General features: G+C 45.0%; 1 protein-coding gene and 1 long non-coding RNA gene across 2 annotated transcripts in view; both read right to left on the bottom strand.

Annotated features, from left to right (window-relative positions):
• Positions 1-26,151: 26,151 nt before the first annotated feature.
• Positions 26,152-109,497, bottom strand: IGFBP4 (insulin like growth factor binding protein 4). Its single transcript, XM_044297993.1, has 4 exons — positions 108,988-109,497; positions 34,581-34,741; positions 34,178-34,306; positions 26,152-30,940 (listed from the first exon to the last, which is right to left on the bottom strand). Exons 1-4 carry the CDS (start codon positions 109,331-109,333, stop codon positions 30,806-30,808), a joined length of 771 nt encoding a protein of 256 aa, XP_044153928.1. The 5' UTR covers positions 109,334-109,497; the 3' UTR covers positions 26,152-30,805.
• A 27,926-nt stretch (positions 109,498-137,423) lies between these two features.
• LOC122941022 overlaps positions 137,424-144,179 on the bottom strand; it is an 18,433-nt gene continuing 11,677 nt past the window's right edge. Inside the window, exons 3-4 of the long non-coding RNA XR_006390406.1 lie at positions 141,898-141,975; positions 137,424-139,138 (exon numbers count right to left, since the gene is read on the bottom strand). This is a non-coding gene — a long non-coding RNA (uncharacterized LOC122941022). The remainder of the gene's footprint in view (positions 139,139-141,897; positions 141,976-144,179) is intronic.

Below are 144,179 nucleotides of genomic sequence, written 5' to 3'. Positions count from 1 at the left end.
TGTACTGTGAAGCGCTGTCCAATGAGTTCTGAAGTATTGAATATGAGTAGATAATATTGCCCCAAACACTTCAGAATTCATCCTGCTGCTTTTGTCAGCAGTCACATCATCAATAAATACAAGAGAATCAGTTCCATTGGCAGCCATACATGCCCTCGCCCAGGGGTGGGATTCAAATTTTTAACAACAGGTTCCCTACTCAGCGGTGGATACGCAGCGCGTCACGAGTCATGACACATATTTACATACACCATATATATGCAACACAGTCACGACATATTTACATACACCATATATACCCCCTCTTTTTTATTAATATAATGGCCCCCTCTTTATTATTACTGTAACGGCCCCCTCTTTGTTATTACTGTAACGGCCCCCTCTTTGTTATTACTGTAACGGCCCCCTCTTTGTTATTACTGTAACGGCCCCCTCTTTGTTATTACTGTAATGGCCCCCTCTTTGTTATTACTGTAATGGCCCCCTCTTTGTTATTACTGTAACGGCCCCCTCTTTATTATTATTATAATGGCCCACTCTTTATTTTTAATATAATGGCCCCCACTTTATTATTAATATAATGGCCCCCACTTTATTATTAATATAATGGCCCCCTCTTTATTATTAATATAATGGCCCCCTCTTTATTATTAATATAATGGCCCCCACTTTATTATTAATATAATGGCCCCCTCTTTATTATTAATATAATGGCCCCCTCTATTATTAATATAATGGCCCCCTCTTTATTATTACTATAATGGCCCCCTCTATTATTAATATAATGGCCCCCTCTATTATTAATATAATGGCCCCCTCTTTATTATTAATATAATGGCCCCCTCTTTATTATTAATATAATGGCCCCCTCTTTATTATTAATATAATGGCCCCCTCTTTATTATTAATATAATGGCCCCCACTTTATTATTAATATAATGGCCCCCACTTTATTATTAATATAATGGCCCCCACTTTAATAACAAAGAGGGGGCCATTACATTAATAACAAAGAGGGGGCCATTATATTAATAATAAAGAGGGGGCCATTATATTAATAATAAAGAGGGGGCCATTATATTAATAATAAAGTGGGGGCCATTATATTAATAATAAAGTGGGGGCCATTACATTAAAAATAAAGAGTGGACCATTACATTAAAAATAAAGAGGGGCCATTACATAGTGGAGTACCGCTTAAAAAAGCTGCTCTTACTCTGTGGGCAAAATAGATGTGTTTCCCTGTGTGTGGCCACCTTAAATATTGTCATCAACCCCATCCATAACTCTTGTTTGGCTAAAAGAATCTAAACATTGGGTCAGGATGAGGGGAAGGTGGAGTAGGCACCTGCTTAGGAGAAATAATTAATACTTAACTTACCTCTCTATCTCCTTCACAGCTTGTGGCATCCTGGTACAGGCGGTCACCAATGCCTCGCTCACTGTGCCTTCCCGCGCCGCGTCATCGCGTCATCTCGCGAGATCCGCCGCAGGAGGTCACAGTGAGGTACGTGACTAAGTCCTGCGTCGCACCTCAACTGAAGCCGCTCCCCCGGCCCGGCCCCTCCTCACTTCGCCTGCCCAGCTGCCCTGCACAGTGCGCTTCACACAGGGCCGGCCGGCCCTCTCCTCTCGGCTTCCGCTCCGCCCCCACCCCTATAGCTACGCCACTGGTGCAGGCGCAGCTGCAGGACCGGGTCGGGATCCCTGCTTCTCACCGGTCCTGCGAACCGCCTGTAATTTTAACAAACGGTTCGGCAGAACCGGAGAGAACCGGCTGGATCCCATGCCTGCCCTCGCCATGACACTACTACCACCATGCTTTACTGATGAGGTGGTATGCTTAGGATCATGAGCCGTTCCTTTCCTTCTCCATACTCTTCTCTTCCCATCACTCTGGTACAAGTTGATCTTGGTCTCATCTGTCCATAGGATGTTGTTCCAAAACTGTGAAGGCTTTTTTAGATGTCGTTTGGAAAACCCTAATCTGGCCTTCCTGTTTTTGAGGCTCACCAATGGTTTACATCTTGTGGTGAACCCGCTGTATTCACTCTGGTAAAGTCTTCTCTTGATTGTTGACTTTGACACACATACACCTACCCCCTGGAGAGTGTTCTTGATCTTGCCAACTGTTGTGAAGGGTGTTTTCTTCACCAGGGAAAGAATTCTTCGGTCATCAAACACAGTTGTTTTCTGTGGTCTTTTGGTGTTGCTGAGGCTCACCAGTGCGTTCCTTCTTTTTAAGAATGTTCCAAACAGTTGTTTTGGCCATGCCTAATGTTTTTGCTATCTCTCTGAAGGGTTTGTTTTGTTTTTTCAGCCTAATGATGGCTTGCTTCACTGATAGTGACAGCTCTTTGGATCTCATCTTGAGAGTTGACAGCAACAGATTCCAAATGCAAATAGCACACTTGAAATTAACTCTGGACCTTGTATCTGCTCATTGTAATTTGGATAATGAGGGAATAACACACACCTGGCCATGGAACAGCTGAGAAGCCAATTGTCCCATTACTTTCGGTCCCTTAACAAGTGGGAGGCACATATGCAAACTGTTGTAATTCCTACACCGTTCACCTGATTTGGCTGTAAATACCCTCAAATTAAAGCTGACACTCTGCAGTTAAAGCACATATTGTTTGTTTCATTTCAAATCCATTGTGGTGGTGTATAGAGCTAAAAAAAAAATGAATTGTGTCGATGTCCCTATATTAATGGACCTGAAATTTCGGCCTGACACTACAGATTTTGGGGTGTTCACATTCTTTTTTACATAAGTAAATCCATTCATCCTTGATTCTGGGGTGAAATTAAGGCCTGATACTACAGATTTTAGGGTGTTCATGTTCTTTTTTACATAATTCAATCCATTAACCCTTAATTCTGTAATTGGGGTGAAATAGCGGCATGATGTTACAGATTCTAGAGTGCTCACATTCTTTTATCTATAAGTACATCCATTCATCCTTGATTCTGGGGTGAAATTGCAGCCTGATACTACAGATTCTAGAGTGCTCACGTTCTTTTATATATAAGTATATCCATTCATCCTTGATTCTGGGGTGAAATTGTGGCCTGATACTACAGATTTTAGGTGTTCCCGTTCTTTTATACTTCATTGAATCTGTTAATGTTTAATTTGGGTGAAATTGTGGCCTGATGCTACAGATTTTAGGGGGCTGACGTTCTTTTATACATAATTTAATCCATTAATCCTTAATTGTGTAATTGGGGTAAAATTGTGGCCTGATACTAAACATTTTGGGGTGTTCACATTCTTTTATATATAAGTACATACATTCATCCTTGATTCTGGGTTGAAATTGCACCCTGACACTACTGATGTTTTAAGTCTGACAGACAGATGCCAGGTCCTTCTAAGGGAATGGCAGTGGCAAAAATGTTTCTGGAGCTGGCAGAAGTAGCAATAGAAGAAGGGGGGTGGGGGGGGGGGGGGTTAGCAGCAGTTGAAGGGATAGGCCAGAGCTGACAGTGTCATCTAGCAGTCGTGTTTTGACCAGCAACCAGGCTGTCCTTGAATAGTTGACTCGGTCTTCAAAATCATCTCAACTGACACCCCCAGGAGTCGGCGGGTACCTCTGACACCATGTTTAATTGGCATGGCCCAGAAACAAGCTCTGTCACCCCATCTGTCCTGAACCTGCCTTGTAGATTTTCTGTTCCTTCTGCTCAGGAAGTATTGTATGCCATTGGCTCTGAGCCGCTGTTCAGTGAGGATGAGCTTATTGAGGACAGTCAGCAGCTACTATCCAACCAAGATGTGGAGGAGGAATCCGCTGCTTTCTCCAGTACACAGGCAAGAAGCGGCGATGAGAGTCACGTGGGAGCAGCTGTTGCAAGTGGTCAGGCACTCAGCCTGAGACTGGTGAGGGTGGTATCAATGACGTGCAGACAGTAGTGGATGATGATGTGGCCAATCGCACGTGGGAGCTGGGTGACGACGGGGCTTTATTATCATCATCAGGGGATGAGGATGGCAGCTTGCACGTGAGGCAGTGGCTGGGCCAGCAGAGGGTGCTAGCGTGGCCGTCAGCAGGGTGGAAGCAGTATGAGGTCTGGAGCCAAATGTGCCCAAGGTAGAACATCTGCTACTCAGGAGCCTACCAGTTCAGAAAGACAGCGGCAGCAGGCAGTCAACACGGAATGGCAGGGGGAAAATTCCATACTCGGCGGTGTGGGGATTTTTCATCAAGTTGCCGGAGGATGTCAGTGTGGCCATATGTAGAATCTGTGGGCAGAAGGTGAAGCGTGGCCAGGTTTCCAATGTTGGCACTACGGCCCTGCGGCAACACATGTAGCGTCACCATAAAGTGGCCTGGGAAAACCATGGCGCTAATGTAATGCTACAGTCTGCCCTCTTCCAGTGGCCCTCACCTCTTCTCCTGCAGTCAAGGCTTCACCACCTCAGCAGAAGGTAACTGTGTTTCTTTCCTATCATCTACTGGTCCTGATGCTCCTGCTCCTCCTCCTTCTACTCCTTGTCACTCATTTCGTCAGCAATCGATCACCTAGGTGATTGCAAAAATACAACAGTATGCGTGTACTTATCCAAAGGTGCAGAAGCTGAACGTGCTCCTGGCCAAATTGCTGGTACTACAGTCCCTCCCTTTTCATGTGGTTGACTCTGCACCTTTCAGAGAACTGATAGCTTGCGCCACGCCAAGGCGGACAGTCCCAAACTGTCATTACTTCTCCAAAAAGGCTGTACCAGCCCTGCACACGTATGTTGAGCAAAAGGTAGGCAAGTCCATGAGGCTGTTGGTGTCTGCTAAAGTTAACGGCTACTGGCGATACACGTGGGGCACTACTTGATGTAGGTCCAGGTTTACTTGCTGTACATCATACAGGTATTAGGTGTCTTGATGCCACATCATATTTATTGTGTTGTAGATTGTTATCTGACCTGTTTTTTGGCACTATTTGCTAATATTTAACCTGGACTTGTTACATTGTGTCCTTTATCTGTGGACTTTGGTGGGAGCTGTGTGTGTGTGTCTGGTTTTATTTTATACCAGCACTTTGTCTATTGTATACAATTTTTAAAGCTGTTTGTGTGTCTTTTTGGTCCAATAAAATTATGTTTTTAAATTTGTTGATGTGCACTTTGTTGGGGTTTTCTTGGGTCAGTTGGCCTGCTTTTTTGTCATTATGACGTGTGGAGCAAGGACAATTTCCATCCTTTTGTCACGACTGGCGGTGGGGGAAACCCCCAGCCGTGCGGTACCCGGAGATGTTTGGTCGCTGCAAGACCACAGGATCAGGGAGCAGGTCACCTCCTAAAGTCTCCCTGATCTGACCCTAACTCCTAACCTGCATGGGCCGACCTTTAGGGTAGGAGGACCCATGCGCAGGAACCTCGGGTCCCTACTATCCCTCCACAGGTCCCTAGGCTAGGAGCTGGATAGACTACCTGTTCCTCCAGAACACGGAGGAACAGGAGCCTAGAAAGGCCAAGCTGGAAATAAAGGGAAATCCAATACCACTTATGGCAGTGGCAGGTATGTGGAACTTCAACCTCACCTACCTGCCACAAACACACCGCCCGGAACCCATGCAAAAGTGCTGTCTGTCTACAACAACAGAAAAGACAACAGCACACACCATACATCACACAGGGAACCAGGGAACCATAAGGTGCAACAAGCCAGCAACCACATACACATAAACATAACATCAGACAAGGTAACAAAGGTTTTACTAACAAGGTTTTATGACCAGAAGGATGGTCCTCACCAGGCAGATGGAGGAGACAGGAGGCTGCTCCAGCCAGCATGGCTGAGAGCAACCTACTGAAGCCTGCAAGAGACTCAGGCTATATAGGCCAAGTGGCCACACCCAAACAGCCAGACACACCCAGTGACTCACACACACTGGGAAGGGAGTTAACCCTTCCTACACCACAGAAGAGAAGGGAAAACACCAACTTAAAGGGAAATAGCACACACACTCACTCACCAGTTACCGCTGGCAACGGCATGCGTGGCAGCCGTGACCTGAAGAACAACCAGCAGGCCGAGACCCTGCCACCACATGCACACAACACCAGACGTTGCCGCGGACCACCGCAGGTGAAGGGAGGTGTCCAAGTGCATACAACCCACACAATCTCGTGCACAACAAACACACAAAGGGAGTGCACATAAACACAGACGAAGGACGTGCACACCAAAACACGTTGCCAAGGGCAACCGCACGCATGCCTGTTATTCGCGGCAACCGCACCTGAGGCAAACCACTAAGTGCCCCCAGCTGCGGTTGCGACAACACCAGACCGCGGATAACTGCATGATGCTCCCAAGGAGTCACGACCATGACCAGGGGTCGTGACACCTTTATGGCCCACTGTGTAAATGTGGTTCCTGCCCAGCCACACCAGCAACTTGGCCAAGTGACCGCACAGCCGCCTCTGTGTTCTGAAGGTGTGAGTCCTGTGCCAATGTCCTTCGCTGCCTCCTCATCCTCAACCTTGTCCTCAACCTCTACTGCAGGCACAATTCAGAGTGCTCCTCCAGCATACCACCTATGCAGAGCGCGGCGGTGTCACGCTGTTCTTCACCTGGTTTGCCTGGATGAACGGAGTCCCACTGGGGAGGAACTGCTCTGCATCCTTTAAGAGGAAATCGAACCCTGACTCTCTCCTCACTAACTGAAGATCGGAACCATGGTCACCGATAACGGGAAGAACATCATGTTGGCGCTACTTCAAGGAGGGCTGACCCATGAACTCTGCATGGCACATGTCTTTAATCTGGTTGTAAAGTGGTTCTTCCACCCAACTGCAAGACATCCTGAAAATGACCAGGAAATGGTGCATGCACTTCAGCCACTCTTATCCTGCAAAACACGCCCTCCTTGAGCTGCAAAGGCAGAATAGCGTTCCCCAACGTCGCCTGATATCTGGCGCTTCCACCCATTGGAACTCCACATGTTAGACCGACTATATGAACAGAGGAAGGCCGTGAACAATTTCTTAATGATGCAGGAAGACAGGAGCACTCCCCTGTGTAACATCAACATTAGCCAGTGGCAGCTCATAGGTGACACCTGCCATTTGCTCAGGCTCTTTGAGGAGGCCACTTTATTTGTCAGTCCCCAGGACTATGGGATGAACTACGTCATTCCACTCATTCACTTCCTGAGCGTCTACATCTCAAGGCCACCCGGGCCCTATGGTGGCTGAACTGAGGAGGAGGAGGAGGACAGGCAATGTATAGAGAAATGGGTGGTTTATTTGCACACATGACAGGAGACGAGCAGGAGGAGCTGGAGGGTGATGAGGAAGGCAGATGACTAGGGATGAGCGAACTCGAACTGTATAGTTCGGGTTCGTACCGAATTTTGGGGTGTCCGTGACACGGACCCGAACCCGGACATTTTCGTAAAAGTCCGGGTTCGGGTTCGGTGTTCGTCGCTTTCTTGGCGCTTTTGTGACGCTTTCTTGGCGCTTTTTGAAAGGCTGCAAAGCAGCCAATCAACAAGCGTCATACTACTTGCCCCAAGAGGCCATCACAGCCATGCCTACTATTGGCATGGCTGTGATTGGCCAGAGCACCATGTGACCCAGCCTCTATTTAAGCTGGAGTCACATAGCGCCGCCCGTCACTCTGCTCTGATTAGCGTAGGGAGAGGTTGCGGCTGCGACAGTAGGGCGAGATTAGGCAGATTAACTCCTCCAAAGGACTTGATTAACTGATCGATCTGCAGCTGTGGATCATTGAGCTGCTGATCCTCAATTGCTCACTGTTTTTAGGCTGCACAGACCGTTTGTCAGTCTCATTTTTCTGGGGTGATCGGCGGCCATTTTGTGTCTTGTGGTGCGCCAGCACAAGCTGCGACCAAGTGCATTTAACCCTCAATGGTGTGGTTGTTTTTGGCTAAAGCCTACATCAGGGTGAAGCTGTCACACCAAGTGCATTTAACCAGCAATAGTCTGTTCATTTTTTGGCCATATACAAAATCAGGGGCAAGCTGCGCCTGTCACCAAGTGCATTTAACCCTCAATGGTGTGGTTGTTTTTTGGCTAAAGCCTACATCAGGGTGAAGCTGTCACACCAAGTGCATTTAACCAGCAATAGTCTGTTCATTTTTTGGCCATATACAAAATCAGGGGCAAGCTGCGCCTGTCACCAAGTGCATTTAACCCTCAATGGTGTGGTTGTTTTTTGGCTAAAGCCTACATCAGGGTGAAGCTGTCACACCAAGTGCATTTAACCAGCAATAGTCTGTTCATTTTTTGGCCATATACAAAATCAGGGGCAAGCTGCGCCTGTCACCAAGTGCATTTAACCCTCAATGGTGTGGTTGTTTTTTGGCTAAAGCCTACATCAGGGTGAAGCTGTCACACCAAGTGCATTTAACCAGCAATAGTCTGTTCATTTTTTGGCCATATCCCAGTCTAATTCTGTCACTAAATCCATACCGGTCACCCAGCGCCTAAATACTAGGCCTCAAATTTATATCCAGCTAAATCTGTCCCTAGTGCTGTAGCTGGGCGAGTTATTTAGTGTCCGTTCAAGCACATTTCTTGTTCTGGGTTGAAATACAATTCTCAATTTAGCAATTTCATAATTTAGTGGTTCCTGCTATATCAGAGCTCTTTGAAATCTATCCCAAAAAGGGTATATAATATTGAAGGTGCACATAGGGTCATTCAGAGTAACTTCACACACACCCGCTACTGTGTATTTCCAAGTCTAATTCTGTCACTAAATCCATACCGGTGACCCAGCGCCTAAATACTAGGCCTCAAATTTAATTCCCTCTAAATCTCTCGTTACCCACCGCTGTACTGTTGTTGCTGGGCAAGATATTTAGTGTCCGTCAAAGCACATTTTTTGTTCTGGGTTGAAGTACAATTCCCAATTTAGCAATTTCATAATTTAGTGGTTTCTGCTATATCAGAGCTATTTGAAATCTATCCCAAAAAGGGTATATAATATTGAAGGTGCACATAGGGTCATTCAGAATAACTTCACACACACCCGCTACTGTGTATTTCCAAGTCTAATTCTGTCACTAAACCCATACCTGTCACCCAGCGCCTAAATACTAGGCCTCAAATTTAAATCCCTCTAAATCTCTCGTTACCGTTGTCCTGTTGTAGCTGGGAAAGTTATTTAGTGCCCGTCAAAGCACATTTTTTGTTCTGGGTTGAAGTACAATTCCCAATTTAGCAATTTCATAATTTAGTGGTTCCTGCTATATCAGAGCTATTTGAAATCTATCCCAAAAAGGGTATATAATATTGAAGGTGCACATAGGGTCATTCAGAATAACTTCACACACACCCGCTACTGTGTATTTCCAAGTCTAATTCTGTCACTAAATCCATACCGGTGACCCAGCGCCTAAATACTAGGCCTCAAATTTAATTCCCTCTAAATCTCTCGTTACCCACCGCTGTACTGTTGTTGCTGGGCAAGATATTTAGTGTCCGTCAAAGCACATTTTTTGTTCTGGGTTGAAGTACAATTCCCAATTTAGCAATTTCATAATTTAGTGGTTTCTGCTATATCAGAGCTATTTGAAATCTATCCCTAAAAGGGTATATAATATTGAAGGTGCACATAGGGTCATTCAGAATAACTTCACACACACCCGCTACTGTGTATTTCCAAGTCTAATTCTGTCACTAAACCCATACCTGTCACCCAGCGCCTAAATACTAGGCCTCAAATTTAAATCCCTCTAAATCTCTCGTTACCGTTGTCCTGTTGTAGCTGGGAAAGTTATTTAGTGCCCGTCAAAGCACATTTTTTGTTCTGGGTTGAAGTACAATTCCCAATTTAGCAATTTCATAATTTAGTGGTTCCTGCTATATCAGAGCTATTTGAAATCTATCCCAAAAAGGGTATATAATATTGAAGGTGCACATAGGGTCATTCAGAATAACTTCACACACACGCTTCTGTGCATTTCCAAGTCTAATTCTGTCACTAAATCCATACCGGTGACCCAGCGCCTAAATACTAGGCCTCAAATTTAATTCCCTCTAAATCTCTCGTTACCCACCGCTGTACTGTTGTTGCTGGGCAAGATATTTAGTGTCCGTCAAAGCACATTTTTTGTTCTGGGTTGAAGTACAATTCCCAATTTAGCAATTTCATAATTTAGTGGTTTCTGCTATATCAGAGCTATTTGAAATCTATCCCTAAAAGGGTATATAATATTGAAGGTGCACATAGGGTCATTCAGAATAACTTCACACACACGCTTCTGTGCATTTCCAAGTCTAATTCTGTCACTAAATCCATACCGGTGACCCAGCGCCTAAATACTAGGCCTCAAATTTAATTCCCTCTAAATCTCTCGTTACCCACCGCTGTACTGTTGTTGCTGGGCAAGATATTTAGTGTCCGTCAAAGCACATTTTTTGTTCTGGGTTGAAGTACAATTCCCAATTTAGCAATTTCATAATTTAGTGGTTTCTGCTATATCAGAGCTATTTGAAATCTATCCCTAAAAGGGTATATAATATTGAAGGTGCACATAGGGTCATTCAGAATAACTTCACACACACCCGCTACTGTGTATTTCCAAGTCTAATTCTGTCACTAAATCCATACCGGTGACCCAGCGCCTAAATACTAGGCCTCAAATTTAATTCCCTCTAAATCTCTCGTTACCCACCGGTGTACTGTTGTTGCTGGGCAAGATATTTAGTGTCCGTCAAAGCACATTTTTTGTTCTGGGTTGAAGTACAATTCCCAATTTAGCAATTTCATAATTTAGTGGTTTCTGCTATATCAGAGCTATTTGAAATCTATCCCTAAAAGGGTATATAATATTGAAGGTGCACATAGGGTCATTCAGAATAACTTCACACACACGCTTCTGTGCATTTCCAAGTCTAATTCTGTCACTAAATCCATACCGGTGACCCAGCGCCTAAATACTAGGCCTCAAATTTAAATCCCTCTAAATCTCTCGTTACCCACCGCTGTACTGTTGTTGCTGGGCAAGATATTTAGTGTCCGTCAAAGCACATTTTTTGTTCTGGGTTGAAGTACAATTCCCAATTTAGCAATTTCATAATTTAGTGGTTCCTGCTATATCAGAGCTATTTGAAATCTATCCCAAAAAGGGTATATAATATTGAAGGTGCACATTGGGTCATTCAGAATAACTTCACACACACCCGCTACTGTGTATTTTCAAGTCTAATTCTGTCACTAAACCCATACCTGTCACCCAGCGCCTAAATACTAGGCCTCAAATTTAAATCCCTCTAAATCTCTCGTTACCCACCGCTGTACTGTTGTTGCTGGGCAAGATATTTAGTGTCCGTCAAAGCACATTTTTTGTTCTGGGTTGAAGTACAATTCCCAATTTAGCAATTTCATAATTTAGTGGTTTCTGCTATATCAGAGCTATTTGAAATCTATCCCTAAAAGGGTATATAATATTGAAGGTGCACATAGGGTCATTCAGAATAACTTCACACACACGCTTCTGTGCATTTCCAAGTCTAATTCTGTCACTAAATCCATACCGGTGACCCAGCGCCTAAATACTAGGCCTCAAATTTAAATCCCTCTAAATCTCTCGTTACCCACCGCTGTACTGTTGTTGCTGGGCAAGATATTTAGTGTCCGTCAAAGCACATTTTTTGTTCTGGGTTGAAGTACAATTCCCAATTTAGCAATTTCATAATTTAGTGGTTTCTGCTATATCAGAGCTATTTGAAATCTATCCCTAAAAGGGTATATAATATTGAAGGTGCACATAGGGTCATTCAGAATAACTTCACACACACGCTTCTGTGCATTTCCAAGTCTAATTCTGTCACTAAATCCATACCGGTGACCCAGCGCCTAAATACTAGGCCTCAAATTTAAATCCCTCTAAATCTCTAGTTACCCACCGCTGTACTGTTGTTGCTGGGCAAGATATTTAGTGTCCGTCAAAGCACATTTTTTGTTCTGGGTTGAAGTACAATTCCCAATTTAGCAATTTCATAATTTAGTGGTTTCTGCTATATCAGAGCTATTTGAAATCTATCCCTAAAAGGGTATATAATATTGAAGGTGCACATAGGGTCATTCAGAATAACTTCACACACACGCTTCTGTGCATTTCCAAGTCTAATTCTGTCACTAAATCCATACCGGTGACCCAGCGCCTAAATACTAGGCCTCAAATTTAATTCCCTCTAAATCTCTCGTTACCCACCGCTGTACTGTTGTTGCTGGGCAAGATATTTAGTGTCCGTCAAAGCACATTTTTTGTTCTGGGTTGAAGTACAATTCCCAATTTAGCAATTTCATAATTTAGTGGTTTCTGCTATATCAGAGCTATTTGAAATCTATCCCTAAAAGGGTATATAATATTGAAGGTGCACATAGGGTCATTCAGAATAACTTCACACACACCCGCTACTGTGTATTTCCAAGTCTAATTCTGTCACTAAATCCATACCGGTGACCCAGCGCCTAAATACTAGGCCTCAAATTTAATTCCCTCTAAATCTCTCGTTACCCACCGGTGTACTGTTGTTGCTGGGCAAGATATTTAGTGTCCGTCAAAGCACATTTTTTGTTCTGGGTTGAAGTACAATTCCCAATTTAGCAATTTCATAATTTAGTGGTTTCTGCTATATCAGAGCTATTTGAAATCTATCCCTAAAAGGGTATATAATATTGAAGGTGCACATAGGGTCATTCAGAATAACTTCACACACACGCTTCTGTGCATTTCCAAGTCTAATTCTGTCACTAAATCCATACCGGTGACCCAGCGCCTAAATACTAGGCCTCAAATTTAAATCCCTCTAAATCTCTCGTTACCCACCGCTGTACTGTTGTTGCTGGGCAAGATATTTAGTGTCCGTCAAAGCACATTTTTTGTTCTGGGTTGAAGTACAATTCCCAATTTAGCAATTTCATAATTTAGTGGTTTCTGCTATATCAGAGCTATTTGAAATCTATCCCTAAAAGGGTATATAATATTGAAGGTGCACATAGGGTCATTCAGAATAACTTCACACACACGCTTCTGTGCATTTCCAAGTCTAATTCTGTCACTAAATCCATACCGGTCACCCAGCGCCTAAATACTAGGCCTCAAATTTATATCCCGCTGAATTTGAATACAATACATTGGGCCAAATAATATATTTGTTGTTGTGGTGAACCATAACAATGAGAAAAACATCTAGTAAGGGACGCGGACGTGGACATGGTCGTGGTGGTGTTAGTGGACCCTCTGGTGCTGGGAGAGGACGTGGCCGTTCTGCCACATCCACACGTCCTAGTGTACCAACTACCTCAGGTCCCAGTAGCCGCCAGAATTTACAGCGATATATGGTGGGGCCCAATGCCGTTCTAAGGATGGTAAGGCCTGAGCAGGTACAGGCATTAGTCAATTGGGTGGCCGACAGTGGATCCAGCACGTTCACATTATCTCCCACCCAGTCTTCTGCAGAAAGCGCACAGATGGCGCCTGAAAACCAACCCCATCAGTCTGTCACATCACCCCCATGCATACCAGGGAAACTGTCTCAGCCTCAAGTTATGCAGCAGTCTCTTATGCTGTTTGAAGACTCCGCTGGCAGGGTTTCCCAAGGGCATCCACCTAGCCCTTCCCCAGCGGTGAAAGACATAGAATGCACTGACGCACAACCACTTATGTTTCCTGATGATGAGGACATGGGAATACCACCTCAGCATGTCTCTGATGATGACGAAACACAGGTGCCAACTGCTGCGTCTTTCTGCAGTGTGCAGACTGAACAGGAGGTCAGGGATCAAGACTGGGTGGAAGACGATGCAGGGGACGATGAGGTCCTAGACCCCACATGGAATGAAGGTCGTGCCACTGACTTTCACAGTTCGGAGGAAGAGGCAGTGGTGAGACCGAGCCAACAGCGTAGCAAAAGAGGGAGCAGTGGGCAAAAGCAGAACACCCGCCGCCAAGAGACTCCGCCTGCTACTGACCGCCGCCATCTGGGACCGAGCACCCCAAAGGCAGCTTCAAGGAGTTCCCTGGCATGGCACTTCTTCAAACAATGTGCTGACGACAAGACCCGAGTGGTTTGCACGCTGTGCCATCAGAGCCTGAAGCGAGGCATTAACGTTCTGAACCTGAGCACAACCTGCATGACCAGGCACCTGCATGCAAAGCATGAACTGCAGTGGAGTAAACACCTTAAAACCAAGGAAGTCACTCAGGCTCCCCCTGCTACCTCTTCTGCTGCTGCCGCCTCGGCCTATTCTGCTGCTGCCGCCTCGGCCTCTTCCTCCGCCTCTGGAGGAACGTTGGCACCTGCCGCCCAGCAAACAGGGGATGTACCACCAACACCACCACCACCACCTCCGTCACCAAGCGTCTCAACCATGTCACACGCCAGCGTTCAGCTCTCCATCTCACAAACATTTGATAGAAAGCGTAAATTCCCACCTAGCCACCCTCGATCCCTGGCCCTGAATGCCAGCATTTCTAAACTACTGGCCTATGAAATGCTGTCATTTAGGCTGGTGGACACAGACAGCTTCAAACAGCTCATGTCGCTTGCTGTCCCACAGTATGTTGTTCCCAGCCGGCACTACTTCTCCAAGAGAGCCGTGCCTTCCCTGCACAACCAAGTATCCGATAAAATCAAGTGTGCACTGCGCAACGCCATCTGTAGCAAGGTCCACCTAACCACAGATACGTGGACCAGTAAGCACGGCCAGGGACGCTATATCTCCCTAACTGCACACTGGGTAAATGTAGTGGCAGCTGGGCCCCAGGCGGAGAGCTGTTTGGCGCACGTCCTGCCGCCGCCAAGGATCGCAGGGCAACATTCTTTGCCTCCTGTTGCCACCTCCTCCTTCTCGGCTTCCTCCTCCTCTTCTTCCACCTGCTCATCCAGTCAGCCACACACCTTCACCACCAACTTCAGCACAGCCCGGGGTAAATGTCAGCAGGCCATTCTGAAACTCATATGTTTGGGGGACAGGCCCCACACCGCACAGGAGTTGTGGCGGGGTATTGAACAACAGACCGACGAGTGGTTGCTGCCGGTGAGCCTCAAGCCCGGCCTGGTGGTGTGTGATAATGGGCGAAATCTCGTTGCAGCTCTGGGACTAGCCAATTTGACGCACATCCCTTGCTTGGCGCATGTGCTGAATTTGGTGGTGCAGAAGTTCATTCACAACTACCCCGACATGTCAGAGCTGCTGCATAAAGTGCGGGCCGTCTGTTCGCGCTTCCGGCGTTCACATCCTGCCGCTGCTCGCCTGTCTGCGCTACAGCGTAACTTCGGCCTTCCCGCTCACCGCCTCATATGCGACGTGCCCACCAGGTGGAACTCCACCTTGCACATGCTGGACAGACTGTGCGAGCAGCAGCAGGCCATAGTGGAGTTTCAGCTGCAGCACGCACGGGTCAGTCGCACTACAGAACAGCACCACTTCACCACCAATGACTGGGCCTCCATGCGAGACCTGTGTGCCCTGTTGCGCTGTTTCGAGTACTCCACCAACATGGCCAGTGGCGATGACACCGTTATCAGCGTTACAATACCACTTCTATGTCTCCTTGAGAAAACACTTAGGGCGATGATGGAACAGGAGGTGGCCCAGGAGGAGGAGGAGGAGGATGAGGAAGAGGGGTCATTTTTAGCACTTTCAGGCCAGTCTCTTCGAAGTGACTCAGAGGGAGGTTTTTTGCAACAGCAGAGGCCAGGTACAAATGTGGCCAGCCAGGGCCCACTACTGGAGGACGAGGAGGACGAGGATGAGGAGGAGGTGGAGGAGGATGAGGATGAAGCATGGTCACAGCGGGGTGGCACCCAACGCAGCTCGGGTCCATCACTGGTGCGTGGCTGGGGGGAAAGGCAGGACGATGACGATACGCCTCCCACAGAGGACAGCTTGTCCTTACCCCTGGGCAGCCTGGCACACATGAGCGACTACATGCTGCAGTGCCTGCGCAACGACAGCAGAGTTGCCCACATTTTAACCTGTGCGGACTACTGGGTTGCCACCCTGCTGGATCCACGCTACAAAGACAATGTGCCCACCTTACTTCCTGCACTGGAGCGTGATAGGAAGATGCGCGAGTACAAGCGCACGTTGGTAGACGCGCTACTGAGAGCATTCCCAAATGTCACAGGGGAACAAGTGGAAGCCCAAGGCCAAGGCAGAGGAGGAGCAAGAGGTCGCCAAGGCAGCTGTGTCACGGCCAGCTCCTCTGAGGGCAGGGTTAGCATGGCAGAGATGTGGAAAACTTTTGTCAACACGCCACAGCTAACTGCACCACCACCTGATACGCAACGTGTTAGCAGGAGGCAACATTTCACTAACATGGTGGAACAGTACGTGTGCACACCCCTCCACGTACTGACTGATGGTTCGGCCCCATTCAACTTCTGGGTCTCTAAATTGTCCACGTGGCCAGAGCTAGCCTTTTATGCCTTGGAGGTGCTGGCCTGCCCGGCAGCCAGCGTTTTGTCTGAACGTGTATTCAGCACGGCAGGGGGCGTCATTACAGACAAACGCAGCCGCCTGTCTACAGCCAATGTGGACAAGCTGACGTTCATAAAAATGAACCAGGCATGGATCCCACAGGACCTGTCCGTCCCTTGTCCAGATTAGACATTAACTACCTCCCCATAACCATATATTATTGGACTCCAGGGCACTTCCTCATTCAATCCTATTTTTATTTTCATTTTACCATTATATTGCGATGCTACCCAAAGTTGAATGAACCTCTCCTCTGCCTGTGTGCTAGGCCTAAATATATGCCAATGGACTGTTGCAGTGGTGGCTGACATGAAGCCTGATTCTCTGCTATGACATGCAGACTAATTCTCTGCTGACATGAAGCCAGATTGTCTGTTACGGGACCTCTCTCCTCTGCCTGGGTGCTGGGCCTAAATTTATGACCATGGACTGTTGCAGTGGTGGCTGACGTGAAGCCTGATTCTCTGCTATGACATGCAGACTGATTCTCTGCTGACATGAAGCCAGATCGTCTGTTACGGGACCTCTCTGCTCTGCCTGTGTGCTAGGCCTAAATATATGCCAATGGACTGTTGCAGTGGTGGGTGACGTGAAGCCTCATTCTCTGCTATGACATGCAGACTGATTCTCTGCTGACATGAAGCCAGATTGTCTGTTACGGGACCTCTCTGCTCTGCCTGTGTGCTAGGCCTAAATATATGCCAATGGACTGTTGCAGTGGTGGGTGACGTGAAGCCTCATTCTCTGCTATGACATGCAGACTGATTCTCTGCTGTCATGAAGCCAGATTGTCTGTTACGGGACCTCTCTGCTCTGCCTGTGTGCTAGGCCTAAATATATGCCAATGGACTGTTGCAGTGGTGGGTGACGTGAAGCCTCATTCTCTGCTATGACATGCAGACTGATTCTCTGCTGACATGAAGCCAGATTGTCTGTTACGGGACCTCTCTGCTCTGCCTGTGTGCTAGGCCTAAATATATGCCAATGGACTGTTGCAGTGGTGGGTGACGTGAAGCCTCATTCTCTGCTATGACATGCAGACTGATTCTCTGCTGTCATGAAGCCAGATTGTCTGTTACGGGACCTCTCTGCTCTGCCTGTGTGCTAGGCCTAAATATATGCCAATGGACTGTTGCAGTGGTGGGTGACGTGAAGCCTCATTCTCTGCTATGACATGCAGACTGATTCTCTGCTGACATGAAGCCAGATTGTCTGTTACGGGACCTCTCTGCTCTGCCTGTGTGCTAGGCCTAAATATATGCCAATGGACTGTTGCAGTGGTGGGTGACGTGAAGCCTCATTCTCTGCTATGACATGCAGACTGATTCTCTGCTGTCATGAAGCCAGATTGTCTGTTACGGGACCTCTCTGCTCTGCCTGTGTGCTAGGCCTAAATATATGCCAATGGACTGTTGCAGTGGTGGGTGACGTGAAGCCTCATTCTCTGCTATGACATGCAGACTGATTCTCTGCTGACATGAAGCCAGATTGTCTGTTACGGGACCTCTCTGCTCTGCCTGTGTGCTAGGCCTAAATATATGCCAATGGACTGTTGCAGTGGTGGGTGACGTGAAGCCTCATTCTCTGCTATGACATGCAGACTGATTCTCTGCTGACATGAAGCCAGATCCTCTGTTACGGGAGCTCTCTCCTCTGCCTGGGTGCTGGGCCTAAATTTATGACAATTGACTGTTGCAGTGGTGGGTGACGTGAAGCCTGATTCTCTGCTATGATATGAAGACTGATTCTCTGCTGACATGAAGCCAGATTGTCTGTTACGGGACCTTTCTCCTCTGCCTGGGTTCTGGGCCTAAATTTATGAAAATTGACTCTTACAGTGGTGGGTGACGTGAAGCCTGATTCTAGGCTATGATATGAAGACTGATTCTCTGCTGACATGAAGCCAGATTGTCTGTTACGGGACCTTTCTCCTCTGCCTGGGTTCTGGGCCTAAATTTATGAAAATTGACTCTTACAGTGGTGGGTGACGTGAAGCCTGATTCTCTGCTATGATATGAAGACTGATTCTCTGCTGACATGAAGCCAGATTCTCTGTTACGGGACCTCTCTCCTCTGCCTGGGTGCTGGGCCTAAATTTATGACAATGGACTGTTGCAGTGGTGGCTGACGTGAAGCCTGATTCTCTGCTATGACATGCAGACTGATTCTCTGCTGTCATGAAGCCAGATTGTCTGTTACGGGACCTCTCTGCTCTGCCTGTGTGCTAGGCCTAAATATATGCCAATGGACTGTTGCAGTGGTGGCTGACGTGAAGTCTCATTCTCTGCTATGACATGCAGACTAATTCTCTGCTGACATGAAGCCAGATTGTCTGTTACGGGACCTCTCTCCTCTGCCTGGGTGCTGGGCCTAAATTTATGACAATGGACTGTTGCAGTGGTGGCTGACGTGAAGCCTGATTCTCTGCTATGACATGCAGACTAATTCTCTGCTGACATGAAGCCAGATTGTCTGTTACGGGACCTCTCTCCTCTGCCTGGGTGCTGGGCCTAAATATATGCCAATGGACTGTTGCAGTGGTGGCTGACGTGAAGCCTCATTCTCTGCTATGACATGCAGACTAATTCTCTGCTGTCATGAAGCCAGATTGTCTGTTACGGGACCTCTCTGCTCTGCCTGTGTGCTAGGCCTAAATATATGCCAATGGACTGTTGCAGTGGTGGGTGACGTGAAGCCTGATTCTCTGCTATGACATGCAGACTGATTCTCTGCTGACATGAAGCCAGATTGTCTGTTACGGGACCTCTCTGCTCTGCCTGTGTGCTAGGCCTAAATATATGCCAATGGACTGTTGCAGTGGTGGGTGACGTGAAGCCTCATTCTCTGCTATGACATGCAGACTGATTCTCTGCTGACATGAAGCCAGATTCTCTGTTACGGGACCTCTCTCCTCTGCCTGTGTGTGTGCTGGGCCTAAATATATGCCAATGGACTGTTGCAGTGGTGGCTGACGTGAAGCCTCATTCTCTGCTATGACATGCAGACTAATTCTCTGCTGACATGAAGACAGATTCTCTGTTACGGGACCTCCCTCCTCTGCCTGGGTGCTGGGCCTAAATATATGCCAATGGACTGTTGCAGTGGTGGCTGACGTGAAGCCTCATTCTCTGCTATGACATGCAGACTGATTCTCTGCTGACATGAAGCCAGATTCTCTGTTACGGGACCTCTCTCCTCTGCCTGTGTGTGTGCTGGGCCTAAATATATGCCAATGGACTGTTGCAGTGGTGGCTGACGTGAAGCCTCATTCTCTGCTATGACATGCAGACTGATTCTCTGCTGACATGAAGCCAGATTCTCTGTTACGGGACCTCTCTCCTCTGCCTGTGTGTGTGCTGGGCCTAAATATATGCCAATGGACTGTTGCAGTGGTGGCTGACGTGAAGCCTCATTCTCTGCTATGACATGCAGACTAATTCTCTGCTGACATGAAGACAGATTCTCTGTTACGGGACCTCCCTCCTCTGCCTGGGTGCTGGGCCTAAATATATGCCAATGGACTGTTGCAGTGGTGGCTGACGTGAAGCCTCATTCTCTGCTATGACATGCAGACTAATTCTCTGCTGACATGAAGACAGATTCTCTGTTACGGGACCTCTCTCCTCTGCCTGGGTGCCGGGGCCTAAATATCTGAGAATGGACTGTTCCAGTGGTGGGTGACGGGAAGCCAGATTCTCTGCTATGGAACCTCTCTCCAATTGATTTTGGTTAATTTTTATTTATTTAATTTTTATTTTAATTCATTTCCCTATCCACATTTGTTTGCAGGGGATTTACCTACATGTTGCTGCCTTTTGCAGCCCTCTAGCTCTTTCCTGGGCTGTTTTACAGCCTTTTTAGTGCCGAAAAGTTCGGGTCCCCATTGACTTCAATGGGGTTCGGGTTCGGGACGAAGTTCGGATCGGGTTCGGATCCCGAACCCGAACATTTCCGGGATGTTCGGCCGAACTTCTCGAACCCGAACATCCAGGTGTTCGCTCAACTCTACAGATGACCCCCTAAAACACCATGTCAGTATGCACTGTTGATCGAGGCAGGGAGTCCCTCCGAGTCTTGAACAAATGGCTATATGCATGCTGAGTTGCTTGCGTAGTGACAGCCGTATTATCACCATTCGGCAGAGGTATGACTACTGGCTCTCCACCATGTTAGACCCTCGCTAACGGTCCAAAATGGGGGCCTTTTTTCCACCTGCTGAGAGGGAGGATAAACTCAACTATCAAGACATCCTATGTAGACAGTTGGTCGCTGCCTATGTGTGGCATTGCCCATCCTCAAAAAAGTCTGACCGGGGGGCAATCTGCGCTCACGCTTCACTGTCATGACTGCTGGAGGGGGATGGTAAGAGCAGCACCAACTTCATCAGCAGCAACTTAGGTCTGGAGTCTCTAATGAGCAGATGAATCAGGTGTGGATCAGCCAGGTTTTCCAAACGCCAGTGCCTGATGAATCAGACTAGATCATTCTGGGTGCCAGATCAAAACTTTGTAAACAAAAGACCTGTTTCTTGCAGCCACCTGCTTCAGCCACTATTTTGATGCTGCCAGAGTGATGCCTGTCAACTGTCTGACGCACAGTAACTGTTTCACTACCACAGTAGACTAGCTATGCATGTTTCTGCAATGTACAGTGTTGTACACTGATATACAGACTCTCTGCCGCCAGGAAATAGCAGATTTTAACGCGCATTGACAATAATTAATTTGAATCGAATAAAAAAATTGGGCGAAGCGTTCAAAACTAATTTCTGAAAACTATTTGCAATAAACAGTAGCTGCACACCTTCTGGCATTGTGCCGAGGGCACAACACCTCTCCAGTCTGTCAGTTTCCAGCTGTAGTGGTCTGCTGCTGCACTCCCTTCTCAAGGCAAGATCTACAGTACAACCAATAAAGCCTCCTCCTAATACCTATTACTATTGGGTGATTTGCAGCGCTGTGTCCCCTTTTTTATCTATACTTACCTTACTTTTATATAGTTTGTTACAGTATTGCTACTTTTGCCCAAAATATTTGTACATTTTACTGAGGATGGTTTTGTGGGGGTGCATTTTTTTGCAGGATGAGGTGATGCTTTTATTGGTACTATTTTGGGGTACATATGACTTTTTTACTGCTTAATATTATGTTATTTGTAAGTCAAGTGATGAAAAAATGGCTGCTTTGGTACCGTTTTTATTTTAAAAAATTTGGGTGTTCATCTAACAGGATAGATCATGTGATGTGAGGGTATTGATAAGGAGAACAAGGCGCTTTTTTTTCTTGAAACTTCTATTTTTTTATCCTTCTTTACGTTTTATTTTTTGTCCCACTAGGGGACTTCGGCTTTTCAGGGTCTGATCTCCTTTACAATGCTGTACAAAACATGCTGTATTGTACTCCATTGGAACTGTCAGTTCATCTATGAGACCTTTGTAAGGGCTCTGGCTTCTATAGCAGCCGTTAGCACCCCATAATCACATAGTGGGAACCCCCTCCCTCTGTAAACCCTTTAGATGTGGTGGTCAGCCTTTGAATACTATTTGACAAAAACACATCACAATCTACACTCACCTAAAGAATTATTAGGAACACCATACTAGTACCATGTTGGACCCCTTTTTGCCTTCAGAACTGCCTTAATTCTACCTGGCATTGATTCAACAAGGTGCTGATAGCATTCTTTAGAAATGTTGGCCCATATTGATAGGATAGCATCTTGCAGTTGATGGAGATTTGAGGGATGCACATCCAGGGCACAAAGCTCCTGTTCCACCACATCCCAAAGATGCTCTATTAAGTTGAGATCTGGTGACTGTGGGGGCCATTTTAGTACAGCGAACTCATTGTTATGTTCAAGAAGCCATTTTTACAGTCTTCAACAGTCCAATTTTGGTGAGCTTGTGCAAATTGTAGCCTCTTTTTCCTATTTGTAGTGGAGATGAGTGGTACCCGGTGGGGTCTTCTGCTGTTGTAGACCATCCGCCTCAGGGTTGTGCGTGTTGTGGCTTCACAAATGCTTTGCTGCATACCTCGGTTGTAACGAGTGGTTATTTTAGTCAACACTGCTCTTCTATCAGCTTGAATCAGTCGGTCCATTCTCCTCTGACCTCTAGCATCAACAAGGCATTTTCGCCCACAGGACTGCCGCATACTGGATGTTTTTCCCTTTTCACACCATTCTTTGTAAACACTAGAAATGTTTGTGCGTGAAAATCCCAGTAACTGAGCAGATTGTGACATACTCAGACCGGCCCGTCTGGCACCAACAACCATGCCACGTTCAAAATTGCTTAAATCACCTTTCTTTCCCATTCTGACATTCAGTTTGGAGTTCAGGAGATTGTCTTGACCAGGACCACAACCCTACATGCATTGAAGCAACTGCCATGTGATTGGTTGACTAGATAATCGCATTAATGAGAAATAGAACAGGTGTTCCTAATAATTCTTTAGGTGAGTGTAGATATTTAAATGACTTGTGAAATCCAACACAGTGGCCATATGAGATCTGCAAGCTGAATGGCTGAATCCACACTCATGCCAATCAATGCAAAGTTTCCAGTTGTCAAAGACTGTAATAAGCAGTGGGTGTGGACCCACTGTACTAACTAACTAGTTTGACTTTGGGCTATCTCTAAGGGCATTATCCTGGCAGTCCCCTGGTTTTTACCCTTTAAGCCCTATACAGGAATCTGGTCTTAGCTGCAGGGGAGCCACCTCTTGAGATAGTCCTACTGTAGTTGGTGGCTGACTCACGGGTCAGAAATGCTAGGGCAAAGAACTGAGGGATCAGACAATATACATATTCAGAAACAGGCTGAGGTTAGGGCAACAGGGTTTCTGCATATCCTTGAGACTGGTCTGAGGTCAGAGCAGGCAGCAATGGTACAATATGATAGTCAGGCTATAGTCAGAGTCGATGAACAGGCAGAGGCATGGTACACAGGCAGAAAACAAAATAAGGAGGCTGGTTTTAAAGTCAGTATAAAACTGAGTCTGCTTTTATAGTGCCTACCAGTAGCCATTTGGCTCCAGGAGAAGTATATAGTGGGCTCAGCATGCATGTTGGTACTTGCATCCCTGGATCCGATGGAAGCTGTTATGGCACCGGACGGGGTTAAAAGCAGAGTGTGCCTAGCGTGCATGCTGTACCTGCGCTCCCTGGACTTTGTGTGGCTGTCATGGCCCATAACAGGTAGGAACTAGTGTTAGGGACCACTCATAGAGGCAACCTTGACGTGGTGAGTGGCTTATTATGCTTTAGCCAAAATGTACACTAATGCCTCATTCAACATCCAGCATAGAGGCAGGGCAGAGTGCTGGTTGCAGAGTGCCATTGCATTTGTGTTTTTGTGTTTGTATGTGTATTTCGCCATAGCAATGTGCACCTGCATACAGGGTTGTGCTGACTGAACCCCCCCCACATTTTTTCCTTTGTAGAAAACAAAATAAGCACATCTTTGCAGGAACACTGGCATACCTTAAAGAGGACCTTTCACCGTATTTTATTAATTTAGATAAGTACCTGTACTTGCAGGGTACCCCCCGCTGTTGCTGCCACCTTGCCTGTTTTGTTAAAAAAGCGCTCCTACGCTGCGCTGTGCCTCCCGGTATTTTTCCCGCTCAGTATGCAAATGCTGAGCATCAGAGCAATGGGGAGGAGATGCAGTCTTTCTCTGTGGGCGTCTCCTTCTCCCCTGGCTGTAGTGCTGTCCAAATGCATCGGAGAGCGTCATAGCGTCACAGCCAGGGAGGGGGGGAGAAGGAGATGCCCACAGAGAAAGACTGCGTCTCCTTCCCATTGCTCCAATCCTCAGTATTAGCATACTGAGGGGGGGAAATACCGGGGGGGGGGGCACAGCGCGTCGAAGGAGCGCTATTTTAATAAAACAGGCAGGGTGGCAGCATCAGCGGGGGGTACCCCACAAGTACAGGTACTTATCTAAATTAATAAAATCCACGAAAGGTCCTCTTTAAAGCTCAGGTACCTTCCACCAAGTAACCAGCCATTGACTGTAAGCAACTAGGGTACATGCATGTTGGCCCTTCAAGAGCTGGAGAGAGAGCACATGCCTGGAGGCAATGCAGCACAGGCCACGACCTGCAGGAAACACAAAAGATGATGGTGGCAGGGACCGCCGCTGCTGAGTAGCAGAAGGTGAGCAGATCCCAGCTGGCGACTAATGTGAAGAGGGGTGAGTAGTGTGGCACCTGTGTGGGACAGTGGCTGGCATATGTAGGCATTGTAGAAAGGATACATTTGACTTGGCCTACAGAGCATGAAAGTTGTTTTTAAAAGGTCATTTAAACATCAATTACCCTAAAGTCAGTATACTAGTAAACTTCTTCTAGGCTCTGAAATTTAAAATCTACTGCGAATATTGACATGGACTGTTCAAGGTCCATGTAAGTTTCATTCTGTATCGGTTAGCACTGGCTGCATGTGTATGTTGGTACGTGAGAGACAGAGTGGGCCCCTTGTCTATTCCACCGGGAGTTTCACAAGTGGAAAGCATGAGAAATCAGATGCCTGGCAGGTTATCATATCAGCCACGATTTGTCTGACCCTGACCATATCAGTACTGTATATGTAAGGTATGTCAAAATCAGGTACCCCATAAAAAAATAAACGAATACATATATTCCCAGCTTCAGCAATCTAGGAGTATAGCTGTGGCAATAGAAAAGTGAAACTCATAGCATTTCTATGAAATCACCAGTAGATGGCAGCAGAGTGTTTAAAGCCTGAATGACCAGCACAGATCATATACCACTGCTAAATGCAGGGGGAACTAAAAGACAGACCTTTTGTACACAGTTTCTTTTCTGCCTACCTGACTGAAGGTCATGCTGTCATTGCAGGTAAGAGAACACATATTTAGGGCAATAAACAGGGCAAAAGTTATTTAATTCATATCCCTGTAATTAGCAAAGGCTGCTGGTGATGTTGTGTGAGTAAATAACACACTGCACAAATGTTAGTGGAGTACACTGACGTGTCACATGGCGCCAGTGTATGAGAATGAGAATGTTATTAAATAGATATATGTATAGTAATATGTATGGACAGAATACACAGTTGTTCTTCTGCCTACCTGACTGAAGGTCATGCTGTCATTGCAGAACATGTGTCAATAAAAGCACTTCCAGTTTCACCCAGCCCGCACCCTTCGCACATTGGAATTATTGACCATACTTTCAGCATATGTGCAACATATATCGTTGAATACTTTAAGACATTTTGTTGAGAGGTGGAAGTTTTGGTCAGTATTCCTCTTCTTAAAAAATGCTAGAAAATGGACAGATTTTATGGACATCTTTGCCCTATTTTCAAAGTTAATTTGCTTGCTAAATATAGTACGCAACTTTCTAAATAGTCTTCCTTAAAAATGTCCTACTATTCTGCTTCTACCGAGTGTATAAATCTTCATAGCCTCTGGAGCTTCTGAATGTGACATAAATATAGGGCCTGGAAATCAACGAGACCCAATTGCCAGAGGTGCTCACCTTCAGTCCACCATCAAAAAGAAGCAAGATGGTTTCCATTCCTCAGTGCCACAAAAAGAAAAACTGAAGTGTGTAGTTACTTTTTCTTTGAGGGAGGTTAGAGAGGTACCCAAAACAGACATTTTACTGTAGTAGCTATTATGATTTTGGAAGTCACCTGGACAGAGACGTGATGGAAACATCAGTGTGTTTATTGGTTTCACATTTAACACCAAATAGATATGTAAAAAATGCTACATCATTTTAAAGGCCAACATTAACCCTTGTCGTGATGCTTCCCTTCTTCTTGCAAATGTCTCCAACTTTGGTTGGTTGAGAAGGCAGTTGTATATTATCCTGTATACCATGAAGACTTTAACCTTGGTAGATCATGTGATAGGAAGATTTTTCACAGAAATAACATTGCAATTTCAGAGAAACCCACCAGAACATTAAAACAAAACACAGAAATTACTTAAAGTTAATGTCCACCTTTGACTATATTAGCCATAAAGGGTAGCCTTATTGCTATACATAGTGTTATAGAAGTCGGGGCTCTTTTTTAATGAAACAAAGCTAAATATCCTTTGTATACACATGAAATTAAATGCTGAACACCTGACTATATGTAATCACCACTAGAGGGAGCAAGGAGGTTTAGTGAAGACTAATTGTATACATTAAGCTACTAGGCTCCCTCTAGTGGTGATTACCGGAAGCCAGAATTTTATATTATAACTCTATGTCTATGATGAGGATCAGAAAAACTTCTCATCACTATCAAGATATATTAAGAAATGAATCAGCACAGAATTTTAAACCTAAATAACCAACATAGCATTAGAAAGTGGATATTTTCTTTAAGTTACATTTGCACTTTATTTTCCTAAGCAATAGGGAGGAGTGAGTTGGTAGACTGATTACAGTGTTGATTAAAAGTTCACCAGTCACCATTATACAACAGACAATAGATTTGATTGGTCCAAGAAAAGAGAATCCCAAACTCATATAGTCCATTCACCACTCCCAGTGCATATTGTTGGCTGGTGAACGGAATTATTGTGAAATCACTAGTCAGTCATATAGAGTCACTCCTCCCTGAAAAAAAATTAAACACCATTCAATTCCTACTGCCTACTCTGCAGACCCACATCTCCCACTGGTAAGATTATAAAAAATATCTTATTACACTAAGTCTACTCCAGACACTATTTGCATTGCTTCCTCTATTTGCTGCATATAAAAATAACCCCTCCCTCCCACTAAGCTTATAATGTGTGCCTTATACAATACATGAGGAAAGAAGATGAGTGCAAGCATGAACTTGAACATCCTGTTGGATGTATCTTGTTGGAGGCTATACAATTTGATGTCTGAAAACATGAATTAATAAGTATAAGGTTGCAGTGGTGATCTTCAGTAATGTAATTTCATGCTCAATATTCATCTTGACACAGCATTTTATCAAAATACACTCCTCAACATTGAAATTGCAACATCAAGAAGGACAAGCCATAAGTTTATACAAATCGAGGAAGTAGCATGTGTCGCTAAGATCTGCAGATTATTAAATTTTAAGCACCTAGCTCCAATCTGTGGCATGTGGGAGAGGCATAAAATCAGATTAAGAGCAAAGTATTTTAAATGAAGTCTAAAAAATTTGATCAAATTGTGTGGGATGATTGTGTGATGCCTCCTGTTCATCGGCATGCCAGTTATCACCACTTGTTGCAAACTGAGAGATAAAGAATCCTTGAACTGAGAGACCTTGGTTTAGCACTCTGACAGTTAGCTATGTGCCTAGATCGAGATGTCAGCACTGTTCAACCTTTTTTATGTCCCAGTGGTTGGGAGAAAAGCAATCAACTGGCATGACAGCAAGATGTCCACAGGGGTGAACCTCTGATTGAGCCAGATATCCAGCTACAGGTGTTCAATTGACCTCAAGCTGTCAAAGACTAGAAGGCAATGGAGTCTGGAATAGAGGCCCTGCTTTAGTCTTGGATGCAGTAATAGCCAGAGATTGGTCTGGAGACCACATGGGCAATGCCATAAAGAGGCCTTCACAAACGAACGTCACACCAGTCCTGCTCCTGGTGATATGGCATGTGATGGCATAATGTACGGTAGCCAGAAGCCCCTAGAATTAATTTCAGGTACACTAATATCTCAGGTTTATTCTGATTTGGTCGTGGAACAAAAGGTATTGACATTTCTTCAAAGTGTCCAAGGAGCCATTTTTCAACAGTGAAATGCTAGGCCATATGTTACTCATGCTACTTTGAGTAGTGATGTGGCTAAACATGTTACCATGGTCTTCAGCGTCTCCAAACTTTTCCCATCAAACACACTTGGGACGTCATTGGACGGCAATTATAAAGGGAGCTGCCAGCAGTAAATCTTGATGATTTGCGTGACATGGCAGAACATTCCTCGGACAACCATTATAACGTCACTGATACCATGTCAAAGTGTGTGTATTTCTGCATGTGGTGCTCATGAATAAATCATGCTGTTTTAAATATTTTTCCATTTTTTTTAGCATTTGCATATTACAGTATTATTATGTCTGTCGATCTTGTGCTTGCCATAGTTCGACGACTTTTCTTTTTTGTTGTTGCAAATTCTATGTTGAGGAGTGTAGATCCAAAATTCTGTGCAGATTTATTTGCTTACATATCTTTATTGTAATCGGAGATCCATTGTGTGTTATGCTTATTACCTCCTTACACAGACATGTAATTTAAATGGGTTGTTAGAGGTTTTTTTTTATTATTTTAATATCTTAACTGCTTTTACCACAGATGCCAACAAATCCCAGGACATTTAAGGCACTCCCCAGTTCCAACCCCTCAACCACTTAAATTTGCACAAATCACACCTCTCCATTCTTAGATTTGCCCCATTACCGGGACTGTTGGTGACTATGCTTTCACAAAGACAACCTTCCTTCGGACAACCCTTTTCATGAAAAAAATGTGGCTACCTGTAGCCACCACAAGAGGGAGTTTATGAAAAACTGTCCTTCTACCCCTAGTGGCTGCTCTAGACAGGGAGAATTTTCACTTGATAGCTGTGTGAATGAAGCAGCAAAAATAGAGTTCTGCTTAAAGGGGTTATCCAATATCTAAAATATCTCCCCCAATGCCCGGGTCCCTTGCATGAATTATACTTACCTGCTCCGGATCCCTGCATGGCCACTGCTGCATCTCCCCGTCACTTGGATCAAAACATCCGGCGACGGGGGGATCAGCCAATGGCAGGCCGCGATGGTGACCTGCCTCAACGGGGCTCGTCTCATCACTATTAACTGTATTTAGATTTCTCTATTGTCCATTCACTTTGCATTTTGTTAATTAATAAAAATAAACTATTATCACTTCTATTTTTGAAAGCGTTCTTACTTTGCAGCATGTTTTGCACACCTGTCTAAAACTTTACAGTACTGTAAAAACAAATCTTGGTCATGGTGGTCATGATCAGTGGTACACTCCTGAAAGGGAAACACCACTCTTATCCAACATACAACATTTTTACAGTTCAAATCTGAATAATATTTTGAGTATCTTGGCAAATATTTTAATTATCTGGTAATGATTTTTATTGATATAGTTTTCACTCTCCTTTCAGACAGAAAGCTATACATGGATTCTTATTATTAAGGATCAGTGCATTGTGGGAGCTCAGGTGAGAGTTACAAAGTTAGATAAGTTAGTGCAGATAAATTATTCAAGTTTTGTGTAGATTTTAATTGAGAAAATTTGTTCAAAAAGGGAATTTTCTCTATAAAGCATAAGCAGAAGATCGTACTAGCATGAAGGTAGTACTGGCAAGGGCCCATGTTACCTATATCACAATACAAACCTCAGTACATATGTTACACAACTACTGAACATTACAATATTTATGGAATCTACTTCGGGATTACCATTAACCAAATGGGCATAATCCATAGGATAAGGCATGTAAAGACATCGTAGAGTGATGAGAGATCCATGCCTTGTTTACACTACCGTATATGCACTCTAAATTATGAGTATTAAAAAATATACAAATAATAGAATTTATCAATTTCAGCCAGCCTACTTGCTGATGGACCATCATTTATTAATGTAATGATACTGACACTTTATGCAGACTAATCTGCTTCTGTGGGGGTTTCTGATTCTGTCCTGTTTCCTTTCTAGATGAAGAGTGCCACCATCAATGACAATGTATACAAGGCTGTCATTTTAGCTGAATTATAAAGGGGGTGTGGTCTGTGATGAGTTACAAAAAGAGGCATTAGTAGGCTGTTTTGGGGACACCCTTGGTTGCTAAGAAAGTCTTAAAATGTCCAATGATTTGGGATGCAAATGTTTTACGCAATCAAATACCAACTGCGTAAATTTCACTTTCAAAATTCTACTAATCATATAGGAACAAGCAGTCAAAACCTCATCATGCTACACATTCTGTATTTCCACACGTCTTCTACACAACTTCAATTGGCTCATCGAAAGTTCCTAAAAAATAAACCCAACTACTTTGTTTCAGCTGATTTTCTTGAATGCACTAAATGCTATCCCAAATTCTTGACTCCTAAGGTTTAAAAAAACGATATAATGCCTTTTCTCCAGAACCCCTGAATACCCTAAAGCCCACCCAAATAATATGTCAATTTCTCTGCCTAAGTTAACTTCAGCTTATCTAGATTGTGTTCCTCAAAAGGTTCCTCAGGCAAAGAATGAGTGATGTGGTCTCTTTAGATTCAACATTAAGAAGATTGCATGTGCCCACTTGCTAAATCTCCTTTATTAGAATAGTGTGTGGGGAGATGGATTTCAAGTGGAGAAGCCTCCATGGACCCTATTTTCTGATGAGCTCTAAGGTCAATTGACAGTCTGGATCATGATTAGGATCATAAGGCACAGGCAGTGCAACCCCAGTTCTCCGATCAACACACCAACATTTTCCACGTTGTCCATCAAGAGCTGGATGGCACTATGAGAAACAGGCAAGAGTCAAGTCAGTAAAAAAAAAAGAAATCATGCATTTACCTCTTTATTCTATGTAAGTTACAGATATATTTGTTTTTATTCCCTTTTTAATTATATGACTTCCAAAACGGTCCTTTAACATGATCCATATTTAGGTCCTATTTGTGACCGTTGGAATCAAAATAGGAATTTATGCAAACCAAGAGATGATTTGCATGAAATTTGGCTTATCAAACTAGAAATTAAATATTATGAACATGTTGGTCATCATGATTGTTCCTTCTATGCCTCTGGGCATTCATAACACCTAGAATGGGAGTAGTAGACAGCAGCTGAGATCTACTCTAGGAGGTTCTATAACTATTGTTAACAAACCTAGCTTGACCAAAGGTGCTAATAAAATACAACAAATTAGAGACAATTATTAAAGATCCCAGTGGCTCTAACAATTGTTGGCCTTGCTGTAAATTAATGCCGTGCCTTCCCCATACCTTAGAGCTTGCTACTCCAGTACCCCACCATCCAAACTTTCCAAAGCAACCTGAAAACCAACCTCTTCAGTAAAGCCTATAACAACTATGCTGGCCCTAAACAACCATATGAACAGCTTCTAAAACTACTGTCTCCTCTTTTAGATTGTAAGCCCTAGTGGGTAGAGTCCTCTTCCCCTTTGTACCATTTTCTCTGTACCAGTTACTTCATGTTTGTCTCACTTATTTTTGTATTGTTTTATGTATGTAAACCCTTTACATATGTACAATACTATGATGCCATGGAATTAATGGAGTGTTAAAAAAAATCTGAATAAAAATGGTAATTTACTTTACTATCTATGGTTAATAATCCCCTCACTGCATCATTAAAGTCTTAAACAGTTCATCATTTCCAGAATGCAGGGACCCCTACGGATTCTAAGTATGAAGAGGCTGTAGGGATGCTTTAGCGTTGCATTTACAGGGTTGTCTCACTTCAGCAAATGGCATTTATCAGGTAGGCAAAGTTAATACAAGAAACTTATGTGTTATGATTGTCCATATTGCCTCCTTTGATTAACTTTTGTCATCGCACTATATACTGCACGTTTCCAGGAGTTATGGCCATCACTGCAGCGCAGATACGTAGTGGCTTGGATGGGAGCTGCGGATCATGCATATGCACGCTGCCATGGTCCTGGACACCAGAAAGAACACCGCTTTTTCCTATAGTGTGTAAGCACAGCCACAGCTGCTGGATTTCACTGGTGGGCATAACCACTGGCACTGGTGTAACTATAGGGGTCGAAGTGGTCGCAGTTGCGACTGGGCCCCTAAGCCAGTGGGACTGTACTTTTCTCTTTATAAGATGCAGTGCATCTTGCAATGGGCATACTAGTGAGTGCTTCCGTAATAGAAGCGCTGACTAGTATGCAGGAGGCGGGGGAGTGAAGCGATGTGAGCGCTGTACTTACCTCTCCTCCTGCTTGCTCTTCTCAGGTCCCGCGCTGCTGCGTCCTGGCTGCCTGCAGTGTCAGGACGTACAGAGTGCACTGTGGCCTAATGCTGCAGGAGGTCAGGTGACTGTGCAGCGCTGGTCCTGGGAAGTAAAGAGAGCCAGGACAGGGAGAGTGGCGGCAGGAGAGGTAAGTTACTTTATTATTTTATAGTCTGATCTGAGGTCTGATATAGAGGTCTAATTGGGGATCTAGGGGGGTCTGGAGTGGTCTGACTGGGGGTCTGGAGAGGTCTGATTAGGGGTCTAGAGGTCTAATGGGGGTCTGGAGTAGTCTAATGGGGGGTATGGAGTGGTCTGACTGAGGGTCTGGAGGTCTGACTGGGGGTCTGGAGATCTGACTTGGGGTCTGGGGAGGTCTAATGGGGGTCTAGAGAGGTCTTATTGGGGGGTCTATAGGTCTAATGGGGGTCTTATTGGGGGTCTGTAGGTCTAATGGGGGTCTGGAGTGGTCTAATGGGGGGTATGGAGTGGTCTGACTGGGGGTCTGGAGGTCTGACTGGGGGATCTGGAGGTCTGACTGGGGGTCTGGAGATCTGACTGGGGGTCTGGGGAGGTCTAATGGGGGGTCTGGAGAGGTCTGATTGGGGGGTCTATAGATCTAATGGGGGTCTTATTGGGGGTCTGGAGGTCTGACTGGAAGTCTGAAGAGGTCTGAGTGTGGGTCTGGAGTGGTCTGTTTGGGGGTCTGGAGGTCTAATGAGGGTCTAGAGGTCTGGCTGTGGGTCTGGAGAGGTCTGATTGGGGGTCTGGAGGTCTAATGGCGGTTTGATTGGGGGTCTTGAGGTCTAATAGGGGTCTGATTGAGGGTCTGGAAGTCTAATGGGGGTCAGATATAGGGGTCTGGAGGTCTAATAGGGGTCAGATATGGGGGTCTGGAGGTCTAGTGGGAGACTGGAGGTCCAATGGGGTCTGGTCTGAGGTGTAATGGGGCTCTGGAGGTCTGGTCTGAGGTCTGATATAGGAGTCTGGAGGTCTGGTCTGAGGTCTGATATGGGGCTCTGGAGTTCTAATGGGGGTCTTATCTGAGGTCTGCTATAGGGTCAGGGTCTGACATAGCGGTCTAAAGGGGTCTGGTCTGAGATGGGGGGGGTCTCATTTAGGGTTTTATATGGAGGTCTGATCTAAAAGGTAGTTTTTTTTTAATTTTTATACTGGTGTGGTGTGTTGTACCTGTATTTTCAGGGGGACTGTTTCTGCAGTATAGTATTGGGGGGCACAGTGGACACAGTAATGGGTGTGGCATGATGGGGTGTTGAGAAGCTGGGAGGATGATGGAGAAGTAGGAAAGTAAGATGCCTGTTTGTTAAACTCTGCAGAGACAAGGCACGGCTGAAAGAAGTGACCATGACGTTCTGGTCTAACAGGAGAAGAAGAGGAAAGAGAATATCTACATCAGAGAGGAGATGCCACTGGATGTAAGAGGTACATATCTGGGTCTGTATTACCCTGTATGTTCTGTAGCAATGTATGTAATATTTTCCAAGTATGTTTTTAAAGGGGTTGTCCGCTTTTTTTTTTTCATACGAGCGCTGCCTTCTCTGCTCTATTTTCCTGCTCATCACTGCAAATGCTACAGCGAGCAGGTAAACAGAGCATAGAAAGCACTGTACGAGATGGAGGAACTGAAAACATTTATCGTTGAACCTGTTTAGTTTTTTTTTTTTATGATGTACTATAATTCAGATACAACTTTGATAAAACATTTAATTATTAATGATCATTATTGAGAATTGGTAAGTGATCAATATACCTGCTTGGGGTTGAAGTTTCCATCCCGGTCACAATTTGGGATTGGGTAACTTAGAAAATCCTCCTGTGTCTTGGTCCTTAGAGATGTCAACCTATCTAATGCTATAGTCAACGCCATGTGGCATGTACCCTAGGAAGAACAACAATTAAAGGTAAATACCACCAAGATAATGAGAAGCCCACACTACATGCTTTGGTTATAGGGGTTGTCTAGTATTAAAGAAGCAAGTCAGATTTTTTCTAAAACAGCACCACATCTGTCCATGTGTTGTTTTTGGTACTGTATTTAAGCTCCATTGAAGTGAGTGAACCTGACAATACCACCATTCTCATGTAGTTATACAAGCCAAAGCTTAGTTATGGTCATGTATGTTGAAACCAGTACCATCATATACCTCTCTTACCATTTGGACAGGTAGATTGTTTACTATCTTTTGGCCGCCCGTAGAATGCTTTTTCATTCTGTGCATTGTGTTCCGGTTTGCTTTTGCCTGTTCTTTTTGGATGCAGATCTTGTCGTTTGTAGGACACGGATTTAAGCTGACATTTGGGTAGTCATCCTCGGCTGAAAAAAAAAAGATACATCATTCATAGTTAAACATATTTTATCCATATAGGAAATGATTTACCACAGTTTGCACAACAGTAATTTGGCCTAAATCCTATGTTTTTTGCTTATACTATTATGGTAATACCCAATATGACAAATTAACGGTTAAGTGACTGTAAACCTTGGTTATCATCACAGTTAAGACAAGAATCATTTTAACTTTTTTGTGCATTCAAAGGGGTTCTTTGGGCTACAGGTACTGATGACCTATTCTCAAGTGAATGGGAGCTGAATTTCAGTACGCAGGCACCCAAAACTACAGAGTTTATGGAACCTTCTGCTTCTGATATTGATGACCTATCCTGAGGATAGGCCATCAATATCTATAGCCCAGAGAACCTTTTAAACTGGAGAATGCTCTATACATATGGCATCCAAAAGAGCATTTACAGCAGCACACAGGAGGCCCTACAGTTCCATAATAGGGAACCATATGGCCTTCGTGCACAACCATTCAGCTCCGCCTTTAGCACTTTTAACACCTGAAATCATTCACAACCATTATACCATTGAAGTTTAAGGGATTTAAAGGTTAATTTTTTTTACTGAAATCTTGAAACTAAAAGATAGACATGTGAATTGAATAAAACCAAACATCCTTGCCAATTCATCCCAAAGTAGTGTAAAGTAGGCTGATTGCTATGCATACACTGCCGGACAAATCCTATGTATCCTTAGCAACCGGTCTACCTCTACGGACCTGCAGAGAGAATTCTTCAAATAAATTCAGATAAAGAATCTCATTTTCAGAAACTTCTTAGGTTAAAGTTATTGTTCAGGATTAGAAAAACATTAATGCTTTATTTATGCAATTCAGTTACATTGACGTGAATAGAGTTGAATTGCAAAACCACACAAAACCTGTGGACAGGTGTGGCGCTGTTTTGGAAAAAGGTAGCCTTTTTTTTTCTAATCCTGCACAACCCCTTTAAGTTTTTGTTTTTTTTGCCTATGGTTATGGTTCTGGTTAAAGTTACATTAACGTTGTCTTCTTTCTAAGCTGTAACTGCAGTGTTACAAAAATGATGATTCCATCACATTCCATCTCTATAATATTTAGCTTTCCAAGAATATTTTTTCCAATGGCCTGTCGCTGGCAGGAGAAGTCTATGTCTGTGTAATTAACTTCAGCACTGTCTTCCTTTTAGGAATAACACTTGACCTTTACCCTAGAACATAAATCATGACTATGACCAATTAGTGGCGTCGCTAGAGGGGGGCGAGGGGGGGCAATTGCCCCCCCTATGTTGTCCCTTGCCCCCCCGGGTGCCCCCCCGCTGATTCCCGAGAGTGAATACTAATGAGCGCTTCCATTATGGAAGCGCTCATTAGTACCGAAGGACCAGGAAGTGGTGAACGCTCTGTACTCACCACTTCCTGGTCCTCGGCTGTCGGCTGTGCAGGGCTGCGCACAGCGTAAGGTCGCTCTGTGACCTCACGCTGTGCGCGCCAGTTTAGAGCACAGTCGACTGAGGAGAAAATGGCAGGCGGCGTCCGTCCAGGAGCAGGAGAGGTAAGTGTTTTTATTTTTTATTTTATAGAAAATGTGGCTGCTGGGGGCATTATGGGGGCTAATTGGAGGCATATGGGGCATTTGGAGGCATATTTGGGGGCTAATTGGAGGCATATGGGGGCTAATAGGAAGCATATGGGGGCATTTGGAGGCATATGGGGGCTAATTGGAGGCATATTTGGGGGCTAATTGGAGGCATATGGGGGCATTTGGAGGCATATGGGGGCTAATTGGAGGCATATGGGGGCTAATTGGAGGCATATTTGGGGGCTAATTGGAGGCATAATTGGGGGCTAATTGGAGGCATATTTGGGGCTAATAGGAGGCATATGGGGCTAATAGGAGGCACATGGGGCTAATAGGAGGCACATGGGGCTAATATGAGGCATATGGGGGCTAATATGAGGCATAATGGGGCTAATTGGAGGCATATGGGGGCTAATTGGAGGCATATGGGGGCTAATTGGAGGCATATGGGGGCTAATTGGAGGCATATGGGGGCTAATTGGAGGCATATGGGGGCTAATAGGAGGCATATGGGGCTAATATGAGGCATATGGGGCTAATAGGAGGCATATGGGGGCTAATAGGAGGCATATGGGGGCTAATAGGAGGCATATGGGGGCTAATAGGAGGCATATGGGGGCTAATATGAGGCATATGGGGCTAATATGAGGCATATGGGGGTTAATTGGAGGCATATGGGGGTTAATTGGAGGCATATGGGGCTAATTGGAGGCATATGGGGGCTAATAGGAGGCATATGGGGCTAATAGGAGGCATATGGGGGCTAATAGGAGGCATATGGGGCTAATAAGAGGCATAATGGGGCTAATAAGAGGCATAATGGGGGCTAATGAGGCATAAGGGCTGATATGGAGGCTAATGAGGCATAAGGGCTGATATGGGGGCTAATGAGGCATAAGGGCTGATATGGGGGCTAATGAGGCATAAGGGCTGATATGAGAGGCATAATGAGGGCTAATGAGAGGCATAATGTGTCATCCACAGATGCCCCCATAACAGTGTGTCTTCCACAGATCCCCCATAACAGTGCGCCTGTGCACTGACGAGAGACAGAAAGAAGGGGAAAGAATACGTGGATGCAAGCAGAGGACGGCACTGCAGACGACTGAATAGCTTCTTTTGTAAGTAAATTGCTTTATTATAACTGTATCCCTGCATATCGCAATTCTCTCGTATTTTGTAATCTTATTGATATATACTTATTTTGTTTGTGCCCCCCCATTTTTGACTGTGGTATCTTTGTGCCCCCCCTATATATTGTTCCTAGAGTCGCCACTGTGACCAATATTGGAGCTTAGTAACATGAAGGATCAAGGCATCCTGTTATTTTCAGAACAAGTTAAAAAGCAATGATGACCATTACGCTTCCATTTCACTTGCTGCTTATGGTGAACATAAGGTACCCAAAAAGGCCACATGGTCCAAGAAAACCGCAATAATGTGCATATCCACAAAATATCAAATCAATAAGACAATTTTATTAGACTACATAGACATACAGACATCATTTAAAATTTGTTTACAATGAATCAAGTGCTGGTACAAATAAGACCAAGCACAAACACAGCATCCACCAGAGTCCACATATAAGGACAAGATGTATATGGTCCAAGCCAAAAATACAAAATCCAAACAAGGAATCCGCAATGAATGAGTAATAATGTGGCATCAAAATAACATGAAATGATACCAGAAAAAAATAAATATATGAGACTCAGACTATAAAGGTGGATCTGAGTCACACAAATAACACCCCACGCGTATCGCTAGTAGAGTCCGGCTTCCTCAGGGGTGAATGTCTGTGTGTCCTTTATATATACAAATAGAATTAATTATAATCAATAGTTAATAGAATCACCTGAATATTAACAAAGTACATCATAGTGTAGTCATGGCGTCCTAGGTCCCACACCGTGCATACGCAAAATGGCCACCAACAGGAAACATCAAAACACATGTGATCACAAGTTATAAGCCACGCCTCTTAACAATGGAACGTAAATGCGTTCTACACGGAGTGCAATAGTATGAAGGTCATAATAAAAGCCGTACATTGCATCTAACCAAGATGGCCACTGACTGGAAGTCTCACAGAACATGTGATGACAAACCGGAAGTGCGCAACTTCCAAATGGAACGCAAATGCTCTCCATGTAAGACGTGGATATATCTTAATAAAAAAAATATATATAGTGTGATGTATGTGAACATAATTAATCATATTAAGGGAAACCTTAAAAAAAAACATGATTATAATGGTTAAGTCAATAACAAATAATTACATGCTAATCTATGAATTAATAAAAAAGCGTGATATGTGAATAATAGAATTTGCAATATGAGCTGTGTGTACTTTAAAAAAAAAACATACCCCAAGTAGCCAAAAAAATATATAAAAAAACTTAAATATCATAAGAAATAATGTATGTATATATCAAAACTAAAATTATAAAACCATTATAATAAATTAATTAGCAAATTCCACACATGATTATATAAAAATGGCAAAAAAATATACATACAGAAATCCAAAATTTTATTTATTGATTTCACACATGATTATTTAGTAAAAAAAAAAATACACATAAAAATGTGTATAAATTACCTATTCTATGATTTATTGGCCAATAAATACTATAGTACCTTGTAAATTCATAATATCAATATATATATAAAGCATCACATATTAAATTCATGATGTCATGATTCTTGATAAATACCATAAAAAATCCCCAAATAATTGATACAAAAGATAATGCACAACAAGAGGCCTAGGACGCCAGGAGTAAAAAAATAAATGTTTTTTTACTTTATTAAACAGTGAAATGATGTCCATCATTGTGCAAACCTTATAGCAGATATAAGGGTTGCACAGTGATGGACATCATTTCACTTCCTTTGGTCGCTTTTCTTACCTTATAATGGATCTTTTGGAACCCCCTGTATACCCATCGTCCTGGTCTATGGCTACTAACCATACATTGTATATGTACTCTAGTAGTTTAAAAAAGTATATATTTTTTTAACTCCTGGTGTCCCAGGCCTCTTGTTGTGCATTATCTTTTGTATGAATTATTTGCGTTTTCTTGGGCCATGTGGCCTTTTTGGGTATCTTTGCATTGAATTTGAACCATTAGTGCACTCGTTTTCCATTGTCGTGTGCCCCCCATATCCATTGTTATTATGCTTATGTTTTGCTATTGATCCTCATGGTTATGGCCATGGGAGCCAGTAAATACTGAAAATTACTGTTAATCAGGGCTCATATGTGAGTAGTTGCCATACTGTTTGGCCTCCTGTTGCAAAATAAAATGTTAAAGGGGTTTTTAATCTCAGTATATCAACACTAACCGATCAGAATAATAATCCCCGGACCAGATTCATAACTTTAAGCTCATGTGCTACAATGCAAAATCCATGATTGGGCCCCCAGTCTCCAGGACCCAGGTGTGATAAAAGATTACAACTTAAATTACCACGTATAAAAAAAAATCTATAGATAAAGAAGTACAAAAAAATGCACAGTAATAAAAAGTCATAGCTCGTATGCACCAAGATGGCAACCCTGCCCATGTTGTAATCTCTTAGCCTTTTAGACAATTTACTACTGCAATATATGTTCTGTAGACTTGGCGGCTTTTTATGTATGTGATGATGTGTTATTTTATTGAAGAATATTCCACTAAGGGTTCCTCTGGGAGTAGAATATTGATGACCTATCTTGAGGACTCCAGGCACAGCCACTGATCAGCTGTTTGAAGAGGCCAAGGAGCTGCAGGCTATCCAAAGCATGCTAAGCACAGCACTGTATATTGTATGGATGGCCATGTGACCAATGAGCACCGTAGCCTCTACAAACAGCTGATTGGTGGCTGTGGCAGGAGTCAGCTACCCACCAATCATATATGGATGACCTATCCTATTAACAATGAGTTGACTACTTATTCTACTACAAACTACGAGTAATTTCTGTAGGATTTGTAATTTGTGTTCTCAGTTGCAATAATATATTTGGTGGCCAATCCTTCATAGACTAGTGTCACACACACAATACAGTGCTGCATAAGCGGTCGAGTAGCCACACTGCATAATATTAGGCAGGTTGTTATGATATTATGGCTAATCAGTGTGTACAGGGAGCTTTAACTATAGGACAAATGATACATTTGCCCCAGGCACCAGCAGTGGTGCCATCTCCAACAATTTTTGCGTCCTCTGGATGCAAATATAATAGAAAACTAAAGTTTAGCAGGGAACCATCAACTCGCTGCCCCACAATGCACTCACATATAGCATAATTTACACAGCCCCTTTCCTGTCTCCTTCAAGACTAGCTAGCAAAATCATGGGTCTGATTGTAGGGGGGACATGAGCATTCTGCAGAAGAAAGAGGAGGGGAGAGACCAGCAATGCTCATCCCTTTTCTCTGCATTTCTTGTTACTTTTGAAGGACCTCCTAGTCCCTTGATCAGATCTGTGCAGGTCCTTCAAGGGGTTTTCTAGGATTTTTATATTGATAGCCTATTCTCAGGATAGGTCATCAATATCAAATCATCGGGGGTCTAATTAGCAATTCTGGATTGGCCCCTTCTCCAGAAATAAGCACCAGAAGTATATAGTATACTATGTAGTGGATGGACATAACTGTGTAGTTCCAGTGGCGATTTCCAGCACCAGAGCTAGTCCCGAACAGCTGATTGGTGGGGTGGGGGTGTCTGACCCCTACTGACCTGATAATGATTGCCTATCCTAAAGACTGGCCATCAATATAAAAATCCTGGAAAATCACTTTTAACTAGAGAACAATGCTGCAAAGTTTCAGACAGAAGGATATTAGAAGGTGCTATGTAAGCATCTGGGGTCTGATCTGGGGTGTATATATTTTTTTGGGGTGGCTGGTTTAGGGATCTGTATACAGGGAGTCTGCATGTAAGCAGGTCTTGTTTGGGTGGAGTCTGTATCTGTTTAGAGTCTAGAGGAGTATTTAGGGAGTTGGTTATGAAACTTTTGCATCTATTTATTTTATGCACTTATATAGCACTACTATATTCCACAGCGCTTTCCAGACATTAGCGTCACACTGTCCCCAATGGGGCTCACAATCTAAGGTCCCTATCAGTAAGTCTTTGGAGTACCTGGAGGAAACCCACGCAAACACGGGGAGAACATACAAACTCCATGCAGATGTTGTCCATGGTCAGATTTGATCTATCTATCTATCTATCTATCTATCTATCCATCATTCTCATCTGGATCTTTTGTGCATTTTTATGGTGAAAATAAGACATTATTGTCTGCTGCTCTAATGCTGGATGGCAGAAATCATAGTGAGTTAAGGGATATGCAGCCTGATACACACTGACACAGACAGAAAGGAGCCAGGAAAAGTATTAACACTTTGGAGAGTTGCTGCTTTTGGCAAATTTAATAGTAAAACACATCAAAGCTGCAGTGCAAACCCCAGTGTTGGGTCCAAGGTGTTAATGGGGTCAACCCTGGCTCTTATAACCTCCCCCACCACACTGTCTGCTTTCTGCCTTTCTGCAGCCCCAGTTCTCTTATGAGTTCATGGAAAGTCTGACAGGCCCTCCAGAAGGTGCTGGCTGGTCCTCTCAAGCATAGCTGCTGTGACATCCATCCAAGATGGTAATCTCAGAAAGCAGGCTGGAGCCGAGCCAGATTGGCAAGTGATTTTCTTTTTTTTATGGGCAACAAGAGAGGATGTAAGGAATTTCAGCGTCTTGGCTGCTGGACGACTGTGCAGTTTTTTTTCCAAAGAGATTTCTGTCTTAAAATTCCTGTATAATGGTTTTTAATTACCATGTAAGAAAATGTTAATGTACCAGACCCTTGGAAATTTAATTTTCTTTACTTTATCTATTACCAGCTTAATAATAATCCCACACCAAGCTTTTCTATACTCTTACAATGTATGTGTTCACCGTATATCCATCACTTTCCAGCCATTTCACCTTGTGAACACCACTGCCTTTCTCCATAGATGGTACCTCTGGTTTGAGGGCAACTCAATTAAAATTGCAAAAGCATTCTTGCTACAGGTAGGATATATACTACACTATGTAGGTAATTTCATTTAGATAGACAGACTGATTTTCACACAAGTCCTAAATATAAAGTAAAATAACAAAATCTAACAAATGAGTCAAATATGTTAGACCTGGTCATTTATTTATTGAGGAAAATGATCTCATACCAAATGTCTGGGAGTGGAAAACTATGTAAAGTTTTGCTTTCAGTATATGGTGTGCTTCCTATGTGCAGCAATAACTGCAGCTAAACATTTCTGGTAATTATTAATTAGTCCTGCACATCGGCTTGGAGGAATTTTAGCCCATTCCCCAATACAAAACAGCTTCAACTCAGTTATGTTGGTGGGTTTCCTCCCATGAACTGTACACTTCAGGTCCTTATACAACATTTTTATTGGATTAAAGGGGTTGTCCGAGTAATTTTTTTGCTCTTTCTATGTTCCTAACTAGGCAAATGTAACAGCTTTCCAATTAACTCACTTTATCTCCAGTGGCTGGTTTCTCAGATTTCACTGAGGGTCACATGACCTGTGATGTCAGCTTCTCTCCCTGCTCTGATAAAGATTGTTTACAAGCCTGTAAACCAGACATCTCTGTGCTGGCCACGCCCCCCCCCCCCCCTTCACTGCCGTCTACTCTCTGCTAGGATTCTTAACCCCTTCAGCTGCACAGCTCTGCAGGCAGTGAGGAGACAATGCTGGGAACTGAAGCTGACATACTAGAGAGAGCATTTCACAAGAAGGTAGGGGGAAGATCCTGTGTGTATTAGCAGTGTCATTATACAAGTGGGACTTGTAGTCCTACACATACAACATGCTGCAGAGTCTCCCAGCAGGCAGACATGTCACTATGGGCAGCTCTTGTAGTCTTACACATACAACATGCTGCAGAGTCTCCCAGCAGGCAGACATGTCACTCAGGGCAGCTCTTGTATTCACTCCCTTAGCAGTGCAGGGGGAGGGGCAGAGATTGTTTTTATTGCATGTAAACAAAGGGCCAGAAAAGAACCAGGGAAATGAGGAACATGTGGAATAAAAGTGTTTTTAGCGAAAATAAGCGACGGACAGCTATATGGTAAGTAGCATTCCAATATGGGGACTATAATGCAGATCATGGTGTTAGTGTTCTATAATGGTCAGTTTAGGGGAAAGACTCCCTTTAATAAAAGATTGACCAATTGCTGTCCTTCACTCTAGCTCCATTTGGCAATATTCTTATTCACAGCTTGCTTATTCCACCCAGTGTACAGATGGTGGTCATGTGCACCACCGCGAAAAATGACTGGTCCCAGCGGTGACTTGTCCCAAGTAGCACGTGACCCAGCAGTGCTGTGCAACTTAGGGACACATGACTGCTGAGGCCCATCTGAAAGATCATCAAATAGAGTCAGGAGGGCTGGATTGGCAAGGAGAAGGTGGGTTTAAATCTTTTATTCTTTACCACTTACTACAGGGGCTATCAAAAAGGGCCAAACGCCTGGAAAACCCCTTTAAGGAATTCTGTCATCTAAACTTACATTAAAGCCACAGAAACTGCAAGCGAAGTTTTGCAAGTGCTGCAAGGTTTGCTGATTACTGCAAAATTACAGAAAAGTGCTACAATTACAGATAAGTGCATAGTTTATCACTAGGCCACAGTTCAACACAAGGACATAGGAATTAAGGATTGATCAATTTTCCTTGTACATTCTTTGCTTGATTCTAGCAAGTTCCCCAATTATAGCTGTCAGGGGTTTGAATTTAAATTCACATTTACTGTTTCTTTTATACGTTACTGTTCATCCCCATTTAAACATGTGCTCCATGGACAATGCTACTAAGTGTGCATTCTGTACAGTGTATGCATGCCTTGAAGAGCTGTTTGAGGGTGAATACATTTGCATTAGATGCAAGCATGTTGCATATCTGGAAGCCCAGATTCTGGATCTACAGTATCTCACAAAAGTGAATACACCCCTCACATTTTTGTAAATATTTTATGGTATCTTTTCATTGGAGCTAGGGGGAGCTATATGCTAAAATGATGACTTAATCACCAATATGTTTAGAAATTTGAGTAGATTGAGTAGTAATGGTGATTTTGGTTAAAACTTAACTTTTAATTCTTAAGGATAGAATATGTCCCTCGGTGTGATATTAGATACAAAGAATGTGTACAATAGCACAAGGGATGCAAAATATACTTGGTGCACGGCGGCACCTTTTAGATTCACAATAACTTGGTGCACGGCGGCACCTTAAATAACCGGTGGTCTTACCGTTACCGCCACGGTCTTCTGGTTTTTGGTGATGTCCAACGCTAGCAGGTGTGCTGTGGAAAAAAGTGCGATTGGGGCCCGGCAGGGGTGTTATATATTGGAGGGTTCCTAGACAGCCCTAACTAGTGGGTGCTATCTTGGCCCTAGCGTCCTATTACGGAGCACCCGTTCTAATAAGATGGACCCAGACATCAAAGACCCAGACATCAAAGAAAAGATCTTTGACTACCCTCAGATCACCTTCAGGAGGGGTAACAGCCTTAGGGACCTACTGGTACATAGCCACCATAAATCAACTGGAAAAGGAACCTGGCTAGACAGAAAACCACAAGGGTGTTTCAGATGCAGTGGATGTATAGCCTGTAGTACAATACAAACAGGCAAAGAATTCTTCAGTGTCAATCTTCAAAAATCCTTCAAGATTAAGGACTTTGTAAATTGCCGTACCAGGGGGGTCATTTACAAAATCACCTGTGAATGCCCCTTGGAATACATAGGCAAGACGAAGCGAGAATTGCGTAGACGGATTGGTGAACATCTAGGGGATATCACCAACAGAAAAGATACAGCCGTATCACGCCATATACACGAATACCATCATGGTAACCCACGGAGCATTAAAGCTATGGGTATCGAGGTGGTAAACCCCCCCCTACGAGGAGGAGACTGGGACCGCATGCTTCTACAACATGAACAACACTTTTTTCCACAGCACACCTGCTAGCGTTGGACATCACCAAAAACCAGAAGACCGTGGCGGTAACGGTAAGACCACCGGTTATTTAAGGTGCCGCCGTGCACCAAGTTATTGTGAATCTAAAAGGTGCCGCCGTGCACCAAGTATATTTTGCATCCCTTGTGCTATTGTACACATTCTTTGTATCTAATATCACACCGAGGGACATATTCTATCCTTAAGAATTAAAAGTTAAGTTTTAACCAAAATCACCATTACTACTCAATCTACTCAAATATCTTTTCATTGGACAACACTGAAGATATGACACTTTGATAACAGCTTGTATAACAGTGTAAACTTGGTGTGCCCTCAAAATAACTCAACACACAGCCATTAATGTCTTAACCGCTTGCAACAAAAGTGAGCACAACCCTGAGTGAAAAAATGGCCAAATTATGCCCAAAGTGTCAATATTTTATGTGGCCATCATTTTCCAGCACTGCCAGAAATCCTCTTGGGCATGGAGTTCACTAGAGCTTCACAGGTTGAGACTGGAATCCTCTTCCACTCCTCCATGACGACATCATAGAGCTGGTGGATGAGACCTTGCGCTCCTCCATGTTCTGTTTGAGGGTTTCCCATAGAAGCTCAATAGGGTTTATGTGTGGAGAAATGCTTTGCCAGTCCAGCACTTTCTTCCTCAGTTTCTTTAGCAAGGCAGTGGCCGTTTTTGAGGTGTGTTTGGGGTCGTTATCGTGTTGGAATACTGCCCTGCAGCCCAGTTTCCGAAGGGAGGGGATCATGTACTGTGACATACTGAAGCAGAGCATGTTGGCATTCATGGTTGCCTCAATGAACCGTAGCTCCCCACAGCTGGCAGCATTTATGCATCCCCCAAACCATGATATTCCCACCCCCATGCTTGACTGTAGGCAAGACACACTTGTTTTTTTATACTCCTCAGCAGGTTGCCACCACACACGCTTGGCACCATCTGAACCAAATAAGTTTATCTTGGTCTCATCAGACCACATGACATGGTTCCAGTAATCCATGTCCTAGTCTGCTTGTCTTCAGCAAACTGTTTGCAGGCTTTCTTGTGCATCATCATGCAGGCCTGTCTGGTCAGCCTATGTATTTTATAATGAAGAAATAAAGAAACTGGATTTTATCCTGAGCCTGCTGCTGGATTTTTCTACTGTTCTGATTGATTCCTGGTCAGGAATACGTGCACGGAGAAGGAGGACGGTGGGCGAGCTGAAATCCCTTTTTTTCATATATCTTATGCAAGCTGTACACTGACTACTTTACATTGTATAAAAAGGTCAAATCTTCAGTGTTGTCCCATGAAAAGATATCATAAAATATTTACAGAAATGTGAGGGGCGTACTCCCTTTTGTGAGATACTGTAAATACGCAGCTTGCAACATGCAGAAGCATTGCAAACCTGGAGAGCGGCTTAGACCTCACTGTGCTGGCACTGGCTGGGGTCAGTGAAATGGAGGTGGGAGGAGGAGGACATGATCAGGACTATGGGGTCAGTATTTGGGTTAATTTCATGAGAAAGGGTACAGGAAAAAGTGCCAGGGAGCCTAGTCCTGAGCTGAAACACCCTAGTAAATGTTTGAATGATATTAGGGACGCAAACTGATGAACTCACACTAGGACTCAATGAAACTGTGTTACCTGTCCGAATCTCCTAGGTCTAAAAACCTAAATTCACAGTATAACAGCAATTTCAACAGTATATTCTAACAGAGATCAATTAAAACATTTGGGCCTAGCTCGCCATTGATGAGGGGATTTTTGATTCTTGGAAAATGGATATTTATGTATATCTCCGTTTTCCATCCCTTCTATTCTATTCCTAGCATGTTGCCCTTGTTTCCCATACAACCTGATTATTCTGTGTATAATTACACCTCTTCCAGTCCTTCATATTCCCCAGGAGCAACACATAACCCTCGCAGATACTTATATATAAAAATAGTTTGCTGATAATATAGAGATGACAAAGCAATGGACATTATACATAGAGATACAGATAACACAATACATAGAGGACACCACCACACACAGCCACCTCAGTTCCTGCCCTCCCTGGATGCTAAGCAAATGTGGCTAATAATGTGTATGTATATACAGTATATCCAGAGTCCACTAATATACAGTCTACTGGATCTGCTCTTCTAACCAACTCACATCCAGTACCTGACCATTAGTACATGTACATATAGAGACTCATGCATAAACAGCATATATAATCTACTGGTAATACAATTGCAGACTGCAAATATCTATATGTACACATATAAAGTCTACTGGGATATTATACTTATATACATACCCACATAAGCACACATATAACTTAGCTTGCTCCTGAAATGCTGTTCATCCATAGGTTTCCAGGAAGAGAAGCCCCAGCCCCTCTCCCAACTTTCACCTATATGTTGCTGTGTCCCAGCCCCAAACCATAGACTCCACCCTGTGACCACCCAAATATCCTCCCCCATATATTGGTCAAAAGGATGTTGTTCAACTGCTTTTACAATGTGCCCTTCCTGCCTTAGATATGCTAACAAGGGACACACTGCTACTGGCCATACTGAATGGGTGAATACCACTGGATCCAATTATTAGGCATATTTGTGTGGTCATCAGGATGAGGTTCTGGCCCAAGGCATTTCTCCTAGCAACCAGGAGAATGACTGCTATAAGCATGGGAAGAGGAGTGCATCAAAAGTCAGGCAGGTGGCAGTGGTTGCGGATTCCATTATTAGGTGGACATACAGGGTCATCTGTCGTCGAGACCATAAATGCTGAACACTGTGTTGTCATCTAGTTGCTCGGGTTTGGCATATTGCAGAACAGATAGAGAGATTGCTGGTTGGGGCTGGGGAAGACTTGGTGGTCATGGTACACATTAGTACCAATGGTAAAGTCAGGGAGAGATGGAACTTCCTTAAAAATGATTTTAGGGAACTAGGAAAGAAGTTCAAGTCCAGGACCTCCAAGGTAGTGTTTTCAGAAAGTATCACTAGAGAGACAGCAGGAGCTTAGGGAGTTAAATATGACACTAAGACAAGGGCGGACATTCCGTCTGTGAAGCCGGTTCAGCTGCAAAGGGGCCCAGCCTATAAGGAAGCCCTCCAGCTCAGCGGTCTGTGCGTTTACAGGAGGCACAGACAGCTGATTGTAATGCTGAAGCAGAGAGCAGCAGGCTCCCCGCTTCATCATTCATCATCACTCCATCCAGCATGTAAAAGAGGCCCACCTCACTATCTGACTTTAATCTCAGGTCCTACTGCACCATTCACAGCTCTAAGGAGCAGAGCCTTAACAGTATGTCCTGAGCTGCATCTGCGATGGCACCCGCCTCCTTACAGCTCAGTCCTGCCGTGTGGTGGGCAGTGTCATGAATAGTTTGACACCAGCTCAGCCAGGCCTGTGCTGAGCCACTTCACTATGTACTAGCTCGGACTCCCATCTAGCGATGTCAGTAGCCACTCCCCTGTTAAGTGTTGCTGTAGCTCCACCCACATCTGGTCCTCACCTAGCGCTCCTGGTGCTGAATGTGTGAAGCCTGCAGCAATTTAGGAGGAGGTGAGTGAGAACTGTGTTCACTGTCCCAGCCAGGCACTGAACCTGACTTGGTATGTTATTTTTTTACCCCACCCATCCCCCCTGTCCCCCTCTGGCCCTCCTGTGACTGTCCCTTACCCACATGTAACTGGCCAGCTAAGACCTGTCCTAGGTTGCTAATATAGCTTATATGTTTAAACAGCTATACCTGCCTATAACCTTAATACAGTTCCTATGTTTGTGTGTTAAAGACAAAAGCAGAGTTATTTACAGTGACTTCATGTTTGGATGTCATAAAACTGTTATATATATTGTGTTCACAGAAGCAGAAAAAGATATTGTGCCTTTAAGATTCATTATATAATGTAAGGTAAGCTCAATGAAACAGCAGAAACAACAGAAAGCATAGAGTTAAACTGTTGTTGTTGGGCAGGAGTCTAGACCAATCACAGCCAGCCTCACACACAGCCTGTGTGGTAAATCTGCCTAGCAACAGTTGCTAGAATCATTACACCAGAGGAGAGAGAGAAGCTGAACAGACATTCACTCCACTAAGAGCTGTGTTTTATGGAAGCAAGAGGCCAAAATAGGTATTTAAAACAGTTATATAATGTTCCTACTGTTAATATAGTGATTAGAACTGTATACTGAACAAGTTATATATGTGCTTACTTACAGTTCCACCAATTGCAAACTACAAAGTTCACAATCCAAATTAAAATTCCATATTGCATACAACCATACCAGATCATACTCAACCAATCTGCAAATAGTTACTAACTGCATATTGCAAAATACGATCAAATTCAGCAAGTGAACTATTAGTTAGACCTCAGATATACCTCTCAGAGAGATTATAAAGTGCTAAAATAACTTAAAGTGACAGTACAGATACTCAAGAGAGAAATATATCCACCATTATGCATACCGCCATTTTATGATACTTTATTCAACAAGTGTTTTGTATGTGGACTATCTGCTGCGGAGGCAGCATTGTTATATATGAAGAAATGTTGAAGTTAATAAAGAAGTTATCTCAAGCATTTGGTGTGCTCTTTAAACCTACTGCTTCCTTAGAACGGCGCTAAAGGAATTACAAAGTCATAGACAGTCTGGTTAGACTAAAAAGTCAGAGATATAAAAATTCTTCTAATGCCACAGCGCAAAAGGCACTTCATTGTGCTGCGCCTGCCACACCACATACTGTGAGGCTACATTCTAATGTATTTTGCGGTCCACAATCGGCAAGATATGGATGCCGTCCATGTGCGATCTGTATGTTTTTGCAGACCCATTAACTTAAAGGGGTCTGCAGTCCCCATTTTGTTGATAAGTATAGGATGTATCACATTTTCCATCTTGTGCAGAATGGACATACAGATGCAGAAAGCACATACAAGTCATTTGCTTTCCGCATCCCTATGTCTGTTCCGCAGAGGATAGAAAATGTAATGTCCTATACTGGTCCGCAATGTGCAGGCTAGGTAATGGGTCTGCAAAAAAATGCAGATGGCACATGGACGGCATCCATATCTTGCCGATTGTGGACCGCAAAATACATTACATGGGTGTCATCTGTAATTTGCAGTCACAAAATGCATATGGTCCGTGTTGTGTAAATGGGTTAAAACTGTTGCCCAGACACTCAGGAGTCATTTATTAGGAACGGGGTTTTAGACACTGGTCTTAATAAACCCTAAATTGGCAGTGGTACTGCCAAAGTTATGAAGCGGCACCGGCCTTTCCATTACTTTGGCGCACCCAGCGCCGGTGAAAATGCATGTCATCTAGACTGAATCCTGACCCATTCATTTCAACGGGTCTGTGTGAGGGGAATATATCTGTCCATAACTACTGTAAGGGAGGCACATATCTAGCGTAATTACTGTGAGGGGGCACATAATCTGTCCATAGCTACTGTGAAGGGGGCACAATGTGGAGATTACTACTGTGTGCTGGCACAAAGGGGCAAAAATAACAATGTGGGGGCATTAAGGGGGTTATCCAAGAGTATAAAATTCCTCCATATGCCAGGCTCGTCACATGGAATATACTCGCACCGCTCCTGGTCCCCGCACCACTGCTGCTGCTTATCCCAGCGCACGGGGAGAAGCAGCAGCGGTGCGGGAACCAGGAGCAGAGCGTGGTAAGTATATTCAGTGTGGGGGCCAGGCATATGGGGGGACATTTTATACTCTTGGATAACCCCTTTAATACGCACCACAGTATCATTTTTTTTTTTTTTTAAGCAGATAATTTTTATTAACATTTTTCCAAATTACAAACACATAGGAAAGAAGAATCCTTCAGCAAGCATTGAATTGGGTAGTGTATATACATTACACTTGGTCATTCAGACAGTTATCAAGACATTTTCATACATGACAACCAGTTTACAAAATTAAAGGCACTTTATCTACAGATATACCTCTTCATTTGTGATAGCCAAAGAATAAAAAGAAACAAAAGAAAAACAATATTCAATATGTGTAGAAATATGAGTCTCACTTCCTTATGGGATTCGTATTCCCACCTATCCCTTTATTGAACTTGATGGACATGTCTTTTTTCAACTGTATTATATATGTAACTATGTAAATAAGTGGCTCAGAAGCTGTTGCAGGAAGGATGGGTTTGGGTTCATGGAGAACTGGGCTTACTTCTCAGCTACATGCTCTACAGTAGGGATGGGCTGCACCTTAGTGGGAAGGGTGCAGCTGTGCTGGGGGAAAGAATGCTATGACGGCTGTAGGAGCTTTTAAACTAGGATCTGGGGAGGTGGAATCATACCAATAATGGGGTGGACAGTGTAGAGAGGGAGTAGGATATAGGAGGGGATAGTAGGGATTTAGTGGGGGCTGAGGTTAGTGAGAGTAGGGGGAAGACTGGGCACTAATGTACACACATGAAAAACAGAGCTGCTGGTAACATGAAACTGTTACAAACCAACAATATAAACCAAAGTTCCTATAAAAATCTCAGATATTTACTTTTCAGGAACTGAATGTCAGAAGTCAAACAAGCAAAATGGGGAGCTGGAGTCTATGGTACTAGTCAAACACATAGATGTAGTTGGTGTGGCTAAGACATGGTTGGACTCTTCTCATGACTGTGTCTATTTTTGCAGAAGACACCAAGCTATGTAATACTGTGCAATATATGGAAGATGTTCAAAAACTACAAGCTCACTAGGACACTGAGTATTTTGGCACCAACTTGACAAATGAGGTTCAATGTGGACAAATGTAAAAGTTATGCATCTGGGCAATAATAATCAATGGTTATCATATGTCCTAGGGGAAGTAGCACTGGGAGAGTCACCCATAGAGAAGGATTTGAATGTACTTGAGGGAAGATTAAAATAATTAAATTTATTTTTACCTATACAAAAATGTAAATGGACCATACAAAAAATATGTTAAAAAGCTGTTCCCTTTAAAACTCCCTCAAAAGGCAAGGGGGCACTGCCTCCATCTGAAGAAGTTAGGTCTCCAGAAGCCTCAAAGCTTCTTTACTGTAAGAACTGTGAATCTCTGGAATAGTCTACCTCAGGACGTGGTCACAGCAGGAATAGTGGGCAGTTTTAAAAAGACCTTAGATGAATTCTTAAAAGTAAATTACATTAATTTTTATAAAAATGTGTAAAAATCTGGGTCTCACTCCCCTTTTCCTAAAATCAGTGTCCCAACCTATCCCTTTGTTGAACTTAATGTATTTAACCGTATAAACTATGTAACTATGCCTAACCTGAACTATTTTTCAGTTTCACCGATTATCATTCATCATTCTACCATCACCAAGCTTATTTTTGGACAATGTTTCAACATCTACTGCAATTTTTCCTATATGTGTGAAATCATAGCTAGGTTTTCCTTTCCCAGGGACAAAGCGGCCAAGGCAAAGTTCTTGGCAACCACACTCAGCACTCAGGTCACGTGCCCAATGTACACCCAAGGGAATAGATCAGCCCGCTTCCATTTTTATTACATTTTATGTCCTAATGCTACCCTCTCTTTTTTAGCTTTTAGCCACAGAATAAATTGATGGAATGTTCCTTTGTCTTTCACTCAACCTAAATGTTTAGAGTGTTCTGGTTGAAATATGTTTGAAATGCCCATGAGAAAAAGCCATATATAGTTTTCTTGTGTTTTTGATGCAGGTGAAACACATCAAAGCTATGTTTCCCTGTGAAAACTGCAACCACATACAAAATTGATGTGGATTTGACAATGGCTTAACCGCAATGTCTGAATATGCCCTGATAAACACAGAATGAGGTCACACTTACTAACATACAGGTAGGTTAAAACATCAATTCCCAGCAGCATGCAAAAAGAAAGAAATTCTATACAGGGGAGGTTAGACAAGTGTATATTAGCGCAGGGTCTTGCAAGACAATCGAACCCTTAATCCATATCAACTAATACCACATGCATATTTTAGTTGGATACAGTTTTTATGGTACATGAAGGAGGTGGGGACCAGCCTGCCTAATCTAGTAGAATGAACGTGACAAAAGGTGTAAGCCTGCATGGTATACTACGAGCAACCCTATGACTAATACCACACAGCCACCTCCCTCATGAATGACAGCTGGGTGAAGGATGTTCATCAGTATTTTGCACCTCTGCAGCCTCATTCATATACCACTGTGACTTCTCTGCATCCTTTTGGGAACTGGTGTTTAGCCTGCCCTTGTATAAGTTTGTCATCTTTCTGTGATTTTGAGTAGACTTGATGGCTTTTTCTGTGATTTCTTAAGTCCATGATTTTCATGTGCTTTATCTTCCTACTTATGGCACTTTATTTGTAGGTGATGTGAGCCTAGCCCACATGCGTTTCATCCTGATATCCAGGAAATCCTTGCAGATTACTCCTGCCAAAGCTTTATTGCTTCAAACTCGAGGAATGTGTGGCCAGTCTCCAGGTCTCTCTACTGCTCAAACTCCAGCTGCTGAGGGGACTCTAGACCTCATCCTTCTTCCTCCTCCTACCAGGCTGGTTGTCTTTAGGACATTTACTTTAGCTCTCTACAGAATTTCTGATAACCTGTGCTATGGCCTTCCTATAGGAAAATAATAAAACCTGCAGCCACATGGATTTACTGAATATTATCTTTATGGTTAAAAATATCCTGTGCAATTGGTAAAAATACAATAAAAACAATAACTTAGATTATACTGTCTCACCCTTCTACTAAAACTCTGTTCTCCATCCATATCATTTCTCCCTATATGTTCTCCTATTACTCCATGTATCCTCACCTATATAACTTCCTATTACTTCATATAATCTCTCCCTATATCGCCTCTTATTATTCCATATAACATCTCCCTATATCTTTTCCTATTACTCCATATAACCTCTCCTCATATATCTTCCTATTACGCCATATAATCTCTCCCTATATCTCCATATAACCTCTCACTATATTTACTCCTATTACTTCATATAACCTATTCTTATATCTCCTCCTATTACTCCATATAACTTCTCCATATCTTCTATTACTCCATATAACTTATCCTTATATCTTCTATTACTCCATATAACCTCTCCCTATATAGAGTGGGGCAAAAAAGTATTTAGTCAGCCACCAATTGTGCAAGTTCTTCCACTTAAAAAGATGAGATAGGCCGGTAATTTTCATCATAGGTATACCTCAACTATGAGAGACATAATGAGAAAAAAATAAATCATGAAAATCACATTGTCTGATTATTGAAGAATTTATTTGCAAATTATGGTGGAAAATAAGTATTTGGTCAATAACAAAAGTTCATCTCAATACTTATATATCCTTTGTTGGCAGTGACAAAGTTTTCTGTAAGTCTTCACAAGGTTTTCACACACTGTTGCGGGTATTTTGGCCCATTCCTCCATGCAGATCTCCTCTAGAGCAGTGATGTTTTGGGGCTGTCGCTGGGCAACACAGACTTTCAACTCCCTCCAAAGGTTGAGATCTGGAGACTAGCTAGGCCACACCAGGACCTTGAAATGCTTCTTACGAAGCCACTCCTTCGTTGCCTGGGCGGTGTGTTTGGGATCATTGTCATGCTGAAAGACCCAACCACGTTTCATCTTCAATGACCTTGCTGATGGAAGGAGGTTTTCACTCAAAATGTAATGATACATGGCCACATTCTTTCCTTTACACGGATCAGTCGTCCTGGTCCCTTTGCAGAAAAATAGCCCCAAACCATGATGTTTCCACCCCCATGCTTCACAGTAGGTATGGTGTTCTTTGGATGCAACTCAGCATTCTTTCTCCTCCAAACACGACGAGTTGAGTTTCTACCAAAAAGTTCAACTTTGGTTTCATCTGACCGTATGACATTCTCCCAATCCTCTTCTGGATCATCCAAATGCTCTCTAGCAAACTTCAGATGGGCCCAGACATGTACTAGTTTAAGTAGGGGGAGACGTCTGGCACTGTAGGATTTGAGTCCCTGGCGGCGTAGTGTGTTACTGATAATAGCTTTTGTTACTTTGGTCCCAGCTCTCTGAAGGTCATTCACTAGGTCACCCGTGTGGTTCTGGGATTTTCCCTCACCGTTCTTGTGATCATTTTGACCCAACGGGGTGAGATCTTGAATGAAGCCCCAGATCGAGGGAGATTATTAGTGGTCTTGCATGTCTTCCATTTTCTAATAATTGCTCCCACTGTTAATTTCTTCACACTAAGCTGCTGGCCTATTGCAGATTCAGTCTTCCCAGCCTGGTGCAGGTTTAAAATTTTGTTTCTGGTGTCCTTTGACAGATCTTTGGTCTTGGCCATAGTGGAGTTTGGAGTGTGACTGTTTGAGGTTGTAGACAGGTGTCTTCTATAGTGATAACAAGTTCAAACAGGTGCCAATAATACAGGTAACGAGTGGAGGACAGAGGAGCCTCTTAAAGAAGAAGTTACAGGTCTGTGAGAGCCAGAAATCTTGCTTGTTTGTAGGTGATCAACTACTTATTTTACAGAGGAATTAACCAAATAATTTATTAGAAATCCTACAATGTGATTTCCTGTATTTTTTCCTTCAAATTCTGTCTCTCGTAGTTGAAGTGTACCTATAATGAGAATTACAGGACTCTCTCATCTTTTTAAGTGGGAGAATTTGCATAATTAGTGGCTGACTAAATACTTTTATGCACTAGTAAATATAAATCACAGCAGAATTCAGTTTCTTTCATTTTATCTTGTTATGCAGTTTACGTGGTACATATAGTTGAATAGCAATTCCACAAAATACTGATTGAGGGGTTTGATATACCTGCTTCCACTAAATACTGATTACAGGGTTCTATATACCTGCTTCCACAAAATACTGATTAAAGGGTGCAATATACCTGCTTCCACCAAATATTGATTGAGGCCTGCGATACACCTGCTTCCACAAAATACAGATTGAGTGGTGAGATATACCTGCTTCCACAAAATACAGATTTAGTGGTGAGATATACCTGCTTCCACCAAATATTGATTAAGGCCTGCGATATACCTGCTTCCGCAAAATACTGATTAAGGGGTTTGATATACCTGCTTCCACCAAAAAATGATTAAGGGGTGCGATATACCTGCTTCCACAATATACTGATTAGGGGATTGATATACCTGCTTCCACAAAATACTGATTAAGGGGATTAATATACCTGCTTCCACCAAATATTGATTACAGGGTTCTATATACCTGCTTCCACAAAATACTGATTAAAGGGTGCAATATACCTGCTTCCACCAAATATTGATTGAGGCCTGCGATACACCTGCTTCCACAAAATACAGATTGAGTGGTGAGATATACCTGCTTCCACAAAATACAGATTTAGTGGTGAGATATACCTGCTTCCACCAAATATTGATTAAGGCCTGCGATATACCTGCTTCCGCAAAATACTGATTAAGGGGTTTGATATACCTGCTTCCACCAAAAAATGATTAAGGGGTGCGATATACCTGCTTCCACAAAAAACTGACTAAGGGGATTAATATACCTGCTTCCACCAAATATTAATTGAGGCCTATGATACACCTGCTTCCACAAAATACTGATTAAGGGGATTGATATACCTGCTTCGACAAAATAATGATTGAGGCCTGCGATATACCTGCTTCAGCAAAATACTAATTAAGGGATTTGATATCCCTGCTTCCACAAAATACTGATTAAAAGGTGCGATATACCTGCTACCACCAAATATTGATTAGGGAGTTCTACATACCTGCTTCTACAAAATACTGATTAAAGGGTGCAATATACCTGCTTTCACCAAATATTGTTTGAGGCCTGCGATATACCTGCTTCCACAAAATAATGATTAAGGGGTTCTATATACCTGCTTCCACAAAATACTGATGAAAGGGTGCAATATACCTGCTTCCACCAAATATTGATTGAGGCCTGCGATACACCTGCTTCCACAAAATACTGATTAAGGGGTTTTATATACCTGCTTCCACAAAATACAGATTGAGTGGTGCGATATACCTGCTTCCACCAAATATTGATTAAGGCCTGCGATATACCTGCTTCCGCAAAATACTGATTAAGGGGTTTGATATAACTGTTTCCACAAAAAACTGATTGAGGCCTGCGATACACCTGCTTCCACAAAATAACTCATTAAGGTGATTGATATAACTGCTTTCACCAAATATTGATTGAGGTCTACCATATACCTAATTCAGCAAAATACTGAATAAAGGGGTTTGATATTACTGCTTCCAAAAAATACTGATTGAGGGGTGCGATATACCTGCTTCCACAAAATACTGAATAAGGGAATTGATATACCTGCTTCCACCAAATACTGATTAAGGGGATTGATATACCTGCTTCCACAAAATACTGATTAAGTCGATTGATATACCTGCTTACACCAAATATTGATGGAGGCCTGCGATACACCTGCTTCCGCAAAATACTGATTAAGGTGTTCTATATATCTGCTTCCACAAAATAATGATTAAAGGGTGCGATATACCTGCTTCCACCAAATATTGATTGAGGCCTGCGATACACCTGCATCCACAAAATACTGATTGAGAGGTGCGATATACCTGCTTTCACAAAATACTGAATAAAAGGTTTGATATACCTGCTTCCACAAAATAAAGATTGAGTGGTGCGATATACTTACTTCCACCAAATATAGATTGAGGCCTGTGATACACCTGCATCCACAAAATACTGATTAAAGGGATTGATGTACCTGCTTCCACAAAATATTGATTGAGGTCTGCAATATACCTGTTTCCGCAAAATACTGATTAAGGGGTTTGATATACCTGCTTCCTCAAAAAACTGATTAAGAAGATTGATCAACCGGGTTCCACCAAATATTGATTGAGGTCTATGATACAACTGCTTTCACAAAATACTGATTAAGGGGATTGATATACCTGCTTCCACAAAATACTGATTGAGGGGTGTGATATACTTGCTTCCAGCAAATATTGATTTAGGCCTGCGATACACCTGCTTCCACAAAATACTGATTAAAGGGATTGATATACCTGCTTCCACCAAATATTGATTGAGGTCTACGATATACCTAATTCAGCAAAATGCTAAATAAGGGGTTTGATATCCCTGCTTCCAAAAAATACTGATTGAGGGGTGCGATATACCTGCTTGCACAAAAATCTGAATAAGGGGATTGATATACCTGAGTCCACCAAATATTGATTGAGGCCTGCAATACACCTGCTTCCACAAAATACTGATTGAGGGGGGTGAAATACCTGCTTCCAAAAAATACTGAATAAGTGGTTTGATATACCTGCTTCCACAAAATACACATTGAGTGGTGCTATATACCTGCTTCAACCAAATATTGATTGAAGCCTGCAATACACCTACTTCCACGAAATATTGATAAAAGCGATTGATGTACCTGCTTCCACTAAATATTGAGGCCTGAGATATACATGCTTCCGCAAAATACTGATTAAAGGGTTTGATATAGCTGCTTCCACCAAATATTGATTGAGGCCTGCGATACACCTGCTTCCACAAAATACTGATTAAGGTGATTGATATACCTGATTCCACCAAATATTGATTGAGGCCTAAAATATACCTAATTCAGCAACATGCTGATTACTGCATACTGCGATATACCTGCTTGCACAAAATACTGATTGAGGCCTGCAATATACAGTACAGACCAAAAGTTTGGACACACCTTCTCATTCAAAGAGTTTTCTTTATTTTCATGACTATGAAAATTGTAGATTCACACTGAAGGCACCAAAACTATTAATTAACACATGTGGAATTATATACATAACAAAAAAGTGTGAAACAACCGAAAATATGTCATATTCTAGGTTCTTCAAAGTAGCCACCTTTTGCTTTGATTACTGCTTTGCACACTCTTGGCATTCTCTTGATGAGCTTCAAGAGGTAGTCACCTGAAATGGTCTTCCAACAGTCTTGAAGGAGTTCCCAGAGATGCTTAGCACTTGTTGGCTCTTTTGCCTTCACTCTGCGGTCCAGCTCACCCCAAACCATCTCGATTGGGTTCAGGTCCGGTGACTGTGGAGGCCAGGTCATCTGGCGCCGCACCCTATCACTCTGCTTTATGGTCAAATAGCCCTTACACAACCTGGAGGTGTGTTTGGGGTCATTGTCCTGTTGAAAAATAAATGATGGTCCAACTAAACGCAAACCGGATGGAATAGCATGCCGCTGCAAGATGCTTTGGTAGCCATGCTGGTTCAGTATGCCTTCAATTTTTTATAAATCCCCAACAGTGTCACCAGCAAAGCACCCCCACACCATCACACCTCCTCCTCCATGCTTCACGGTGGGAACCCGGCATGTAGAGTCCATCCGTTCACCTTTTCTGCATCGCACAAAGACACGGTGGTTGGAACCAAAGATCTCAAATTTGGACTCATCAGACCAAAGCACATATTTCCACTGGTTTAATGTCTATTCCTTGTGTTCTTTAGCCCAAACAAGTCTCTTCTGCTTGTTACCTGTCCTTAGCAGTGGTTTCCTAGCAGATATTCTACCATGAAGGCCTGATTCACACAGTCTCCTCTTAACAGTTGTTCTAGAGATGTGTCTGCTGCTAGAACTCTGTGTTGCATTGACCTGGTCTCTAATCTGAGCTGCTGTTAACCTGCAATTTCTGAGGCTGGTGACTCGGATGAACTTATCCTCCGCAGCAGAGGTGACTCTTGCTCTTCCTTTCCTGGGGCGGTCAGCATGTGAGCCAGTTTCTTTGTAGCGCTTGATGGTTTTTGTGACTGCATTTGGGGACACTTTCAAAGTTTTCCCAATTTTTCTGACTGACTGACCTTCATTTCTTAAAGTAATGATGGCCACTCGTTTTTCTTTACTTAGCTGCTTTTTTTCTTGCCATAATACAAATTCTAACAGTCTATTCAGTAGGACTATCAGCTGTGTATCTACCTGACTCTCCACAATGCAACTGATGGTCCCAACCCCATTTATAAGGCAAGAAATCCCACTTATTAAACCTGACAGAGCACACCTGTGAAGTGAAAACCATTTCACGTGACTACCTATTGAAGCTCATCAAGAGAATGCCAAGAGTGTGCAAAGCAGTAATCAAAGCAAAAGGTGGCTACTTTGAAGAACCTAGAATATGACATATTTTCAGTTGTTTCACACTTTTTTGTTATGTATATAATTCCACATGTGTTAATTCATAGTTTTGATGCCTTCAGTGTGAATCTACAATTTTCATAGAAAACTCTTTGAATGAGAAGATGTGTCCAAACTTTTGGTCTGTACTGTACCTGCTTCCACCAAATATTGAATAAGGCCTGCGATACATCTGCTTCCACAAAATACTTATTAAGGGGTTTGATATACCATCTTCCACCAAATACTGATCAAGGGCTGCGATACACCAGCTTGCACAAAATACTGATTGAGGCCTGATATATAGCTGCTTCCACCAAATATTGATTGAGGCCTGCGATACACCTGCTTCCACAAAATACTGATTAAGGGGATTAATATACTGCTTTCACCAAATATTGATTGAGGCCTTTGATACACCTGCTTCCACAAAATACTGATTAGGGGGATTGATATACCTGCTTCCACCAAATATTGATTGAGGCCTGCAATACACCTGCTTTTACAAAATACTAATTAAGGGGATTTATATACCTGCTTCCGCCAAATATTGATTGAGGCCTGCGATATACCTACTTCCGCAAAATACTCATTAAGGGGTTTGATATACTTGCTTCAACAAAATACAGATTGAGGGGTGTGATATACCTAATTCCACCAAATATAGATTAAGGGATTCTATATACCTGCTTCCACAAAATACTGATTAATGGGTTTGATATACCTGCTTCAACAAAATATTTGTTGAGGGTTGTTATACACTTGCTCCCACCATATATTAATTAAGGGGTTCTAAATACCTGCTTCCACAAAATACTGATTAAGTGGATTGATATTTCTGCTTCCACCAAATATTGATTGATGACTGCGATACACCTGCTTCCACAAAATTCTGATTAAGGGGTTTGATATACCATCTTCAACCAAATACTGATTGAGGCCTGCGATACACCTGCTTGCACAAAATACTGATTGAGGGGTGCGATATAACTGCTTACACCAAATATTGATTGAGGCCTGCGATATACCTGCTTCTACAAATAACTGATTAAGGGGATTGCTATACCTGCTTCCACCAAATATTCATTGAGGGCTGCGATACACCTGCTTCCACAAAATACTGACTAAGAGGTTTGATATACCTGATTCCACAAAATACTGATTGAGGGGTGCAATATACCTGCTTCCGCAAAATACTGATTAAGGGGTTTGATATACCTGCTTCCACCAAATATTGATTAAGGCCTGCGATACACCTGCTTGCACAAAATACTGATTGAGTGGTGCAATACATCTGCTTCTGCAAAATACTGAATAATGGAATTGATATACCTGCTTCCACCAAATATTGATTAAGGCCTGCGATACACCTGCTTCCACAAAATACTGATTAAGGGGTTTGATATACCTGATTCCACAAAAAACTGATTGAGGGGTGCAATATACCTGCTTACGCAAAATACTGATTTGGGGGATTGATATACCTGCTTCCACCAAATATTGATTGAGGCCTGCGATACACACGCTTCCACAAAATACTGATTAATGGGATTTATATAACTGCTTCCACCAAATATCAATTGAGGCTTTTGATACACCTGCTTCCACAAAATACTGATTAAGGGGTTTGATATACCTGATTCCTCAAAATACTGATTGAAGGGTGCAATATACCTGCTTCCGCAAACTGCTGATTTAGGGGGATTGATATACCTGCTTTTACCAAATACTGATTGAGGCCTGCGATACACCTGCTTCCACAAAATACTGATTAAGAGGTTAGATATACCTGATTCCACAAAATACTGATTGAGTGGTGCAATGTACCTGCTTTAGCAAAATACTGATTAAGGGGTTGATATACCTGCTTCTACAAAATATAAATTGAGGGATGCGATATACCAGCTTCTGCCAAATATTAATTAAGGGGTTATATATACCTGCTTCCACAAAACACTGATTAAGGGGATTGAAATACCTGCTTTCACCAAGTATTGTTTGAGGCCTGCGATACACCTGCTTCCACAAAATACTGATTGAGGCCTGCAATATACCTGCTTCCACCAAATATTTATTGAGGTCTGCGATACACCTGCTTTAACAAAATACTTATTAAGGGGTTTGATATACCATCTTCCACCAAATTTTGACTGAGGCCTGCGATACACCTGCTTCCACAAAATACTGATTAGGGGGATTGATATACCTGCTTCCACCAAATATTGATTGAGGCCTGCGATACACCTGCTTCCACAAAATACTGATTAAGGGGCTTGATATACCTACAAAAAACTGATTGAGGGTTGCGATTTACCACCTTCCACCAAATACTGATTGAGGCCTGCGCTACACCTTCTTAAACAAAACACTGATTGAGGGGTGCGATATACCTGCTTCTGCAAAAAACTGACTAAGGGGTTTGATATACCTGCTTCCACAAAATACAGATTGAGGGGTGCGATATACCTGCTTCCACCAAATATCGATTAAGAGGTTGTATATACCTGCTTCCACAAAATACTGATTAAGGGGTTCTATATACCTGCTCCCACAAAATACTGATTGAGGGCTGCGATTTACCTGTTTCCACCAAATACTGATTGAGGCCTGTGATATACCTTCTTAAACAATATACTGATTAAGGGGTGCAATATACCTGCTTCCACAAAATACTGATTAAGGGGTTTGATATACCTGCTTCCACAAAATACTGATTAAGGGGATTGATACAACTGCTTCCACAAAATACTGATTAAGGGGTTTGATATACCTACTTCCACAAAATACTGATTAAGGGGTTTGATATACCTGCTTCTACAAAATACAGATTGAGGGGTGCGATATACCTGCTCCCACCAAATATTGATTAAGGGGTTCTCTATACCTACTTCCACAAAATACTGATTAATGTGATTGATATACCTGCTTCCACCAAATATTGATTGAGGCCTGCGATACACATGCTTCCACAAAATACTGATTAAGGGGTGCGCTATACCTGCTTCCACCAAATACTGATTGAGGCCTGCGATACACCTTCTTAAACAAAATGCTGATTGAGGGGTGCGATATACCTGCTCTAGCAAAATACTGATTAAGAGGTTTGATATACCTTCTTCCACAAAATACAGATTGAGGGGTGCGATATACCTGCTTCCACCAAATATTGATGAAGGGGTTCTATATACCTGCTTCCACAAACTACTGAATAAGGGGATTGATATACCTGCTGCCATCAAATATTGATTGAGGCCTGCGATACACCTGCTTCCACAAAATAATGATTAATAGGTTTGATATACCGGCTTCCACCAAATACTGATTGAGGACTGCGATACCTGCTTCCACAAAATACTGATTGAGGGGTTTGATATACCAACCTCCAGCAAACACTGATTGAGGCCTGCTATTCACTTGCTTGCACAAAATACTGATTGAGGGGTGCGATATACCTGCTTCCACCAAATATTGATTGAGGCCTGCGATAGCTGCTTCCACAAATTACTAAATAAGGGGATATATATACCTGCTGCCATCAAATATTGATTGAGGCCTGCGATACACCTGCTTCCACAAAATATTGATTAAAGGGTTTGATATACCAGCTTCCACTAAATACTGATTGAGGCCTGCGATACACCTGCTTCCACAAAGTACTGATTAAGGGGCTTGATATACCGGGTTCCACCAAATACTGATTGAGGCCTGCAATATACCTTCTTTCACAAATACTGCTCTTCTCTAGGGACTTTGGCACAGGGTAATTTTGAAAATGACAGGCAGAGGAAAAAGCAGGCCGTTCCGCAGGGGTGGTAGGGGTTGGGCAGGTGCACCAGGCTGAAACCTAAGTGGGAAGTTGGAGAAGGTGCGTGCGATTACATCAAAGAACGCACCAGAGTTGGTTGATTGGCTCACTCAGCCTTCCGCTTCTGCACCCTACTCATCCTCTGTATCTGCACCCTCCTCACTCTCTGCTCTGTGCACCCCTAAAGACACCACCATCATCATAGCCCCTCCTCTCGAGTCAGAGGAATTATTTTCCCATCCATTCCCAGACCTTACTGATGTGCAGCCATTCTTACCCAGCGGTCTGACGACAGTAGTACCCAGATCAGCACAAGGAGGGTGGTCCCCACTGTTGCTGCCTACTCCGAGATCTCTAATGTCAGTGGTGGAGAAGATGACGATGGACTTCACCTGAGTTCAGAGGGAGAGACGGAGCAGCAGATAGGGAGAAGCAGGCAGAACTCGCAGTGCACAGGAGGCAAAAAGGCAGACTGCAAATGTATCTGGAGCGAGCCCGCCACCATGCACGGTCACATCATGCGCTCCCTGGACGCCGGTACATGGCTCTGCAGTGTGGGCTTTTTTTTTAACATTTTAGCTGCTGACAATAGTGTTGCCATATGCAGCCTGTGCTGTCAACACATAAATTGCAGTAATCCCAACACTCACCTAAGGACGACCACCTTAAAAAGGTACCTGGCCTCCTATCAACTAGCCCAGTGAGAGCAACACCGTCAGAACCTACAAAGCCACACTCCCTGCCTCTTCTCCTTATCCTATGGCCACGTTCAGCGGCAAGTGAATATATCTATGGCACACAGTGTTGGTGCCAAGATACATTTGACTAGTGATGGACGAACATCTGCCGGGACGGTTCGCGAACGCGATCAAATGTTCGCGAACCGCAAGTTCGCGGTGGGTCCCATTCATTTAAATAGCAGGCAAACCTGAAAAACCTTCACCTCATATTTGCAGCATAGAAATAATTACTAGAAGTGCACAAATAGTCCCACAACATGGACAGTGACATACCAGATGTATTATTCAAATTTGCGATCTCCATTCATTATTTTTTTCAATGCGAAATATCGGCAATGTAATTTTCGCGTAAGCGCATGCGCACACCAGTTATAATTAATTTTTTCCAATACCGTTTGTCACTGTGTGCAGCAGAGGGAATGCAGTAAAACAGAAAACAAATGCTGCAGTACCGAAATGCACTATATAGAAAGTATATTATTGGTATACACCCCGCTTCTATCAGTTTTTTTGGGGGCGACTGATATATCACACTAATAATATATATATTTTTTTAATACCGTTTGTCACTGTGTATATCAGAGGGAACGCAGCAAAACCGCAAACAAGTGACGCCTTACCCAAATGCACTATATAGAAAGTATATTATTGGTATATAACACCCTGCTTCTATAAGTTTTTTTGGTATATCGCACCAGTTATAATTATTTTTTCTAATTGCGTTTGTCACTCTGTGTAGTTGCAGTATCGCAGTAGAACCGCTCACCACTGCTGCACAATACAAATCCACTATTATATGCTTTCTATGTTAGAAAGTATAAGTGTATTACACCCCTCTGTACTGCACACCTATCAATAGTACACCTATACCAGTCCTTAAAAGGACTTTTGTGGACCTATTTGATACCGTTTTTGTCCCTAACAGTCTGTCCCTGCTCCACACAGCAACCTTTCCCTACACTGACAAAAGATTGAATGTAAAATGGTGCCCAGATCGGGTCTATTTATAAGGTAGGGGGTATGTCCATGTGCTGAAACTTTTCAATTGGCTGTCCTGTACCACCTGATGGATGTGTCATAGGTCAAAGTTCTTCACAATGTAAAGAATATGGAGGGCGCGAATATCGCCATATGTTCGCATGTTCAGCGAACAAGCAAAGTTTGCCGCGTACCGACCGCCGGGCGAACTGCAAGGCCATCACTGCATCTGACCACAGACACGTGGTCTAGCAAACACGGGCAGGGAAGGTACAAAAATTTTACTGTCCACTGGGTGAACCTTCTGATGGCCGTCAAGCATGCAACCCGTAGCACCCGTGTGGATTTGGTGTTACTGCCACGGATTGCATGCAGCCCTGCCTTTTCTTCTTCTCCTCCTACTCAATCCTCCGTCTCCTCCTCGGCTGACTCCTACTTTTCCACTGCTACCGCCTCTTCCGCTGCACCCCCCAAGCTTCCCGTGCCAGGTGAGACATTGCCACATTGGTCCTGCACTGCTTTAAGCTCTGCATTCACAAGCCGATCAGTGGCTAACCCCTCTCAATTTGACAGTTGGTAAAGTGGTGTGCGACAATGGTGCCAATCTGCTGAGCTCACTGAAACAGGGCAAAATGACACACATGACGTGCATGGCACACGTCCTGAACTTAGTCGTGCAGCGATTTGTTGCCAAATAGCCCGGGGTCCAGGATGCCTTGTGGCAGGCCAGGAAAATCTCTGGCCATTTTAAAAGATCTTACATAGAAACATAGAATGTGTCGGCAGATAAGAACCATTTGGCCCATCTAGTCTGCCCAATATACTAAATACTATGGATAGCCCCTGGCCCTATCTTATATGAAGGATGGCCTTATGCCTATCCCATGCATGGCTTGCCTTGCTGACGTTCAGCGGCGACACCAAGTGCTCGTCAGACGTCTGATTTGTGACAGCCCAACACGTTGGAACTCCACCTTGTATATGCTTGATAGGCTGCTCCAGCAGCAACAAGCCGTTATGACTACCTGTACGAACTCAGGTTCTGGGGAGCTTGGTTTCTTTTCACCGCGCCAGTGGCTGCTCATGCACGACGCATGCAGACTTCTGCGGCCATTTGATGAGATCACCAAACTGGTTAGTCGCAGCCAGGGCACCATTAGTGACATCGTACCTTACGCCTTCTTTCTGGACCGTGCATTGGGTCATGTCATTGATCAAGCCGTCGAGGAGCTGGAAGATGAGGAAGTCGCAATGCTGAATGCATTCCCAGGGGGGCTACTCCATCTGAGACAAGTCAGCAGGAGTCTGAAGAGGAGGATGGTGGCTGGGGGGAGGAGGAGGAGCAAGAAAGGCAGACTTTGAGGGGGACTTTAAACTTTTCAAGGATCCCTGGTGTTGTCCGTGGCTGGGGGGGAGGAGACCGAGGATGACATTCTCCTGGGTGATGAGCAGAAGCCAGGGCGCTCCACCACTTCCGATTTAGTGCAAATGGGGGCCTTCATGCTCCAGTGTTTGAAGAGGGACCCCGTATAAAAAGTATAAAGGGCAAGGGCCAGTACTGGGTGACAATGTACTTAGACCCCCGGTACTAACACACAATGGTGCACATGTTACCAGCATCACAGAGGGCTGTCAGAATGCAGCATTTCCAGGCCTTGCTGCGAGAGACTCTGCATTCTGCTGTTGCGGGCACTAACAGAGGCATTTCAACCCACAGCGAAACAGGTGCTGGTGCCAATCCTACCGCACCCACAAGAAGAGGGCGGTTTGAAGATGTGTTGGTCACTTTGGATATAAGATCATTTTTGCAGCCAAACAATCGACAGCCGCCCTCCGGATCCAGCCTCAGGGAACGCCTAGACCGACAAGTGTCCGACTACATCGGGTTAACGGCCGATGTGGACCCTCTGAGAAGCGAGGAACTACTGGGTGTGCATGCTTGACCTGTGGCCACAGCTGACACAATTTTCCATGGAACTCTTGGCTTGCCCAATTCGAAAAGGACATTCAGCGCAGCAGAGGGGATCGTAACCAATAAACGCACTTGCCTAGCTCACGACAGTGTGGACTACCTCGCATTTCTAAAAATTAATGAGGCATGGATCTGGGAGGAATTCAACACCTGTGATGACTACGTGTAATTAAATTTCCTCATGCCAGCCCACACATATCCGCCACTACCCAGAACAAAGAATGGTCCTTGTCTTATGTATATACAGTGGCATAAAAGGCCTTTTCTGTCAGGTGAATGCCTAATTTTTGGGGCCTGTACCACATAATCACTTGTTCTTTTCTGTCAGGTGAGTGCCTAATTTTTGGGGCCTGTACTGGCCCAGAGTAAAATTGTTATCCAGTGACCATCTAGTATACCTCTGGCCACATAATCACTTATTCTTTTCTGTCAGGTGAATGCCTAATTTTTGGGGCCTGTACTGGCCTACATAAAAATTGTTACCCAGTGACACATAATAACTTTCTCTTTTCTGTCAGATGAATGCCTATTTTTGGGGGGGCCTGTATTCCACTGGCCTACAGTAAAATTGTTATTCAGTGACCGCCTAATGTACCTCCAGCCACATAATCACTTGTACTTTTCTGTCAGGTGAAGGCCTAATTTTTGGGGCCTGTACTCCACTAGCCTACAGTAAAATTGTTATTCAGTGACCGCCTAATGTACCTCTAGCCACATAATCACTTGTTCTTTTCTGTCAGGTGAAGGTTTAATTTTTGGGGCCTGTATTCCACTGGCCTACAGTAAAATTGTTATTCAGTGACCGCCTAAAGTACCTTCAGCCACATAATAACTTGTTCTTTTCTGTCAGGTGAATGCCTATCTTTTGGGGCTTGTACTCCACTGGCCTACAGTAAAATTGTTATTCAGTGACCGCTTAATGTACCTCCAGCAACATAATAACTTGTTCCTTTCTGGCAGGTGAATGCTTAATGTTTGGGGCCTGTACTCCTGTGGCCTAAAATAAACTGTTCCAGCAGGGCACATTTTTGAGAGTTTCCCTTTAAGATGCATAAAAATGGCCCCTGATTAAAATACATATTTTTTGTGGAATGTTTGCCATTGATCCCCCTCTGGTATGTCACGGTCTATCTTGTGGGACTATTTGAGCACTTCTACTAAGTATTTGGTGGCCGCAAATATGACCTGAAGGCTTTTCAGGTTCGCCTGCGATTAAAGTCAATGGGGTCCGCCACAAACGCGCGGTTCGCGAATATTTGACCGTTCGCGAATCGTCCCGGCCGATGTTCGTCCATCACTACTTATAGATATTACCGTGTCCGTAACGACTGGCTCTTAAATATATCACATGATCCACCCTGTCCGATAAACACCATACAAAATCAAATAAAAACTGTTTTTAAAAAAGCAATTTTTGTCAAGTTACATCACAAAATTTGCAACACCAAGTGATCAAAAAGGCGTATGTCCCACAAAATGGTACCAATAAAACCGTCACCTCATCCCGCAAAAAATTAACCCCTATATAAGAAAATCGCTCAAAAAATAAAAAAAACTATAGCTCTCAGAACATTGAGACATTAAAATCTGCTATTATTGTGTTAAAGGGACACTGACAGGCCAAATCAGCATATTTAGTTATATATATATGACATTACAGGTCTTATAAAGTCTATTAAAAGCATCTAAGTATCCCCCCTGTCCACCTTATTGTCATGGAACCATGAACCAGACGTACAACAAGAGATAAGTGGAAAATAAGAAGGTTTTATTGAAAAGCAAGCCGTAAGCAAAAGTCCAAACGGATGGCTAAACCGGAGCAGGGTCTTGCGGAGACAGAGGTCAGGAACCAGAAGGGTAGTCAGACGAAGCCAGGATCAGGAACCAAACGGGGTAGTCAGACGAAGCCAGGATCAGGAACCAACGGGGTAGTCAGACGAGGCCAGGATCAGGAACCAGAAGCAGCAGCAGTCTTAGAAGCATGTGAACACAGGAGGACCAAGCAAGGAACCGAAGCCACAGACCTCCTATATATATGAGCTAGGCATCCAGCTCCTCCCAGTGGGAAGGAGAAGCCGCAGGGTGGGAGGCTACAAGAAACCCAGAAACCAAGATGGCCGCCAGCACATGTCAAACGAAGGAGAGTAGTAAGAAGGTAAGACCATGACAGTACCTTCCCCTCAAGGGCCCCTCCTCCGCGGAGTAAGGAACGGTTTCTGAGGGAAGCGTGCGTGGAAGGCTCGGAGCAAAGCAGGAGCATGGACATCTGCGGAGGGAACCCAGGAACGCTCCTCTGGACCATAACCACGCCAATGGACCAAAAACTGCAACCGACCGCGGACCAGGCGTGAGTCCAGGATATTGCTCACCTCATATTCCTCACGATTGCCCACTTGGACCGGACGGGGCCGAGGAACCGAGGAAGTGAAACGATTACACACCAATGGCTTCAACAGGGAGACATGAAACACGTTGGAGATCCGCATGCCAGGAGGAAGCGCAAGGGCATAGGCTACCGGGTTTACCCTGCGAAGCACTCGGAAGGGACCAACAAAACGAGGCGCCAGCTTGGGAGTGGGCACTCGAAGGTTGAGGTTGCGGGTGGACAACCATACACGGTCTCCGACCTGGTAGGAAGGAGCGGGCGCTCGTCTGCGATCAGCCTGGAGTCTCTGGCGCTGCGCAGAGACCTCAAGGGACCTCTGAATCTGTACCCAAGAAGCACGTAGGACGGAAAGGTGATCCTCCACAGCCGGAATATCCTGGGGAGAGAATACCTCCGGTAACACGGCAGGTTGGAACCCATAATTGGCCATGAAGGGAGACGTCCCAGAGGAAGAGTTCACTGCTGTGTTCCTGGCAAACTCAGCCCAAGGCAGGAGGTCAACCCAATTGTCTTGGTGATCGGAGACATAGCAACGAAGGAATTGCTCCAAGGCCTGATTGGATCGTTCTGCGGCCCCATTGGACTGAGGGTGGTAGGCCGAGGAGAAAGAGAGATGAATCCCCAACTGGGAGCAAAAGGCGCGCCAGAACCTGGACACAAACTGACTCCCCCGATCCGACACAATCTCCTTGGGCAAACCGTGCAACCGGAAGACCTCCCTGGCGAAAATCGTGGCCAACTCTTGTGCAGAGGGTAACTTCTTGAGAGGAACACAGTGGCACATTTTGGAAAACCGATCCACAATCATGAGAATGACCGTATGGCCTCGGGATGCAGGGAGGTCCACAATGAAATCCATCCCCAGGTGTGACCATGGGCGCTCCCCGGTGGCTATGGGTTGCAAAAGGCCCAACGGAAGGTGCCGAGGGGACTTACTCTGGGCACAAACGGAGCATGCCGCTACATATGCGGCGATGTCGGAACGTAGAGAAGGCCACCAGAACAGACGTGAAACAGCCCAGGACAGCTGATTCTTTCCAGGATGCCCCGCGGCCTTGGAGTTATGGTAGGTTCGCAACAACCGAATGCGCAACTCCTCAGGCACAAAACACCTGCCGTTGGGTCTCCCAGAGGGAGCACCAGATTGAGCCGCCAAAATCTGCTCACCCAGGGGAGAGGTCAGGCTGGTGCGAATGGCGGCCAGGATCTGATTCGGAGGTATGACCGAAGTCGGAATCGACTCCTCCCCGGACAGCTCGGAGTACTGCCGTGATAAGGCATCCGCTCTGATGTTCTTGGAACCGGGTAGGTAGGAGACCACGTAATTAAAACGTGACAAGAACAGAGCCCATCTGGCCTGACGTGGTGTCAATCTCTTGGCCTCAGAAAGGTAGGTCAGATTCTTGTGGTCCGTCAGGATGAGAACCGGAACCACCGAACCCTCGAGCAAGTGCCTCCATTCTTTAAGGGCCTGCACGATGGCCAATAACTCCCTGTCACCAATCTGATAGTTGCACTCCGCGGAAGACAGTTTCCGGGAGTAAAACCCACAAGGAAGCAGAGGACCCTCTGGTGTTCTACGCTGAGACAGGAGGGCGCCTACTCCCGTCTCAGACGCGTCCACCTCGAGGACAAAGGGCAACCCAGGGTTGGGATGCGACAGAATCGGAGCCGACACAAAGGCGGACTTTAGAGCCTCAAACGCTCGGATGGCCTCGAGCGGCCAGACCTGGAAATTACTGCCCTTCCTGGTCAGATCCGTGAGCGGCTTGGCTAGCATAGAAAAGTCCCTGATGAACTTCCGATAATAATTGGCGAAGCCCAAAAAGCGCTGCAGGGCACGGAGACCACTGGGCTGGGGCCACTGTAAGACAGCCGAAACCTTCTCAGGATCCATGGAGAACCCCTCAGCGGAAATGATGTAACCTAAGAAGGTTACCTGGGATCGGTGAAATTCGCATTTCTCAAGCTTACCGAACAGCCTGTTCTCTCGTAACCGTTGCAACACTCGTCTGACATCCATAATGTGGGCCTCCATGGATTCAGAATATACCAAGATGTCATCCAAATAGACCACCACACACTGCTGCAACAGGTCACGGAAAACATCGTTGATGAATTCCTGGAAGACTGCGGGCGCATTGCACAACCCAAAGGGCATAACCAAGGATTCATAATGACCGGTCCTGGTGTTAAACGCGGTCTTCCACTCATCGCCCGCCTTGATCCTTACCAGGTTATATGCCGCCCTCAGGTCGAGTTTGGTAAAGACCGTGGCCCCTTTGAGGCGATCGAACAGCTCGGAAATCAAGGGTATCGGGTAAGCGTTCTTGATCGTGATGCGATTGAGACCCCTGTAATCGATGCAAGGCCTCAACTCACCGCCCTTCTTTTTCACAAAGAAAAATCCAGCCCCTTCCGGGGACGAGGATTTGCGAATGTGTCCGCGTGAAAGCGCCTCCCTCACGTACTCCTCCATGGCCTCATTCTCCGCTACCGACAGTGGATAGACTTTGCCACGAGGAGGAACGGCACTAGATTGTAACTCTATGGCACAATCGTATGGGCGGTGCGGAGGTAGGGCAACCGCGCGCACCTTATCGAATACATCCCGGTACTCTTCGTATTCAGGAGGCAACAGAGAGTCCGAGGAAGTACACAGCAACTTGACAGGCCCATGGATGCAACTAGCCCCACACTGCGGTGACCACGAGAGGATCTCGGCCGATCTCCAATCGAAAGTCGGATTATGCTTCTGGAGCCAGGGGTACCCCAAGACCACCGAGTAGTGTGGAGACTAAATCACCTGGAAACAGACCGACTCTCTGTGAACGGCACCAATGGCTATCCCCACTGGAAGGTGTTACGGTTACTCCCCGGCTAGCTGGGAGCTGGACCGCTTGGATAGTCTGGATCTCTGTTTAGGGAGAGAGAGAGGAGCCGCTTCGTCTCGGTATCCAGAAGGATCCTGTAAATGTAGAACAATCCCGGTAATGATCTTTCAGCTAGGATGATCCTTCCCCCCTCCACAAACGAGTCGAGGCTGCGATTTGAAGGTTAAGCAAGACTGATGTTTATTGACCCGGGGCCTCCTTTTATGCCATCCTGCCCTGGGAAGGGCTACATTTACATGATTACCACAATACACAATTACATGTCTGGGACAGCCCCCACGTCTCCTCCCCTCAGATAAGCCTTTAACATAATCAATCCACACACAATGTTACCCAAGTTCTGGATGTACCCCAAATCCAGGGGGTACATCTTTACATTCGGTATCCTCAGACAGTCCTGGTGTATCCAAAATCCGGCTCCGTCGGTCCAAGGGTTCGGGAGTTACGGGTCCCTGAAGTCCTGACCGACCGCACACAGTGTAATTAACAGTTTTGTAACAGTGTAACTAACAGTTTTGTAACAGTGCTCCCTTTTTGTGGAACACTCTGGCAGACACTGTCTGACCCCTTTTCGGGGCAGACTAAGGCTGTCCAGACCGCTGGTTATGCTGGGCTGAGGTCTGTTTGTCTGGACAACCCATCAGCGTTGCCATTCTGTTTCCCAGGTCTGTAGGTAATGGTGAAGTTGAAGGGTTGTAATGACAGACTCCAACGTAAAAGTCTGCCGTTATCCCCCGAGACCCGGTTTAGCCACACCAACGGGTTATGGTCGGTAACCAGAGTGAACTCTTGTCCATACAAATAGGGAGTCAATTTCTTTAGTGCCCACACCAAAGCCAAACACTCTTTTTCTACCGCTGCATAGCTGACATCACGTGGCAGGAGCTTACGGCTGATGTAGACAACTGGGTGCTCCCCTCCGTCTTCGCCTACTTGGCTGAGGACAGCTCCCAGCCCGAACATGGAAACGTCTGTATGGACGATAAAACGTTTGTTAAGGGCTGGGGCCGCCAAGACGGGAGCGTTGACAAGAGCAAGTTTGAGAGCTTGGAAAGCCGTTTCACAGTGGGGAGACCACAGGACCTGTCGAGGTAAGTTTTTCTTGGTCAGGTCAGTCAGGGGTTTGGCAAGTGTGCTGTAGTCTGGTACAAACCGTCTGTAGTACCCTGCTGTGCCCAGGAATGCTAGGACCTGAGTCTTAGTGGTGGGGGTGGGCCAATTGGCAACAGCTTCTATCTTGGCCGGCTCTGGTCGCTGTTTCCCACACCCCACCCGGTGACCCAGGTACTGTACCTCGGCCATCCCAAAGTGGCATTTTTCTGGCTTCAGAGTCAGGCCCGCAGTCCGGATCTGATCCAGAACCATTCCTACGTGAGCTAAGTGGTCCCCCCAGGACTCACTGTAGATCGCTATGTCGTCCAGGTATGCGCAAGCAAAACTCTGGAAGCCATCCAGGAGCCTATCAACCAAGCGCTGGAATGTAGCTGGGGCATTCTTCATCCCAAACGGCATTACCTTAAAATGATATAAGCCGAACGGGGTGACGAATGCTGACTTGGGGACAGCCTCCTGGGCCAGGGGAATCTGCCAGTAACCCTTGCAGAGGTCGATGGTGGTCAGATAATTTCCCCTGGCTATACGATCGAGTAGCTCGTCTACCCTGGGCATAGGGTAAGCGTCCGTCACTGTCTTTTCATTGAGCCTCCGATAGTCTACGCAAAACCGGGTTGTACCATCTTTCTTGGGCACCAGGACCACTGGAGAAGCCCAGGGACTATCGGAGGGCTCAATTACCTTGAGTTGGAGCATCTCATCGATCTCCTTCTTCATCTCTGCCCTAACTGCCTCGGGGATTCGGTAAGAAGCCTGGCGTAAAGGAGCTTGTCCTGGGGTATCTACCTGGTGGGTGGTTAAGGTAGTGTACCCTGGCTTCTGGGAGAAAGTGGGGCTTTTGGACTGCAGGAGTTGGTTAAGCTGCTCCCTTTCAGTGGGGCTAAGTCGGTCCCCTATCTTGACCTGAGCTACTATATCTGCATGGGGACTTTTTTCTAACAGATCTGGAATGGGTAGACTGTCGGGGTCTTCCTGAGGGGGACAGCATATGGCCGTCACGTTCTCCGGCCGCTCAAGATATTCCTTGAGCATGTTCACATGGAATGTCTTTCTAAGATTGCTGTCATGGCAGCTAGCTATTACATAGGTGGTGTCTCCCCTTTTCTCCACTATCTGATAGGGGCCCTGCCAGGACGCCTGTAATTTGTCTGTCTTAACTGGCTTAAGCACTAACACCTTTTGTCCTAGGGTAAAGATTCTCTTTCGGGCCCCCCGATCGTACCACACCTTCTGTCTTCTCTGGGCCGACTGGAGGTTAGCCTGCACTGATTTAGCTAATTGCTCCATTCGGTCCCTGAGTTCCAGCACGTACGGCACAATGGGGACACCGTCAGTCTCCATCTCTCCCTCCCAGTGCTCCCGGATCAGGTTTAGGGGTCCCCGTACTTTTCTTCCGTAGAGCAACTCGAAGGGCGAAAACCCGGTCGTTTCCTGGGGCACCTCCCGATAAGCAAATAGGAGGTGTGGCAGAAAACGCTCCCAGTCTCGGTATTCCTGAGTAAATGTTTTGAGCATTTGTTTGAGGGTCCCGTTGAACCTCTCACAAAGTCCGTTTGTCTGGGGGTGGTATGGAGAGCTCAGGAGGGACTTAATTTTGCAAACCTGCCAGAGTTGCTGAGTCAATTCGGCCGTAAATTGGGTGCCTCGGTCGGACAGGATTTCTTTCGGAAATCCTACCCGGGAAAACACCTGCACCAGCGCATTCGCTACCGTATCCGCTTGGATGTTGGATAGGGCGACAGCTTCCGGGTACCTGGTAGCGTAGTCCACTACGGTAAGAATGTAGCGCTTACCGGAGGGACTAGGGGTAGCCAGCGGTCCCACTAGGTCAATAGCAACCCTGCTGAAGGGTTCCTCCACAATGGGCATATTTACTAAATGAGCTTTAGGGTGATCGCCTCTCCTCCCTACTCGTTGGCACACATCGCAGGTCTTACAATAAGTCCTAACATCAGCGTGTACCCCTGGCCAAAAGAATGTGTGAGTAATGCGGTGTAGTGTGCGGGTTACAGCTAGGTGGCCTGCCAAGGGAATGTCGTGTCCTATCTTGAGTATTTCTCGACGGTATTTGTGGGGCACTACCAGCTGTCGCCTCTGCTGCTCCCTTTTCTCTGTCAAGCGATACAGCTTTCCCTTTTCCCATAAAAAGGTTTCGTTATCTGACCCGCTCCCTCCGGTCTCTGCTCGTTCCCGGTACTTTTGTAATGTCGGGTCAGTCTTAGACTCTGTCTCGAAAGCATCTGGGGTGTCCCAGGGTATGGGACCTAACGGGTCAGTCGAGGTCGGGGTAGGTCTTACCTGTGTCTCCCGCACCGGTGATAGTTCTTGCTCCATTCGGGCTTGGGCTCTGGTAGTCACTGGGTTTGCCTCGTTGTTGTCCACTGGAGCATAGGCAGAAGTCATGGGGCCCAAATCGTTGCCCAGTAGTACTTCGGCAGGTAAATTATCCATTATGCCCACGTTTACGGACCCCTTTCCCACTCCCCAATCAAGATGTACTTTAGCGGTCGGAATTTTGTACACATCCCCTCCCGCCACTCTAACGGCCACAGTCTGCCCTGATCGCTTGTGCTCCGACACCAAATGGCTCTGGACTAGTGTAATGGTAGCCCCCGTGTCTCTTAACCCCTCGGTAGATCGCCCCTCGAGCCATACCTTCTGCCGATGGTGCTGGCGGTTATCCGAAGCAGCATATACCGGATCTGCTTCGTGAAGTGGTCCCAAATATTCCTCCATAGGGGCTTCTTGGTTAACACAGAGCGCCCGGGCAGGACGAGATGACCCAGGGGGGTAATTATAATTCCGGGGGGTCTGGTGTGCATTAAGGGGGCAGCTAGCCATGAGGTGCCCTGGTTGCTTGCATCGGTAGCAGGTCGGTCTGGGGCGATCAGAGTTGTTACTCGGTGGTCCTGAGTACCGTGCGGGGCCCGCGGGCACCGAGGCTCGGAATTCAGTACGTGGTGGCGTGCGGTAAACATCTTTGTGTTCGACCCGTGCTGGGGCTCGGTAGTTCGTGGGTTCGTGTAGACGGGAGTCGTAATGTTCATCGGCCAATTTGGCTGCTTCTTCTAAGGTAGAGGGTCGTCTGTCTCGCAGCCATTCCTTCCCCTGCTGCTCCATGCCATTATAAAAATGTTCTAAGAGAAATTATTGTAAAATTTCTTCACCAGTCACAGCTTTACTTCCGCTCATCCAGTGATTTGCCGCTCTCCGCATTCGGTGCGCCCATTCCATATGTGTGTCGTTAGGCTTCTTTCTCGTGCTGCGAAATTGTCGGCGATACGTGTCAGGAGTTACAGCGTACCGCCGCAACAGTGTCTCTTTGACCAGCGCATACTGTGTCACTTCCTCAGCGCCCAGAGTCCGAAATGCTTCCAGAGCTCGCCCGGATAGTTTTCCAGACAATATCGTGGGCCACTCTCTGTTGGGAATCTGGTGCAGGGCACATTGCCTCTCGAAGTCCGCTAAATATTCATCGATTCCTGTCTCGCTCTCTAGGAAGGGTCTAAAAGCCGCATAGGGTATCTTTGGCCTCCCGGCGTTTCCGACAGGAACGATTACCTGCGGTGCTTCGGCATTGCGGTGTGCGGTCACTAGGCTGAGTTCGTGGGCTCGAGCCTTCCGTATATCCTCGTCCGCTTCTGCCATCAACTGCTGTACCAGTTCCATAGGTGGGTTTGGCCCGTATAGAGAGAGCCTCTCCCGAACAATCCTGGTCTTTTCGTCACTACTCGTGGTCGGGGTTTCTGCCATCGTGAAGCCCTGATCCAGTTCGGTTAGTTCTGCGATCAGTTCCCTTCTCGGACGGTTGCTGGCGTTCCCCCCTCTGCTTTCGAGTAAATCCTTCAGGGTCGCACGTTTCAATTTTTCGGACATGCCAACCGAAAATGCCCACCGAGACCACAGTACATGCATCGGCCCTCGCGTCTCCGGAGTACCCTCTCCCCCTCGGACAGGCGAGCAAACCCCAGCTGCATGGGTTCACCCCCAGACAAGTCATCCCCAGGAGGCGTGGGAGGAGAGGGAGGCACGGGTGGGACAGCAAACGTAGGCGCCAATCTGTTAGAAGACCTCCGCAGGCTCTCCTTAAAGGAAGGTCTCTCCCTGAGTCTGGTGTCAATCAAAATCAGGAAAGAAATAAGAGACTCGAGCTCCACTGGTAGGTCCTTAGCTGCAACCTCATCCTTCAAGGCATCCGAAAGACCATGAGAGAAAGCAGCGACCAGAGCCTCATTATTCCAGCCCACCTCTGCTGCCAGGGTACGAAACTCAATGGCGTATTCAGCTACGGATCGTGAACCCTGTCTGATGGACATAAGGAGCTTCGCAGCAGAGGCAGCACGAGCCGGCACATCGAATACCTTCCGAAGAGAAGCAACAAAACCGGAAAACTCGGCAACCACCGGATTGTTGTTCTCCCATAAAGGGCTGGCCCAGGCCAAGGCCTTGTCCGAGAGCAGCGAGATCAAGAAGCCCACCTTTGATCTCTCAGTAGGAAAGGCATGTGGCAGCAACTCGAAATAAATGCCCACCTGGTTAAGGAAACCTCGGCACTGAGTTGGCTCTCCCCCAAAGCGCTGTGGAAGGGGGGCAGAACCGGTCATACCCCGAGACACCGCAGGCGCAGCAACAGGTGTCGGGGTAGACTCTGGCGCAACAACCGGAGCGGCAGTAGGAACGGGCCCAGGAGCGACAACCGACCCATCGGCAACGGAAGCGAAATGAGCCGTGCGTTCAAGCAGGGTTTGCAACGCCACAGCGAACCGACCCAACAGGTGATCCTGCTGATCAAGTCTGGCAACCAGCGTAGGTAGCGAGGATGGCCCTGTACCGTCAGAATTCATGGCTTGGTCCTAATGTCATGGAACCATGAACCAGACGTACAACAAGAGATAAGTGGAAAATGAGAAGGTTTTATTGAAAAGCAAGCCGTAAGCAAAAGTCCAAACGGATGGCTAAACCGAAGCAGGGTCTTGCGGAGACAGAGGTCAGGAACCAGAAGGGTAGTCAGACGAAGCCAGGATCAGGAACCAAACGGGGTAGTCAGACGAAGCCAGGATCAGGAACCAACGGGGTAGTCAGACGAGGCCAGGATCAGGAACCAGAAGCAGCAGCAGTCTTAGAAGCATGTGAACACAGGAGGACCAAGCAAGGAACCGAAGCCACAGACCTCCTATATATATGAGCTAGGCGTCAAGCTCCTCCCAGTGGGAAGGAGAAGCCGCAGGGTGGGAGGCTACAAGAAACCCAGAAACCAAGATGGCCGCCAGCACATGTCAAACGAAGGAGAGTAGTAAGAAGGTAAGACCATGACACTTATAAATACCAAAAACGAAAGTTTTATAACCTGCTTGTCTCGTCACCAATCTGCCCAAGGGGCGGCGTTTAATCTCAAATTGCGCCCAGCCAGCTGCTCCCAACTGCCGTTCTGAAGCCCTGCCCAGCTCATCAATATTCACTTCGCTGGGCGGCGGCTACAACTCTCCCCAGTCAAGATCCTGCGCATGGCCAATTGAATCCTCTGGGCATCGTCCCCGTCTAATTTTCTGCGCTTGCGCCCGGCCGGGGTTACATCGCGCCTGCGTACAGACCCAGCCTGCGTCTTCGAGGCCGCTGCAGCCTCTGCCTCATGCGCATGCGCCGGGCACTGTTCAGAGCAGCGCTTCAGAGCGCTGCTCACTTACATCATTTATTTATTTTTTTCACTTTTTTTTTTTTTTTTTATCAAGTCCCTCTTGGATCTTGAAGATCCAGTGGGGCTGTACTATACTTTGCAATGCTCTTGCATTGCAAAGTGTAATACAATCAGATTGCCTGTAGGTGGCAACAGCGGACGCTTTTGCAAAGCGTCCGGTTGACATGGCAACCATCGGGGCAGCCATCGCAGCGCAGCAGCCCCGATGGTAGAGAGAGGGAGCCCCCTCCCTCTATTAACCCCATGGATGCAGCCGCTGGGGTTACAGCAGAGTGTCAGCATAGAGCTGACACTCTGATGATGGCGGCGGCTCAGGAATGGAGCCGCCGCCATCAAACACAGCAGGGGGGCAGACCGAGCGGGGGGCAGCGCTGGAAGGAGGGGGGAGGGAGGGTTTCACGGCCAGCAGGAGGAATGGAGGGGGCAGACTAAAGGAGGGGCACTGTGGACAAGATGGGGCACAGATGGAGGGGGCACAGATAGGGGCCTGCACAGATCGGGGGGGGCTGCACAGATCGGGGGGGGGGCCTGCACGGATCGGGGGGGCACGAGGACACTGTGATTTCAGGCTCTGATCTGCAGAGCGCAGATCAGAGCCTGAAACCGGCATTTTTTCACTGCCGCAATCCGATTGGTTAGTCTGCACGGATCGATTGCTGGCAAGGGGCCACTCTAATTGGTCCCTTGTCGGCATTACTGCATTGTATGCTGTCCGTGACAGCATACAGGGCAGGGGCAGAAGCTTTAATCTAAGCGCTTTGCAGCGCTTGGATTAAAGAGCTGCCAGAACGTTTATATATACGTGGTAGCTGCACGGGGTATGTGCAGCTATCACGTATATATATATACAGATTGCGGTCGGGAAGGGGTTAATAAAGAAGCTATTTCAAGCATTTGGTGTGCTCTTTAAACCTACTGTTTCCATAGAACGGCGCTAGAGGAATTACAGAGTAACAGACAGTCTGGTTAGACTAAAAGTCAGAGATATCAAAATTCTTCTAATGCCACAGCGCAAAAGGCACTTCATAGTAGTGCGCCTGCCACACTGGGATCACACTGAAAATGGGGTCCTATACCCTAAATGAATGGGGCAGCAGGTCGCACATGACTACTGCCATTCCAATCATCTAAATGGGACTTCCAGCCAAATGTTAGACAAATTCAGCAGTCTTTAGAACTTTGCACAAACCAATCAACAGACCTGGGAATGTGCATTTTCATTAAAAAATGTGCATGACCGAAACACAGATTCTTTGTGAAGAGAATCCATTTGAAGTGAGAAGACAATTATACGTGAAATGTCATAAGTGGAGTATAGATGACCCACATGAGGTGACCACCACAAGTGGGAAGGATGGGGCACAAAGCATACATTGTTTGAGATGATCAGCCTCACATTGCATTTCTTAGTATTTGAGGGAACTGACACAACACAATGTTTGAGTCTGGTTAACATTTAACTGTCCTAGCTGAGGGTCACATTTAAGGTCACAAAGATCAAAGGCTCATTTACCCTTCAGTTTAATACAATTCACTTGTCCTAACTTTCCCTCTTTTTTCAGTTCAAGATTAACACATAACCCCTTAGTGACCGACCTGTTTTGGGCCTTAGCAACCAAGCAATTTTTTTCATTGTCGCATCCTAGGAGTTAGATCTTTTTTTTTTTGGTCGATGTAGTCATATGATGGCTTTTTTTGTGAGAAAAGTTGTCGTTTTTAATGGCACCATTTTGGGTACACATAACTTACTGATTAACTTTTATTAACTCTTTTGGAGGGGGGTGGGAAAGAAACAGCAATCCTGCCATTGCATTTTTATGTTATAAATTTTGTGGTGTTCATTTTTCACCATAAATAAAATTATAACTTTATTCTCTGTGTCAGTACAATTACAGTGTTACCAAATACATAAACTGTATTTTTCGGACTATAAGAAGCACTTTTTTCCCCAAAAAGTGAGGGAAAATTGGTCATCAGCATGCAGGACGGCATACAGCATGAGTAGGTAGTGCACATAGGTGAGCACCATGACCTGACGCTGTGGGACGTCAGGTCACAGTGCAGTACGGCTGGAAGAAGACCAGGGAGCAGTTAGTGGCAGTGCCGTCAGGAGCAGACGAGGTAAGTCTATTTATTTATTTATTTATTTTTAAACGTCTGATCTGAGGTCTGATGGGGGTCCGATCTGATGCTGATGAGTTCTGATCTAAGGCTGATGGGGTTCTGATCTGAGGCTGATGGGGGTCTTATCTGATTCTGATGAGGGTCTGAGCTGAGGCTGTTGGGGGGGGGGCTGATCTGAGGCTGATAGGGGTTCTGATCTGAGGCAGATTGGGGTATGAACTGAGGCTGATGGAGCTTGGGGGTCTGATTTTGGAGTCTGATCTGAGGTCTGATAAAAAAAAAAATGTTTTATTATTTTCCTCATCCAAATCATAGGTGCAACTTATAGTCCGATGCGTCTTATAGTCCGAAAAATACTTTTTTTTATGTTGTACTACTATTACACAATGAAACTCTTAAAAAATTATTTTGCATCGCCACATCCCAAGGCTCATAACTTTTTAATTTTTACAGAGTTGTATGAAGGCTTTTTTTTTCAGGATGACTTTGTTTTTATTGGTATCATTTTAGGGTACAAACACTTTTTGATCACTTTTTTATTCCATTGTTTTGGTGGCAAATTAGCAAAAAACATCAGTTTTGAATTTTTTGTCACATCGTTCATAGTACGGGATAAGTTACATGATAACTGTAGTGTGGGTCGTTGAAGATGTGGTGATAGCAAATATGTGGAGGGAATTTTATTTTTCCAATATTTTCATTAAAAAGCTTTTTTTTATATAAAAAGGTGTATTTTTTTACTTTTTTTAACCATTAGTCCCACTAGGGAACCTTAACAGGCGATCTTTTAATCTCTTCTATAATGCAATATACTGCTTTAGCAGTTCAGTGTATTATACTGTCAGTGCTATACTGACAGTCACCAGCATGTTGCGAAGAGAGGCACAACTGGATACAGATATACTTCAGGCTTGCCCGGGGGCCTTCATTAGACCCTAGGCTATCATGCAAATACATCAGCACCCTGTGATCTCATTTGCAGGGTGCTGATGTGAGGCAGAGGGAGCTCCCTCCTTCTAAGCCACTTAGATGCTATGGTTGCTATTGACTGCAACATCTAAGGGGTTAAAAGGTCCGCATTGACACTTCTGCCAATCAGAACCATTAAAGTAGGAGCCCAGCTCTAACGTGAAAACCAGGAGCATACTCCGCTTTGCGCTGCAAAGGAGACCCATACAGTGCTAAGACTAGACTGTCATAGACTGTCATAAAAAGGTGGCGACCAAGCCTAAGGCATCTTAGCGACCGGCATAAAAAGGTGTACTGGTGGTCACTAAGGGGGTTAAAGGATAATTCTGTTTAAGGCTTGACAGTCCAATATCCAAGATGCCCTATTATAGGACCTCCAGTGATCCGCTGTAACATGTCAGGAAACCTGGCAGCAAGTGTTCCTTGCAACACCACCACAGGAGAAATTAAGCTCCTCTTTGAAATGGAGGACTGTCTGTGCAATAGGGCAACATGGTGGCTCAGTGGTTAGCACAGTTGCCTTGGGTTCCTGGGTTTGAATCCGACCAAGGAAACATCCGCATGGAGTTTGTATGTTCTCCCCATGTTTGCTTAATCCCATTTGCAGCTGCTAATAGGAGGCAGAGGGAGCTCCCTCTCTCTGAACCACTTAGATGCTTTCTCAGGTACTCTAGTTTCCACCTACAGATTGTGAGCCCCATTTGGGACAGAGTGATGCTAATGTCTGTAAAGCGCTGTGGAATATAGTAGGTTAATATAAATAATGTATAGATGTTCCAACTCCTTTGTAGCTGCTGCCTACAATAAATGCCACCAATGTTATTGATGCAATAGAGGGAGGGAGGGGGGGGGGGCGGGGGAGGCCGCACACTGCCACCAATGTTAATAATGCAATAGAGGGAGGGAGGGGGGCCGGGGGAGGCCGCACACTGCCACCAATGTTAATAATGCAATAGAGGGAGGGAGGGGGGGCCGGGGGAGGCTGCACACTGCCACCAATGTTAATAATGCAATAGAGGGAGGGAGGGGGGGCCGGGGGAGGCTGCACACTGCCACCAATGTTAATAATGCAATAGAGGGAGGGAGGGGGGCCGGGGGAGGCCGCACACTGGCCACCAATGATATTCAAACTGGGGAGGGGGGGGGGGTCTGCCCCCTGCTGCCTGGCAGCCCCTGATCTCTTGCAGGGGGCTATGATACGCACAATTAACCCCTTCAGGTGCGGCACCTGAGGGGTTAATTGTGCTGATCACGGCCCCCTGTAAGAGATCGGGTGCTGCCAGGCAGCAGGGGGCAGTCATGTACACAGTTTGTAGTATATTCTAACTAGAAGCGTCCCCATCACCATCGGATATGAGTTTTCACGATGTAACTCAAATCCGACAGTATATTCTAACATAGAGGCGTTCCCATGGTGATGGACACGCTTCAAGTTAAAATATACCATCGGATTGGAGAAAACTCCGATCCGATGGTATAAAAGAGACTCCAGACTTTACATTGAAAGTCAATGGGGACGGATCCGTTTGCAATTGCACCATATTGTGTCAACGTCAAACGGATCCGTCCCCATTGACTTGCATTGTAATTCAGGACGGATCTGTTTGGCTCCGCACGGCCAGGCGGCCTCCAAAAATCAAGGAAGACCCACGGACGAAAAGACGGTCACGGATCACGGACCTACGAACCCCGTTTTTGCGGACCATAAAAATAAACGGTCGAGGCCTAACAGTCACTGACTGCAACTTCCAAATCAAGGCAGCATACATCATCCCTCTCATTATTTACCCTTCAAAGTGTGGTCACATATATTTCCAAAAAACAGGCAGTATAGATGGCAATATGAAATAAAACATAGCCTGGTCCTTTACTTTACATAAAACGCCTGAGGCCAATATCAAACTATTCATCTTTACAGGATCTTATGCAGGTAGAAGACAAAAAAAAAGCTGAAACAGCAGAGATCTGGAAGATGTCACACTAGTGACTCAGACTACGTGTATAGCTTTCAGCTGAAGATTTTAGATGGAAAACTCTTCCCATGGATCAGCATAGTGCTGACCACTGGTCTATATAGCAGGACACAATCATACTTTTGACTAATGTGCAACTTTATCCACCGTGAGACCTAAGTCTTGGCCTACAAAAGCTTTTACCTGCTGACTCTGGAAGTTGGGTACATTAGTAGCAACCCTATCTGCTCTGTAGCAAATATTTGACATAATTCCTGTAATTTCTCCTAGTTCTCTGAATTATGAAGCCCTTTATCTTTCCGTCACTTCCCAAAAATAATGTGAGTCAGCTAAAATCTCACAGGATACTTTGCAACTTATGACCTCTGAACAGCAAACAAGCATTACTTTGTCATCATATCTATCTTTCTAATGTCTATCTATCTATCTATCTATCTATCCATCCATCCATGCATAGTGTTTAACATCGTGCTGCATTATCTATATAGCTACAGACTAATCCACTGTATTATGATGATTGATAGATGGATAGACAATAATGTAGATAGATAGATAGATAGATAGATAGATAGAATTTAATTTGTATTTTATTTAATTTTACATTCTATAGATAGATAGATAGAAAGACACACAGACAGATATTAGATGAACTGATAGATATACAGTTCTGCCCATAATTATTCATACCCCTGGCAAAATTTTACTTAAAGTAACTTTTATTCAACCAGCAAGTAATTTTTTGACCTTTGCAAAAGCTCATCTGGACAGAGAAGACAAAGAAGAAGACTTCTGGTCTTCTGTGTTATGGTCAGATGAAACAAAAATTGAATTGTTTGGTCACAATGATGTTTCCTTCATTTGGCGTAAAAAAAGGAGAAGCCTTCAACCCAAAGAACACCATCCCCACTGTCAAACATGGTGGTGGAAACCTAATGCTTTGGGGGTGTTTTTCAGCCAATGGACCAGGGAACCTAATCACAGTAAACGGCACCATGAAAAAAGAGCAATACATGAGGCTTCTCAACGACAACATCAGGCAGTCTGCAGAAAAACTTGGCCTTGGGCACCAGTGGACATTTCAGCATGACAATGACCCAAAACACACAGCAAAAGTGGTGAAGAAATGGTTAGCAGACAACAACATTAACATTTTGGAGTGGCCCAGCCAGAGTCCAGACTTGAATCCAATTGAGAATCTGTGGAGGGAGCTAAAGATCAGGGTGATGGTAAGAAAACCCTCCAACCTGAAAGATTTGGAGCTCATTGCTAAAGATGAATGGGCAAAAATACCTGTGGAGACATGCAAAAAGCTTGTCTGCAATTATAGGAAGCGTTTGATTGATGTAATAGCCAATAAAGGCTTTTCTATTGATTATTGAGAAGGGGGTGAATAATTTTGGACTGGACACTTTTTGCTCAAATGTAAATAAAAGCTGAGAAATGTTTTTTCCCCACAATAATGCCTCTTGTACATCGCCTTATTATCTTTTGGGAGACACCTATGTCATTTCCCGCCAAAAAATTACTTGCTGGTTGAATAAAAGTAACTTTAAGTCAAAATTTGCCAGGGGTATGAATAATTATGGGCAGCACTGTACATAGACCGATAGATATTCATAGACCGACAGACAGACATCTTTCATCAGTCACATAAAACATTACAGTACTGAGAAAATGCATTAGGAGATTTTTCTCCTGTTGACTTTTGAACCCTGTAATATTTTTCAGATCTGGTTATACTCGGTACTAGTGTTGAGCAAAGCAAAGCATTCAAAGCAGAATTCGATCATAAGTTTAGGAAAACTTTGATTATCAACTAATCCAATTTTTCTTACATAGTAAAAAAAATCTGGTTTTCCTAAAATGGCGGTTGCACATGTCTTTCAAAGTTGTAATGCCCTCTTTTGTGCCCCCTTCACAGTAATAATCCCCATTGTGCACCCTTTGCAGTAATAATCCCCATTGTGCCCCCTTTATAGTATAATCCCCATTGTGTCTCCTTCATAGTAATAATGCCCACTGTGTCTCCTTCATAGTAATAATCCCCACTGTGCCCCTTCACAGTAATAATCCCCATTGTGCCCCCTTCACAGTAATAATCCCCATTGTGCCCCCTTCACAGTAATAATCCCCATTGTGCCCTCTTCACAGTAATAATCCCCACTGTGCCTCCTTCACAGTAATAATCCCCACTATGCCCCTTTCATAGTAATAATCCCCATTGTGCCCCCTTTATAGTAATAATGCCCACTGTGCCCCCTTCACAGAAATAATGCCCATTATGCCCCCTTAATAGTAGTAATGCCCACTGTGCTAGTAATGCCCTCTGTGCCCCCTCCATAGTAGAAATCCCCTTTGTGCCCCCTTCACAGTAATAATGCCCACTGTGCCCCCTTCACAGTAATAATGCCCTCTGCGCCCCCTTCATTGTAGTAATGCCCACTGGCTCTGTGCCCCCTCCATAGTAGTAATGCCCTCTGTGCCACCTCCATAGTAATAAAGTCCTTCGTGCCCCCTCCATAGTAATAATGTCCTCTGTGCCCCTTCCATAGTAGTAAAGCCCTCTGTGCCCCCTCCATAGTAGTAAAGCCCTCTGTGCCCCCTCTGTATTAAAAAAAAACAAAAGAAAACACAGTACTCACCTTGTCCCGCTCCTGAAGCTCACATACCTCTCTTGCCTGCAAGCACAGATCGCTCTGCAGCACTGTGTGGGCGGAGCTTATGCAGATTTCCGGGCTGCAGGCTTCGTCCCACAACGACCGGCAGCACGATCTGTGCCTGCAGGCTGAATGGTTGAGCGGGGAGAAGTCTTCCTGCTTCACCATTCTGTGCGCCGCTGGCCTGAAGTAGGTAGGGGGGGAGCTCTGAGAGCTGAGCAGTGAGTGAAAGGACTGCAGCTCCCAGCACTCCAACAATGAGCACTACCATTTGTTTTGATGTAAGTGCTCATTGCTTTTGGCGCCCCCCTGAGAGCCAACACCCGGGGCAGACCGCCCCCATGCCTTCCCCTTAGTACACCACTGGTAAGGAGCCCAGGAACACAAGATCACCCATAATGCTGTGCAGCCAGCCAATCCCCACATAGCCAGCCCCTGATGTCACAGCCCTATAAAACACTAATCCCACGCAGTCTCCGCTATTGTCCTGTGAGAGAGACATGGTAAATGCTCATGCACTAGTGACAGTGTTGTTGAAAACGATTAATAGAGGAACATTCGAGAGGGAGAGTGCAGGAAGAGTGTATTGCCATGTGCATTATTCTAGTGCACCGACATTCAGAGTTAATCTGTTATTTTAGCGATACAGTTGTTATACACTACGGCCAACAGACAGTTGCCTGGGCCCTTCAAAGGAACAGGCAGTGGCAAAAAATTTCCTGTAGCCGGCACAAGTAGCAGCAGAAGAAGGAAAGGGGGTGGTAGCAGCCGCAGCAACAGGCCAGAGCTGCCACTGTCATCCAGCTGTACTGGAATGGTTGACTTGGTCTTCATCATCATCTCAGATGACAGCAAATCAAGTAATGATAGCCACCGACTCTGCTCTGCTTTTCAGCGATGATGAGCTTTATGAGGACAGTCAGCAGTTACAGGCCAGCCCAGACTTGAAAGAGAGATTCGTTGTGGGCTCCTCTAGGTGTTCAACTACTGATGATGATGACAGTCAAGTGAGAGCACATGTTGCGAGAGATCAGGAACGTGCACAAGAGACAGGTGAGGTTGACAAAAGTAACAACCAAACTTTTTAAGATGATGGAGCGGATCGCATGTTGGAGTCGGGTGAAGAGGAAGCATGATCATCATCAGGGAGTAAAGGTGGCAGCTTGTCCGTGAACCAGCAGGTTGGAAACAGTGGGAGATCTGGAGCCAAATGCGGGAGAGGTACACCATCTGCTACTTGGGAGGCTACCTGTGAGAAACACATTTGCAGTGCACAGGTTTATAAACACAGCGGCAGGCAGGTATCACGCAGTGGTGGATGGAAAATGCAATACTCGTCAGTGTGGGAATTTTTCAAGTCACTGGGGGACATTAGTGTGTCAGAATGCAGGATGTGTGGGCAAAAGGTGAGGTGCCGCCAGGGTGCTAATGTTGGCACAACAGCCCTGTGTCAACGCACGATTCTTCACCATAAACTGGCCAATCATTTAGTCTTACAGCCTGATGCAGCAACCACTGCATCTTCCACCAGCCCACGTCCTCTCTCTCTGGAAGTCAGGGCTGGTCAACGTCAGCAGAAGGAAGCAGAGCTGTTGTTCCTTCCCATCAGCTTCAATGTCGTCTATTGCTCCTGATGCCCCTCCTTGTCACTTCTTTCGACAGCAATCGTTCACCGATCGATCACAACCGTATGCATGCACTCATCCAATGGCGCAGAAGCTGAATGTGCACCTGGCCATGTTACTGGTACTACAGTCCCTCTCTTTCCATATACAGTTGCAAGAAAGAGTATGTGAACTGGAATGATATGGATTTCTGCACAAATTGGTCATAAAATGTGATCTGATGTTCATCTAAGTCACAACAATAGACAATCACAGTCTGCTTAAACTAATAACACACAAAGAATTAAATGTTACCATGTTTTTATTGAACACACCATGTAAACATTCACAGTGCAGGTGGAAAAAGTATGTGAACCCTTGGATTTAATAACTGGTTGAACCTCCTTTGGCAGCAATAACTTCAACCCAACGTTCCCTCTAGTTGCAGATCAGACGTGCAGAACGGTCAGGAGTAATTCTTGACCATTCCTCTTTACAGAACTGTTTCAGTTCAGCAATATTCTTGGGATGTCTGGTGTGAATAGTTTTCTTGAGGTCATGCCACAGTATCTCAATCGGGTTGAGGTCAGGACTCTGACTTTCCCACTCCAGAAGGCGTATTTTCTTCTGTTTAAGCCATTCTGTTGTTGATTTACTTCTATGCTTTGGGTCATTGTCCTGTTGAGCTTCAGCTGGTGGACAGATGGCCTTAAGTTTTCCTGCAAAATGTTTTGATAAACTTAGGAATTCATTTTTCCTTCGATCATAGCAATCCATCCAGGCCCTGATGCAGCAAAGCAGCCCCAAACCATGATGCCCTCACCACCATACTCCACATTTGGGATGAGGTTTTGATGTTGGTGTGCTGTGCCTCTTTTTCTCCACACATAGTGTTGTGTGTTTCTTCCAAACAACTCAACTTTGGTTTCATCTGTCCACAGAATATTTTGCCAGTACTGCTGTGGAACATCCAGGTGCTCTTGTGCAAACTGTAAATGTGCAGCAATGTTTTTTTTGGACAGCAGTGGCTTTCTCTGTGGTATCCTCCCATAAAATCCATTCTTGTTTAGTGTTTTACGTATCGTAGATTCGCTAATCTAGACAATGGACGACCAGGTAAAATATCGGAGCACACACTACTCAATAAAAGTAAGGGTTCGGCTAGTGGGTGAAATTTCAGGATGTACCTAAAATGCACTCTAACCTTTACAGGTGACCTTCTATAAACTTTTAAATGCACATATTTAATGTGTCAGTACTTTTTGCACAACTTGCTGTTCTCTAACAAAAAGCTTAACAGCAAAATTCACAACAGACGTTTGATCCATGAATCGTCCAATAAATTTGCTGCTTCAATTAGAATTAGTATTACAACAGACCTCCTCATCATGCTGTTCACATTTTGACATAATGAGACCAAGACGACACCAAACAATTGATCACCAGCACCTTGCCATTGAGAGGCTCCAAGCAGGATGTTTTTAGATGGAAGTGGCCACTGAGCTTAGAGAGAAACAGCATGTCATCAGCAGGTTGCCACAGAGATACAGAAAGACTGGAAGACTCACAGAAAAGCATAGAAGTGGACGTCCTTTGGCCACATCCCACATTGATGACCATTTCATTGCGAACAATTCCCTGTGGAACCGGATGATGAATGCCACGCAACTTCAGGCACATTTAAGGGAGGTGGGAGGCACCCAAGTGTCACATTAGACCATTTGAAACCATTTAAGGGAGGTGAGAGGCACCCAAGTGTCACATCAGGCCATTTGAAACCATTTACATCAGCGTGGTCTGCATGCTAGATGATGTGCAATGACACCTGACCACACTACCAGGCATCATTGTCTTGGGCCAGGGAGCATCTACGCTGGATGAGGGACCAGTGGGCCTCAGTGCCGTTCACTAATAAAAGTCAGTTCATGCTGAGAAGAAATGATGCCCCCCCCCCCCTCCAATAGCCATAACTTTTTAATTTTCTGTTCATATAGCCACATGGGGGCTTATTTTTTGCAGGACAAAAAATATCACTCTTTTGCCCCCCCCTTTCCCAGTTTAAATGCTCTTTAGCAAATACTATTCACTGAACTGTTCACTGAGGACATTCGTTCCCTTGAGAGAAAGATGCAAACCATCTTTCTTGTACAGTTTTTTTTCCATTCCAACGAGAGCTAACATGAGACACAAAGCCAAACCCTTGGTGCAAACACCATTCACCAAGCCATACACTGAATTCCTTGATGCGCATCTGCCTGTCATGCTGAAGGTTATGCACAGGCAAAACTACAGAGAATGAAACAGTCGATGCAACCTCCTGTATATCATTACCAAGTGTGTGAAAAGCTTCCTTCACCTTTGAAACCTCATTGCAAGCCAGATCATTTGTCCCAAGATGGACAATAACATCCACCTCCCTTTCCTCCTTTGCTTGCCTAACAATATTAGGATACGTTGTCTGTCCCTGCTAGCGGTAGCACCAGGGAAATGTCTCACAAAACAATTTTCCTCAAACTTCAGACTTTTTATGATAGAATCGCCCACCAACAGCTGCTTACTATCAGTCCTCATCTTATCCTTTTTGTCTTTGGCTGCAGTCTTGCATACTTTAGGCATAGGAGATGATTGTTCCTCACCCACTGTGCCTGAGCCATCCTCCATGTTGCTCTTGCGCTCTGAAAGTGCTGCAGATGAATTATGGAGAGCAACAGGCTGTGGGACATGTCTTCTATCCAAAACTCTAAGTCTACCAGAACCTGCAGTAACCCATCTTCCATTTCTAGGGGGCCTCTGTAGAAGTGGCATTGCAACGTTCCCAGCCTGAGTTTGTTTAACAGTTAATTTACAAATCTCAGATTTCAAAAATGCTATTTCCTGCTGCATTACGGAGAGCTGTCTACAGATCAGACAGCGTCCAAACCTCCAAAGAGTGGAACCTGAAATAAAAACACAACAATTCCTGCACTGAACCAGGTCTGCTATTTTAAAGAGGGGAAAGATTTTAAACAAACAAATCTTTCTTTTTTAGATTGTATCCCCCTCCAGATTACCTCCTGAGTATCTCCAATGCACCTATAAATGCTGCATATTGAGAATGCTTCAAGGTACAATTAAGCAAGCTAATGCTATGTTACTATATACCAGTCGTGGCCAAAAGTTTTGAGAATTACATAAATATTGGAAATTGGAAAAGTTGCTGCTTAAGTTTTTATAATAGCAATTTGCATATACTCCAGAATGTTATGAAGAGTGATCAGATGAAATGCATAGTCCTTCTTTGCCATGAAAATTAACTTAATCCGAAAAAAAAACCTTTCCACTGCATTTCATTGCTGTCATTAAAGGACCTACTGAGATTATTTCAGTAATTGTCTTGTTAACTCAGGTGAGAATGTTGACGAGCACAAGGCTGGAGATCATTATATCAGGCTGATTGGGTTAAAATGGCAGACTTGACCTGTTAAAAGGAGGGTGATGCTTGAAATCATTGTTCTTCCATTGTTAACCATGGTGACCTGCAAAGAAACACGTGCAGACATCATTGCGTTGCATAAAAATGGCTTCACAGGCAAGGATATTGTGGCTACTAAGATTGCGCCTCAAATCACCAATTTATAGGATCATCAAGAACTTCAAGGAAAGAGGTTCAATTCTTGTTAAGAAGGCTTCAGGGCGTCCAAGAAAGTCCAGCAAGCGCCAGGATCGTCTCCTAAAGAGGATTCAGCTGCGGGATCGGAGTTCCACCAGTGCAGAGCATGCTCAGGAATGGCAGCAGGCAGGTGTGAGCGCATCTGCACGCACAGTTAGGCGAAGATTGCCTGGTGTCAATAAGGGCAGCAAAGAAGCCACTTCTCTCCCAAAAAAAACATCAGAGAAAGATTGATCTTCTGCAGAAAATATGGTGAATGGACTGCTGAGGACTGGGACGAAGTCATATTCTCCGATGAAGCCTCTTTCCGATTGTTTGGGGCATCAGGAAAAAGGCTTGTCCGGAGAAGAAAAGGTGAGCGCTACCATCAGTCCTGTGTCATGCCAACAGTAAAGCATCCTGAGACCATTCATGTGTGGGGTTGCTTCTCATCCAAGGGGGTGGGCTCACTCATTTTGCCCAAAAACACAGCCATGAATAAATAATGGTACCAAAACACCCTCCAACAGCAACTTCTTCCAACAATCCAACAACAGTTTGGTGAAGAACAATGCATTTTTCAGCACGATGGAGCATCGTTCCATAAGGCATAAGTGATAACTTAGTGGCTTGGGGACCAAAACGTTGACATTTTGGGTCCATGGCCTGGAAACTCCCCAGATCTTAATCCCCTTGAGAACTTGTGGTCAATCCTCAAGAGTCGGGTGGACAAACAAAAACCCACTAATTCTGACAAACTCCTAGAAGTGATTATGAAAGAATGGGTTGCTATCTGTCAGGAATTGGCCCAGAAGTGTCACCGCCAGTTTCAGGTGACCGGTTCAGCTTGTGTTCATGGAGTTTGTTATGAGCCTAAGATCTCGCTTCCGTATACGTTCTCCGGGGGTAGTGTGAATTTTGTTTGTTTTAGAGAGGCTTGCAAACTCCATTTTCGCCTACTTCCCCATTCCTCTGGTGACGAGGAGCAGAGGGTGGGGATCATCATCTTGCTGCTCAGTCTTGGGCCTTTTTGCTGCTGGTGGGGGCACGGCCCCTCCGATCGGTGGATGAATTTTTTGCAGATCAGATATATGATGATCCGGATCGTATTGCTCAATCTAAACTGCGTCTTTTATGCCAGGGTAAACAGTCCGCTGAGATATACTGTTCAGAATTTCGGAGATGGGCAGCTGATACTGGTTGGAATGATGCTGCACTCCGAAGTCAATTTTGCTATGGTATTTCGGAGGGATTGAAAGATGCATTTGCCTTTCATGAGAGACCTGTCTCCTTGCAGTCTGCCATGTCTCAGGCTGTTCGTATTGACAGGCGTTTTAGAGAGAGAGGAGAGATCACTCCTTCCTGTCATATTCAGTTCAAGGACAGTGGGGCGGTCTCATTCAGTGTGCAGGGGTCTCAGTCTCTCTCAATCCCCTCTGAGCAGGAATCCATGCAGATGGGTTTGCTTGCCTCTGATAGTAGAAGATTCAGCTCTCAGGGCAGGGTTTGTTTCTGTTGTGGAGGTATAAATCATTTGGCAAATGTTTGCCCCTCTAGAAGATTCAGGGAGAATTTTGAGGGTAATAAAGAAACTAAAAAAAAAAAATCCTCGAAAAACTTTCCATCTGTTACCATTGGCAAAGTTGATGCGGAAATTGAAGCTTTTCCATTTGCTTGTAGTTCCAGTTTTGTCCTACCTGCCAGGGTGGCGCTAGAGAGCAAGAACATTTTTTTTGTGAGATTTTTGTAGATAGTGGAGCAGCTGTCAATTTCATTGATAATCAATTTGCTATAACACATGGTTTCCAGGTATGCACTTTGGGAAAAGATATACCTGTTTTTGCTATCGATTCCGCTCCACTTTCTCAAAAATCGGTAAAGGGCATAGTTCACAATATCCGTTTGACTGTGGGTGATGCTCATGTTGAGGATGTCTCATGTTTCATCCTAAGCGGATTACCTACGCCTCTAGTGTTGGGGCTACCCTGGCTCACTAAACATAATCCTACCATTGATTGGCAAGCAAGGCAAATAAATGATTGGAGTGACTTTTGCAGAGAGAATTGCCTCTCGGCGTCTCTTTCAGAGGTTTCTACCAAGACTCTATCATCTTTTCTCTCAGAATTTTCAGATGTGTTTTCAGAGAGTGGTGTCCAGGAGCTGCCCCCTCACCGGGTGTACGATTGCCCTATTAATCTCATCCCAGGCGCCAAGCTGCCTAAATCTTGTTTATACAATCTCTCCCAACCTAAAAGGGTCGCGATACGTACGTATATCTCTGAGAGCCTGAAAAAAGGGACACATCCGACCCTCGAAGTCACCTGTTGCCGCTGGTTTTTTTTTTGTTAAGAAAAAAGATGGCTCTTTAAGACCATGTCTGGATTTCAGGGAGCTGAACACTATCACAATTCGTGACCCTTATCCGCTTCCTCTGATCCCGGACCTGTTTAACCAGATTGTTGGGGCTAAAGTTTTTTCTAAGTTAGATTTGAGAGGGGCATACAACCTGGTCAGGGTCAGGGAAGGGGATGAATGGAAGACGGCCTTCAATACTCCTGAGGGCCATTTTGAGAATTTCGTTATGCCCTTTGGTTTGATGAATGCTCCAGCTGTCTTCCAACATTTTGTGAACAGCATTTTTTATCATGTAATGGGGAAATTTGTACTAGTGTATCTAGATGACATTTTGATTTTTTTCTCCTGATTTCAAAACTCATAGGGACCACCTACGTCAGGTCTTGCTCATTCTGCGAGAGAATAAATTGTATGCTAAACTGGAAAAAGGTGTGTTTGCGGTTCCAGAAATTTAATTTCTGGGGTTTCTTCTCTCCGCTTCTGGTTTTCACATGGACCCTGAGAAGGTACTCGCGGTGCTTGATTGGGAGCTTCCTGAGAATCAGAAGGCGCTGATGCGCTTTTTGGGTTTTGCCAATTATTACAGGAAGTTCATTTTGAATTATTCCTCTGTTGTTAAGCCACTCACCGATATGACTAGAAAGGGGGTGGATTTTTCCTCCTGGTCGGTAGATGCGCGTAAGGCCTTTTCTAGTATCAAAGAGAGTTTTGCTTCCGCTCCCATCTTGGTACAACCTGATGTCTCTCTACCTTTCATTGTTGAGGTGGACGCTTCTGAGGTGGGTGCGGTCTTGTCTCAGGGTCCCTCTCCTGCCAAATGGCGACCGTATTCCTTTTTCCGCAGAGAGAAATTACGATGTGGGAGATAGGGAGTTGTTGGCCATCAAATTAGCTTTTGAGGAATGGCGCCATTGGCTAGAGGGAGCCAGACACCCTATTACCATGTTTACCGACCATAAGAATCTGGCCTACTTGGAGTCAGCCAAGCATCTGAACCCGAGACACGCCAGATGGTCTTTATTCTTTTCCAGGTTTAATTTTGTTGTCACGTTCCGCCCTGGGGTTAAAAATGTGAAGGCCGATGCCCTGTCACGTTGTTTTCCGAGAGGGGGGAACTTTGAAGACCCGGGTCCCATTTTGGCTGAAGGGGTGGTCGTCTCTGCTCTTTACCCTGATTTGGAGGCAGAGGTACAGGCAGCCCAGGCAGAGGCTCCTGATCTTTGTCCTCCTGGGAGGTTGTTTGTGCCTTTCACTTTACGACACAAGGTTTTTAAGGAGCATCACAATACTGTCCTTGCTGGGCACCCGGGGAGCAGAGCCACTGTGGATCTCATTGCTCGGAGATTCTGGTGGCCGGCTCTTCGTAAGACGGTTGAGGGTTTGTGGCAGCCTGCGAGACCTGCGCTCGTGCCAAGGTCTCTCATTCACAGCCATCGGGTCCTCTCCTCCCGTTACCCATTCCTTCCCGTCCTTGGACACATCTGTCCATGGACTTCATTACGGACCTGCCTTGTTCCTCGGGGAAGACTGTGATTTTGGTTGTGGTAGACCGTTTTAGCAAAATGGCACATTTTATTCCTTTTCCTGGGTTACCCAATGCTAAAACGCTGGCGCAGGCATTTGTTGATCACATTGTCAAACTGCATGGCATTCCTTCAGACATAGTCTCGGATAGGGGCACGCAGTTTGTTTCCAGATTCTGGAAGGCTTTCTGTTCTCGCTTGGGGGTTCGGTTGTCATTCTCTTCTGCTTTTCACCCGCAGTCGAATGGCCAGACAGAGCGCGTCAATCAGAATCTGGAGACATATCTGCGCTGTTTTGTGACTGAGAATCAGGAGGATTGGTGTTCTTTTTTGTCCCTTGCGGAGTTTGCTTTAAATAACCGTCGCCAGGAGTCCTCGGATAAGTCAACATTTTTCGGTGCATATGGGTTTCATCCGCAGTTTGGGACATTCTCTGGAGAGGGGTCTTCTGGTTTACCTGATGAGGAGGAATTTTCCTCGTCTTTGTCATTTATTTGGCAAAAGATTCAGGGTAATCTGAAGAGGATGAGTGAGAGATATAAGCGTGTGGCGGATAAGAGACGTGTGCCTGGTCCGGACCTGAATGTGGGTGATCTGGTGTGGTTGTCTACTAAGAATATCAAATTGAAGGTTCCCTCCTGGAAGTTGGGTCCTAAGTTTATTGGGCCTTACAAGATTCTGTCCGTCATCAATCCCGTTGCCTTTCGTCTTGATCTTCCTCAGACTTGGAAGATCCATAATGTTTTTCACAAGTCATTGTTAAAAACTTAAGTCCAACCCACTGTACCCTCCTCTTTGCCTCCTCCTCCGATTGTTGTTGATGGTAATCTTGAATTTCAGGTCTCTAGGATTCTGGATTCTCATAGTATTGTCCGTGGTTCTCTCCAGTACCTCGTTCATTGGGAGGGTTATGGTCCTGAGGAGAGGATGTGGGTCCCAGTGGCGGACATTAAGGCCACTCGTTTCATGAGGGCTTTCCATAGGTCCCATCCTAAGAAGGTGGGCTCTGAGTGTCCGGAGTCCACTCGTAGAAGGAGGGGTACTGTCACCGCCAGATCTCTGAGAAGCTCTGACAGACGTTCTTCAGTACCTCTTGCTTGAGGTTCTTTTGTTTTGGTTTCATTTTGTCATCTCGTTTCCCTCTCTCAGCTGTCATCTAGTTGCACTGATTGCATCCCTTTATATCCCCTCCCATACTGCATCACCTTGCGGTTTATACAACTTCCTGGATTGTGCTCACTGCTAGATGCTGCAACTGCTGGTTCCTCAGTAAGTCTGTTCCTTTATTTGTGTTTTCCTGTTGGCTTGATCCTAGGTGACTCTGACTCCCTCCGTATTAAGTGTATGGAGCCGGTGGTCGTGTCCCCTCACTATTATAGGGTTTTCAGGTGTCACACAGTCTAGGTATGAGGGCATGCAATTATCTATCATAAATATCTTTGTATGGGCTGAACAGTCAGGGAGAGCTCTAGGGCTTTTATAGGGCTCACCCTTATGTTCCTTAGTTTGGGATCAAGTCAGTCGGATCTTTATTTGCATCTTCTAGTTTTCTGCAACACCATCCGTGACAAGAAGTTGATTGAGAGCATGCCCAGTCGAATTGCAGAGGTCCTGAAAAAGAAGTGCCAACACTGCAAATACTGACTCTTTGCATAAATGTCATGTAATTGTCGATAAAAGCCTTTAAAAAGTATGAAGTGTGTGTAATTATATTTCACTATATCACAGAAATAACTGAAATGAAGATCTAAAAGCAGTTTAGCAGCAAACTTTGTGAAAACTAATATTTGTGTCATTCTCAAAACTTTTGGCCACGACTGTATACACAAAAGCACCTCCCCAACAACCAATTTAACACCCTAATAAACCTATGCTCATTTGCAATCAGACAATAGCAAAAACCTGTCTAACAAATTCCTTACCTGTTCTGAAGCAGAGTGTCTGAGTAGCCACCAATTCATTATATACATTTTATTATATTCCTGATTAATTATCCATATACTTACCATTACCATGTCCGCTGAGGATACCAATAAAATACCTGGGACTTCAGGTTCAGTCATAGTGGAAGAAGAAATCCTACAGTCCATGATTAATAATTCACTGACAAAATCTGCGGTCTATTCCGCCATATCTCCATTACAAGAGGCGATTGCACAATCTGTAACCATGGCTATTACCAATGCCCAAACCATGCAGTCTCCTAAAGACTCTGCTACCCCTTCCGACCAATTTTGATCTACGGAGGCCGCTCAGAAAAGGAGCTTTCTTATAGATCTCACCCCTACGAAATTGCAAAAATTACTTACAAAAAGGGATCAGGATACTACTAAAGCTTTTTCAAAAAGCACAATTACCACTGCTAAAGCAGTCAATATTGAACCCTCCGCCCTCCGAGGTTGTCAACATGAAGCGGGCTTCTAAGGCTTTGAGAGTTAAGCCAGACTCATAACTCTTCCCCTTCTGAATCCACCTTAGATGAGGCTGATAATTCAGACATTGATAATATGTCTCTGTATGAGGACATTTCTGATGAGGGAGACGAAATTTTGGGAGAAGATGAAAATTCTTCATCCCTTATCTTGGATGGGTTGGGTACTCCTTTCTTTGACCCTGTGATGATCAAACATCCTCAGTCAGGTCAGTGGGTACTTCAACCTCAAGTATCCAAATTTGTTTCATTATGGCTTAAGAAACCATTAGACAAGACAGCTAGAAGTAAGCTGCATTCTGAATGCCCTAGGCCCAAGCTCCCGCACAAAATTGCAGATACTCCTGAAATAGATCCAACTCTTATAAAATTTTTGTCTAAATCTGGCAAAAATCCTAAAAAAGGAGTTGATCGTTCTTTTAGAACGATCCAGGACAGACTGTTGGACGTAGTCGGTCCACTAACAAATATTTTAGACTTGACTGAACAAGCCTCTACCTCTTGAAATCCCGTGGACCTATCGGTCCTAAAGGGTTGGGCCCAGAGGGCAGTCTGTTTAGTGGGCAACACTAATGCATCCATTTGCATGGAAATTAAGAGGTCTATCCTTATGTGGCTAGACCCGCAGCTAGTACACTTGGACGCTTCAGACAATACCCCATCCTCAGAAGGTTTACTCTTCGGAGATTCCTTTGTAAAGGACATAAGTAAATACGTAGGGCTCTTTTTATCCCTAGAAAAGGCCCAGACATCACTAAAACGTATCTTCCAAGGCCGTGTTTTTACAAGGGCTGGAAATTTGAGGGGCAGATTTCTCAGCCGGGTGTCCCAGGACGGACAATATTAAAGAGGCCCTCCCCCTCCTCGGCCAGAACATCCTACTTTCCTAATCACCTACTATGTCACTACTCCGTCACAGAGGCAATCCCAAGATCAAGATCCTCTGCAGGTAAAAGATCTTCTTCCGAATTCTTCCTACATTCCCTTGGGAGGTTGAATAAGACATTTTATCCACGTCTGGGCTATGATTTACTTTAGTCGCTTCCCTTCCGCCATAAACCTGCATTAGGAAAAAGGGGCGTATGCAAGTCCATGATAGCTAGGTGTGCTGCCGGATGCTGCACTCATTTATGATGAGGTATACGTATCGGGCTATCTGTGCACCTGAAGAACCGCAAACTGGCGTAAAAGATGATCAATGTGATGGCTGCCCCTGATCCCTCATCGCCTTTACCATGCCCCCTTTTGGAGGACATTTTTGTGTAGGTGGTATTTTAAAAGTCGCAAACCTGCAGTTTGTGACATTTTGACGGGACAAAACCTTCAGATTTCAATGATAAATGTGCCCCAAAGTATTTAGCAAACCCATGACTTGTCCACTGATGTTCCTGATGATTTTTTGGAGGAAACTAAACACAGGGATAAAATACAAACTTGGAATTTGGTCCTTAAGGGCCACAGTTGGGTTGTGAGCGCAGTATGAGCACATCCTCCCCGTCTAGCTGAGCTGCTGTGTACTAGAAACCTTGTCAGGATCTGTTTACTGACTTTTACCACTCTGCCCTGAAAGTCTTTGACAAATATTGAATTCTAAAGTACAAATAATAACAAGAAGATAAAGAGAGTCCCATAGACGCCAGATCCATTATCCAGTGCAGTCATCAGACACAATAAGCTCAGGGATTATACGTTAAACCTGAGAGCACTGCGGTAAATTAGGATAAGGACACTAGGAAATTACGGTTTTACAGTTTGATGAGAATCTTGAGCCACTCTTGTCCATGGGTTATGACTGGTATTGCAGCTGACCTCCATTTATGTGAATAGAAATTAATTGCAATACTAGACACCGAACAATAGAAAGGATTCGCAGCACTCACAGCATACTTGAGAAAGACCATGTAAGGTCGAAACGTCACACATTTTGGTAAATAAACAGGGGAATTTGTGAAGACCTGTGAGTGCTGCAGTTCCTTTCTACTTTTCACTTAAATGGGGGCACTCAGGACTGGTACCCATCACCGCTGGCACCACAATCTATTAAGCTAAGGATATCAACCCGTAAGTACTGCTACAATCCATACTTATGTTTAACCTAGAAACCGAACAATGGCAACAGTGGCACTGTTTCTAGGGGAAAAAGTACACGCTTTTTTAATTATCTCAGACAACCACTGAACAATTTCCATTTTTTTAACTACTGATTTAATTAAAGGCAATTTTTTTTTTTTTTTCATTTAGTGTTTAGGTCTAAAAAATATGCAAAAGGTTTTTTATAAAAAATGTTCTTCTGCAACTAGGCTTTTGACTCTTAGAGCTCATGCTCACGGACATAATAATACAGTCGTGTGCATGAGCCCATAGTCTTGAATTTGATGAGAAACAGTATACGTCTGAATACTATTTTTTAATAGGACAGAAAAGTGCAACATGATACATTTTTCGTAAGAAAGCAGTATCTTTTTAAGAAGTACTGTATTTTTCGCCCTATAAGATGCACCGGCCTATAAGAAGCACCTAAGTTTTAGAGAAGGACAATAAGAAAAAAATATTTTTCATTAGACCGAAGGTCAGACCAGCAATCAGACCCCCAATATTAATCAGACCTCAGCTGACAGCCCTAATCAGACCCCCAATGTTAATAAGACCCCAATTTGACCTCAGATCAGACCCCCACCAGATCGCAGCTCAGACCCTAAAGTGAACGACCCTCAATTAGACCTCAGATAAGAGCCCCAATATAAATGAGACCCCCATTCAGACCTCAGATCAGACCCCATGCCTCTTATCATCATCCCCCAGCCTCTCATCAGCTCCCAACCTCTCATCAGACCCCCAGCCTCTCATCAGACCCCCAGACTCTCATCAGCCCCCTAGCCTCTCATCAGCCCCCATGCCTCTTATCAACCCCCAACCTCTTATCAGCCCCCTAGCCTCTTATAAGCCCCCTTACCCTCTTATCAGCCCTCTATCCTCTTCTAAGCCCCCTAGCCTCTCATCATCCCCCAGCCTCTCATCAGCTCCCAGCCTCTCATCAGCTCCCAGCCTCTCATCAGCCCCCCAGACTCTCATCAGCCCTCATGCCTTGTACACAGGAGCAGGCAGTGTGAAGACTTAGAGGCGGAGCAGGCACGTGTGGCAGGAAAGCCTACTCCGCCCCTCATCTGCCTACTCCCGCGCTCCCACCAACGTTCTCACTGCAAATCTGCTGGCCGGTCCCTATCAACTAACACCAGACAGGGCCGGCCGGCCGGTCTCTATCACCCTACACCAACTACAGCACACCTGACCCTGCCACCAAGTGCACGCTGCGGCCGGTCATTATCAGCAAGCATGGGCTGCGGCTACCGGGCTCTCTCTCTTCAGGTAACTCGGATGTCTGGTACATTGCAGGCTGCTGTTCCTATGCAGCGCAGCCTGCGATGTGCCAAGCATAAGCAATGCACCACACATTTTATATTTCTTTGCCGTGTATTAACCCCATAAGACACACTAGCGTTTTGCCCCCATTTTAGGAGGAAAAAAAGTGCATCTTACGGGGTGAAAAATACAGTGCTATCCAGACGTATACTAAATGTTTTAACAATAAAAGTAAATGCCAACTGGTTCTAAGCACGTTGAGCCAGTTCCATACAGTTGAAAAAGTAATATCAATAAATACCAGTCCAACAGCAGGGCATTCTTTTGCCCTTGGTCTCCATCAGGGGAATGAGGCCCTATGGATGCATGTGACAAATGATCTAGGAGCTTTCCACATACACCAAGCAGACACCGCAAAGGAATTCACCCTCAACTGTATGACAAAGACTTGGTAATATGAACCTAGCCTAAAACCACACAGAGAGCTTCATTGGATCCTGAGTGAATCAATCAACCATTCAATCAATCAGAATTATGCCGTCCTATCCTGCACAGCTTTTGAGATAAGCAGCAATAGTCCTAACTTTCTTAGATGAGAATTCATGGAGGCCTAGGTGACAAGTGATAAATCCCACACCAAGCTATTTCATCCCTCATGAAGTAGATGATGTCTGGTGTGCTGTCTGGGCTGTAAGTTGCTTTGTGCATGATCTGAATACCTTTGACAACAGCCAAGTTTCACGAAGAAAGATGTTTAAAAAAATCCAGCTCTGGGTTGACTCCAGCATACCTCCTAACATTTCAAATCACCAAATAGGGACATTTATTGTATAGCTTAAACGAAGAGATATATCGCAAACCTCCCAACCGTCCCAGGTCCGGCAGGTCAGTCCCGGATTGCAGTGGCTGTCCTGCGGTCCTGATACGGTGGAGATATTTCCCGCTTTCTGGCAGCTGTCTCTGCTTCCATAGGAAGCAGAGACAGTTGACAGTATTATGATGAAGCAGAGAGCTGGCATCAGCTCCCTGCTTCATCATTCCTCCCCCCTGCCGGCTCTCTACATCTCTGGTCTGTGTGGGGGCGGGGCCGGCCGGCTATCAGCCTCGGCTCCACCTCCTCCACAGACCAGAGTAGCCGATGTCCTGCTGCTGCTAGGAACAAGGTAAGAATGTGGTGTTTATTTTTTTTACTTTCTGTGACGGGGATATAACTGGACACATTACTGGGGGCACAGCTAGGCATATTACTGGGGGAACAGTTGGGCATATTACTGGGGGCACATAACAGGGCATATTACTGGGGACACATAAGAGGACATATTACTGGGGGCACATAACTAGGCATTTTCCTGGGGGCACATAACTAGGCATATTACTGGGGGCTCAGCTGGGCATAATTCTATGAGGGGGCACAATGTCCTACTCGGTGGCATGAAGGGGAAATAATTACTATGTGGGGGCATTAAGAGGACTGGTTGGGATTAGGTGCATAGTTATGTTTTGGGCAGTTAGAGGTGTGGCCGAGAGCAGAAAAAATGTGTACTTACATGTATTAATAGGCAAGTTTGGGAGGCACTAGAAGTATAGGACAGGCAGTCTAGCTGCATGATAAAACACACATTGCTATGTCACCTGTTGCCTTCAAATATTTTACTTTGCATCCCAGTGGTTAAATCTATACAAAGTCAAATGGATGCACCCATCAGATCTATAGAAAAAGTTTTTTGTGTCTGGATCCAACAGTCATGACTTAAGGGTACATTTCTATTTAAGGGGTTATCCAACCCCTATAATGCCCCCTCTAATGTCCAGGCCCCTCACACAGGCTGTACTTACCGTGCTCCCCGACATCCGCACCACTTCTGATGCCCCAACAGTCGCCGCTGCATCTCCCCATCGTGCGGATAAAAACATCCGGCAATGGGGGGGCAGCCAATAGCAGGCTGCGACGGGAATGAGCCTCCCTAGCATCGCGGAGATGCAGCGGCGGCCGTGCATGCATCAACCTGTGTGAGGGCCCGGCCATTACAGGGGGCATTATAGGGGTTGGATAACACCTTTAAGGTGACTTTTCAGGACAAGCTCTACATTAGGAAAAACAGTATATGACTTGTATCTTGCATTTATCAATTTTGCCCTCAGCTCCGAAGTGGGTAGAGATTAGCTGCTGATGGCTCCCTTACATAGCACACATAAAGAAGAGGAGATCCTGCTTCTCTATCTCTTACATACACATAAGCAGCATGGAAGACATTTTACAGAAGTATGTTGTTGTAAATTCAACACAGGGTGCAATAAAACACTTATTAGGGCTAGGAAAGCTGTAGCTAGTCAATTCACTGTCCTCAACCTGTATGTCAATGCCTTGGTCCAAACAAAGTTGACCCTCACCACCAGCACCACCAGCTACATCCCTGAGAACAAGTAGCAGCATTTGTGTATATGTGGGTCTGTTTATTTTTCACTGTGCAGCTTCTACCTTCTCCCTTATCCAATCTTCGTTGACTTATATGGGCAGCATGTAACTGGTTTCCTCAGTCGGCTGATAATCTATCTTGTATCGCAAAATGGATTTTAGCATTGAACTGAGTGAATGATCAAAGTAGGTGGCAGGGGAAAAGTGAAAAAGTGACTCATAAATAGAGAAAATGTCATTTTTCTACAATAAGATATATTAAAAAGTTTAATATATTAATTTATTCTATTGATTTATGCAAAGTTTGTTGAAAAGTGACCATTTTAACAATGCACCGGACTGACTCAAAATATTGCAAATTGCAGAATGAGGGCCGCTTAGTGTATAGGAAGTCTTTACATGGATTCAAAGACAAAACCTATCAACACACAATACTAAACCAGATACATAGGTAGGCTTCCCCTTATCTGTGGCAAAGATTTGCTATACTGCCCTAGTACTGTCCTGTATTCAAGTACCCTGGCCCCTGCAGAGTAATTTGTTGGTGCCCCCCCACGGGCAATGAGCATCTGGGGCACATGCCCACTAGTCATCCTTTAGCTAAGTGCCTGTGCCTATGCCAGAAGGCAGTGCTAGGAGCATTAGTGTTAAGTGGCATAGCGTGGGCGGGGCCCGGGGGGGCCATTGCCCCATGCGCCAAATTGCAGGGGGCACCAGGCAGCAGGCAATAAAATGAGGGTGATGCAAGTCTATGGCTCCCGTCCCCTCTGCTATGCCTCATAGGCTTCAGGCCACTATGCCTGAAGCCTATGAGGCAGTTGAATGGCGCAGGAGATCACGATTACCTCACTGTGACCTCCTGCGTCGGGTCTCACGAGATGACACGATGACTCGGCGCAGGAGGGCATGGTGATGTGTTCCTGACCACCTGTGTCAGGAAGCCCGAAGACAGGCCACAAGCAGTGATGAAGAGAGATGAGTATTTTTTTTATTTTTATGTATGCGCCCTAAGACAGGCTGTACTGGGGGCACTATGGAAGTGGGGAGGACGGAGGAAGATTACTATATGTATATAGAGAAAGTGGGTCATAATGATAAAGAGGGGGCCAATACTTCATACACAGAGGGGGCCAATACGTCATATACAGAGGGGGCCAATACGTCATATGCAGAGGGGGTCAATACTTCATATACAGAGGGGGACAATATTTCTAATACAGAGGGGGTATTATTAATACAGGGGGAGCCAATACTTCTAAATCAGAGGGGGTCATTATTCTATTAATACAGAGGGGGTCATTATACTATTAATACAGAGGGGTTTATTATAGTAATAATAAAGAGGGGGCAATTATATATAATATCCTACTAATACAGAGGGGTTCATTATACTAATAATACAGAGGGGGTCATTATACTATTAATACAGAGGGGTTTATTATAGTAATAATACAGAGGGGGCAATTATATATAATAATACAGAGGGGACACTTTGAAGGGGCTTTATAAATACTGGGGCTCCTACAGTAGTCTTTATAAATACTTGGACCGCTATGGGAGGCATTATAACTACTGCAGACATAACTACTGCAGAGGATGATAGTAAAGTGAGGAATCTTAAAAAAAAATCTGTGATAAAATCTGAAAAAAATAAATAAATTCTGTGATAAACTCTGCAGAGATGAGACACAGCTGAAAGAAGGTATCATGGCGGTCTTATCTCCGAATGAAGACGTTGAGGAAAGAGTGTACAGTATCTCAGAGGAAAAGTGACTGGATGTAAGAGGCATGGTGCTGTATTCTACTGTATTTTTTGTACCAATATATGTAATGTCCATCCACATATTTCTTTCAAACTAGGGTTGGGGGGGGGGGCTTCAGGCCACACTGCGTGATCTGAATTCTACAGCCTCCCATCCATCTACTAGATTATCTGTACTCAGAGAGTTATCATTTTGTTACGTGTGGCGTTACATAGGACTGCAGTGGACATCTACTACATTATCTGTAAAAAAAAAGGGGCATGTCGACAGGTTTGCAGGGGGAAGGGGCACAATAATTGGCTTGCCCTGGGTGCTGGCAACCCACACTACGCCACCGCTAGTGTCTCATGTATCATGTAACATTTTTACATTGACTAGTGGGGTCATTTATCAAACTGGTGTAAAGTATAGTTGGCTTAGTTGCCCATAGCAACCAATCATATTCCATCTTTCATTTTGACCAGCTCCTTTGAAAAACAAAAGGTGAAATCTGATTGGTTGCTATGGACAACTAAGCCAGTTTTACTTTACACCAGTTTGATAAATGACCCGATAGATCTATATGACTGAGACCAAGTGACTGAGTGATAGTCATCCCCACCAACATCAGTTCTGATTGGCAAGGTGTATTGTAGCGCTAGCAATATCGCACTGGACTGTTACAATATCTGTTAAGGAAATCTGGCTAACTGTACAGATTGAAATTTCACAAGAAAAGACAGCAAATACATGTAGGAACAATACAAAACTGGTTTTAGGAAACCGTTCCTGAGGTTAAAGGGAATCTGTCATCAACTTTATGCTGTCCTCACTGATGGCTGAATAAAGTAGTTACAGAAATGCTGATCTCAGCGGTGTGTCACTGATGAACTAAAAGTAAGTGGTTAGTGAGAACCAGCTTTATCATCACAGCCCGGACCTGGAAAAGAGTCATGGATGCCTGGAGAAGAAACCTGGCTATTCACGAGCTTCCCACCCACCTGCTGATGATTGGCAGCTTTCTCCTTAGTTTTCTCACTAGGAGAGAACTTGCAATCATCAGGAGGTGGATGGGGAAAGCAGGAGCTCATAGGTCACTGTGACTCTTCTCAGCATCTGTGACTCTTTTCCAGGCCCTGGCTGTGATGATCATAAAGCTGGTTATCAGCATCCATTTACTTTTAGCTCAGGAATGACACACCACTGAAATCAGCATGTCTGTCACTACTTTATGATGACATCGGTTGAAGGTAGCATAACGTTGATGATAGTTCCCTTCCAATTTTGGCTACATGGAAAGTAAAATTGTGAGTATTTATAAAAAAAGAATGGGTATGCAAGTCCAATTCTGGGATGTCGCTCCAGAAATTAGGATAATCAGACAAACAAAAATGCAAAAGCAACCAAGAATCCACAGTATGAATAATACAAAATACAAGTACATTAAAACTACCCTCTAGAGATATTGGTGCCTGTTTAGTATACATTGTGATATTATTCAAGAAATATGTCTTGGGGCAACGCTACAGAAATTGGGACAAGTTTTATAGCTGTGTGAATGATTGCGGAAACAGTGCACTGCTCTGCAGATCTACAATACCATATGTGATACAGACCTGCTGTTTCCTCTGTGAGGAAAACCAGAAACAAACCTATCACATTAATTCAACCTACCAAGAATTTCCATATGCCTGTAAAAGTCCAAACTATTTTATGGGTTATTGTCTTATGTAAACTGAACCCTGCATTTCCCGCAAGCATCCTTCATCCTACCTCTATACATGACTTGTCATTTAATCCTATAACTGCATATGCAGATGTGGAGCTGGGAATAGGATCTCACAAAACACACTCTTGTAGGTGACAAGTATCAACAACACCCCCAGTCCATTCCCATCTGTCACATGTAGATATCAATACATTTGCCATAAGATATTATTATACAAGTAAATCTGGTGCTAAAAGAGTTAAGAATTTGATTCAGTGGTATAGTTATATCCTGGAGGCATTTCCTGCCTTTGAAGTAGGAGAGACACAATTGCAAGTTCCTTAAGACACAAGAGAAGAACAAGGTTGCATGAAATTACTTTTGTCCTGTGGTCAATGTTGTTTAATTCTCACCTGCTGTTGGAAAAGTTCCCTGTATGGCTTCTATCTCCCCGATTTCGGTGCAGACCCCCTGTCCATTCATAAGGGTATGCAGGGGCTTTTCAGAACCTTTTGTGGGGTAACAGCGAAGCCCTGAACCACATCGGGCAGTGTAGACCCCACATGTCATCCCTTTTTGGAGGGCGCAGGTGGCACAGCAACCACACCCAGGTTCTCTTACCAGCTCCAGGCACCCAACAGGGTCCAGACAGCGAATAAGCTTCTCCTGTGAGCAAGGAGGGCACTGTATGGCTTCATCAGCCACTCCAAAAGATGCCAAGGAGATCAGGATTAATGCAAGGTGGCAGTGCCCAGACATTGTGTGGTTTGTGACTATCAAGTAAGGTTTAAGGTGAATGAAAAAGTGTTGCTGGGGCAGAGCGGGCAGCTTGGTTAAGAATTAGCACACAAGAATATGAAATGATGTAGCTGTGCTTCTCTCCATAGCAAGAATGAAGGGGACTGAGGTTTTACTGCACTGAGCAGATAGATGTGGACTTTATACTGGCTATAAGCCACTCCTATCTCGAGTCCCACTGCTAGGAGAAAGGGGGAGAGTGTAAGGACTGGGAACGAGAGGGACAACAGGAGATGTAGGAGAACACAGAAATAGGAAGAAGAAAGGAGAGAGGAAAATCCAAATGAGCAGAGCACTTGTATTGCTGTATATACAGAGCCCATAAAAAGTATTCACCCCCTCCCTGTTTTTCCCAGGTTGTTGTGTCTAGTCAAAATAATAGAAAGCCTTATTCAACCCCTTCACTTAACAGTGGCACCCTTAGCATCAGCCAAAGCCTTGAGTCTGTATAAATACAGTAGGTCTCCACTAGTGTTGCTGATGCTTCAGTTTTTCTCTATTTTTCTTCCTTTTACATTTAACAAGAATTTGTTTCTGCACTTTTCAAAACCAACAGTATTCAAGACAGACAACTGCAGGCTGGATAGATTCCAATGAATTGAATAGCACACGGGCAGACATTGAGTTTGGATGAAAGTGTTACATTTGGTGGTCTGTAGAGCACCTGGCTTAGGGAACGAGTTCTGGACCCTTTAGAAAAGACTGGGTGAGTGAGAGGGGATATATGGTTAGTAATAAAGAAAAAAGAAACAAAGAGAAAGATTAGGGTGATTCAAGTCCACGCAGGAAAGTCTTATTTGTCAGGTAATTGAATCTGCATCAAGCTAGTAGAAAAGCTCTTACTGTAACTCTGTGAAGTCACTGATAAAAGTTAAGTACATGGTGGTATCACAGACACTCCCATGACAGGTCCCAGGAGATCAGAGAGACTGGCTCTTACAGTCCCTCCAGTGACAGAGGTTAGAAGATCTGAGAGACTGGCTACACGTTAGGTCATCTGACAGCCCATCTGTTTTCACTTGTTGTAGTGTTGTTGTTGGTAATGACCACACCTCTTGTCTCAGGTGTAGCTTGTGGTCATTACTGCTCCTCTATTTAGTCTGGACTCGCACTTCATACCATGCGGTTGATATTCTCTGCCTAGAGTTGGAAGAGCTGGTGTGGTTCCTGCTCATCCATTTTCTCTTGGTATTTTGTTGCTCCCATTTGCTTGTTGTTTACTAAGTCTCAGGGAGACGCTGGTTCATTCATCTGGGAACCAGTGGTCTCACACCCTGTCACTAATCCTAGGGATTTTTAGGGTGACTAGGACCTAGGTTTACGGTGTATGAATATTCCCACCTTCAGGGTCTATTCATACTGACAGGAGTCAGGGATAGGTTTAGGGTTTCCTTAGGTGCTCACCATTTCCCTTCCCCTAGCCTTGAGGCCTAGTTCCTGGTCATTTACCTTCTGTTTTCATTCTGGTGTTACTCCCCCTACACTGTGATTTTATCAACTGCTGAAAAACCACCATTTTGTTTGTGTCAGTGCAGCGATGGATACCATTTTTGCACTGGTTGGACAGCTGCAACCGGCAGCGGGAATCAGGCCTGCCTTGAACCTAAGGTCGCTCTCCCGGACAGATTTTCCAGGGAAAGTGACAACGGTTCAGGGAGTCATGCAAATTATATTTTAGACTACGTCCTAACTTTTCTGGGGACGAGAGTCAAAGAGTGGGTATAATCATTTAGTTACTTAAAGGTGACGCTCAATGTTGGGCTTTTTTGTTGCCGACTGGATCAAAGTCCCTCTGGTCAGTAGATAAATTTTTCAGAGCTCTAGTGTCACGGCCTATGGTGTACACTGTGACACTGTTGCCACGCTTGCTGTTGGCGGTGGCAACATGTTGTTGTTTTGGCATGTTGTGGCAGTGTCACAGGTTTTGCTGTGTGCGCCGTGACTTGCTGGCCACCAGGGGAGTAGCTAAAGGATCATGGGCCCTGGTGCAAGAGTTCAGCTTGGGCCTCCTTCCTTCAGTGCTTTATGGCCAGGCGCAGGGAAGCACATTGCCTTCGTGCTGCCTAAGGAAAACATTGAAACAAACATTGAAACATTGACATTACCCCTTTCCCTCCAGCCAGAGGTGTAACTTGAACAGCATGCACTTTCTATAATACTGGTGTCTTTTTATGTGGCACCGGGGTCTTTGGGCTCCCTCAGGCTCCTGGGCCCGGTAGCGACTGCTACCTCTGCACCGCCTATAGCTACGCCCCTGCTGGCCATGCATGCTGTTGTCTGCAGCAACCTGTTGCCTTTTGCTTGCGTGTGCAATTCCCCTTTAAGCAGTGTCTCCCTGCTGTGTGGTGTGTGTGTAGGGTTAATACACTGGCTGGAGCAAATTTGTGAGTTAGGTGTGGTCTCAGGTCTTCTTATATACTCTGGCTTGGAGACTGAGATCAGTTTGGTTTGTCAGCCTTGCATGTGAGATGCTTTTTCTGTGCATGGATGAGATCTGAGGGCCATCCAAGTTTGACATCAAGGTTATTAACAATGTCACCTGCGATGCCATACTAAGTGCTTCCTCCTTGTCTTCCTTCCCCTCCTGGTGTGTTGTTTATGGTGTGGGTTTGAGTTGGAGGTTTGTTGTAAGTCTTGTTTGTGGTTGCATGTCTGGGATGTTGTTGGTGTTTGTCCCTGTATGTGTGCAAGACGTTTCCCTTTGTGTATGTTACTTCCGAAAGGGGGTCCCATTGGTTTCCCGGAGGGGTGAACATAAAAATATTAGCAGCCTTGGCTGGAACCACCTTGCATCGGTGTCCAGGTTGTTTTGGTGTTTTTCTATCATTGCTGCAGCAGGTAAGATGTTCTGTTGTTACACTGTGTTCTTATCTGCCGTGCAGTTGCTGCATTGTCTTTCTCGCTGTCAGCTACTGGGCCACTGGAGACACGTGATGAACAGGAGGTCTCTGCCCTGTCACAATGTTGAGGGCGATGCAGGGGTTCCTAGACATCTAGGTTCGTGGGTATGAGCCCCATAGGCGTGCGCACGGGGTGCACCGGGTGTGCCTGGGCATACCCAAATCACACCCCTGTGCTCCGTCTCCTGCACTGCCGCTTGAGCCCCGGCTGCCAGCCCCGCACAGCTTCAATGACATACATCTTCTCAGACTGATCGACTGACGACTCAATGCTGTATAGGACTGCTCACTGCTCCTGTGCTCCGGCGGCCGGCCGAGTAACGTCACTCACTCCAACGTCACGCGCCTGCTCCACCTGCCTTATTAATAAAGTGGGAGGAGCAGGCGCGTGCGGCGTGACGAAATGAGTGACGTCACGTTACGCTGCCGCCGGCCTGCCGGCTAGTTTGAATGTTTCAAGAGCCTGCCTGCCCACCCAGTGCCCATGCCCAGGCAGCCCAGTGAATGGTGATTGTGCACTGTGAAAAAGAAAAACTGACTCCTAGCTGGAGTCCTGTCCCAGTAAGTTAGTAATAGATTAGATAGTAGTACGTACAACTTGGCACAAGTTTAATTACAACACTTTACATAAGGAACGCGGCGGGGTTGACTGCCTCCACCCCCTGTTGGGGGTCACTGTCAGGGACACTGTGTATGGGGGGGGGGGATCTGTGGATGATGACACATATATAGCACAATATGCTGCTATACATGTGTTATCCACAGATCCCCCGGCCCCCCATAAGTGTCATCCACAGATCCCCCCCCCCCCCCCGCATCTGTGTCAGATTCCACACAGATGCCCCCATAACAGTGCCATCCACAGATATCCCCTTAACAGTCTATTAAGGGGATATCTGTGGATGACGCACTGTTATGGGGGGGGATCTGTGGATGACGCACTATTAATAACAGTGCGTCATCCACAGATGCCCCCATAACAGTGCGTCATCCACAGATGCCCCCATAACAGTGCGTCATCCACAGATGCCCCCATAACAGTGCGTCATCCACAGATGCCCCCATAACAGTGCGCACTGAGGAGAGACAGAAAGGAGGGCAAAGAATCCGTGGAAGCAAGCAGAGGACGGCACAGCAGAAGACTGAATAGCTTCTTTTATAAGTAAATTTGTTTTATTATAAATGTAGTTTAATGTTTTTGTCTTTTATTATATTCTGGCTTTTGCTTAAAGGGACAGTAAAAAAATGTTTTTTTTAGTAATGTATGATGCTTTTTGATAATAAGTAAATGTAGTGGTGCTATAATGTGGACCCCAGGCCTCTCTGATGTCCTGCAGGCTGGGCTGGCGCTGTGGCAGCATACGGTTGGTCAGGCAGCAGAAAGGCTCTGGGGCTGTCATTGTGTGCCCTGGAACTTTTCCCTTCACAGCCACTGCTATCTCTCTCTTGTACAGTGCAGACTCTGCAAGAGGCTTTCCGTTTGCTCTCCATCCCCATAAAAGTCTATGGGAATCAAAACGGATCCATCTGGTTCCCGTTATGCAAGACGTAAAACAAACTCCTGTTGACAGGACTTTGTTTTCCGTCTTGCATAAGGGGACCTAGACGGATCCGTTATGCTTTCTCATAAACTTCTATTAGGACAGAGCAAAACGGAATGCCTCTTAAAGGTTTGCATTGTGCATTCCATCTGGCATTCCGTTATATTCCGTTTGAAACGGAACCTATAACAGAATGGCATAACGCAGATGTGAACCCACCCAGACAGATTGTTTCTGAATACTCAAGCGTACCGAGGAAGAAAATAAAACTCTTGAAAGCTTGTCTTTTAAGTATTAGGTTAGTACAATAAACATTGACACACTGTTATGGAGGATCTGTGGATATAATATATACAGTTGCAAGAAAAAGTATGTGAACCCCTTGGAATGATATGGATTTCTGCACAAATTGGTCATAAAATGTGATCTGATCTTCATCTAAGTCACAACAATAGACAATCACAGTCTGCTTAAACTAACAACACACAAATAATTAAATGTTACCATATTTTTATTGAACACACCATGTAAACATTCACAGTGCAGGTGGAAAAAGTGTGTGAACCCCTAGACTAATGAGATCTCCAAGAGCTAATTCGAGATGTCAGCTAACTGGAGGCCCATCAATGAGATGAGATTGGAGGTGTTGGTTACAGCTGCCCTATAAAAAACACACACCAGTTCTGGGTTTGCTTTTCACAAGTAGCATTGCCTGATGTGAATGATGCCTCGCACAAAAGAGCTCTCAGAAGACCTACGATTAAGAATTATTGACATAAAGCTGGAAAGGGTTATAAAAGTATCTCCAAAAGCCTTGCTGTTCATCAGTCCACAGTAAGACAAATTGTCTATAAATGGAGAAAGTTCAGCACTGCTGCTACTCTCCCTAGGAGTGGCCGTCCTGTAAAGATGACTGCAAGAGCACAGCGCAGACTGCTCAATGAGGTGAACAAGAATCCTAGAGTGTCAGCTAAAGACTTACAAAAGTCTCTGGCATATGCTAACATCCCTGTTAGCAAATCTATGATACGTAAAACACTAAACAAGAATGGATTTCATGGGGGGATACTAAAGAGGAAGCCACTGCTGTCCAAAAAAACATTGCTGCACGTTTACAGTTTTCACAAGAGCACCTGGATGCTCCACAGCAGTACTGGCAAAATATTCTGTGGACAGATGAAACCAAAGTTGAGTTGTTTGGAAGAAACACACAACACTATGTGTGGAGAAAAAGAGGCACAGCACACCAACATCAAAACCTCATCCCAACTGTGAAGTATGGTGGTGGGGGCATCATGGTTTGGGGCTGCTTTGCTGCATCAGGGCCTGGACGGATTGCTATGATCGAAGGGAAAATGAAGTTTATCAGGATATTTTGCAGGAGAACGTAAGGCCATCTGTCCACCAGCTGAAGCTCAACAGAAGATGGGTGTTGCAACAGGACAACGACCCTAAGCATAGAAGTAAATCAACAACAGAATGGCTTAAACAGAAGAAAATACACCTTCTGGAGTGGCCCAGGCAGAGTCCTGACCTCAACCCAATTGAGATACTGTGGCATGACCTCATGAAAGCGATTCCCACCAGACATCCCAAGAATATTGCTGAACTGAAACAGTTCTGTATAGAGGAATCAAGAATTACTCCTGACCATTGTGCATGTCTGATCTGCAACTACAGGAAACGTTTGGTTGAAGTTATTGCTGCCAAAGTAGGTTCAACCAGTTATTAAATCCAAGGGTTCACATACTTTTTCCACCTACACTGTAAATGTTTACATGGTGTATTCAATAAAAACATGGTAACATTTAATTCTTTGTGTGTTATTAGTTTAAGCAGACTGTGATTGTCTATTGTTGTGACTTAGATGAACATCAGATCACATTTTATGACCAATTTGTGCAGAAATCCATATCATTCCAAAGAGTTCACATACTTTTTCTTGCAACGATATATACATACATACACACGCGCGGCGCTTGTGTGTTTGTGCTTTAGGGTGCACACCCTAATGCAATAGGCTGCGCACGCCTATGATGAGCCCCCTTACCATGAAGGCGGCTCATGCAGCCAGGAGACTAGGAGTATTTTAGGAAAGCTTTAGGAGGTGACAAGCTCCCTTTTCCCTGCCTATGGCCTAGTATTTGGTGACATTGTACAGTGGGGTGTTTTCCCCACTCCCCACTGTGAAATCTGGGTCTTAACAACTATAACCTGGATCAGATCTCCCTGGCCAAGACTAAGTTGCGTGGCTTACGGCAGGGAGAGCGTTCTGCGGAGACCTATTGCTCTGAATTTAGGATATGGGCTACGGATTTGGAGTGGAATGATCCAGCTCTCCGTAGTCAAGTCTGTCAAGGGTTATCCAAGAGCCTGAAGGACGCATTGGTGTTTCACGAATAGCCTGAATCATTGGAAGCGGCCATGTCCCTTGCTGTACGTATTTATAGATGCCTGAGGGAGAGATCTAAGGTTCCTCACTCTCAGGACCTACTATCATATAAGGTGGTGGCCTCCTCCGAATCTCTGGGTAGAGAGACACTTGAGTTCAAGTCTGGTGACGAACCAATGCAGCTGGGAGGAGCTGCTCCTGAACCTAGTGATAAGAACTTTAGGCTTAAGAAGAGACTTTGCTTTTTCTGTGGAAAAAGGGGAAATTTTGTTAACATATGTCCTTATGTCCAGCGTCAAGGTGAAAAAGAAAAAGAAATGTTTAATCCTCATCTTATTCTTGGTGGTGTGGGTGGAGAATCTGAGAATTTACTTTTGTCGTTTGCCGGTAGTACCAGATTTCTCCTGTCTGCCAAGGTGGCGCTAGAATCCAAAACTGTGGGAATTGAAGTGTTTATTGACAGTAGGGCAGGGGTTAACCTAGTTGATGGTCAATTTGTCCGTATGCATGGGTTGACAAGTGCATTAGACAAAAATATTTTAGTATTTGCAATTGATTCCGCTCCACTCACACAGAAATGTTTATCACATATGGTGCAGGACATCCGTTTAAAGGTGGGTAATTTTTATCAAAAATCCATTTTGTGTTTTGTGCTGGAGGGTCTGCCTGCTCCCTTGGTGCTACGTTTACCATGGTTAAGCAAACATAATCCTACCATCGATTGGCAAGCGAGAAAGATTCTTATTTGGAGTGATTATTGCATAGACAACTGTCTTAGCACATCGCTTTCTGTTGTAACCAAGTTTTACCTTAGTTTATTTCTGATTTTTCTGATGTATTCTCTGAAAGTGGAAACCAGGAGTTACCTCCACATCGGGAGTACGATTGCCCCGTCAACGTTGTTTCCGGAGGTAGGTTGCCCAAGTCTCGGTTGCATAATTTTTCTGAACCCGAAAGAGCAGCCATGCGAGAATACATCACCGAGAGTTTGGCTAAAGGTCATATTAGACCATCCAAATCCCCAGTGGCCGCAGGGTTCTTCTTTGTTAAGAAAAAAGACTAAAGTCTTAGGCCATGTTTGGCCTTCCGTGAGCTTAATCGCATTACTGTCCGTGATCCTTATCCCCTTCCTTTGATCCCGGATTTGTTCAATCAGATTGTCGGTGCCAAGGTGTTCTCTAAGTTGGATTTGAGGGGGGCATATAATCTGGTAAGGATCATGGAGGAGGACGAATGGAAGACTGCCTTTAATACCCCTGAAGGTCATTATGAGAATATGGTCATGCCTTTTGGGTTAACCAATGCCACTGTGGCTTTTCAACATTTTACAAATGACTTCATCATCTGGTGGGGATGTTGTTGTGTATCTTGATATTCTAATGTATTCTCCTGACATGGAGACTCATCAGGATCACGTGAGACAAGTATTACAGATCCTAACTGAGAATAAATTGTAGGCTAAGTTGGAAAAGTGTGTATTTGCAGTTCAGGAAGCGCAATTCCTTGGTTACATACTCTCATCTTCAGGTTTTCGTATGGATCCAGAGAAGGTCCATGCTGTGTTGGACTGGGATCTACCCGAAAAGCTGAAAGCACTGATGTGGTTTTTGGGGTTCACTATTAAAATAATTTTAAATAACTCGACTGTGGTTAAACCTTTAACGGACATAACTAGGAAAGGTTCGGATGTCTCAGTCTGGTCTAATGAGGCATTACGAGCCTTTTCAGCGGTGAAGGAATGTTTTGCTTCTGCTCCTTTACTGGTGCAACTGGATCTGTCACAGCCATTCATTGTGGAAGTTGACGCATCTGAGGTAGGGGTAGGAGCAGTCTTGTTGCAGGGCCCTTCACCTAGTAAATGGCGCCCATGTGCTTTCTTTTCCATAAAGCTCTCAACTGCTGAAAAAAATTATGATGTAGGTAATAGAGAGTTGCTGGCCATTAAGTTGGCTTTTGAGGAATTGCATCATTGGTTGGAAGGAGCGATTCATCCTATTACGGTAATTGCCTATCACAAAAATCTGGCTTACCTGGAGTCGGCTAAACGTCTGAACCCAAGGCAAGCAAGATGGTCGTTGTTTTTTACCAGATTTAATTTAGTTGTCACCTATCCCCCTGGGGCAAAGAATGTTAAAGGCGGAAGCTTTGTCGCGTAGCTTTTCTGGGGGAGGGGGGTGATTCGGAAGATCCTGGTCTGATATTGGCTAAAGGGGTGGTAATATCTGCCCCTTTATGCTGACCTTGAGGCAGAGGTGTGGGAGGCCCAGTGAGATGCACCGGAGTACTGTCCTCCGGAGAAGTTGTTTGTTCCTTACGAATTACGACACAAAGTGTTCGAGGAACATCACTGTAAAGTTCTTACAGGACACCCTGGGAGCAGATCAACGGTCAATCTCATTTCTCATAGATTCTGTTGGCCGGGGTTGCGTAAATGTGTTGAGGGCTATGTGTCAGCTTGTGGTACTTGTGCACGTGCTAAGGTGACACATACTTAGCCTTCAGGATCTCTAATTCCATTGTCCATCCCGTCCCGACCTTGGACTTATTTGTCCATGTACTTTATCACAGATTTGCCGAATTCCTCAGGAAAAAACTGTGATTCTTGTGATTGTTGATTGCTTCAGCAAGATGTCGCACTTTATAGCATTATCAGGTCTACCGAATGCTAAAACTCTCGCACAAGTGTTTGTCGATAACATCGTGAAGCTACATGGTATTTCCTCTGATGTGGTGTCTGATAGGGGGACTCAGTTTGTTTCCAGATTCTGGAAGGCATTCTGTACTCGCCTGGGGGTACAATTGTCCTTCTTTTCTGACTTTCATTCTCAGTCGAACGGACAAACTGAATGCACTAACCAGAATCTGGAGACTTATTTGAGATGTTTTGTTTCAGAGAATCAGGAGGAGTGGTCTTCATTTTTGTCTTTTGCCGAGTTTGCCATAAATAACCGTAGGCAGGAGTCCACTGATAAGTTGACCACACCTCTTGCAGGTTAACTTCCCCTATTTATTACTGCTTACCCCTTCTGGGGGTGCGGTTTATAGCTTCAGTTTCTGGACTCTGGGCTAGCTGGTTGTTGGATTTCGGTTGAGCTCCTGGGGCTGCCTTTGCTCCACATGAAGTTAAGTGTCATCTTCCCTATTTGTATTTTCTTTGTTGTATTTCCCTGTCTTTTGGATCTAGGCCTGAGGGAGACTCCTGTTCATCCTTCTGGTGGAGAAATAGGTTGTCTCAAGTCCTGTCACTATACCAGGGTCCTACAGGGTGTGTTAGGGCTCTAGGTTCCTGTGTATGAACTTTCCTACTATCGAGGTCAGTTCATACTGATAGTCAGGTCTTGGATTAGGGTTGTTCTAGAAGGTGAACTTCTCCTCTACCCTAGTTTCCAGGCCTAGGTCCTGTCCCCTTTCCTCCTGTGCTTGGTGTGGAGTTTCCAACCCACACCACATCCGTGACAGGCGGATCTCAAAAAGGTCTGGGGCATATGTCCAGGCAGTTCTAACTTGATATGAATGTAAGCCTGTAGAGACAGAAGTGGAACATTTAGCTCCATGTCCAACAGCAGTTTGGAGATTCACCATCATACCATGCCATCAGAATCTTATGAGCTTATGGCAAAACCAGATGCCATTAAGGCCATAGAGGTGAGTGTGGACTGTTTACCATCTGGAAAGGACTGTACAGTACATTCATCTTAATGATACTATTTACACAGCAAAACCCCATCCCTTTGAGGAGAAAAGCACTCAAGCACTCCTTTCATTGGTAAAGAAGGGGAGAACTGCAGCGGGTTTTCCTCCAGTATTTCTCATTATTTGCTGCATCCATTTTACCATGATCTGTCTCAAGCTTTCCATGGCCAAATGATGGAAATAGAATGCCACCACCATGCTTCTTATAAAGGATTTCATTGCTTATGTGTCATGGATTGACTTCTCTCATAACTGTCCTCTTTGCACTCAACGTTTTAAGATAATCTGCTCTAAACAGAGCTGGGCTTCATATCCTGAAGCCCAGGATGCTGGGTATGTCATACACACATTTTCACTACATAATGAGAGCTTTTGCAATTTTCTAGCATTGTTTTATTATCAGTTATCCAAGGTTTGCAGATCTTTTCTGTTAGTAATTGAATCTTCATGTTTACTTTCAAATGATGAGAAGCTGTCCTGGTCATGTGGTGATCACAGAGGTGCACAGCAGGTTACTGATGCAGTACAGATCTTGGAACTGTGAACCGTGGATCATCACATGACCGGGACAAATTTTTTAAAATCTTCTCATTCAATTCCTACAAGCAGAGATTTTGAGAACCATGAGTCATTGATACAAGTGTCTATTAGAAAAGTACATAAATATACAGTTATATTCAATATACAACAAATAAAAGTATCTCTTTTGGGAACCCCATATAACATCATCATTAGTGATGAGCGTCAGGGGCAATATTCGAATTGGCAAGATTTTGTGAATATTTGGTAGAATATTCATCATATATTCGCAAATTTGAGATTATTTTCTGGATCGCAAAAAATCTGCAATGTAATATTTGCGTAATGCGTGCGAAATACCCACCTGTATTTTGCACGCATTACGCAAATATTACATTGCTGATTTTTCGCGATCCATTATAGCTACATTTTTCAAGCTGCTAGAAGTTTCATGAGACTGGAGAAAATGGTTGGCACGGCAGAACATTACAATAGCTTTTTATGCAGATAGAGTACGCCAATATATTCACGATTGCGAAATCGGCACCAATGATGCAAATATTTTGGCGCAATACGTGCAAATTCACATTTTAACAAGTCTGACTACTTATTAGTGATTGGTGCACTTAGTATTGTTGTGAACCTGTGACATCACAGCACTATGTATGTATGGACAGCAGAACTACAGCTACACTATATCACTATCTAACCTACACTGACTATCTCCCACTATCTGTATAATATACAGTATATAAGCTAACTAACTATCTAATGTAATGACACAGCAAAGCACAGAGCACAGCAATAACACTGCTGTCTCTCTCAGATCTGCAAAATACTGCATACAAGGGCTGCTGGGGAGGTTCTTATATAGTAAGGGGTAGGCAACTTTTCTATTGGTTGCTAGGGATGTTGCTAAGCTCAGACAAAGACATTGCAGCCTTCACATTGGCCCACAAGCAAGAAGGGAGGTTACTGATGGAAAAAAAAAAATCTAGAATTCTCGATGAATATTCGCACCCAACACTAATCATCATACCCATTCTAAAAGTTACAGCTCTTCCAGGGGACCGATAACTTTCCAAGGGACACGGGTCTCAAACAAGTACATCTGCACAATGAGAGAAATGAGATGGGGGGGGGGGGGGTTCTTCCACTGTGACTGAATGCCACTGAGAACTGATGGGTAGAGACAGTGACCAGGTGACAGAAAGATAACCCAGTGAGAAACAATGTAACTGACAAATGACTGGTAGGCACCAGCCTACTACTTCCTGTCCCAGAAATCTAAAGGGCCCTTTACACGGGCCAAGAATCACAAAGATAATCGCTAATGAGCATTATTAGGAACAATCGTCAGCGATTATCTGGTGGTGTAAATGTACCAACGTTCACCCGATGAAGGAGCGAAACGCTCGTTCATTGGGTATTTCGATCATTTGTGTGCACACAAAAATTATTCTTTACTGCTGCTGGCAAACAATGAGCCTATATGGGGATGAGCAATGGCATTAGTAAATGCAGAACTCTCCTCCACCAGCGATCGGCAGATTGTCGGGAAGGAAGGCTTTCTTCCCGACAATCTACCACTCTGTTGTCCCGTGTAGAGGGACCTTAAGGCCGGAAAAGTCTAGAGGACAAACAACTATGTTCACAAGAAAAACACCCACAGAATTCAGTTCAAAATTATAGCCTCAACCTGTCCCTTCCATACATCTTTGAGCTAATCTAATAACTCGCCACATGTAAGTTCTGGTCCTCACAAGACCTACTTCTTTGCTCTCCTCTTACATGCTCCTCATACAACCATCTCCCGAATTTTCCCCATGCATCTCCTATACTCTGATTCTCACTATCCCATCAAACTCTCCCCACCATCTAAACTTTCAAAAGCAATCTAATATCACACCTCTCCAAGAAAACGCACAGCCAACAATAACCTTACTACAACTACATCTGAGCAACTTCTATATTCACCTACAGTACTGCCTAATTTTTTCACTTGTAGTTTGTACATGGGCAAGGTCCTCTCCTCCTCCAAATCAGTCTATCTCTCACTTAGTTTGTGCTTATTGTACTTATGGGAGAGGCTTAACTGTGACGAGTGGGAGAAGCGCTTCCCCTGACCTAGCTGGCTGTGTTGTGCCGGAAGCCAGGAGCGAGGGTAAGCCTAGTAGTGGGCATACCCTAAGGGGAGTGTTTGAGAACAGGGGAGGTGGGTGGGTGTGAACAGAAGCGCCCTGAGGAGCTGGAGGCTGGGGTTTAAAAAGGTAAGATGCCCCTCCCACAAATTCAGGCTGACTTTTCAGCCTTCCACTTATGGGAGAGGCTTAACTGTGACGAGTGGGAGAAGCGCTTCCCCTGACCTAGCTGGCTGTGTTGTGCCGGAAGCCAGGAGCGAGGGTAAGCCTAGTAGTGGGCATACCCTAAGGGGAGTGTTTGAGAACAGGGGAGGTGGGTGGGTGTGAACAGAAGCGCCCTGAGGAGCTGGAGGCAGGGGTTTAAAAAGGTAAGATGCCCCTCCCACAAATTCAGGCTGACTTTTCAGCCTTCCACTTATGGGAGAGGCTTAACTGTGACGAGTGGGAGAAGCGCTTCCCCTGACCTAGCTGGCTGTGTTGTGCCAGAAGCCAGGAGCGAGGGTAAGCCTAGTAGTGGGCAAAAATAACGAGGAGAGCAGAGTAGTGACGGAAGACTTTAATGCCACTCAGAGAGCAAGGTTACAGAATGCCTGGGAAATTTCTACATGCGGGTTCGGGATGTATCTCGTGAAGCAAGAAGAGCGCCACCTACCCATGCATTTAATCACGTGCGCCGGGACCCCGTTTTTTGATGCTGAGGACGCGGCCCCGATGCGGAGCGAGTGACCTGTGAAGGCCAGCGGGTCATAACCGAGACCTGAGGCCAGAGTTCTAATATGGGACACAAACTGGATTGACGTCAGGGGCCCCCCACGCCAAGGAAGCAGCGGGGCCTCTGGGGAGGCATCCTGCAACAGGGCCAGCAGTTGACGGAGGACCATGACTGGGCACCAATCATTGGAGGTTTTAAAGAACCTGACCTCCGAGGGTGGACCATGCTGATTGGCCTTCGTGGAAGGGAGCCAGAGGACAAAATAGTCATGGGCCCAGGCCAACTGTCGCACCTGCAACCCCTGCTGTTTAGGGGAGGTGCTGGTGAACTCACCTGGCCTGAGGAACCCGTAAAAACCGAGATACATGGCTGCCTTGATGATCAAACTAGGAGAGTGGCCAAAAGGAAGTCCATCCAGCGCGGACGAGAGTCGCCTGAACATCTCGCCGGAGACAGGCTGCCTGCGGGCGGGAGGGACGACCTCGCACTTCTGGATCCCCCTAAGGGCAGCTTTTACTGCTTGCACTGAAAAGATGGAACCTCCATTTGGGTTACGAAGCATAGCGCAGTGCTGTACCCCCGCTAGGTCTAGTTTGATGGTGTTAAATGCCAGCCTGAGGTTGCGGTGACAGTGCGCTATGAACGCCAGGGTGTAGGAGACATCGTCCAAGCCACCTTGCGGGTGGGACCTGGCGAAATCTTCGTAGACCTTGAGGCCGGCTCTGTAGTTTCTGACGGTATTGGAGGAGAGGGAGTGCTGAACCAGGTTCCTGGCGTGGGCAAGGAGGGACTCTAGTCCATCACTAGAGACTGGAAGACCGGAAGGGGGAACCCCGAGGGGTCCGCTCCTGGCAGCACCTGAAAAAAGAGGGGGAAATTAAATCGGGACAGGGCATCTGCCGCCACGTTCTCGACCCCCGGGATATGACTGCAGAACACATGGAAATTATGAGTGAGGGAGAGCCAAACTAGTCTGCGCAGGAGGGACATGATCCTGGGGGGTTTAGCCCGACCTTTTATGATGATGTCCACCAACGCTTGATTATCGGTGATGAACATCACTGGTGTGTTCGCCCAGCGGTGACCCCATACCTGGGCTGCCGCCACGATGGGGTAGAGCTCCAGGAGGGAAGATGAATTCAGATTTTCGGCGACTGACCAAATTTCTATGGGCCACTGGCCAGCCATCCAATGGGACCCAAAAATAGCGGCATACCCCCGGGACGCAGCGGCATCCGAGAAAATGGTGGGGTATGACGGTGCCCATGATGGTACGAAAAGGGAGATCCCGTTCCAGGAGGATAGAAACAGGGACCACATGGCCAAGTCCGCCCTGGCATGGCTGTCCAAGTGGACGATGCTGCTCTGGTCAGGAGCCGAAGGCAGGAGCTGGAGCAACCTGGAGGTGAAAGCCCTGCCCTGGGGCATAATTCTGGAGGCGAAGTTGAAACGCCCCAGCAGGGACTGGAGCTCCACCCTAGACAGATAGCCCACGGACATGGCGTGGGAAATTGCCGCACGGCAACTCGTCAGTTTTTCCCCCGGGAGGCTGGCCTCCATCCGGATGGAATCCAGGGTGATGCCGAGGAACGTCACCCGATGGGCGGGGCCCTCGGTCTTTGCATGGGCTATCGGGACCTGCAGACAGGAAAAAATCTGGAGAAGAGTAGTCAGGTTGCCCGACCTGCCTTGTGGACCCTCGATGATCAGGAAGTCATCGAGGTAGTGGATGACCGAAGATAATCCGCCATGGTGAACGAGGATCCAGTGCAGGGCCTTGGCAAATTGGTCGAACAACCAAGGGCTACTCTTTGACCCAAACGTGAGCCTGTTTGCAAAATAATAACGATTGGCCCATTGAAGCCCGTAGTAACCCCATAAGTATGGTTTGACGGGGAGGAGCTTGAAAGCGTCCGAGATGTCCGCTTTTGCCAACCAGGAGCCCCTGCCGGCGTTCACTATCTCTTTGATCGCTTCGTCTATAGAGGAATATTTGATGGAGAATTCCTCGGATGGGATTAGCGAGTTCAGACTGGGGACGGCAGAGGCATGAGGCGCGGACAGGTCATATATTAACCTTTTTTTATTTGTATTTTTTTTGGACACCAGACCAATGGGGTTGATGCGCCAAGAAGAAAATGGTATCGACTCAAGCGGACCAATTAGGAACCCTTTGTCAACTTCCGCTAGGAGCAACTCTTCAACCGCTGCCGGGTCTTCAGAAGCCGACCTCAGGTTGCCGCCCTCCCAAGATGTCTGCGGCAGGGCGATGAGGCCCGTGTGAAATCCCTCTGTGAAACCGGACAGCAAGAACTGCACAAACCCCCTATCGGGGTGGTCCTGCAGAAGGATTCCAAGGAGGTCCAGGTCAATGTCGGCTAGTCATAGCTGCTTTGCCGACCTCTTGGGACAGGCGGAACGCGGGTGAGCCCTGAAACACTGGAAGCAGACATGGAGGGCCCTGCAACTGTTGAAACCGCAACCGTTCATGTTGTAATTATTGCAGACCTGGGACTTGCCCAGGTACACGATGGGCCTGCCCAGTTTGTCCACTCCGGGGGTGCCCAGTTGGAGACCTGAGGAACCAGGCAGGGACCTATCCTGGACAGGGTTGACCGCGTTCGGACACCAGTCCATGGAATGGAAGATGGACTGGCACCCTGCGCAGGACGGGGCCCTGAGACCCGCGAAGTGGCGACAGAACAACTCCATGTCTATTCGCCCTATTGGTGACGAACTGGAATTGAACCAGGGCAGCCGCAGCCTTCGCAGAGAAGGAGCGGTGATAGTCATAGAATGACGCGCCACCGTACTTATGCCCCAGATCGGTGACCAGATAGAGGTAGGAATCCAGTTCCTCCCTTCTTGTGGGTTGGGCCGAGCACACAACATCCCTGAACAGGCTGAACGCCAAAACAAATTCCGGGATGGTGAGCTTTCGGTTCAGCCTCGCGTCCTTGGCCCTCAGGACAAGGGAGACGTCACCGCAGTTGATAACCCTGTTCTCAGGGAGGTCCTGTGAGGCGATAAGAATGGACGCCAAGTTCACATCCTTTCCCGCCAGTATATCCTTCTTAATGCCGTCCGGGATGAAATGAGCCGGGGACACTCTAGGAGTGAAAATGGCCGTACCTACGGAGGCCGACTGAGGAACCACGGACTCGGCCGGAGGTTGGGAAGCCTGGGGGGGGGGGGGGGGTCGGGGCCCGGGACTCCAGTACCGAAACCCTGGACTGGGCATCAGTCACCATGCCGACCAAGGAGTCAACGGTGGCTTGCAGATGCCTCAAAGACTGTTGGGTGTCCGTGGTGCCCGGCTGGACGCCTGACGGACCCGGGGTGGTCATCAACCGCTTGTACAACTCTGCTTTGCGGGCAGAGGCCGGGTGCGGAATGCCCCGTCTATTGAGCTCCGCGATCAGCCTGGGAACCGTCCAGCTTCTCAGGGACGTGTTGCCCGGCTGGCCTGAGACGGACGATCCAGGGAGAGACATGGTGTCCTCTATGTCAGAGTTATGTGACATGCTTGAACCTGTAAAGAAAGAAATGGTCCCGAATAACTATATGTGATCAGAACGTAGAACGACTGGCGCCTACGAGAAGGCTTGAGTCGGTCTGGGCAACGTACCTGGCTTAGAGGCTACTACCTGAACCGATGTGTTGGGTCACCTGACCTTGATCCAAAAGTCGCACGGTGAACGATCAGGACACGTTCCTGAGAGGCAATTCGTGAATTCGGAAGGAAAAGAGAACATAACTGAGGAGTGTGCCGGTACTGGGTGACCAGGAGGCCGAGGTAGGTGTGAGCCTGGACGAACCAGGAGACGGAGAAAGGTGCGGGCCTGGGCGATCCAGGAGGCAGAGGTAGGTATGAGCCTGGGAGCCAGGAGGTAGAGGTAGGTGTGAGCCTGGACGAACCAGGAGACAGAGGTAGGTGCGTGCCTGGGCGATCCAGGAGGCAGAGGTAGGTGCGTGCCTGGGCGATCCAGGAGGCAGAGGTAGGTGCGTGCCTGGGAGCCAGGAGGTAGAGGTAGGTGTGAGCCTGGACGAACCAGGAGACAGAGGTAGGTGCGTGCCTGGGCGATCCAGGAGGCAGAGGTAGGTATGAGCCTGGGTGAGATGAGACAGCAGTATATAACGTGAAGTACATACATATAACATATGACACTGACGCCCCCATGGAGTACATGACTGCAGTGAGCGTTTGGTGACCGCTGAATGGGTATGGCGTGAAATGATGGCCTGGCCTACTTGTGGTGAGACCCCCCCCCCCCATTTTATTTATTTTTTTTTATTCTTTTTTTTTTTTTTTTAATATATATATATATTTTTTTTTTTTTATATATATATATATATATATATATATATATATATATATATATATTTTTTTTTTTTTTTTTTTAAATATATATATATATATAAATATATATATGAATTTTTTTTTTATTTTTTTTTTGAGGGCATGGGTCATCGTTGCCCGGGGGCTAGATACCCTTGCTTGCCGCGTGTGGATAGACCAAATGGCAATAGACCAAATGGGAACACTAAAATACAGAAAAATGTTTACTCCAGGGATCAGATTTCAGGCATAGACACAAGCTTCTGTGCAATCATGCTACACTGTGAATTCACTTTAAACAACATCTGCTAATGGCCTATCAATCATGAGGAGGGATCCATAGAAAAATGGCCCAACAGTTTATGCTTAAATTTTATTAGCAAGTGATGTGTATCTATGCTGAGGCCTGACAGAAGCACTCCGGCGTGCGCTCCAAGCTGGAACGCACGCCGAACCCATGACCAGGCCCAGGCCCGGCCGAGGGATTCCGGCGTGCGCTCCAAGCTGGAACGCACGCCAGCCACGTGACCAGGCCCAGGCCCGGCCGAGGGACTCCGGCGTGCGCTCCAAGCAGGAACGCACGCCGACCACGTGACCCGGCCTATGCCCTGCGGCGGATTTCCGGCGTGCGCTCCACACTGGAACGCACGCCGGACTGCAGCGGAGCCGGGTGAGGACGGGGGCCGAGTGGAGAGGGGGACCCGCTGGCCAGACCCTGCCCCCCCTGCTGTCTCGGGGGGAGTTGGAGGAAGGCAAAACACAGAGAAAACGTACAGAACTATATGCAAGTTGTATTTCAATGGGAATTGAATGTAATCATTAGTACACGTGGAACACAGGAGGGAACCAAGGAATAACCAGAAGCAATTTAAGGCAAACTGTGTATCGGCATGCGTTCCACGCTGGGACGCACGCCAACTCTGGGAGCCGGGAGTATGTGACCGCGGCTGATGGAGCCCTTGTGGCGCATTGTTTGCGCAGAATTACCTTTCCTGAAGAGGAGACGGCAGTGTATAACAGCGAAACGAACCAGACGAAAGCTACTCCCGACGTGCACAGATGCAGTACCAGAGCCAGCGACTCCTTATCCAGACTGTGAACAGAAGCGCCCTGAGGAGCTGGAGGCTGGGGTTTAAAAAGGTAAGATGCCCCTCCCACAAATTCAGGCTGACTTTTCAGCCTTCCACTTGTTTTTATACTATATTTTATATGTCAACCTTTTCATACGTACAGTACCCTGATATTAATTGCATATTAGCCCCTTACCAACATTTCTATACATATACTACGTAGCAGGCAAGTCTTCCTGTAAAATGATGTAAGTATACAGCATGGTGATCAGGTGGCCACAGTTGCTGTACAATCATTGTGGGACCTGTCAGGCTCCTGGCCGAGACTAAATGAGAGCTGAGCTGCAGTACCCAGGAACGGCCACTACACAGAGTATGGGATCAGTGCTGTATCTATCCACTGCACAACAATGCTACTGCAGAATAACTGATCGGCAGAGTTGCGAGGTGTGGGACCCCGCTGATCAGATAGTGATGGCCTATTCAGAAGACAAGTCATTCCTTGTAATGGACTGGCCTTTTAAGGGTTGTAAATGACATAATATGGTCACAAAACCATTTTTTTGGGGGGAAAACAATTTTTTGTCTTTAAAAACAACTGCGGCCAGATGTTAGCTTAGATTCCTTAGGGCTCATGCACATGACTGTAGTATTAGTTTGTGTCTGATCTGTATTTTTTTGGGCTGGTGTCATCTGTGTGCTGTCCACATCCGTGTGGCCATTCCACAAGTTATCAAACATGCCATATTCTTGTCTTTCTTGCACAACAGAATAGGCATTTCTACTGATGAGAGTGAAAGATTTGCAGCATGGGGAAATATAAAATGCAATGCAAAGTGTGTTTTTTGGTGCATTTTTGGGTCAATGTTATTTATTCCCCCCAAATGCAGCATGGACCCAAAAATGTCAGGAAAAAACTATATCTGAGGAAGGCTTAGAAAAAATGCCAGATCCAGCTATGCCATATTAATAGACATTAATTTTGCTATAGGGCCCTGTGATTTCTGTGTAATTAATCCTGCTCTGGTACTGCGGTTTGTCAGCTACTGCACAGGCTACCTGGTTCCTATGTGCTTATTAGTCCTCTGCATATAATGAGTATTCTTGTGTTTTTACCTGGCTTCTTTACTTGATTACTCTTTGCTTTCTCCTTGCTTGCTACTGTGTTTGACATCAGACTGTTTATTGACTATTCTCCCCAGGGTTGCCAACCGTCCAGAAATTTCTGAACAGTCCATAGAAATAGGTGACTTTTTTTCTTGTGTCCGTGATTTTAATCATAATATCATTTTACAGCTCAGAGTAAATGCTAGTAATGAGTTCTTATTAGTATATTGGGCTATATACATGTATTACTTAGAATCTTTAGCATTCACTATGATTTTCCAATTTGTCCATAAACATTTTTGGCTGTCCGTGAGTTTGGGATAAGTTTTCCAGAAAAAAATTATAACCTGCTTGGCAACCCCAATTTATCCACCTTTGCATCTCTGTACCTATTGCCTCTCTTGGTTTTGACTCTGCTTGTTTTATGACATTGCTATTGGATACGGTTTTAGTTTTGACATTTGACTGCTCTGTATCTTACCCTGTCTAGTATGGATACTTAACCTGCCAGCAGCTACCCAGTGAATGCAAGACATATTGCACACCACTCACAGGGACTGCTCAGGGTTATCTAGTTAGGTTCACTCTTCTCAGGGCAGCTATTCCACTGTAGGCAGGAACTTGTACTGTAGGGTGTTAGCCAGTTCTTGTCGAACCAGGTATCTGTCTGTCAATGGATGTGTTGTTTTCTGGGCAGGTTACTTGTGTCCTATCAGTTTTGCTACAACATGGTAGGTGAAGGGCCCTGTTAGAGAAGTTCTTGGGCTTTAGAGGGCATTTGTCAGCAGATTTGTAGTGAATGCATCTGTGTTGGTCCCATGTTCATATGTGCCCGCATTGCTGAGAAAAATTATCTTTTATTATATGTAAATGAGCCTCTAGGAGCAACGAGGGCATTGCTTTTACAACTGGAGGCTGAACTTTCTTTGCAACTACCACGTCCTTTGCACTATGATTGGCTGGGCCAGGCGTGATGACGTTTTCACTGCCTGGTCCTGTCAAAGTATAGAGGGTGCAGCAGTTGCAGAGAGAGCTGAGCCTCAAGGTTAGTTCTAACGGTTAGTTGCGCCTCAATCTGCGACTTCTCCTGTCAAACGCCAGGTCTAAAAAAGTGGACATGGCACGGGTGGGGAAGGGGACAGGCCGATAGGCCTGTCTCATTTACCACTTTCTATGTCTGCTTCAGGCGTAGAAAAAGGTCTAAATGTAATACAGTAAGGAAGCTGTCTTACACTTAGAACTGGTGCCGTATCGACTGCCAGCTTAGGGGTTTATTAAGGCCGGCGTCTAAAATGCCAGTCTTAATAAATGTGCCCCTATGATTGCACCTGTCATCGAAAGGTTTTCCAACTGCATGCTAAGTGACCTACAGCCTGTAACAAAGCATACCACAACACACTGCAAAGACAAGAATATCACAACACCAACAAATATATCTCCATCGCCTCCAACACATAGTTCATGAATCTGATTCATACACTGCAGCACACTGTTCTCAGTTGTTGACCCTCCATACCACAGACTCTTATCTCTAAGAGCATCTCACAGGGGCTATGTTGGAGTCTAATGCAACTTCTTTGTCCCTAGCAGGTCTCTCTGGAGCTGCAGCATTCTTTGCAGAATTCTCAGAGGTCCTCCCTTTGTCAGGCCCCTTCTTTGGGAACTGCCTCATGCCTCCAACCTAGTTATTTGCTTTCCTTCGTAACAGGACACCTGTGCCATACACATGCCTTCAGCCACACACTGATTCACTTCCTGCTAGCAACTAACTTATATAACTTCTTCCTGGAACCTGATACAACAGTGAAATCTAGTGAAAACAGTATTAACAATTACAAAAGAGACAACAGTAAACACATTTACATAGGCAAACTGCCAAACTGGTAGGGAGTGGGATACTCCACTTGCAAAATTCTACATTTTACCATGGAAGAGCCCCTATAAATTGCTGTCACTCCAAGGAAACCCTACTTCCAATCCTCCTTCAAAGAATCTTGAAGTTGAGTGAACTGGGGGAGACAGAACTGTTTTATGGTCCATATTTGTTGACTGCTGTTATCTCAGAATATATCAGTTTGTTAACTTAATTGTATTTATTGCATAGAACACTAAAAATATAAATCTCAGACTAACCAAGACTGACAGACCAGGAGCAGGTTTTCCCCTATGAAAATAGAGGACTTGGCAGATGCCTTGTTCTGGATTAGGAGAGATCGGAAGAAAAGAAACCATTTCTGTTATTTTAAAAGACAACTCTGGCAAATATCAAATTCTGGATTAGATGAGATTGGCAGAGTAGATGTTTTAACCAGTTTTTGTTATTTTAAAGGACAGAGTCTTGGCCCATAGCAGATTCTGGATTAACATAGACTGGCAGATGAAGTGCAGTAAGCGTGTCACTTTTATTTAGTAGGATGTGGTTTTGGCAGTAGTCTGGTCTGGATTACAAGTTATCATCAGGCAAAAAACTGTGACTGTAACTTGTCGTTTCACTTTGAGGTTAAAAATGAATATGGTGACGTGTTGGTAATATTTTCTTTCTGAGCTGAGAAGATTGATATATAGTTTTGTGGGAAAAGGGTTCAGTAAAACTTGTAATTTTTACATTTATATCTGCAATCCTGTGAATACCTATTGGTACAGGGAGGAGGTGTTATCAGTGACTGACAGCTTCCTCTGTAGCCACACTTATGCAGACAATGCTGCCAATCACTGATAACAACTTTCTATGTACAGATGCATTACAGGAGCTATAAATGCAAAAATGACAACTTTTACTGAACCCACAAAACTAGATATTCATTTGCTCAGCTTCTCCTGCTCTATAAGATGGTGACTGCAGATTGCATTGCATTTCTTGGCGACAGGTCCTCTTTAAAGTAGCACTGAGCATATTTAAAAACATGTTGATACATACTTGTTATGGTGCAACCTGATATTCTTTTGATTCTATTCTCCCTCAACATATCTACCTAAGAGGTTCACCATTTCTTTTTGGCTGACCTGCACAATAGCAGGAATCACTGCTAACTGTGCACAAGAGGATCAGGGCAGTATGACTGAGCTACTTAGCATGTGTGACCACCAGTTCTGACATTATGAGAAGAAATCAAAAGAACAGCAGGAGGAACCCTAAGAGTCCATTCACATGTCCGCAACGTGTTTTGTGGATCCACAGATCCGCAAAACACGGACAGCGGCAATGTGCGTTCCGCATTTTGCGGACCGCACATTGCCGTCACTAATAGAATATGCCTATTCTTGTCCGCAATTGCGGACAAGAATAGGACATGTTCTATTTTTTCGGGAACAGAATTGTGGACCCGGAAGAGCGGGTCCGCAATTCCGTGTCTGGGCAGCACATAGAAATGAATGGGACCGCAATTCCATTCCACAAAATGCGGAACGAAATTGCGGACGTGTGCATGGACCCTAACAAGTATATAACTGCAGAATCTAGAGACAGAAGTGTGTTTTTTAATGATTCTAGCTGAAAAAAATTATGTTTTTCATGATTAAACAGATTAGATTGCCATATTTTGGTCAATAAGTGGGTGAAAAATGGCAGTATGTCTTAAGAAGCAAATACTAGTGAGCGCTTCCATTATGGTGCTTGCTGTACTCACCACTCGCTGGTCTAATCTGGATGACGTGCTGCACCGTGACATTACATTGCATTTCTAATGAGGAATGGGGGTCTGATGGAGGTATGAGGTCTGATGAGGATTCTGTGGTCTGACCATATTTCTTGCTTCCATTATGGAAGTGCTCATTAGTACACAGTAGGACAGGGGAGCCGTGAATACAGCACTCCTGGTGCTGGCTGTACGCACCATTCGCTGGTCTTCTCTGGATGCCATGCTGCACTGTGACATGACCATGATATTAGCTATACCTTTACTCAAGCTTACCTTTTTCTTGAATCCCTTCCAATGAACTCTCTACTCCTTATCCCAACCAAATAACCACAACAACCATGGTTCGGATTTAAATCTGCCACAGCAGCCGTTTTCTTTTATTAAATACATAAATAAATAACCACATAACAGTTAAATAACACAAAACCATAATTAACCCCTGGCGAGGGAGGTCCTAGAAGCCCCAAATAACCACAACCATCCGGCGACTCCATCTTACCCCCAGCCGTTAAACCCAGCTCAGAGGCAACCTTGATGGACGCCTTAAATTCCTCCAATCTCGATACTCTATGAGAGTCTAGCCCCTCCCGCGGGGCCCTCCCATCCTCATATATCAGTATATTTTATCCAACTTCAAGGACCCCCTTTCCATCTTATTTACGCAAGCCCACTGAACATTGCCCCTTACCAATACTAACTATCCCCCCACACGAAGTTGCCAATGGGCGGGTGGGTGGGCATTTTCCTGCTTCTCAAAATGGCTCTCCCTCACCTTCTCTCTCTACTCCTCTTAACTCCTACCGGGCTCTGCCCCCAGTTACCATAGCCACAGCTCCACCCCTCCTCTCTCAGCTCAAAAAATTAGCATATTGTGATAAAGTTCATTATTTTCTGTAATGTACTGATAAACATTAGACTTTCATATATTTTAGATTCATTACACACCAACTGAAGTAGTTCAAGCCTTTTATTGTTTTAATATTGATGATTTTGGCATACAGCTCATGAAAACCCAAATTTCCTATCTAAAAAAATTAGCATATTTCATCCGACCAATAAAAGAAAAGTGTTTTTTAATACAAAAAGTCAACCTTCAAATAATGATGTTCAGTTATGCACTCAATACTTGGTCGGGAATCCTTTTGCAGAAATGACTGCTCCAATGCGGCGTGGCATGGAGGCAATCAGCCTGTGGCACTGCTGAGGTGTTATGGAGGCCCAGGATGCTTCGATAGCGGCCTTAAGCTCATCCAGAGTGTTGGGTCTTGCGTCTCTCAACTTTCTCTTCCCAATATCCCACAGATTCTCTATGGGGTTCAGGTCAGGAGAGTTGGCAGGCCAATTGAGCACAGTAATACCATGGTCAGTAAACCATTTACCAGTGGTTTTGGCACTGTGAGCAGGTGCCAGGTCGTGCTGAAAAATGAAATCTTCATCTCCATAAAGCTTTTCAGCAGATGGAAGCATGAAGTGCTCCAAAATCTCCTGATAGCTAGCTGCATTGACCCCTGCCCTTGATAAAACACAATGGACCAACACCAGCAGCTGACATGGCACCCCAGACCATCACTGTCTGTGGGTACTTGACACTGGACTTCAGGCATTTTGGCATTTCCCTCTCCCCAGTCTTCCTCCAGACTCTGGCACCTTGATTTCCGATTGACATGCAAAATTTGCTTTCATCTGAAAAAAGTACTTTGGACCATTGAGCAACAGTCCAGTGCTGCTTCTCTGTAGCCAGGTCAGGCGCTTCTGCCGCTGTTTCTGGTTCAAAAGTGGCTTGACCTGGGGAATGTGGCACCTGTAGCCCATTTCCTGCACACGCCTGTACACGGTGGCTCTGGATGTTTCTATTCCAGACTCAGTCCACTGCTTCCGCAGGTCCCCCAAGGTCTGGAATCGGTCCTTCTCCACAATCTTCCTCAGGGTCCGGTCACCTCTTCTCGTTGTGCAGCGTTTTCTGCCACACTTTTTCCTTCCCACAGACTTCCCACTGAGGTGCCTTGATACAGCACTCTGGGAACAGCCTATTCGTTCAGAAATTTCTTTCTGTGTCTTACCCTCTTGCTTGAGGGTGTCAATGATGGCCTTCTGGACAGCAGTCAGGTCGGCAGTCTTACCCATGATTGCGGTTTTGAGTAATGAACCAGGCTGGGAGTTTTTAAAAGCCTCAGGAATCTTTTGCAGGTGTTTAGAGTTAATTACTTGATTCAGATGATTAGGTTAATAGCTCGTTTAGAGAACCTTTTCATGATATGCTAATTTTTAGAGATAGGAATTTTGGGTTTTCATGAGCTGTATGCCAAAATCGTCAATATTAAAACAATAAAAGGCTTGAACTACTTCAGTTGGTGTGTAATGAATCTAAAATATATGAAAGTCTAATGTTTATCAGTACATTACAGAAAATAATGAACTTTATCACAATATGCTAATTTTTTGAGAAGGATCTGTATATAAAGTGCCTCAGCTAAAACATGGCAAAGGGAAGATATGCAGTAAAGGTGAATACAGACCAAAACAGTCCTGGATCCCAACATGTGTTTCGCGGTCGCTTTCTCATGGGGTTATAACATGCAGAACTATTAGATCATTTGCTGGTTTTTATTTCACACTAATCATTTTTTTTTTTTTTTTTTTTATCAGAATCATATAGGGCTGCCCAAAGTATACAGTATATCTAATGCTAAAGTCAAGAATCGGATCCATGTTAGGAAACTACAACTCCCAACTTGCCCTGACTTGCCAGCAACTCTGGAGAGTCACAAGTTGCATACCACTGTCATACACAAATATGTACTAGTAAATAAGGAGGTTTTATGCAATATCCGGACCTAGTGGTCACATGGCAAGCAGTAATAGTGCACAACAGAACGGATAGAGGCAGCATCTGGAATACAGCAGTGGTGTCCTACTTATTATATCTGCTGGGTTTTCAGATTTTTAGCTTGGCATATTACAGATTTTGCTATGTAGATGTAGTTCAGATTTTCTACATTGGGTCAAGTAGTTAGGAAACTGCATTTGCTGATCTTTGATGCCACCTAGTGGATTATCCTTGGCAGATCCATGAATGAGACAATAAACAACGTGCTTCTTGCATAAAGGACACTTCAGACAAATTTAATATATTGCACCAGTTCAGACCTCGTTTAGTCTAGTTTATTGATAAGGGAGCATTTAATATAACATATTATTTACATGGTATCTTTGAAAGTAGATAAGTCCATCAAGTTCAGTGGTGTGATCGAGGAAAAACGTCCAGCGAAAGGGGATCCTGGGGACATAAGTTGTTTACAAAAAGGGGTCAAAGGAGGATGTTGACATATTTTGCTGCCCCATTTAAATGACTAGGTCTGCATCCAGTCCGCAAAAAATGCAGATCGGATACAGACCAAAAATACGGTCATGTGAATGGGGCCTAATCCAGATTTTGTTTGCACCATGGCGAAGAGTCAGAATTTGGCACAAGCAGCATGAATCTATGAATCCTTGCAGACAGGTGCCTACAGCTCAGGCTGGTGGAGGTGGAGAAATGGTGTAGGGAATGTCGAGAACCACCACTCTGATACAAAGTGTATAATAGAGCTATAAATATACAGACACATAGAGCATACGTGAAATCTCTACATAACATATGATTACAGCACTCACACTCTTAACCCTTCAGGAAGCAGCGATTTCACGTTTTTGCGGTTTCGTTTTTACTCCCTGTCTTCCCAGAGCCAGAACGTTTTTATATTTCCGTTCACATATGTGGGCTTGTTTTTTGCGGGACAAGCTGTACTTTCTAATGGAACCATATAATATTGCATACAATGTAGTGGGAAGCTGGAAAAAAAATCCAAGCAGGGTGGAATTGAAAAAAAAATAAACTAAATTCTGCTACAATCTTTAAAAGGCATTCCGTTTTGCTTTCCGTCATAATAGAAGTCTATGGGAATCATAACGGATCCGTCTGGTCTCCGTTATGCAGAATGGAAAAAAAGTCCTGTCGACTATGTTTTCCGTCTTGCATAACGGGAAGGCTTCCGTTTTGACTTCCGTCTTATGGATTCCATTATTTTCTGTTATAACCATGTTATAACGGAAAACAAAAACTGAATCCATAACGCTGATTAATTTTAGGGAAAGAGGGGTAATTTGAACTTTTGTATATTTTTTCAAATCTGCTTAAAACTTTTTTTACTTTTTTAAGTTACCCTAGGTGACTATATAATTACATAATTGTATGCTGTAATGGATATTTATCCATCACAGAATTCAACATTCAGCATATTAAAAAGCAGTGCTGCCACCTGCAGGCATGTATTGGAATATACTAATGATGGGCATTGGTGCCTCTGTGCACCCTAGTTCTGCTCCTTTGCTTTGCAGCCCCTCCCACTCAAGGCTGATTCACAGGAGCAGACTGTAGAATCATCATCTTGCCTGGATGTATAATCTCGCACCTGCACTATTTGGTTCAACATTGGAGCATGCACTCTATAGAACATTTTTGCCTGTCAGCAACAATGTGCTGTACTGCGCATGCACTAAGGCTGTAACGAACAATCCTATCAATCAGCTGCAAAGCAAAGTGAGGCATTGATCTCAGGCCCACCATCAGTGTAAAAAATGTTTCTCTGCAATGATCAACTAATAAAAAGTATGGTTTTATAACAGTGAATAAGACCAGGCATTGTGCTTGGTTTAGCACTCATGTTTATGGTGACAGACCTTCCTTAATGGCAGAGTATAAGGCATTACTCCAGTAGCAGCAGTAACTGGTATCCAGCTCTGGATCCCTAATGGTCAAAAGAAACCCACCAACACAATTCACACGTGGCACATCACAGTATAATAAACATGGAACAATCTCAGAAGTATCCAGGAGGTCTCCTCCACACCTTACACAGACCTAGACCAATACCCCACTGCCATGCCAATACCCCAAGTATTCTTCAATAACACTGCTTCTGACTGGTATTAGTTCTGCTCCAGGGTGGCTTGCTTTGTGATGGCTGTTACACGGCGACTTCTTGACTGCTGTGCAGCAGGCAGGTTCTTCATGTGGTTATATATGTTGGATGGCCTCTGTTACTCCACATCATGTTAACATTGGACCTCTGACTGGATTGAAGGCCAGTATAGAAGACTATTTCCTCAGTGCTCTTCATTTTCTTTTATCATTTTACACAGTTTCTCCATAGCTTCATGAAGACCTTCTCCTGTGATGCCAGAGCAACCAAATACATCCCACTTTTTGGTTGTAAATTTATCAAGATTAAGATGAAGCACAAGTTCGGAAGGGCTACAAGCCCCGTCTAGATCCTGCTTATTGGCCAGTACAATGAAAGGCAAGTCCTGTGTGTCCAAGAAATGTACTGTGTATTGAAGCTTTTCCTGGACTTCTCCAAAAATCTCAGTGTCCTTACTGTCCACTACAAACAAAAAGCCTTGGCAACCCTCCAGAAAATGTCTTTTTAAGGGCCATCCCATGGCCCCTAAACTAACATCCCATACCAGAAGAGAGAAGTCCTCAAATATGTCCAAGGTCTCTCTATTGAAACCAACTGTTGGGATAGTTTTCACGGTTTCATTCAGCTTTAGTCTGTACAGAATTGTGGTTTTGCCACTTCCATCAAGTCCAATCATTACTATAGCAGCTTCCCTTAGGTGTGTCCTTCTACACAGCCCCTGAACCCTGCTCACCAGGGTGCCCATGTTCTCTTCTGCAATGAAAATGTGGTGCATAGTAAGAAACATCCCAGGCTAGTGGCACGTGATCTCATGTGATCTCATTCTCCTCCTACTTCCTCCTAGTCATCAGTGTGCTATGCAATACTCTCCCTGCTGGACTCTGCTGTGTCACGTACAAACGCAAACAATGCAAAAAAAAAAAAAACTTTATTTCTTCAGATGAAAACAAAAGCATTGAACTTTGACCCAGCTGTCAGGTTGCAAAACGATACAGATGCAGCTCTGTATACGAATTTAACTCCTTGTTTACAGCCTTAGGCTACTTTCACACTGGCGTTTCTGGCCCTTATGCATTCTGAATGGATACGGATCTGTTCAGAATGCATCAATATGGCTGCATTTGGTCTCTGTTGCGTTTCTTAGATGGTCACTAAAACACAGCTTGACACAATTATGGTGCAATTCATTATTTTATTTTTTTATGAATAATGCAAACGGATCCGTTCTAAACGGATACAAGTGTTTGTATTATAGGTGCAGATCCGTCTGTGCAGATACAAGACGGAGCCACACCAAACGCGAGTGTGAAAGTAGCCTTAATGAGTACATTAGTAGTGGGAGATTTTGCTGCACCAAAGGGGCCCCTAAAGCCTCATAGACTAAGATCCTGAGTCATATTTAAATCCCTGACAGTCCGAGTCAGTTCCTGGTAATTTGTTGCACCGCCATGGAGTCCAGGGGCGTAGCGTGGGGGGGGGGGGCGTTTCCCCGGGCGCCGTCCGCTGGGCTGGCACAAGTTAAATCGCCGACGCAGTTTTTTTTTTTTTCCACACAGCGTCCAGCTGCAGGGCAGAGTGAGGAGGCGAGAGGGGCGGGGCATGCACAGTGGTTCCCGATAGGCTCCGCCCACCTTCCAGGCAGGAAAGGCAGTGCAGACTGCAGAGCCAGGAGCCGGAGCAAGAAGAAGCAGAAGATGGCTACAGCTGAATCAGTAGTAGACTGTAGTCCAGCCTAGAGACAGTGATTCAAGTGACCCTGAGACAGAGTGAGTGACAGTCAGTGTCACTGTCCCAGAGTCCCGAAGTCCCACCCTGAGTGTGTAATTAGGTCAGTAGTGACTAGTGTACTGTGTTGGCATGGGCTGAGGGCAGGCAGGCTTTAGGGGTAATATATGATAATATGAGTGAAGTCCCACTGTGCCAGTCAGTGTCATGAGAGCCAGGCCAAGGCTGCCAAGCAGATGGCACCATGGCACTGCAGTCAGAGTGCTGGTGAAGGATGGCCAGGGACACAGACAGTACTGCCTCTTTGGGATGCCATCTGCCCATCTCTGCTGTCCATATACCAGGCCTACCCTGGTATATGGACAGCAGAGATGGGCAGATGGCATCCTCTGGGCAGTACTGTCTCTCTGGTCATCCTTCACCAGCACCCTGACTGCCATGGTCCTGCTTGGCCTGGCTCTCATGGCACTTCACTGCCTGGTGCTCGGCTATCGGCACTGAGTGACTTAGTCAATGTCGCAGTGTGACTGAGTCACTCAGTGCCGATAGCCGAGCACCAGGCAGTGAAGTGCCATGAAAGCCAGGCCAAGCAGGACCGTGGCAGTCAGGGTGCTGGTGAAGGAAGACCAGAGAGACAGTACTGCCCAGAGAATGCCATCTGCCCATCTCTGCTGTCCATATACCAGGTGTACCAGCATTACCCCTTGATATACCACCTGCCTGCCTTGTCACCCCACCTAACACTCAGGGAGACAAGTGACTCAGACTGTTAGGTGTGGGGTGACCAGGCGGTATTTGAAGGGGGTAATACTGGTAGGCCTGGTATATGGACAGGAGAGATGGGCAGATGGCATCCTCTGGGGGTTGTATCTTACATGGGACTGTATGCTGGAGGAGCTGAAGGAAGAGTGATGCATTTTACATGGGACTGTATGCTGGATGGGCTGAAGGCAGGGCAGTGATGTATCTTACATGGGACTGTATGCTGGAGGAGCTGAAGGGAGAGTGATGTATTTTACATAGGACTGTTTGCAAGAAGGACTGAAGGCAGGGGGAGTGATGTATCTTACACAGGACTGTATGCTGGAGGGGCTGAAGGGAGCCATAATTGTTACTATAATACTACAGAGGTGGTCATTATAATAATAATAATAATACAGAGGGGGCCATTATATATTATAATTATACAGAGAGCATTATACTTATGGGCACTACGGGGGAAGGGGACGTCTGTTATCTGAGGATGATAGCAAAGTGAGGAATCTAAAACATTTTCTGCGAAACTTTGCAGAGACGAGACGAGGCTGAAAGAAGGTGTCATGATGGTCCTATCTCCGAATGAGGACGTTGAGGAAAGTCTATATAACAGGAGATGTCACTGGATGTAACAGGTATGGTGCTGTATTCTCCTGTATATTTCATAGCAATGTATGTTATGTCCATCCAAATATCTGTTTTTATGGGGTGGATATAGAATTTGGCCCACACTGCAGAAGCCTGGCCCCAGACTTCAGGTCACACTGTGTGTGTTCTGAATTCTGGGGGCTCACACCCATCTACTACATTATCTATACTCAGAGAGCTATCACTGTGTTATCTGTGGTGTTACATAGGACTGCAGGTGACATCTACTACATTATTAGTTTTTTTTTTAAAAGGGGCATGGTCACAGGTTGGGGGGGGGGCAATACTTGGCTTGCCCCGGGTGCTGGCTACCCACGCTACGCCACCGATGGAGTCATATCCTGGGGTTTCACCTGTGACATCATGTCCTCTGGGGCCCTCACCTGTTTCATTGTCAGGACTGGTTGCAGAGGAAACTTCTTATACATATTGGCCCCTGGCAGCACTCCCAGGAAATTCCACTGTAATGTAATAAAATTGTCTGTGAATTATGAATATGACTAGAGATTGTAGAGATTGCAATGCAAAGACATATACTATAGCTTTATGATATCAGTAAATATGCTTGCATAGAACATTGCATAAATGAGTAGATTCACCATCTTGGGCATTAGGGAAATGACATGTCTGGGGCCAAGAGTTAGAGGTGGTTCACAGCTATTTTTCTTAAAATTTGCACCCTAGCCAGCGGTACCTGTGGAAAAATTCATACTCAACTGCACTTCCCCATAGACAGGGTCACATGCCCAATCACCAAGGGGCACATCACATCACGTGCTGCTTGGGAACATGTCACTGCTGAGTCCAGTCATTGGCTGCAGTGGCACACATGACCCATCCATCCGGAAGTTGACAGACACGGACCAAAATACCTATGAACAGAGCCAGGTAGCCAGACGACAGCAGTGAGGAGCAGGTGGGTATGGATTTTTCTATAGGTAGATCTGGCTGGGGTACAAATGAAAGAAAACCTGGACAGCCCCTCCAAAGCATACATATTGGATATGTATTCGTTGACCTTCTGTTCATCTACTGTGTATGGTGGCCTTCTGGGATATGGACAACTGCAAAAAAAAAAGGGGGGGGTCAGTCAGCACATCCCAATGCATTGGTGCACGCTGCCATGGCTAGAAACACAAAGAAAAAAAAACAATGCGACAGCACTCTGCAAACACAAATAAAGTACAAACATGCCATAGTTCTAGAAAATATTCTGGTGCTAATTTTTATAAATTTGAGATTCTTGGCAAATACATTTTGTACAAAATTATTTGGGCCCGTCTGCCAAAAGTCAAGGCGATCTCTATAAGATGGGAACCTAACACTAAATACTACGTGTTATGTGTCATACTGGCAACCATAAAATTCAGGGAATGCGGGTTCCACATGCATGCTGGGTTGACGTGTGGCAGACGGCCCAAATAATTTTGTACAAAATGTATTTGCCAAGAATCTCTAATTTATAAAACAAGCGTAGCATTAGCACCAGAATATTTTCTATAACTATGGCATGATTGTACGTAATTTGTGTTTGCAGAGTGATGTTGCATTGTCTTTTTTCCTTCTGGGATTTGGGAGATAAGAATTGAGCAGGTTGGATTCCATTGCCTGATCCTTTTGTTACCGGGGAGATAAGATGCTGCCAGAGGAGTGTGACAGCAGCTAAGGGCAGATTGGGAACTTAAAGTGGCCCTGGAAAAATCTAAAAGTGAACCCATGTTGTAGGCAGGTCCAAACTGATAGAAGGAAAGATCGGGCAATGCAATTAGACAGGGTGAGCAATTGCATACAGTGGCACAAAATACTGCCCCAGCAGAACCAAATACCACATTGCAGCACAAAATCCCTCCTTAGAAGTTGCCCCTCTGTGGTGGCCATCGCCAACTGCCACGCTCCATCCTCCTACTGCAGATGCCTCAACATGGCAATACAGTTGAGTTCAGAAGTCATGGGGGGGCACATGCGGCCACCAGCCAGGTGCATAGGTTCTTGACATTCCATGTGTTAATTAATTGAGGGAGCGTCAGATCATTACTTACCTGGATGATGGCTATAAGGGTCCATTCACACGTCCGTTGTTTCTTTCCTGATCTGTTCCGTTTTTTGCGGAACAGATCTGGACCAGATCTGGACCCATTCATTTTCAATGGGTCCTAAAAAAAAATCGGACAGCACAATGTCTGATTTTTTTTTTTTCAGGACCCATTGAAAATGAATGGGTCCAGATCAGGAAACAGAACAGATCAGGAAAGAAAAAACGGACATGTGAATGGAACCTAAGTGAGGCCCTGGCCACTTCCTGGGCATCAGCCCACTGAAAAGTTTCCCTGTATGGTCTATGGCCAGTACACCCCTGGCAGCAGCTATCACCATGTGTATGGGCAGCTGAAGTCTCCTACAGCATTCACAAAGTTTGCATTTGTGTGTAGTGTATGTTCCCAAGTGACAAGTGTGCCTTAATTTGGGGTATCATAGCTACAGTGGTGGATAAGGGGCCCCCAACCTTTGGTGTTTTTGATGACTTTTAATGCCAGGGAGCTCATTGGTGTAAAGACCATGGGCCAGATTTATTGTTAGGATACACCACAAATACGTTTCTGCGACTTTTTCAACGGCACTTGTGCAAAAAACTTTCCTGAAAAGGTGCATGGTGAGGGCGGGGAGA

Source organism: Bufo gargarizans, chromosome 6 (genome assembly GCF_014858855.1).
Source record: "Bufo gargarizans isolate SCDJY-AF-19 chromosome 6, ASM1485885v1, whole genome shotgun sequence".
NCBI lineage: Eukaryota > Metazoa > Chordata > Amphibia > Anura > Bufonidae > Bufo > Bufo gargarizans.
This window is presented reverse-complemented; position numbering and strand designations above follow the sequence as displayed.

Coding starts and splice junctions, on each gene's coding strand:
- IGFBP4 (XM_044297993.1), bottom strand. CDS start 109,333: ATGTCTGGGCACTGCCACCTTGCATTAATCCTGATCTCCTTGGCATCT. Junction 34,742..108,987: donor GGGAACTTTTCCAACAGCAG/GTGAGAATTAAA, acceptor TTTTTTTTTCAG/CCGAGGATGACTACCCAAAT. Junction 34,307..34,580: donor ACAATCTACCTGTCCAAATG/GTAAGAGAGGTA, acceptor TGTTCTTCCTAG/GGTACATGCCACATGGCGTT.